Source organism: Camelus dromedarius, chromosome Y (genome assembly GCF_036321535.1).
Source record: "Camelus dromedarius isolate mCamDro1 chromosome Y, mCamDro1.pat, whole genome shotgun sequence".
In the NCBI taxonomy this organism is placed as follows: Eukaryota; Metazoa; Chordata; class Mammalia; order Artiodactyla; family Camelidae; genus Camelus; species Camelus dromedarius.
This window is the reverse complement of record NC_087473.1, coordinates 14,150,624-14,294,802: the sequence shown is the minus strand read 5'-3', so window position 1 is coordinate 14,294,802 and position 144,179 is coordinate 14,150,624. Positions and strand designations below refer to the sequence as shown.

Sequence of the window (144,179 nt, the reverse complement as noted above, 5' to 3'; positions counted from 1 at the left end):
ACTAGAAGGAATGAACCTCAGAATAGGTAATAAGAAAAACACATAAATGATGTGGAATATAAAATATAAAAAATTACCTAATCAAACAGCAGAGAGAAAAACAATTTTTAAAAGAAGTGAAAACAATTTAAGAGATATTTGGGATAATATTAAGTTTATCTACATTCTCATTATAGGAGCCCCAAAATGAGAAGAGAGAGAGAAAGTGATCAAAAATGTGTAGGAGAAAAATATGGCTGAAATTTCCCAAGCCTAAAGGGAACAGATATCCTTATACAGGAAGCAAAGAGGGTTCCAACCAAGATAAACACAAACAGACTAATATAAAGACAAATCATAATTGAAAAGGCAGAAGTTAAAGATAAAGAGAACATTTTAAAAGCATGAAGAAAAAAACAGAGTCATATAAAATGGAACCCCTATAACAGTATTAGTTTATTTTTCTGCTTACTTGGCACTCCAGAAGAGAGTGATATGATATATTTAAAGAGCTGAAAGGGAAAAACCTGCAACATATATTACTCTACACAGCAAGATTTTAATTTAGAATAGGAGAGGTAAAAAAAAAAACATTTCAGGCATGCAAAACCTAAAAGAGTTTACAATTACTAAACTTAAAAGGGTCTTTTCTAAGTAAAAAAATAAATAAAGGTTATAAGAAAGAAAAAACCCCACTAGTATAAGGAATATATATAATGAGCACTGAGGATTGACTACTTTAATAAGCTACTAACAAGATTTTTTAATCAATTAAGAGTTAATCATAAAGCGTTAAAATATAACTTAAAAACACAAAGTGTGTGGGAAAGGAGTAAAAATGTAGAAATCTTAGAATGTGTTTGGACTTAAAAAAATCTATTTAAAATAGATATGGTTATCAGTACACATATATGAATCCTGTGTTAACCACAAACCAGAAATATGCAGAAGATACACAAAAACAAAGGAGAAATAAACAGAAGAATAACACTAAAGAAGTTACAAAGGAAAAAAACTGCAAAGGAAAAAACACAGCAGAAAAAAATAATAAAAGGAGAAAAGAAAAGAGAACCACAAAAACAACCAGAATAAAGTAACAAAATAAAAATAAATACATACCTATCAACAATTACATTTAATATCAATAGACTAACTGAGTTGATCAAAAGTTATAGAGTAACTGATTGGACAAAAAAAGAATGATCTATATATTGTTTATAAGAGATGCACTTCAGAACTAAAGATACATATAGACTGAATGTTAAAGGACAGAAAAACTTATTTTATGCAAATGGAAATGACAAAAAAGTGGGGGTAGCAATACCTATATCAGACAAAATACACTTTATAACAGAGGCTATACAAAAAGAAAAGAAGAGTGTTATAATCATAAAGGGATCAATATATGAAGATGTTATTACACTCACTAAAATAAATACACCAATGCAAAAGGACCTAAATACATAAAACCCATATTAACAGACATCAATGAAGGAATTGGCAACAATATAATAATAGGAGGGAACTTTAACACTCTATTGTTATAAATGGACAAATCAGTCAAACAGAAAATCAGTAAGGCAATAGTTGTCTTACATGGCACATAGGACATGTTGGATTTAATGGATATCTACAGAACACTTCATCCAGAAACAAAGAATACACATTTTTCTCAAAAGCACAAGAAATATTCTTCTGGATAGACTACATGCTAGGCCACAAAACAAGCCTCAATTACTTTAAGAGATACAAATTTTATCAATAATTTTTACCAACTACAATGGTGTGAAACTTGAAATCAATTACAAGAAGGAAAATGGGAAAGGCACAAATAGGTGAAGCCCAAAAACATGCTACTTAAAAACTAAGTTAGTCAATAAAGAAATCAAAATGGAAATCATAAAACTTTCCAAAATCTATATTGCACAAAAGCAGTTACAAGACCAATACAGGACTATATCAAGGAACAAGAAAACTTTCAAATAAAACCTAACTTTCTATGTAAAGGAATTAGAAAAAAATAGGACTAAAAATGCCCAAAGTTAGTAGAAGGAAAGAAATAAAAGATCAGAGTAGAAATAAATAAAAAGCAAAAAACTATGGATAGAAAAGATGAATGAAATAAAGATCTGTTTTTTTTTTTTAAGATAAACAATTATGATAAACCTTTACTGTGGCTCATCAACAAGTAATGAGAGTAGACCTAAATCAAGAAAATTAGAAACAAAAGAATAGAAATACAAACCAATGTCACAGAGATACAAACAAACAATCAAACAAACAAACAAACAAAAAAAGACAAGAAAATATTATACAAACAGTTAAATGCCAACCAACTGGACAACCTGGAAGAAACTGATAAATTTCTAGGAACAAACTGCCAAGATTGAATCAAGAAGAAATAGACAATCTGAACAGCTGGATCACTAGTAGTAAAAATAAATTTGTAATAAAAATTTAAAGCAATCAAATGTCTAGATTTGATGGCATCACAAGGGAATTCTACCAAACATATAAAGAAGAGCTAAAACCTGTATCTTTCACAAATTGTTTCAAAAAGCTAAAGAGATAGTAACACCCTTACGTTTATTCAGTGAGGCCACATTTACCCTCATACCAAAACCAAAAAACATACTACAAGAAATTTACAGTCTAACATACTTGATGACTATACATGCAAAATTCTCAACAAAATTTAGGAGATCAAATTTAACAATATATAAAAAGGATCAAGATCATGATCAAGTGGGATTTATTTCAGGGATACAAAGATGGTGAGATATTCACCAATTAGTCAGTGTGATGAACCACATTATCAAAAAGAAATATAAAAATCACATAATCATTGCAATAGATGCAGAAAAAGCACTTTAAAAATCTCAGCATCCATTTACATCACAAAAGAAAAAAATACCATCAAATTTGGTTTAGGGGGAACATACCTAACATATTAAGGCCATTTATGACAAAACCACAGGTAACATCATATTCAATACAAACAAGCTATAAGCTTTTCCTCTAAAATCAGGAAAAAATTATATCCACTTTGATACTTCTATTTAACATTGCAGTGAAAGTCCTAGACACATGAATTAGACCCAAAAAAAGAGATGAAAGTCATCCAACTAAATAAAAACAAGTAAAACTTTAGAACTAATACATAAATTCAGTAAAGTTGCAGAATACAAAATTGATATAAAGAAATCTGTTGCTTTCCTATCTACTAATAATCTACCAAGAAAAGAGGAAAGTAAAATAATCCCATTCAAAAATTTCATCAGAAAAATACAAGACCTAGGAATAAACTTAATCAATGAAGTGAAAACCTACACACTGAAAGCTATAAAACACCTATGAAGGAAATTGAAAAAAATACAAAGAAATGGAAAGATATCCCATGTTCATGACATGAAAGAACTAATATTGTTAGCATTTTCATATAACCCAAAATACTCTATGGATATAATAATAATTAATAATAATAATAATAATAATAATAATAATAATAATAATAATAATAATAATAATAATAATAATAATGAAGAAGAAGAAGAACAAAAACAACAACAACAACAAATCCTTATCACATTACAAATTACAATTTCCAGAAAAATAGAATAATTATAAAATTTATCTGGAACCACAGAATACCTTTAATGTGTCAAAGCCATCTTGAGGAAAAAATGCATAGCTGGAAGTATTGAATGTCTTGACTATATGCTAAAAAACTACATTAATCAAGACATTATAGACATAGATCAGTAAAAGAGAATAGAGAGCACTGAATAAACCCACGCACTTATGGTCAATTAACCTACAACAAAGAAGGCAAGAATATACAATGGAGACAAGGTGTTCTATTCATGGCTGATGTTGGGAAGATGTTACAGCTACATCTAAAACAATGAGATTAGAACATTTCCTCCCACTACACAAAACATTGAATGAGCTCTTTGCCACATCTATTGTAAGAATGAAGACCATTCTCAGCAATCACTGTTGACATTCCAGAAAATGCTGACATCACTTTGAAGGGACACAGTTATTGTGAAGGGCCCCAGAGGCACCCTGAGGAGGGACTTCAATCACATCAATGTAGAATTCAGTCTCCTAGGAAAGAAAAAGAAAAGGCTCCGGATTTACAAGTGGCAGGAAAATAGAAAATAACTGGCTACTGTTATTACTATCTGTAGTCATGTACAGAACACGATCAAGGGGTTCAATTACATGATGAGGTCTGCACATGCGCATGTCCCCATCAATGTCGTTATTCAGGAGAATGGTTCACTTGTTGAAATCCAAAATTTCCTGGGTGAAAAATACATACACAAGGTTCGGATGAGGCCAGATGTTGCTTGTTCAGTATCTCAAGGTCAGAAAGATGAGTTAGTTCTTTAGGGAAACAACATTGAACTGGTATCAACTTCAGCCGCTTTGATTCAGCAAGCCACGACAGTTAAAAACAAGGATATCAGAAAATTTTGGGGTGGTATTTATGTTTCTGAAAAAGGAACAGTTCGGCAGGCTGATGAATAATATCTAAGTTGTCCAGATACAGAAAGAGCAAGATGCCAGATGACTCTTCAGATTCATTTGTGATATCTTAGGGATACAAAAAAAGCTATGTTGATTAGGGGGGAAAATTGAATGAGAGATCCACTTAATATCTGAAATCATGAAACTCCTAGGAGTGAACATAGGCAGAAAAAAAGCATAAATCATAACTACATTTTGGGGGGATTAGTCTCCTAAGACAAAAGAAATAAATGCAAAAGTAAACAGAACAAATTAAACTTAAAAGCTTATGTACAGCAAAGAAAATCTTCACAAAATAAAAAGAGAAGCAACTGAATGGGGCAAAGTATTTGTGAATAATTTAATAAACAAGCAGTTTATTTTTTACATATAAACAACTCTGAAAACCTAATATTTTAAAACATAAAACTCTATTTTAAAATGTGAGAAGATCTGAATAGACTATTTTTAAGGAGGACATACAGATGGCTATTATGTTCATGTAATATTGGCCAACATTGCTATTCATTAGAGGAATCCAAATCAAAACCAGAATGAGATACAATGTCTCACATATCAAAATGGCTGTTGTCAAATAGTTTAGAAGTAACAAATATTGCTGAAATTGTAGAGAAAAAAGAATACTTGTTGATGAGAATGTAAATTGATGCAACCAATTTGGAAAACAGCAATGGAAATTCATAAGAAAGCTAAAAATAGAAGTACCATATGATCCCGTCATCCCATATTTTGATACATATCTGAAAAAAAAAGAACCATATACACAAACCCCAATGTTCTTATCAATGTTATTTATGATAGCCAACATATGGAAGCAACACAAGTGCTCAACAGATGACTGGCTGAGCATTGTATTGCATGCATAATGAAATATTACTCTCATTGACAATTAAAGTGATTATTAATAGGTATTTACTTATTGTCATTTGTTATTTGTTTTCTGGTCATTCTGTAGTTTTCTGTTCTTCTTATTTTAGTTTTTTCCCTTGTGGTTTGATGGGTTTTTTTGTTGTTGTTGTTGTTGTGTTAATGTTAATCTTGTGTTCCTTTAGCTCTAGTTTTTGTGCATCTATTGTTAAGTTTTTGATTTGTGGTTATTATGGATTTCCTACATGTAGACTGTCACTATATCTACTTATTTTAAATTAGTCATTTATGTTCAAACACATTCTAAGAGATACACATTTTTAATCACCATATGTCTTGTTTTTTATGTCCTTTTTACATCTTCATGCCTATTCCCCATTTGTTTTCATTATAGTTCAATTTACATTTGTCTTTTAACCCTTGGCATAGCTTAATCCACTGCCTTTGCTGTATATTTGATTTTACAAGTGGGATTCTCACCTTCTTATATTTTCTTTTTATATATTTTTATTCTTTATTTTATTTTTTGCTTATCTGGGAAACTGTCTGTTTTAATTCTAAATTATAACCTTGCAGGATGGAGTATCCTAGTCACAGATATTTTTTACTTAGCACTTTAAAAATATCATGCCACTTACTTCTCACCTGCAAATTTTCTGCTGAGAAAATAACTGATAGCCTTATGTGTGTTTGTTTGTAAATGCCTCTTTGCTTTTCCTTTTGTTTCCTTTAGAATTCTCTCCTTAACTTTTCCATTTTTATTATGTCTTGATGTGGGTTATTATTATTTGTTACTTAGTATTAGCATTGTTTGGCACTCCCTTGTTTCCTTTACTTTTATATCTGTTTCCTTCTCCAAGTTTGGGAATTATACAGCCATAATTTTATGAAATTTATTTTTGATCTGTTTGCCTCTCTCTTCTCCTTCTGGGATGCCTATTGTATGATTCTTAGTATGTTTGATGTTGTCCCAGTGGTTTTTTAAAGCTATCCTGATTTTTAAATTTTTTCTTTCTTTCCTTCCTCCGTTCCTCCCTCCTGACCCCTTTCTTTCTTCCTTTTTCTTTCTTTCTCCCTTCCCACCTTCCTTTCTTTTTCTTCCTTTCTTCCTTCTTTCCTTCATTCCTTCCTTCTTTCCTTCCTTATTTTTATTGCATGAATTCCACTATTCTATTCTACTTACTTACGCATTCTTCTATATCACCTGATCTGCTATTCATTTCTTCTAGCATTTTTTAAAATTTTTTACTTATTTTATTCTTAGGCCTGATTGACTCCCTTATATTTCCTAGTTCTTTGCTAAAGTACTCACTGTGTTCCTCTATTTTCCCCATATTCTATTAGTGTTCTTATTTCTGTTGCTTTGAAATCTCTCTCAGGTAAATTATTTATCTCCATTTTATTAGGGTTTGGGGGAGGAGGGATGTTATTATCTCATTTGAAAAATATTCCTCTATTTTCTCATTGTGTTTAAATCTCTGTTTTCCTCTATGAAATTAGGAGAACAGTTATCTATCCTGGTATTGAAGGCATATTCTTGTCTGGGAGCACCCTAAGCATGTGTTCTCTGGCTTTTCTGGGAAAGCTGAAAATCTTATATAAGCACAGAGTGTGTCTTCTCCCAAGGTGCACTGGCAACTGCAGGAGGGATAGGGCTGGAGTCATAGGGTCTAGATTCCCACCCAAGTTCAAACAAGGGCTTCTCTTGTGTTCAGTGCTCATTGCCATCCTGTGAATGGTTTGAGCCAGGACACAATGTGCTGGAGCAGGAACCTTGACAGAATTGGGCTTCTTCCTCGTATGATGGCAGTTTCTGCCTTGGTTGGGATCTTGACCTTTGCCTGAGGGGTGGTTAAAGCACAGTTGTGATTTGGCTCTGGTCTTTGTCTCACTCACAGGTCAGATCAGGGTCTAAGGAATCAGAGCTGCAATACTGAGCTGACTCCAGATCTCATTCTGGGTAGATTGAGGCATGGGGCCTCAGCTGGCTGTGTTCCTATACTGGTGATCATAAGGGAGACAGCAATGGCATTCATCATCCTGTCTAAAGGCAGAGTTGAGATTCAAGCTTGTTCTGTTCCTTTCTCTGTGTATGTGGTCTTGATAGCAGTGGTATTCTCAATCTTGAGCTAGTTCTATTGCTTCCCAAGTGTATATGTGCATGCTGGCAATGGTGGTCTCTATCCTGTCTAGAGGAAGGACCAAGGCCCTAGCTCACTCCACTCCTTCCCTCATAGGTACATGTGCACTGATAGTGATAGTTTCTATATTGGTGAGGAGCAGTGCCAGAGCAGTAAGAGCTGGAGCAGGAGCCTGGTGTATTCTGGGATACATGCTGGGATGGTCTTTGCAGGCTTCTCAAGAAACTAGGCAATTTTCAATCTACTGTCTCTGCTTTGAGACTGGGAGCAAGTAAGTCTGTGAGTGTGCTCTTTAAGAGAAGAATCTCAGTTTCCTACAACATGTACAGTAAGCCCCACTGGATTTTAAACTACTTAAGTGCACTCATTTTCCTGGTTTTGAACCCCAGGGCTCAGGGACTAATACCAGGTTCTAATGCCTTACTTCCTAGGGAGAATGCTAGAGCCTATGATTTTCCTTCCTTCTGGATCACCTGCTATGGGTGTCAGTTCTTACCAGATTGTTTTTCCTTCCATTCTACCACACTTCATTTTGGTCTTCATTTATAATGGTTGTTTTAGAGGAGCCATTCTACTGGTCTGAAGGTTGTTCTCCATGAAAGTTGCCTTGTGTGTAGCTTGAGATGCTTGTGAGGTAGCTGGACTCAAAGTCTCCCTAACTTGCCATCTAGATTCTATTACCATCGTATAATTATGTATAGATTTCTTGTAATCTTTTATTTCCCCAAAAGGTCTGTAGTAATACCCCATGTTAATTTCTGATTTAATCTGTTTGTGTCTTCTCTTTATTTTTGTTAGTCAATTTAGCTAAAGATTTGTCAACATCCTGGTCTTTCAAAGAATCAACATTTGGTTTTCTTGACTCTATCTATTGTTTACTATCTATGCTTTTTATTCAGTTGTGATTTGTATTTATCTCATTCTGATCTTTATAAGATTCAACTCCATTGCTTTCATTAGTTTCAAGTTTAGTGTGCTATTCTTTTTCTAGTTCTTCAAAGTGTAAATGTGAGTAATTGGTTCAAAAATTCCCTTCCTTTTTAGCATAGGTATTTACAGGTATAAATTTCTTTCTGAGAACTACCTTTACTTATAAGTTTTGGAATTGGTAACCAAAATTTTAGAAACATAGAACTTATTGAAATAAAGATGTGTTTATTTGGAAGTACAGTTTTGGAGACACAGATCTAAGAAGAATTTGAATTGTGTTCCGCATGACTACAGAACGGGGAAAGCTTATAAAGACAAAAGGAGGGGACAATAAGGGTTTTCTTCCCCTCAGGAGTTACGATTAGAGCTGGTAAGAAGTAAGGATTCTTACTAATAAAGGATTTGTTGGTATTCAAAACGAGTACATAATTGTAAAGTTGAAGGGACTTCAAAATTATAAGGTTACAGTTAACAACCACTAGCAAACATTGTTTTGAAAACACCTGGTGGATTTGATACAGTTAATAAAATTCAAGTTCCAAGTGATGCAAGAACATGTCAAAAACCATATCCTCAATGGCAACCTAGCTCCATTTTGAATGTCTAAAACACAAGTTCTGCATTTTAATTATTAAATGATTTTAGACACATCATTATGTTGTGTTTCTCTTTCTCTTCATCTGTGATTTTCTTTTCTTTTTAATCCATTGTTTCAAGTATATTATTTAATTTTTATCTACTTATAGATTTTCTATCTTATTTTGTTATCAATATCTAGCTTTTTTGTTTCATATAGAAAAGATACTTTGGAGAAGTTCAAACTTTACATTGATTGAAACTTGTCTTTGGCCTAATACATGAGCTGTCCTAGAACATATTCAATGTGCAATTGAGTATAATGCATAGTCTGCTATTGTGGAATAGAGTGTTATATATGTTTGTTAACACCATATATAACAGTATTTCTCATATCTCCTATTTCCTTGTTGATATGTTGTCTAGATATTCATCCATTATTGAAAAAATTGATTTGAAGTCACCAGATATTATTATAAGTCGACTGCCTCCTTCAATTCTATTTGATTTGTTTATATAACATCCACATCTTTATTGATATTCTCTGTTTGGTAATACACAGTTCTGGTAATTTAATTTAGTTTCTGTTCATGTCTTTATTTATTAAACAATTTAGGATTTTAAAAAATTGACGTATAACTGATCTACAATATTATGTTATTTTCAAGGGTACAGAATAGAGATGTAATGTTTTTAAAGATTGTATTTCATTAAAGGTTATTAAAGATAATGGCTATAATTCCCTGTGCTATAAAATATAGTTGTGTTGCTTATCTCTTTTATACATAGTAGTTTGAATTTCTTACTCCCATGTTACTTTTTACCCACCTCCTTTTCTCCTTCCCCTTTGGCAACCACCAATCTATTCTTTATATCTGTGAGTCTGTTTCTGTTTTGCATATACACTCATATGTGTGTGTTTATTTTTAGAGTATACATCCAAATGCTACCAGACAGTATTTGTCTTTATTTTATTTCACTAAGCATAATATTCTCTATGTCCATCAATGTTTCTGTAAATGATAGAATTGTGTTCTTCTTTATGGTTGAGTAATAGCTAATTTTATGTATATGTATATTTCACATCTTAGTTATCCACTGATTTGTTAATGGGTATTTTGATGCTTCCATTTCTTGGCTATTGTTAATAATGCTGCTGGTGGTGATCAACTATTTGCACAAATTAGTGGTTTTATTTTTTCCAGACATATAACCAGAAATGGAATTGCTAAATAATATGATGTTTTTATTTTTAGATTTTTGAGGAACATTCATAGTATTTCTACAGTGGTTGTACCAGTTTACAGTTTCATCAAGAGTCTACAAGTATTTTCTTTTCTTCACATCCTCTCCAATATTTGTTATTCGAAGATTTTTTGTTAATAGCCATTGAGACAAGTGTGAGGTGATAGCTCAGTTTTGATTTGCATTTTTCTAACAACTAGTAGTGTTGAGCATTTTTTCACATGCCTGTTAGTCATTTGTATGTCCTCCTTAGAAAAATGTCTATATTGCTCACCTGTTCATTTTTTACTGGATTATTTTTTGATATTGAGTTGTTTAAGTTGTTTATCTATTTTGGTAATTAACCCCTTGTCAGTCATATTATTTGCATATATTTTCTCTCATTCTGTAGGATTCTTTTCTTCTTGTTTTGTCAATGACTTACTTTACTCTGGAAGATATTTTAGGTTTAATTAGATATCATTTGTTTAGTTTTGCTTTTATTTCTTTTGCCTTAGGAGATAGTTTAACAAAAATTTGCTATGGGTTATGTCAGAGTGTTCTGCAAGTTTTCTCCTAGGAGCTTTTTAGTTTTAGGTCTTACATGAAGGTCTTTAACTAGTTTGCATTTGTCTTGTCACATACTGAGAGAACATTCTGATCTCACTGTTTCACATGTGGCTATTTGGTTTTCCCAGCATGAATTTTTTTAATTTTGAAGTATAGTCAGTACAATATGTCATAGTCAGTACAATATGTCAGTTTCCAGTGTACTGCACAATGTCCCAGTCATGTGTATATACATATTCATTTTCATATTCTTTTTCATTAAAGATTGTTACAAGATATTGAATATAGTTCCCTGTGTTATACAGAAGAAAACTTTTATTCTATTTTTTTATACAGTAGGTAAAAGTTGCAAATCTCAACCCCCCAAATTTATCCCTTCCCGTTCCTTTTCCCCTGGTAACCATAAGACTGTTTACTATGTTTGTGAGTCTGCTTCTGTTTTGTAGATGAGTAGTTCATTAGTGTCCTCTTTTTTTCTTTTTTTAGATTTCATATATGATTGATATCATATGGTATTTTTCTTTCTCTTTCTGCCTTACTTGTCTTAGAATGATGATCTCTAGGTCCATCCATGTTGCTGCAAATGGCATTGTTTTATTCTTTTTTTTATGACTGAGTAGTATTCTGTTGTATAAACATACTACAACTTCTTTGTCCAGCCATCTGTCAGTGGACATATAGGTTGTTTCCATGTCTTGGCTATTGCATATAGTGTTATGAATATTGGGGTACATGTATCTTTTAAATTAGAGTTCTCTTCTGGTATATACCCAGAAGTGGGATTGCTGGGTCACACAGTACATCTATTTTTAGTTTTTTAAGGAATCTCTATACTGTTTTCCATAATGGCTTCACTAAACTACATTCCCACCAGCAGTATAGAAGAGTTCCTTTTTATCCACATTCTTTCTAGCATTTCTTGTTCATGGACTTTTGAATGATGGCCATTCTGACTTGTGTAAGGTGATACCTCATTGTCATTTTGATATTCACTTCTCTGATAATTAATTATACTAAGCATTTTTTCATGTTCCTATTGATCATTTGTATGTCTTCATTGAAGAATTGCGTGGTTAGGTCTTCTGCCTATTTTTGGATTGGCTTGCTTTGTTGTTGTTGTGGTTGTTGTTGTTGTTGTTGTTGTTGTTGTTGTTGATATGTTCTGGAAATTAAGCCTTTGTCAGTTGCATAATTTGCCAATGTTTTCTCCCATTCCATAGGTTGTCCTTTTGTTTTGCTGATGGTTTCCTTTGCTGTTCAAAAGCTTATAAATTTAATTAAGTATTATTTGTTTATTTTTGCTTTCATTATTGCCTGGGTAGACTGCTTTAGGAGAACATTCATATCAGAGAATGTTTTGCCTACATTTTCTTCCAGGAGTTTTATTGTGTCTTGTCTTATATTTAAGTCATAAGCCATTCTGACTTATTTTTGTATATGATGTGAAGGAGTGTTCTAATTTCATTGATTTACATGCAGCTGTCCAGTTTTCCCAACTCCACTTGCTAAAGAGACTGTTTTTTCTCCATTGTGTATTAATGTGTCCTTTGTTTAAGATTTTTGACTGTAGGTTTATGCATTTATTTCTGGGCTGTATTATGTTCCACTGATCCATATGTCTGTTTTATTCCAATATCATGCTGTTTTGATTACTGTAGTTCTGTAGTATTGTCTGAAGTCTGGAAGGGTTTTTCCTCTAGCTTTGTTCTTTTTCTTCAGTAATGCTTTGGCAATTATGATTATTGAAAAGACTATTTTTGATCCATTGTATTCTTAATTCCTATGTCACAGGTTAATTAACCATAGGTGTGTGAGTTTATTTCTGTGCTTTCTATTATGTTTTATTGATGAATATGTCTGTTTTTTGTGCTAGCAGTATCCATTACTTCTCCTCTTTTAATCTCATTTGTTGGTTAGGTTCTCTCTCTTCATCTTGGTCAGCCTGGCTAATGATTTATCATTTTTTTTACCTTGAAAATATCCAGCTTTTAATTGTATTGATCATTTGTTTTGTGTTTTTTATCTCAATTTTATTTGTTTTCTCTCTGATCTTTGTCATTTTTTTTCTTCTGCTGTTTGGTTTTGTTTGTTCTGTTTCTAAATCTGTTAGATGGCAGGTTAGGTTATTTTTGGGAAATTTTTTTCCGGTAGATCCATATTGCTATAAACTTCTTTTTAAAAATACTTTGCTATATCCCATAGCTTTTGGATAGATCTGTTTCTATTTTCACTTGCCTTGATGTGTTTTCTGTTTCTTTCTTTGATTTCTTCATTAACCAACTTTTATTTAGTAGCATGTTTTTTCTCCATGTGTTTGTTCTTTTCCCATTTTCCTTTCTGTAGCTGATTTCCAGTTTCACAGTGTTATGGTCAGAAAAAAATGATTGCTATAATTTCTATTAGCTTAATTTGTTAAGGCTTGTTTTTTAGCCTATCATGTGATATATCTTGCAGAACATTTCCTGTGTATTTGAAAGAATGTGTATTCTGATATTTTGGGGTATAGTGTGCTGTAGATATCTAGTAAATCCAATTGTTCTGTTGTGCTATTTAAGACTACTGCTGCTTTATTGATTTACTCTCTGGATGACCTGGCCTTTAATGTGAGTTGGGTGTTAAAATCCCCCACTATTTTTGTATTATTGTCAATTTCTCTCTTTATTTATGTAGTTGCTTTTACATTTATGTGCTCCTGTATTGAGTGTTCAACTGTTAATGTGTGTAACATTTTCTTCTTATATTGATCATTCTACCCTCATATAGTGTTCTTTTTCTCTATTTTTATAGCCTTTGTTTTTAAAGTCTATTTTATTTGATATATGTATTATTACCCCTGTTTTTCCTGTCATTTCCTTTTGCATGAAATGTCTTTTCCATCACTTATTTTCAGTCTGTGTCTTTAACTATGAAGTGAACTTTTTACAGGCAGCATATTGAAGGATATTTTTTAATCCAGTTATCCCCCCTCCTTTGTCTTTTGATTAAGGTATTTAGTCCATTGACTTATTTTAATTTTTTAATTTTTATTCAATTTTTGAAGTTATACTCCATTTATACAGTTATTACAAAAATTTGTTCTATTATACAATACATCTTTGTAGCATATCTTACACGTCATAGTTTGTACCTTCCATTCCCTCACTCGTACATGGTCCTCCCCCCATTCCTACTAGTAGCATTAGTTTGTTCTCTATATCTTATGAGTCTGCTTTTTTGTTTTATTCACTAGTTTGTAGTATTCTTTAGATTCAACATATACAGTATTTGTCTTTCTCTGTCTGACTTATTTTACTTAACATAATGCCCTCCTGTTGCTGCAAATGCAAAATTTTGTTCCTTTTTATGGATGAGTAGCATTCCATTGTGTGTATATACCATTTCTTCTTTATTCCTTCATTTGTTGATGGACAGTTTGGTTGCTTCCATGCCTTGTCAATGGTAAGCATTACAACTATAAACATTGGGGCATATGTATCTTTGCATACTATTGTTTTTGTTTCTATGATAGGGGTGTAACCAATCAGTGGAATTTCTGGGTCATATGTTATTCCATTTTTAGTTTTTTGACAAACTTCCAAATTGTTTTTCTCAGTGATTATAGCAATTTTCATTCCTACCAACAGTGTATGAGAAGTCCCTTTTCTACACATCATCACTAACATTTGTTATCTGTGTTCTCTTTGGTGATAGTCATTCTGACAGGTGTGAGGTTATGCCTCATTGAGGTTTTGATTTGCATTCCGCTGACAATTAGCAATGTTAGCTATCTTTTCATATGTCTGTTGGCCATCTCCACTCCTTCTTTGGAAAAATATCTACTTAGTTCTTCTGCCCATTTTTAAATCAGATTTTTTTATGTTGAGTTATATGAGCTGTTTATATATTTAGGATATTAATCCCTTATCAGTCATATAATTTGTCTATATTTTCTGCCATTTAGTAGATTATCTTTTTGCTCATGAATACTTTCCTTTGCTGTGACAAATCTTTTAAATTTAATTTGGCAGCATTTGTTTATTTTTGCTCTTATTTCCTTTCCTTTAGGAGATGAATAAAAAAGTCCAAATTAATTATTGATAGATATGTACTTGTATTACTATTTTATGATTGTTTTTGTAGTTCCTCTATATTTATTTCTCCTCCTTTTTGTATCTGCCCATTTGTTTTGATAATTTTCTTTAGTAAATTGTTTGCATTTATTTCTTTTGTATGTGTTTGTATCTGTAAATTTTTGATTTATGGTAACCATGGGGCTCACATATATTGATCCATAATTATATCTGCTTGTGTAACCTAGTAGTCATTTAAATTCAGACACGTACTAAAATGTCTACATTTTTATTCCCATCTCCCATATTATGTATTTTTGTGTCATATATTACATCTTCATGTCTATCCCTGAATTGTAATTATAAGTATAGTTGCTTTTACCATTTTTTGTCTTTTAATCTTTAATTTAATTTAATTTAATTTAATCTTTAATTTAATTAATTAATATTTAATTAATTTAATTTAATCTTTAATTTAAATGACCTTTAATCCTTATTATACATTTCACATTCCTATTGACATTTTTCCCTTTCACCTACACTTTCTTCCCTATTTAGAGAAGACCCTATAACATTTCTTTAAAGATAGGTTTAGTATTGATAAATTCTTCTAGTTTTTCTTTTCTGAGAAATTAACTATTTCTCCTTCCATTGTATATAATAATCTTTCTGGGTAGGGTATTCTCTGTTGCAGATTTTCCCTTTTCATCAGTTTAAATATACCTTGCCACTTCCTCTGATGTGCAATGTTTCTGCTGAGAAATCGGCTGATAGCCTTATGGCTGTCCCTTGTTTATGACTATTTGTTTCTTTGATTGTTTTCTTGCTGCATATAATTCTCTCGTTTTCATTAACTATTGCCGTTATAACGATGATATGTCTTGGTATGGATCTGCTTGAGTTTATGTTGTTTGGACTCTTCTGTATTTCTTGTACTTGGATATCTATTTCCTCTTTAAGTTTGGGAAGTTTTCAGCCATAATTTCTTCATATACATTGTCAATAACATTCTCTTTATCTTCACCTTCTATAGCCATTTAAGGAATATAGTGAATTGCCTAATGTTATCCAATAAATTTCTTAAATTGCTTTCATTTTTTAAAATTTGCTTTTCTTGTACTCATCTCTCCTTGTAACTACAACAAAACCACAACCAACTGCTGAAGAGCCATTGAGGAAAAAAGACTGGAGCCTAGCAAAAACTCTGCTTCATCTGGAAACATTGAGAGGGAACCATAGCAGGAGGGTAGGAGGGGTGTGCTCATGATATAGTCAGGCCCCTTAAACCCTGGTTGGGTAACCCACAAGCTGAAGAACAATTATGTCACACAGGCCTTCCCACAGAAGTGAGAGTTCTGAGCCCCACATCAGGTTCCCCAGCCCAGGATTCTGGCAGTGGGAGGAGAAGACCTCAGGACATTTCGTTTTGAAGGCTGGTGAGGCTTAACACCAGAAGCCCCACAGGGCTAGGGGAGACAGAGACTTAATTCTCTTGAGAAGCATGCAGGGGATTTCATGTACACTGGGTCTAGGAGCAGAGACAGTGACTGCATAGGAAACTCAGCCAGACCTGCCTGCTGGTTTTTGAAGTTCTCCTGGGAAGACAGGGGACTGCTGTGGCTCACTCAGGGACATAAAATCTGGTAGCAGACATTCTAAGAGTGTTCATCTGCATGAGCTTTCCTGGAGGCTGACATCTTGATTGGATCATTAGCACCAAGACCCAGCCCCAGCCTGTTGGGAAACCTCAGGCCAAACAAATACATAGGGTGGGAACACAGTCCCACCCATCAGCAGACTTCTTGAGCCACAAATGCCTCTAGACACAGCCCTACCCACCACGACCAAGCTTCACCCAGCAGTGGGCAGGCACCAGCTCCTCCTGCCAGGAAACCTGAATAAGCCTCTAGTCCAGCCTCACCCACCAGGGGCAGATACTAGAAATCAGAACACAACAATCCCAAAACCTGTGGAAGGAATCCACAAACACATAGAAAGATAAGACAATATGAAGCAACAAAGGAATATCTCCCACAAGATAAAATCCTAGAAGAAAAAATAAGTGATGAGGAGATAGAAAGAGTTTAAAGTAATGATGGCCAAGATGTTTAGAGAACTCAAGAGGAGTAAAGATGAACAGAATGAAGTTTTTAGAAAAGAGTTGGAAAATATAAAGAATACCCAGAGTTGAAGAATACAATTACTGAAATTAATAACACACTAGAAGGAAGTAAGAATAGACTAAATGAGGTAGAAGAATGGATCAATGAGCTATAAGACAGATTAGCGGAAATCACTACTACCAAACAGTAAAAAGAAAAAAGAATGAAAAGAAATGAGGATAGTTTAAGAGAACTCTGGGACAATATGAAGCACATTAATATTCACATTACAGGGGTCCCAGAAAGAGAAGAGAAAGAGAAGGGACCTGAGAAAATTTTTGAAGAGATTCTAACAAAAAAATCCCCTAATTTGAGAAAAGAAGCACTCAATCCAGTCCAGGAAGCCCACAGAGTCCCACACACGATCAACCCAAAGAGGAATACACCAAGGCACATACTAATCAAATTTATAAAAATTAATGACAAGGAGATAATATTAAAATCAGCAAGACAAAAGCAACAAATAACATACAACGGAACTCCCATAAGGTTATCAGATGATATTTTTAGCAGGAACCCTTCAGGCCAGAAGGGAGTGGCATGGTATATTTAAAGTGCTGAAAGGGAACAACCTGCAGCCACGAACACTCTATCCAGCAAGGCTCTCATTCACACTTGATGGAAAAATCAAAAGCTGCACAGATACACAAAAGATAAAAGAACTCAGCACCTCCAAACAAGCTTTATACCAAATGTTAAAGGAACTTCATTAGTCATCAAAGAATAAGAAAGAGAACAAAAAGAAGAAACAGGGGTTGGGAAAAGGCTACAAAAACAAACTCAAAACAATTAACAAAATGTCAGGAAGAAAACACCTATCACTAATTACCTTAAATGTAAGTGGATTAAACTCTCCAACCACAAGACATAGCCTGGCTAAATGGATACAAAAGCAAAACCCATATATATGCTGTTTACAAGAGACCTGCTTCAGAGCTAGAGACAAATGCAGGTTGTAAGTAAGGGGATGGAAAAAGATATTCCATGCAAATGGAAACCAAAAGAAATCTAGAGTAGCTATACTTATATCAGACAAAATAGATTTTAAAATAAAGAGACAAAGAAAGGCACTACATAATGCTTAAGGGATCAATCCAAGAAGAGGATATAACAATTGTGAATATATGCAACCAATATAGGAGCACCTCTATATATAAGGCAATTGTTAACAGACATAAAAGGAGAAACTGACAATAACAAATAATAGTGGAGTAACTTAACACTCAAGTTACGTTAATGGACAGATCATCCAGACAGAAAATCAATAAGGAAATACAGGCTCTAAATAATACATTATATCATATGGCCCTAATTGATATCTATAGAGCATTACATCCAAAAACAACAGAATAAACATTCTTCTCAGATGCACACAGAACATTCTCTAGAATGACCACATGTTGGCCCACAAAGCTAGCCTTAGCAAATTTAAGAAAATTAAAGCTGTACCAAGCATCCTATCAGACCACAACACTGTAAGGTTAGAAATCAACTACAAGGGAAAAAATGCCAGAACTGCTAACATGTGGAGGCTAAACAATATGCTACTACACAACCAGTGGATCATTAAAGAAATCAAAAAGGAAATCAAAAAATACTTTGAGACAAATGAAAATGAAAACACAACAATCCAAAAACCTCTGGGGTGCAGCAAAAGCAGTTCTCAGAGGGAAGTTTATAGTGATATAAGTCTACCTCAGGAAACAAGAAAAATCTCAAGTAAACAACCTAACCTTACACCTAAAACAGTTGAATAAAGAACAGACAAACCCCAAAGTTAGTAGAAGTAAAGAAATTATAAAGATTAGAACAGAAATAAATGAAATAGAGACTGAAAAATTAGAGAAGATCAATGAAAAGCTAAAAGCTAGTTCATTGAAAAGATAAATTGATAAATTTGATCAAATTTATCAAAATTGATAAATCTTTAGTCAAACTCATTTAAAAAAAGAGGGGGGAAGAGAGCCCAAATTGACAATATCAGAAATGAAAAAGGAAAAGTTACAAGTGACACCACAGAAATTCAAAGGATCATAAGAGAATACTATAAGCAACTATTCACCAACAAAAATGACAACACAGAAGAAATGGACATTTTGTTAGAAGGGTACAATCTGCCAAGACCACACTAGGAAGAAATAAACAATACGAATAGACCATTTACCAGTACTGAAATTGAATCAGTAATTAAAAACCTCCCAACAAACAAAAGTCCAGGACAAGGTGGCTTCACAGGTGATTTCTACCAGACATTTAGCGAAGAATTAACACATATACTCCTGAAACAATTCCAAAAAATTGCACAGGAAGGAACACCTCCAAACTTATTTTATGAGGTCACCATCACCCTGATACCAAAACCAAACAAGAATATCACACACACACACACACACACACACACACACAAAGAAAGTAACAGGCCAATATCACTTATGAATATAGATGCAAAAATCCTCAACTAAATACTAGCAAATCAACTCCAACAATGCATTAAAAGGATCATACACCACGAGGAAGTGGTATTTATATTAGAGATGCAAGGATTTTTCAGTATATGCAAATCAATCAACATGATATACCACATTAACAAACTGAAGAATAAAAATCATATGATAATCTCAATAGATGCAGAAAAGGCTTTTGATAAAATGTAACACCCATTTATGATCAAAACACTCCAGAATGTGGGCAAAGAGAGAGCATACCTCAACATAATAAAGGCCATATGACAAACCCATAGCTAACATCATACTTAATGGGGAAAAGCTGAAAGCACTCCCCCTAAGATCAGGAACAAGAGAAGGATGCCCACTCCCACCACTTTTATTCAACATAGTTTTGGAAGTCTTAGCCATGGCAATCAGAGAAGAAAAAGAAATAAAAGGAATCCAAATTGGAAATGAAGAAGTAAAATTGCCACTGTTTGCAGATGACATGATACTATACATAGAAAACCCTAAACAAATTACCAGAAAACTACTAGAACTCATCAATGAATATGGTAAAGTTGCAGGATAAAAAATTAATATACAGAAATCTGTTGCATTTATATACACTAACAATGAAATAGCAGAAAGGAAAATTAAGGAAATGATAACATTTACCATCATGACAAAAAGAATAAAATATCTAGGAATAAACCCACCTAGGAGGAAAAAGACATGTATGCCAAAAACTCTGACACTGATGTAGGAAATTGAAGACAACAATAACAAATGGAAAGATATACCATGTTAATGGATTAGAAGAATCAATATTGTTAAAATGGCCATACTACCCAAAGCATTATACAGATTCATTGTAGTCCCTGTCAGATTACCAATGACATCCTTCACAGAGCTGGAACAAAAACTGTTAAAATTTGTACAGAAACACAAAAGACCCTGAATAGCCAAAACAATCTTGAAAAAGAAGAATGGAGCTGGGAGAATCATGCTCCCTGACTTCAGACTCTATTACAAAGTTGCAGTAATAAGGACAGTATGATACTGACACAAAAACAGACACATAGATCAATGGAACATGGTAGTAAGTCCAGAAATAAACCCATACACATATGGTCAATTAATCTATGACAAAGGAGGTGAGAAAATACAATGGAAGAAAATCAGTCTCTACAAATAAGTGATACTGGGAAAATTGGACAGCTACTCATAAAAAATTGAAATTAGGACATTCTCTAACACTGTGTACAAAAATAAACTTAAAATGTATTAAAGACCTAAAGTAAGACCAGATACTAGAAAACTCTTAGAGGAAAACAGGCAGAACACTTGTGGACATACATTACAACAATATATTTTTTGAACCAGATCCTGGAGTAATGGAAATAAAAGCAATAATAAATAAGTGGGATCTAATTAGACTTAAAAGCTTTTGCACAGATAAGGATACCACCAACAAAATGAAAAGACAACCTACAGAATGGGAGGAAATGTTTATAAATGATGCAACTGACAAAGGACTCAGTTCCAAAATATACAAACATTTATAGCAAAGAAATAAGCAACCCAATCCAAAAATGGGCAGAAGACCTAAATAATCAGTTCTCCAATGAAGACATACAAATGCCCAACAGGCACTTTAAAAAATGCTCAAGATCACTAATTATCAGAGAAATGCAGATCAAAACTATAAAGAGGTAACACCTCACACCAATCAGAATGGCCATCATTCAAAAGTCCACAAATGATAAATGCTGGAAAGGGTGTGGAGAAAAGGGAACCCTCCTACTCTGTTGGTGGGAATGCAGTTTGGTGCGGCCACTGTGGAAAACAATATGGAGATTCCTCAAAAAACTAAAAATAGACTTACCATATAATCCAGCAATCCCACTCCTGGACATATATCCAGGGGAGACATTAATTCAAAAAGACAGCTGCACCTCAATATTCATAACAGCACTATTTACAATATCCAAGACATGGAAACAACCCATATGTCCATCAACAGATGACTGGTTAAAGATGTGGTACATATATACAATGGAATACTACTAAGCCATGAAAAAGAATAAAATAATGCTACTTGCAGCAATATGGATAGATTCATGGTTCTAAGTGAAGTGGGCCAGAAAGAGAAAGAAAAATGCCATCTCATATAATTATATGAGAAATCTAATTAATTAATTAAAAATACACAAATGAACTACTTATTACTTGTAACAGATTATTGATCTCTTGAATATTTATAAGCACATTTGATTGTCCTTTATTGTTGGATTACCACATTCTTTTGATTCTTATTTGTAATATTCCTTTGATAACTATGTAAGTTAAAAAAGCTAAAGGTTTAATCCATTCTTAGAAACAATGATCAGTACATATATGTAAACAAAAAAAGTATAGTGTACTGTATATACGTAGTTACATGCAACATAATATTTATGTGTAGTCAAGCTGTAATAATTCTACCTAATAAAACTGAAAAAGGAAAAAATATAGTAAAAAATAAAACAAATGCCAGACCTCAATATAAATAACTAACTAAATAAATACAGGTCCCTGTGCTTAAAAAAATTGTTTTTCTTCCTGCTGTTCTGACTGGGTTATTTTCATTATTCTTTCTTCTAGATTACATGCATTCTTCTGCATCACTTATTCTGCTATTCATGCCTTCTATCAAGTTTAATTTAAATTTCAGATATTGAATTATTATTTTTGATTTGATCTTTTTAATATTTTTAGTGTTCAAATATTTAAGGTTTAGATTAGTTTCCCCCTAGTTTAGTTAACATTTTATTGGCAATGTTTTGAATTCTTTATCTAGTAAATTATTTATAATTTTAATTTTCGACTTATTTATTCAACTTATTTCCCATGTATCACCTTTCCCAACTTCTTTCTAAGATCTTTGATATCCCTATTTCTTGACCCAAACATTGATGTAGGCCCCGGACTGCTATAATCAATACCCATATTTTAAAATTCTTTTGGCAAAAACTGCTCCAAAACTGCTTGTCTCAAATAACACAAAATAAAACGTGTGAAAGAAAAGGAATCCCTCAAGCTGGAATTCAAGAGAACGCAACAACTAGATCCATAATCACAACTGCTTGATAGTTTCAACTGAAATAAAATCACGCAGTGTGAGAGTTGCAGATTAAGTTTTATTTGGGAGCAAAATGAGGACTATAGCCCAGGTGACAGCATACCAGAAAGTTCTGAGAAACTGTTCTGAAGAGGCAGGGGAAAAACTCAGTATAATATATGATTTCAGTGAAGGGGGGACATGCAGTCAAGGACACATCTAGGCAGAGGTTTGCTGCCAGTCACTAGGAGCATTGTCACCATTAATGATTTTAGTGCTTTTCTAGATATGGGGAGAAGCAAGAATTGGGGTCATAATCTTCTCCTGAAAATTTCTAACTATCTGAAGGCCATTTTTCCCAAAGCACAGAGGACCTCATTCCTGATATCCATCCTGAACTCCTTTCAGGATGTGTTGGAGGTCAGCAACTACAATGGCTCATGATTTAACTTAAGCAGAGTTAGGTGGCAAGTGCCAATTTTTAGTTAGCAATAGCAAGTTCCATTTTATTCCCTTGGGTACTAACAACCTGTACCAAGTGTATAGTCCATCATATACATGCCTTCTGAAGACTGGGTTTTAGGTACTTCTAATGGCCACATAACTTTATTCACAAATAAGCAGCTTTTATCCTTACCAAGATTTCTTGGTTCTTTCAAATTTTTTTTATTAGTTTTCAGATTTCTATAAAAGTTAATTCAATATTTTTACCCTCAGTATCTTAGTTGCTTTTATGAAGAAACAGAGTCCAAGAGGTATCTACTTCAATTTTTTTGTGGGTTCATCATAGCATTCTGTCATTTTAACATAATGTGAAGGCATAAGTCTCCTATTCAGTGACTAATTCCATTTATATTATGTGTTATAATTGACATAAGTTGATTTATTTCTCTCATCTTCATATTATTTTCTACATGGCCCCAGTGTTTTAATTACTTTTTAAAATATCCTTTTAACAAAAAGAAAAAGAAAAGAACAAGGAGAAAATAACAAAACAACTGAAAAATTAAGTTCAAAATGACAATAAACACATATCTATCAATATCTACCATAAATGTCAGTAGACTAAGTGCTCCAATCAAAAGACATAGAGTGGCAGACTGGATAATAAAACAAGAACCTGCATTATGCTTCATATAAGAGACAAATTTTAGGGACAAAGACACACATAGATTTAAAGTGAGAGGATGGAAAAAAGCTATTTCATACAAATGAAAATGACAAGAGAGCAGAAATAGCAATACTGATTTCAAACAAACTGACTTTAAAACAAATGCCATAAAGAAAGCTAAAGAAAGACACTATATAATGATTAAAGGAGCAATAAAAAATGATGATATTACACTTATTAATATTCATTCACCCAATAAAGGATCACCTAAATACATAAAGCAAGTACTAACAGATATAATGGGAGAGAAAGATGGGAACACAATCATACTAGGAGACTTTAACACCCCATTAATATCACTGGACAGATCTTTCAGACAGAAAATCAATAAGGCAAGAGAGAAACTAAATGACACAATAGAACAGTTGGAATTGTTTGATACTTTTAGGACATTCGATCCACAAAAAAATATACATTCTTTTCAAGTGCTCATGGAACCTTATCTAGGAAAGATCATGTACTCAGCACAAAAGAAGCCTTAACAAATATAAAGGATAGAAATTATTTCGAGCATCTTTTCTGACCACAATGCTATGAAACTAGAAATCAACCACAGAAAAGCAAAGGAGGGAAAAATGACAGCATGGAGATTAAAACAACATGTTATTAAAAAACCATTGGGTCAATGCTGAAATCAAAGAAGAAATTTAAAAATACATTGAGACAAGTAACAATGTAAACACAACCACACAAAATCTATGAGATGCAGCAAAAACAGTCCTAAGAGGTAAGTTCATAGCGATTCAGGCATTCCCCCCAAAACAATCTTAAGTAAACAACCTAACCTACCACCTAAAAGAATTAGGAAAAGAAGAGCAAATAAAACCAAAAGTCAGTAGAAGGAAGGAAATAATAAAGATCAGGGAGGAAATAAATAAAATAGAGATTAAAAACAATAGAAAAGTCAATCAAACAAACAGCTAATTTTTTGAAAGAGTAAACAAAATTGACAAACTTCTAGCCAGGTTCACCAAGAAGAAATCAAAGAAAACACAAATAAATAAAATAAAAGGAAAATATTATAACCAACACCACAGAAATACAAAATATCATAAAAGAATACTAGGGTGAACTATATGGTAACAAATTGGATAATCTAGAAGAAATGGACAAGTTTGTGGAAACATACAGCCCACCAAGACTAAATCAAGAAGAAATAGACCACTTGAACACACCAATCACTAGAAATGAAATGAACTAGTAATTTAAAAAAACCTCCCTGCAAACAAAACTCCAGGATCAAATGGCTTCACTGGGGAATTTCACCAACAAAGAAAGAACTCATACCAGTCCTTCTCAAACTCTTCCAAAAGATTGAAAAGGAGGGAGTACTCCCAAACTCATTCTGAAGATACCATCACCATGATAACAAAACTCAACAAAGACACTACCAAAAAAGAAAGGTATAGGACAATATCACTCATGAACATAGATGCAAAAATCTTCAACAGAATATTTTCTAATGTCTATACAATATATATAATATAATGATCAAGTTGGATTCATCCAAGGAACACAAGGATAGTTCAACATGTGCAAATCAATCAATGTAGTATGCCACATCCACAAAAGAAAGGACAAAACCCATACGATCATCTCAATAGATGCAGAAAAAGCATATAATAAAAATCAATACCAACTTATGATAAAAATTCTTACCAAAGTAGGTAGAAAGGGAACATATCTCAACATAATAAAAGCTATATATGACAAACCTACAGCCAGCATAGTACTCAATGGTGAAAAACTCAAAAGCTTCCCACTAAAATCTGGAACAAGGAAAGGATGCCCACTATCCTCACTTCTATTCAACATAGTCTTGGAAGTCCTAGTCACAGCAATCAGGAAAGAAAAAGAAATAAAAGGGATCCAAATTGGAAGAGATGAAGTAAAATTGTCCTATATGCAGATGACATGATACTATATATAGAAAACCCTAAAAGCTACACAAACACACACACACACACACACACACACACACACACACACAAACTACCAGAGCTAATAAAAGATAGCTCTGGTATCTCACAATGTAGCAGGATACCAGGTTAATGTACAAAAATCAGTTGCACTTCTTTACACTAACAATGAATCAACAGGAAAAGAAACTAAAGAAACAATCCCTTTTAAAATTGCATTCAAAACTATAATATACTTAGGAATAAGTCTGATCAAAAGGTGAAAGACTTATACATAGAGAACTACAAAACATTGATTAAGGCAATTAAAGAAGACTTAAAGAAATGGAAGGATATCCCATGCTCTTCAATTGGAAGAAATCAATATTGTTGTAATGGCCATACTGCCCAAGACATCTATAGACTTAATGCAATTCCTATCAAATTGCAAATCCCTATTAACAATACAATCCAAAAATGGGCAGAATACCTAAAAAGGAATTCTTCAATGAACACATACTAATGTTATGAAAAAAATGCTCAATATCACTAATTATCAGAGAAGTACAAATCAAAATTACAATGATCTATCACCTCATGCCAGTCAGAATGGCCATCATTCAAAAGACCATGAACATACTGCTTAAGGCAATCTACAGGTTTAATGCAATGCCTATCAAATTACATACTTCACAAAACTAGAAAATCATAATAAAATTTATATGGAATCACAAAAGACCCAAAACCACCAAAGCATTCCTGAAGATAAAGAATGAGGCTGGAGGAATAACTCTCCCAGACTTCAGACAATACTACAGAGATACAGTAATCTAAACAGCATGGTATTTGTACAAAAACAGACATATGGATCAATGGAACAGAATAGAGCTCAGAAATGAACCCTCAAACTTTTGGTCAATTAATCTTCAACAAAGGAAGCAAAAACATACAATGGAATAAAGACCATCTCTTCAGTAAATGGTGCTGGGAAAACTGGACAGCAGCATGCAAATCAGTGAAGCTAGAACACTCCCTTACACCATACACAAAAATAAACTCAGAATGGATCAAAGACTTAAATATAAGACAAGACACAATAAACCTCCTAGAAGAAAACAGAGGTTAAACATTATCTCACATACATCTCAGCAATGTTCTCCTAGGGCAGTCTACCCAAGCAATAGAAATAAAAACAAGAATAAAAAAATGGGATCTAATGAAACTTAGACGCTTCTGCACAGCAAAGGAAGCCAGAAGTAAAACAAAAAGACAATCTATGGAATGGGAGAAAATTTCTGCAAATGAAATCGACAAAGGCTTCATCTCCAGAATATATAAGCAGCTCATATAACTTAATAAGAAAAAAACAAACAACCCAATCCAAAAATGGGCATAAGACTTAAACAAGCAATTCTCCAGTGAAGACATACAAATGGCCAATAGGCACATGAAAAAATGCTCAAGATCACTAATTATCAGAGAAATGCAAATCAAAACTACAATGAGGTATCACCTCACACCAGTCAGAATGGCCATCATTCAAAAATCCACAAATGACAAATGCTGGAGGGGCTCTGGAGAAAAGGGAACCCTCCTACACTGCTGGTGGGAATGCAGTGTGGTGCAGCCACTGTGGAAGAAAGTATGGAGATTCCTCAAAAGACTAGAAATAGACTTACCATATGATCCAGGAATCCTTCTCCTGGACATATAAGCAGAAGGAACCCTACTTCAAAAAGACACCTGCACCCTAATGTTCATAGCAGCACTATTTACAATAGCCAAGACACAGAAGAGCCTAAATGTCCAACAACAGATGACTGGATAAAGAAAATGTGGTATATTTATAGAATGAAATTCTAATCAGCCATAAAAACCAACAACATAACACCATTTGCAGCAACATTGATGTCCCTGGAGATTGTCATTCTCAGTGAAGTAAGCCAGAAAGAGGAAGAAAAATACCATATGAGATCGCTCATATATGGAATCTAAAAACAAACAAACAAAACATAAATACAAAGCAAAAACAGACTCACAGACATAGGATACAAACTTGTGGTTTCCAGAGGGGAGGATCGTGGGAAGGGACAGACTGGGAGTTCGAAATTTGTAGATACTGACAGGTATACTTAGAGTAGATAAACAAGTTTATATTGAACAGCAAAGGGAAATATATTCAAGATCTTGTAGTAGCTCACGGTGAAAAAGAACATGAAAATGTGGCAATGAATATATACATATTCATATATGACTGAAAAATTATGCTATACACCATAAATTGACACAATATTGTAAACTGACTATAGCTCAATTTAAAAATAAATTAAATAAGTTTATGTCTATTCCATCTGCAAAAAAAAAAAAATCCATGAACAATAAATGCTGGAGAGGGTGTGGAGAAAAAGGGATGCTCTGGTGAGAATGTTGTTTGGTGCAGCCTTTATCGAAAACAGCATGGAGATTCTGCAAAAAACTAAAAATAGACCTACTGTATGATCCAGCATTCCCTCTTCTGGGTATATATCACGAGAGAAGTCTAATTTAAAAGATACATGCACCCCAACAGTGATAGCAGCACTGTATACAATACATGGAAGCAACCTAAATGTTCATCAATAGATGACTGGAGAAAGAAATTGTGGTATATTTATACAATGGAATACTATTCAGCCATAAAAATAATAAAATAATGCCATTTGCAGCAACATGGATGGACCTAGAGATCGTCATTCTAAGTGACATTAGCCAGAAAGAGAAAGAAAAATGCAATGTGATATCACTTATATGTGGAATTTTTTAAAAAAAGAAAACAAAAAGACACAATGAACTCATCTACAAAACAGAAACAGACTCACAGACAAAGTAAACAATCTTATCGTTGCTGGGGAAAAGGGGTGAGAAGAGATAAATTTGAGAGTTTGAGATTTGCAAATGTTAGCCTCTAAATATTAAAATACATTAAAAGAAGTTTCTTCTGTATAGCACATGGAACAATGTTCAATATCTTGTAGTGACTTTGTAATGAAATGGGGAGAGTGGAAATTAATTACAAAAATTAAAATATATATGCATGAGGAAAAGATAACTCAACTATGCATTATACCAAAATGGAACTGAGAAATGAGATTAGTTTTAATCTTTAGCAACACTTAACAAACGATGTTCAGTTTAAGCACAATATTTATCTTGGTCTACATAATATTTAGAGGTTAATCCAAATAATAAGATGATGAAGAATTACAGTAGAAATACAAAATTACTTAGGATGGTCATTTCTTCTTTGAGAAAGTGAAAAACTTTATACATTTAATTAAACTCATTGATATTTACTTTTCCACTTATTAATTATTTATAGTTTCTGACGTTTTATATATTGTTTCAAGAAAAACATTATTTAGTGAGGAGGCTTAATCTTTCCTTGCCCTCTTGGTTTTGCTATTCAAAATTGACATACTGTGTATTCCACTCTCAAGTGATTTAAATCACTGCATAATTCTACATCTCAAATATTCAAGCCCAATCTCCTAACTTTTTTTCACAAGGGGCTAATTATTTTATACGGCTACAATATAACATCACTTTGGATATGGCTCTATTTGTTCGCTACTCTTTCAGGATGTCGTTTGCAATTGTTGTCACCAAGCGCTCGTCATAATAAGAATTTTGGGCTCAGTCGTGTCCTGTGGAGACGGCTTGAGGTCTCGAGTCGCGAGACAGCAAGGTCATAGGTCAGTCAACGGTCATTTCTGAGAGAACTTCTCGCCTTCTCTACAGGGAAGTACTTCATTACCGATCGACCGAGAATCTGTAGGTTATTTCTAGTTTATTATGCCTTAATTTATAGATAAAGTTGTCATTTTTTGCTCTCAGAAGTTAACGGGATTCTAGTGTTAATTTTGTGACTGATTACGTGTGTGAACATTGAATTTTTTAACTTTTTATCCCCCTTTTGGTTTTTTACTTAGTTTTTTACTTACCATGTCACGCCTTTTTGTATATGTGCATGTTTTATAAGACTTTCTATTGTTATGCCTTTCTATCATTTTTTCTTAAATTAGAACAAAATTCTAACTTTTTGCCATATTTCTCTTGGACTCTTTTATAGATGTTTCTTGTTAATTTTTTCTTCTTTTCGCTCTGTCTTTATCACAATTTCTCATATTTATTAACATATTATTTTCAGTCTTTTTTTTAAACTTAGTTTTAATCCCTGTAACTTCTTTATATACTATTTCTTGCTCTGCTTGTTTCTATTTCTTTTTCTGTATCTTTTTGTGTTTTTTTCTGTTTCTTTGTAGTACTGTACTTTTTTATTTCTTTCCTTTTAGTCTTAAGACTAGTCTTAAACTAGTCTTCCCCAAGTCCTGAGATTTCTTCTCAGAGTTTACGTTTAGGGAAAGAGTTCTTCAGCAACAGAACATTTTATTACCTTGAGTCTCTTATTCCACAAACTTAGTACACTGACTTTTTCTCTCTCCCTATTTCTTATTCTTTATCTTTTCCTTTTATTTTCTTCCTAGGCACTTTAATCTGTTTATTCTCAGAACCCCTTTCAGTCTCTCAGAATCCCTGTGTTCTTGTTCTCTCAGAATGCCTTTATTTCTTGGACTTCCTCTTTTTTAATGCTTCCCCACTCCCACCCCCCTCGATTTCATCTGCTGCCTTTGTTTGCTTGCTTTCAATTCTTTGAATTTGTTGTCTTTTCATTTTCTTTGTATCTAATGCCTGTCTTTCCTTTTCATCATAGATGCATTTAAATGTCTTTGAGTCTCTATTATCTTGTAATTTGTTCTGTATACTGTTACCAACCTTTCCTTGAATCTCTCTGATTTTCTATTCAAATATTGTTTTATCACTGTCTATCTGAATCATTTTCTTTTATCTCACTTTCTTTTTTATTGTGTCTACATTTTTTTCCTTAAACTTTGCCGTTTTCTCCTGTATGTGTGGTTTTCCCCCCGTATGATTTTTCCCATTTTGTGTCTTAGTCTGACACTTGCCCAATATTACTGGATTTTTTAAATACTGAGAATAGGGAATTTTGACTTTTATTTACCATTACATTACAAGTACACTTATAGGGCTAAACATGGAATATTTTGTTACACAATAAGCAAATGTATTATGTACTGCCTTCTGTTTCTGTTTACTTCACGACTTCATGCCTATTCAAAATCTCCGTCTTAGCTATCTTTGTAGTTTTGTTTGTCTTTCTTTTTCTTATTAGCTGTGTATAGTTGTGGTATGTTGTAAACTGTACTGATGTAAGTGCTTTTTACTTTATTTTTAACATTGATTTTCCACTTTCTATCTCTGACTTTTTCCTCTCTCTCTTTTGTGTCTGGCTTCCGTTTTGTCTTACTCTCTGGTTTCTACTGTGTAGTGTTTTCCTTCTTATATTTGCCCTCTGCTCATTATCTTCCTCCTTTTTATCCACACTTCTTAAATTTTGCAGTAGACAAAATTAGTAACTGGATTTTCTTGGACTTTATAGGACTTAGTGTGAAAATGGCTGAAGAAGACTCATCATCTTCATCATCTTCTACCTCTCAGGAACAAGAACAGTTTACGAATAGAAACTTGATACTTTTCTCTTTGGCTGCAGAACACCACACAGATGCCTTTACTAAAACCCCTATGATACTGTCCAGTTTTGCCAGTATCAAGCCCAACACCAGCTCTGTCAAGAAGCTGGTAATCAAAAACTTTAAAGGTATCATTATTATTTTGATCATCTTTAAAAGATAATTTTAAAAAGATTTCAGTTTTGGCTTCTCCTACTCTACTGCTGCTTTTTAATTGTAAATTCAAAGATATGCAATCTAGTAAGTTTTGAGCATAATTTTTAGAAGACCTAGAAATATCATTGATTTTGGACTCAGAAGACCTGGGTTCACCTATAATATAACCACCAAAATTACTTTGTGCTTTAAATCTTTATTTTCCTCCCCAAAATGAAGGTCTCCCTTAGATTTTGAAATGCAGGTTTAGAATAGCACACTTTTGCAGATTACCATCTGTCTTGCACGTTATTAGTGAAGGATCTGTAATATTAATAAGAAGTATTTTTCCACTGGTAGTCAAAAGGCAACAGCTTTAACTTTTGATAACTTAAGGAACATATATTAAAAAAGATGTTCCCAGAGAAACACAGTGAACTAAGATAAGATCCATTGCTAAGAGTAAATGCATTTCAAAAATTTCCAGGGAAGTATTACTTTCATTAAAAAATTAGACATTCAGCAGAGCTACTGAATCAATTTTTCCATATAAAATTTGTAAAAAAAAAATCCTTATATTGGTATTTTGGCATTTAAAAACCAACATTTTTGGTATCTGGTCAGATTTCTTGTTCTTTGTCAAGAGAAAGGTCATGAAAATTTGGATTTTTCAGTGTTTTCTGCTGTATTTTAATATTTATAGGATAAGTTTCAGGAAGAATGCCTTGGTCTGTGTTTATTTTAAAAATTTTTTAGTCAACGTTAGTAATTCATTTGATCTATATTTTTATACATAAGGCATAGATGTCCTAAGTAGATATTAAAATTATTTAAATAATTTTGGAAAATTTCATATTCCTGTATGAATGATATTCACCTTTTTGTTTCAAATTTTTAAAAACTCTATAAAAAGCTTTAGAAAGTATCCTGTCGGTAGGATGGAACATTGAAACTTTGGAATATAACCAGATGCCTAATTTTTAGTCTTTTTTGCCCTCTTTTTAAATATAAACTCATAGATTTTAGCCATTTTACATTTCCTTTTTCATGGTGTAATTAACTAGTAATAATTTTCAGTCTTTTAAAATAATGCATTTTTTTTCAGTGTAACTTGTTTTATTAGATGATTCTACAAAAAAGGGGGAGTGTTTGCCACCTTGGGTAATAGAATTTCTAGAGTGGAGGGAAAGAATATATTTCTTTTTAATATACAGAAAAAAATGAAATCCTATTTTGAACTTGTTATTCTTGGCCTAAGAAGTGTACCTACCAAGGATTTTCAAAATAAAAATACTGAATTTTTCTTATGCAATTTCTGGTTTGATGTTTCATTTTTTAAAGTGGCTTACTTTACATATATATTTTTACATATGTAATATATAGTTAATCCTATACATTATACATTATAAGTAACTATTATAGTATATAAATATATATATATATTAGTAGCATATGCCATACATGTATGAATAATGTAAGACATAGTTATGTGTATATGTCGTTTCTCTCTCACAAAGGGAGCAAATCTTGCATTTTGGTTGTTTTTTTGACTCGGTTAATTCGTGACTAAATTTATGTTCTTTTGTCCTTATTTTAGGTTTCCTTTTGTTATATTTTGCCAACTTCTTAATTATAACCAATTGTTAAATTTAATTAAAAGATTAATCACCTCAGAATGAATCCCAAAACCCACAAGGAGTCCCCATTCCATCTCATGTCCTCACCACCAATCAGCAGTCTGCTTTCTTTCTCTGTAGGGTTGCCTATTCAGAGTGTACCGTATAAATGAAATCAGTTGCTGAACTTTTTTGTCTGATTTCTTTCAGTTATCATAGTACTTTTGAAGTTTATCCATGCTGTAGCATGTCTGAGTGCTTCAGTCATTTTTTGGCTTAAATAAAATTTCATCATATGGACATACATGCTGCTATGAACATTTATGTGCAAGATTTTGAAGAATACCTATTTTTAATTCTTTTGGGTATATACCTAGAGTGTAATTGTGTAGTCACATGGCAATTCTGTGTTTCATTAATTGAAGAACTGTGAGGCTTCCATACTGGCTGTACCATTTTACGTTCCACCAGCAATGTAGAAAATTACAAGTTCTCCACATCCTCTCAAATACTTGTATCCTTCCTAGTGGGTATGAAGTGATATGTCATGGTTTTAACTATTTACCTATTGACTGACTTTGTTGAGCAACTTTTCATGAAGTCTGTGGCCATTTTCGTGTCTTCTGGGAAAATGTCTTTTCAAATCCTTTGCTTAGTTTTCAATTGTTTTTTGTTTGTTTTTGTTTTTGTGTGTGTGTGTGTGGTTGAGTTGAAAGGGTTCTTTATTCTGGGTACTAGATGCTTATCAGTTATATGATTAGCAAACATTTTCTCTTGTCCTGAGGGCTGTCTTTTTTCTTTTTGGATCATGTCCTTTGATGCACAAAAATTTTGGACTTTAATGAATCCCAATACAGTCTTTTTTTCATGCTCGTGCTTCAGTGTCGTATGTACAAATCTGTTGCCAGATCCAGGGTTATGAAGATACACCCCTGTGATTTCTGCTAACAGTTTTATAAATTTTGTCTTTATATTTGTCTTTTGGGGTTTTTTTTAATATGTTATTGAGGTGGTGGTTCATCTTCATTCTTTTGTATGTAGCTGTCTAATTGTACAACTGCATTTCTTGCAGAGACTATTCTTTCTCCACTAAGTGGTCTGCCAACTTGTTTAAAATTAGTTCACCACTGATGTATATGGTGTTACTACATTTTAAAGTATTTTGACATTGTCTCCCAAAACATTTGCTCCATAATCTTTTGTTTATTTGCTAGATAAAACACTAATGCTGGAAAACTACACTGAAGAAACATGGCAAAAATTAAAGGAAGCTGTACAAGCTATCCAGAACAATACCTCTATTGAATACAGCTTAGAAGAACTCTATCAGGTCTGTGTTATTTTGGATATAAATATGCATTAATTATAATAGGGTTAGGATTTTTTAAATTAATAGTATTTGTTTTGGATCTTTTGTATCTTTTAAAATCATGCCATGTTTGTGGTTGTGGAGTCAATCATGAATTTCAGTCATGCAACCATCAAACTTTTTTTTCTGTATTTATATTTGATTATTTATTTAGTTAACAGTTACACTTTATACACTATATATACTTTTATGTGTACCTTCTCATTATTCAAGTTATAAAAATTCAGTTTAGCAAGATCTTGTGTACTTTCATCCCTTGGTAGAGAGAGTCTGGAAGGAGTGTTAAAGTTGGAGAAAAGTACATTGAATTACAAATGGACCTTGAAAACCAAGACCTTGTTATTAATTGCATGAATAGATATCTAGAAGTTAATTAAATAATTGAATATCCTGATAGTTCTTTAATTATTTATTTTGTAATCTCTGTATGACATATTTATCTTTTCCCTCTAACTATGTCATCACCTTAAGCAAATGTTTAAATTAGCACATAAAATCAGAATAATATTAATTTGACTTACTCTCTTATAATATTTCAGTTACTATTTCCTTGACTTCTTTTTATTTTATTCTTGTATTGGGTATACTATAAATCCATAAGCCATTAGCATTATTTTTTGTTTTCTTTTCAAATCTAATGTGTAACATTTGTACTACCTTGATTACCTTTTCTTTGTACTCTGTAATGTACACTCTTAATGCTGAGCCTCAGTTCTTTGGATAAATAATTTCATTCCACTCTACATTCTTTGAAGTTACTATGTATATGTTGATATATATTGCTTTTAGAGCTTATCATTTATCAGCTGTCTGATGAAATCAGTTGGCAGACCTGATGAACACATTTGGCAAGTGATTCCACTTTCTGAGTCTGTTTTCTCATCTTTAAATAAAGTGCTAATAATGAATGGTATTCCAGTATAGTGTAATTTTGTTATAATGAAATGATACATGGCTTATATAAATCATTTGGAACATCCTGACTAAAAGTAAGCACTTAGTAAGTTGAAACAATTGTTCTTTCTCCCTTTGTTGATCATCCTCCTTCAGATAAGTGGGGAAGTTTCACAGTCATGTGCCTTAATTTATAGGTGCACTCGGAAAATTATTTTCTTAAAAATATGTGTGTATATTTTGTTTGAAATAGGAGGTGGCATTTTTTACCTTGTGCATTTAAGCATTTTTACTTAGTCTTGAATGTTAAGTTTTGAATATGTGTATCATGTCTGCTTTTTTTTAATTGTAGTGAAATATACTTAATATAAAATGCTGCCGTTTTAGGTTTGCATTTCAGTGATTTATTCAGAATGTTATGCAGCCCCTAATACTGTCTAGTTCAAGAACTTTATTCATTATCCTCAAGTGAAACCCTGTACTATTAAACAGTTACTCTCCATTCCCTTTTTGACCCCAGTACCTGACTATTACTAATATGTTTTCTGTCTCCACAGATTTACCTAATCTAGTTGTTTCATATTAATGGAATCATATAATATGTGACCTTTTGTGTCTGGCTTTTTAAACTTAGCATAGTATTTTCAAGTTCATTCTTGTAGCATTTTTAGTACTTCATTTTTATGGGTAAATAATAACCCATTGTATGATATACCTTGTTTGATTAAAACATTTCAGTTAGAGGGCCTGTGGGTTGGCTATTGTGAATGATCTGTTATAAATACTTGTGTATAAGTGTTGACTTATTCCTGAATTTAGTATGAAGACTTTCAGCCTTTCACCTTTGAGTTTGTTATTGACTGTGGGTTTGTCATAAATGGCCTTTATTTATACCACCTCTGTACCCAGTTTGATGATAGTTTTTATCATGAATGGATGCTGAATTTTATCAGATGCTTTTCTGCATCTATTTAGTTCATCATGTGATTTTTATCCTTCTTTTTATTAATGTGGTACATTTAATGATAATCATCATATTTAATGATTTGCATATATTGAGCCTTCTTGTGACCTTGGAATAAAACCACTTTATTATCTATGATCCTTTTATATATTGTAAGATTTGACTTGCTAATATTTTGTTGACAATTTTTACATTGGTATTGATCAATTGTATTGGCCACTAGTTTCCTTTACTTCTGGTGTCTTTGCCAGATTTTGATATCAGGGTGATACTGGCTTCATAGAATGAATCTGGGAGTGTTACCTCCTTGTCAACTGTTTGGTATAGTTTGAGAATGATAGGTATTAGTTCTCCTTTTACATTTGGTAGCATTCCTCTCTGAAGCCATCTGGTCCTGCACTTATGTTTTCAGGGAGATTTTTAATTACAAATTGGTATTTCAGTTCTAATAATTGGTCTGTTCAAGTATCTGTTTCTTTTTGATTCAGTCTTGGCAGGTTGTATGTTTCTAGAAATTTGTTCTTCTAGGTTAATCAGTTTCTTGGTGTATAACTGTTTGTAGTATTCCCTTATGATTTTTTTTATTTGTTGTATAAGTTATCTGTCTTCTTTCATATCTAATTTTGTTTATTTGGTCTCTCTTTTCTTCTTGGTGTATATCACTAAATGTTTGTCAACCAGCTTGTGGTTTTAGATTTTTTTTCTATTGTTTTTTGACCTGTATTTTATTAACTTCCTTTGTTCTTCATTATTTCATTACCCCTTCTAACTTTGGGTTGTTGTTTTTCCTTCCTTTTCTTAACCTTTTATGTAGCTTTTGGCTTTTTTGGAGGTATTTCTTGGTTTTTGAAGAAGACCTCTATTGCTACAAACTTCACTTATGAAGAAACTGCTTTTGCTGTATCCCATAGATATTGGAAAGCTATGTTTCATTTTTGTATGTCTCAATGTATTTTCTGACTTCCTCTGTCATTTCATCACTGACCAATTGATTATTTAGTAATGTGTTTTTCGTCTCCATGTGTTTGTTTTTATCTGTTTTCCTTTCTGTAGTTAATTTCCAGTTTCATACCATTGTGGTGGGAAAATGATCGAGATAACTTTTTTAACACTTATTGTTGATCTATAATCATTTTACAATGTTGTGTCAAATTCCAGTGCAGAGCTCAATTTTTCAGCCATACGTGAACATATATATATTCACTGTCACTTTTTTTTTCTCTGTGAGCTACCATAAGATCTTGTATATATTTCCCTGTGCTATACAGTATAATCTTGTTTATCTATTCTACAATTTTGAAATCCCAGTCTGTCTGTTCCCACCCCCTGCCCCCTTGGCAACCACAGGTTTGTATTCTATCTCTGTGAGTCTGTTTCTTGTTTGTATTTATGGTTTGTTTCTTTGTTTGCTTGTTTTTCAGATTCCACATATGAGTGAACTCATATGGTATTTTTCTTTCTCTTTCTGGCTTACTTCACTTAGAATGACATTCTCCAGGAGCATCCATGTTGCTGCAAATGGCGTTATGTTGTCGGTTTTTATGGCTGAATAGTATTCCATTGTATAAATATACACACCTCTTCTTTATCCAGTCATCTGTCATTGGACATTTAGGCTGTTTCCATGTCTTGGCTATTGTAAATAATGCTGCTATGAACATTGGGGTGCAGGTGTCATCCTGAAGTAGGGTTCCTTCTGGATATATTCCCAGGAGCAGAATTCCTGGGTCATATGTTAAGTCTATTCCTAGTCTTTTGAGGAACCTCCATACTGTTTTCCACAGTGGCCGCAACACACTGCATTCCCACCAGCAGTGTAGGAGGGTTCCCTTTTCTCCACAGCCTCTCTGGCATTTGTCATTTGTGGATTTTTGAATGATGGCCATTCTGACTGGTGTGAGGTGATACCTCATTGTAGTTTTGATTTGCATTTCTCTGATAATTAGTGATCTTGAGCATTTTTTCATGTGCCTGTTGATCATTCGTATGTCTTTCTTGGAGAATTGCTTGTTTAGGTCTTCTGCCCATTTTTAGATTGGGGTGTTTGTTTTTTTCTTATTGAGTCATATGAGCTGCTTATATATTCTGGAGATCACACTTTTGTCAGTTTCATTTGCAAATTTTTTTTCCCATTCCATAGGTTGTCTTTTTGTTTTACTTATGATTTCCTTTGCTGTGCAGAAGCTTGTAAGTTTCAATAGATTTCCATTTGTTTATTCTTGCTTTTATTTCTTTGCTTAAGTAGAGAGTTGTAGGAGAAAATTTTCGAGATGTAGTCAGATAATGTTTTGCCTATATTTTCCTCTAGGAGGGTTATTGCATCTTGTCTTATGTTTAAGTCTTTGATCCATTCTGAGTTTATTTTTGTGTATGGTGTAAGGGAGTGTTCTAGCTTCATTAATTTACATGCTGCTGTCCAGTTTTCCCAACACTATTTGCTGAAGAGACAGTCTTTATTCCATTGTATATTCTTGCCTCCTTTGTCGAAGATTAATTGACCAAAAGTTTGTGGGTTCATTTCTGGGCTCTCTGTTCTGTTCCATTGGTCTACAGGTCTGTTTTTGTACCAGTACCATGCTGTCTTGATGACTGTAGCTCTATAGTATTGTCTGAAGTCTGGGAGGGTTATTCCTCCAGCCTGTTTCTTTCTCTTCAGTAATGCTTTGGCAATTCTAGGTCTCTGATGGTTCCATATAAATTTTATTATGATTTGTTCTACTTCTGTGAAATATGTCCTGGGTAATTTGATAGGGATTGCATTAAATCTGCAGATTGCCTTGGACAGTGTGACCATTTTAACAATATTGGTTCTTCCAATCCAGCAGCATGGGCTATCTTTCCATTTTTTAAAGTCTTCTTTAATTTCCTTCATCAATGGTCTATAGTTTTCTGTGTAGACTTCTTTCACTTCCTTGGTTAGATTTATTCCTAGGTATTTTATTACTTTCGGTGCTATTTTAAAGGGGATTGTTTCTTTACTTTCTTTTTCTGTTGATTCATCATTAGTGTAAAGAAATGCAATTGATTTTTGAACATTAATCTTGTAACCTGCTACCTTGCTGAATTCTTCGATCAGCTCTAGTAGTTTTTGTGTGGACCTTTTGGGTTTTCTATATAAAGTAACATATCGTTGGCATATAGTGATACTTTTACCTCTTCTTTTCCAATTTGGATCCCTTTTATTTCTTTCTCTTGCCTGACTGCTATGGCTAGGACTTCCAAGACTATGTTGAATGGGAGTGGTGATAGTGGGCATCCTTGTCTTGTCCCAGATTTTAGTGGGAAGCTTTTGAGTTTTTCACCATTGAGTACTATGCTGGCTGTAGGTTTGTCATATATAGCTTTTATGATGTTGAGATATGTTCCCTCTATGTTCTCACTTTGGTGAGAGTTTTTATCATAAATGAGTGTTGAATTTTATCAAATGCTTTTTCTGCGTCTATTGCGACGATCATGTCGTTTTGGTCCTTTCTCTTGTTGATGTGATGTATTACATTGATTGAATTGCATATGTTGAACCACCCTTGTGTCCCTGGGATGAACCCCACTTGGTCATGATGCATAATCTTTTTTTATGTGTTTGGATTCTATTTGCTACCATTTTGGTGAGGATTTTGGCGTCTGTGTTCATCAGTGATATCGGCCTATAGTTTTCTTTTTTGGTGGTGTCTTTGCCTGGTTTTGGTATCAGGGTGATGGTGGCTGCATAGAATGAGTTTGGGAGTATTCCCTCGTTTTCAATCTTCTGGAAGAGTTTGAGGAGAACTAGTATGAGTTCTTCTTTGTTTGGTAGAATTCCCCGGTGAAGCCGTCCGGTCCTGGACTTTTATTTGTAGGGAGGTTTTTTTATTGCTAATTCGATTTCATTTCTAGTGATCGGTTTGTTCAAGTGTTCAGTTTCTCCTTGACTCAGTCTTGGTGGACTGTATGTTTCCAGAAACTTGTCCATCTCCTCTAGGTTATCCAGTTTGGACCATATATTTTTTCATAATATTCTCGTATGATATTCTGTATTTCTATTTTATTTGTTGTAATTTCTCCATTTTCCTTTCTTATTTTGCTAATTTGTGCTCTCTCTCTTTTCTTCTTTTTGAGTTTGGCCAGAGGTTTGTCAATTTTACTTACTTTTTCAGAAAAACAACTTTTGGTTTGGTAGATTTTTTCTATGGTCTTGTTAATCTCTATTTTATTTATTTCCTCCCTGATCTTTATAATTTCCTTCCTTCTGCTGCCTTTTGGGGTTTTTTGTTCTTCTTTTCCTAGTTCATTCAGCTGGTGGGTTAAATCATTTATGTGAGGTTGTTCTTCTTTTTTGAAGACGGCCTGTATCACTATAAACTTCCCTCTTAGCACTGCCTTTGCTGCGTCCCATAAATTTTGTGTGGTTGTGCTTTCGTTGTCATTTGTCTCAAGGTATTTTTTAATTTCAGCTTTGATTTCCTCATTGACCCATTGGTTTTTTTAATAACGTATTGTTTAATCTCCATGCTTTCCTTTTGTTCTCCCTTGTTTCTCTGTTGTTGATTTCTAGCTTCATGGCATTGTGGTCAGTAAAGATGCTTGAGATAATTTCTATCTTCTTAAAATTGTTGAGGTTCCTTTTGTGCCCAAGTATATGATCAATCTTGGAAAATGTTCCATGTGCACTTGAAAAGAATGTATATCCTATTTTTGGGGGGTATAATGCTCTGAAAATATCCACCAAATCTAATTTTTCTATTGTATTATTTAATTTCTCTGTTGCCTTATTTATTTTCTATCTAGAAGTTTTGTGTAATGATGTTAATGTGATGTTATAATCTCCAACTATGATTGTATTCCCATAAATATCCCCCTTTATCTCTGTTGGTAATTGTTCTATGTACTTAGGTGCTCCTATGTTGGGTACATATGTATTAATGAATGTAATATCCTGATCTTGTATCACTCCTTTAATCATTATAAAATGTCCTTCTTCATCTTTCTTTATGGCCTTTGTTTTAAAGTCTATTTTGTCTGAAATCAGTACTGTAACACCTGCTTTTTTGGCTTTTCCATTTGCATGGAATATCCTTTTCCATCCTTTCACTCTCAATCTATATGTGTCCTTCTCCCTGAAGTTGGTCTCTTGTATGCAGCATATTGAAGGTTCTTGCTTTATTACCTAGTCTGCCACTGTATGTCTTCTGACTGGAGCATTTAGTCCATCAACATTTACAGTAATTAATGATAGATGTGTGTTTATTGCCATTTTGAACTTTGCAGGTGATTTGGTATTTCCTTTTTGTTCCTTTCTTCTTCCTTTTGTGGTTTGGTGATTTTCCTTTGTGTTATCATGGATTTTATTTAATTTTTGTGACTCCCTTGTAAGTTTTTGGCTTCGGGTTACCCTTTTTTGTAAGCCTGTTAGCCCATTACTATAACTGTTTATATTAAACAGAAAGTAATATAATCTCAAATCCATCATATCGAGATCAAAAATTTTTAAAATGAAAGAAAAAAAAAACCCTCTATATTTTCTGCTTCCCTCTCCCGCTCTCAATGATTTAGATGTCTTCTTTTACAATTTCATGTTTATTCTATTTGTTATTCATGGTAGTTATCAGCTTTCCAGTTATGAGTTTCTCATTTCTTTAGCATCCTGCTTCTTTTCTATTTAGAGTAGAATTTTCAATATTTCTTTTCCTATGGATTTAGTGTTGCTAAACTCTTCTAGTTTTTGCTTGTCTGTGAAATTCTTTATCTCTCCTTCTATTCTAAAGGATAGCCTTGCTGGATAAAGTATCCTAGGCTGCATCTTTTTTTCATTCAGGACTTTGAATATATCTTTCCACTCCCTTCTGGCCTATAGTGTTTTTGTAGAGAAATCAGCTGAGAGCCTTATGGGGGTTCCCTTGTAACTCACTCTTTATTTTTCTCTTGCTGCCTTTAGGATCCTTTGTTTATCCTTGACTCTGGCCATCTTGATTATGATAAATCTGTTTGGGTTCTTCCTATTTGGGACCTTCTGAGCTTCCTTTACTTGATTCCTTCTTCAGTTTTGGGAATTTTTCAGTCATGATTTCTTCAAAAACCTTTTCAATCCCTTTTGATCTTTCTTCCCTTTCTGGGCCCCCTATTATGCAAAGATTAGCATACTTTATATTACCCCATAGGTCTCTTATGCTATTTTCATTTGTTTTAATTTGTTTTTCTCATAGGTGATTTCTGTTATCCTGTCTTCTAGGTCACTTATTTGTTCCTCTGCATTATCTGCCTGCTTTGTACAGCCTTTAGGTCAGCTCTCATCTCAGCCAATGAGTTTACCAGTTCTACTTGGCTCTTCTTTATAGCTTCCATTTCATTTTTGACATATTTTATATCTCTAAACACTATCTCTTTTAGTTCCTTCAGTACTTTGATCACTCCTTTTCTGAAATCTTTATCTAGTAGGCTAACAATGTCTATTTCATTGATCGTCCTTTCAGGGGATTTCTCTTGCTCTTTGAATTGGAAGTGGTTCCTCTGCTTCTTCATCTTGCTCATATCTCTCTGGCACTGTAGCTTATGGAGTATCAGTTATCTATTATGTTTCTTAAGGAGTTTATTTATTTATCTTTCTAAAGGCTATGCAGGATTAAAACTTTTAAAAAAGGATTTTAAAAGAAGGGATGGAAAAAACAGTTTGATAACAGTGTATAATCAATAACAGAAGAACAAGTTGAAGCAAAATAGCAATGGATTTGAGACAGCTTTTAAAAACCTTAAGAAATGTAGAAAAGAACAAAAAAAAATTTGAAACCTGAGTATAAGCAATAATAGATCAAAAGCAAGAGAAATAAAAATGAAATGAGGTGGATTTAAAAAAACAATAATAATAAAAATATTTTAAAGGAAAATTTAAATGGGATTAAAATGGGAGATATACAGTTGTTTAAAATGTAAAAATTAAATAGGTAATAAAAAATATAACAGATTAAAAAAGGAAATGAGAAAAAAAGGGGCTGTATTCTCTTAAATACTGTGCGCTCTTAATGATTTTGTCAAGAGGTCTTTCTGTCCTCGCTCTGTTTTGCAAACTCAACTCGCTGTTTCCAGAGGCCCTCCATTGGCACCCCTGGTATGTGCTCCTCCCAGTGCAGGTCAGCAAGCAGATTGTACCCTCTCCCAACACTGTGGTCAGGTAATGTACTCTTACATGGTGGGTGGGCAGGTCATACACCATCCCACCACCACAATCAGGTGCTGCACCCTGCCAGGAAGGCGGGTGGCCACCTGCCCTCTCCCAGCACTGGTGGATTCCCTGCTCTGTGCAGCTGCGCACGCTGCCTCAGATCCGAGTTCCGTAGGTGGGCTCAGGGAAGAGGGCAGAACAACTCCGCCCCTGCTCCTTGCCAGAACTCAGCTCCTTGTTCATTTGTATCGGAGGCAAGAGTTCTAGGAGGTACCAGGGCAGAACAGTCCTATCTGTCTTGTGCTGTAAACAAGTCTGCATCTGGCCTTAGAGGCTGCTAAGCCCTTAGGTATGGATTCAGGTTTCAGCCCCACCCCTGCGTGCGTGCTGAGCACCAAGGATATGGCAGCTGTGGCTGAACCCCACCTCTCTTCTCCCAAAAACCTTCTGCAGGTTTTTGAAGATGAGGGGTATAGCACCCTTTCCCTCCAGGGCACATCAGCTGTGGGTTTTTTGTTTTTGTTTTCTATTTTTGTATTTTACGCAGGGCACAGTTTGTTTTGTGCTGTGTACCCACTAATCCACAGCATACAACATCCTGCATTCCCCTGGAGTTGCCTGTGTGCAGCCTTCCTCGGTCTTCTGCCCAGCTCAGGCAGCCTGTCCCATCCCCCACCTGCCACTTTGCCTCTCGGGCTTGGGGTTGCTGACACCATCTGTGCCCATTTAACTTAGTTTTGTTGGTCAAGGGCTGCTCCATACAGGTCTGAGCCTTGTAGGCTCCCCCTCTGTCCCACTGACCTCTCTGTTGAAGAGAGGGGAGACCCACCGAATGAGTGCTATTCCTCCTCTGCCACTTCCTCCCCACAGGACCAGTCCCACACTGTTTTGCTTTTTCTTCTTTCTTATTTTTTCTCCTAACAGATTTGTGGCATATTTGTCTTTTGAATAGGGAAATGTTCCTTTGGAGTTCAGCTGGTGCTCTGGTTTGTTGGGTGGGTCCGTGGATGTGCATTTTGGTGTACTTGTGGGAGAAGGTGAGTTACGATCGTCCTTCTACTTTGCCATCTTGGCCAATCGCCCACTATAGCCCTTGTTTTAAAGTCTGTCTTGTTTGGTCTGAGTAATGCTACCCCCACTCTCGTCATTTTCATTTGTATGAAAGTATCTTCTTCCATTCCTTCACTTTCAGTCTGTGTATATTTTTCACCTTGAGGGAGTCACTTGTGGTTAGCATATTGAACTGTCTTATTTTTTTATCCAGTCAGCCACCTCAAATCTTTTGATCAGAGTGTTTAGTCCATTGCCTTTTAAAGTAATTAATGATGTGTGTTTATTGTCATTTTATAATGGTTTTATGATTTTTTTGTATTTTTTGTATGTTTATTTCCTCCCTTTTTGTTTTTACCCTTACTGTGATCCTTTTTTAACAATATGCTTATGTTTCTTTTCTTTTGTGGGTTTCTGATTTGTCATTACTATGACATTCATTTGTATGACCCATGTGAAGTTAGTGGTTCTGGAGTGTTCACTCATCTCAGCCTAAGGAATGCATCAAGATGGCCATTGCACACCTGGCAGCTTATAGAGCAGACATCTCTCTACCCTGCTTCAGGGGCAAGCAACATGCACATGCTTGCTCCTCAGGAGCAGAGTCCAAGCTTCTCATTGCCCTCCTTTTAGTCACAACTGCTCTCCAAACCAAGGAGGTAGTTTGCCCTCCTAGGATCCCAGAATTGTTACTCTTCCTACTCAGTCCCCAGGGTAATTGTCCACCCATACATTATCCCTTTTCTCTGAGCCCTTTCCCAGTTTCACATGTCCTGATTTGATTTATTTTCTTCCTGTCCTACCTAGGTGTGTATATCTTTCGTACAGCCATGGTTATTTTGCATTTTTTCTGATGCTTCCCAGTTAATTTTCTGTGAGAATTGTTCCACATGTAGTTATTATTTTGATGTTTCCCAGGGAATAGGTGAGGCATCTTCTTATTTTTGCTTTCTTGATCTCCCTCCTCATTGAGGTTTAGATTTATATTTCCCCAGTGTCTAATTTTGCTGATGTTGAAGAGTTTTTATGTGCTTGTTGGTCATTTGTGTGTCTTCTTGGAAAATATCTATTTAAATCTTTTCAAAATGTCTCTGTGTACACAAAACAATTGGCAAATATAGAATCATGCAGATTTTGCCTTACATTTTCTTGTAAGATTTTATAGTTTTTGTTCTTACAATTAGCTCTTTGATCCATTTTGAATTAATTTTTTAATACATTATAGGAAAGGGTTCAGCTTTATGGGTGGATATCAATTTGTCTAAAAGATTCTTCTTTCCCCATTAAATGGTCTTGACATCCTGGTCAAATATCAGTGGAACCATAGATGTAAGTTTGTATGTTTAGGCTCCCAACTTTGTTCCATTGGTCTGTATATCCACCCTTATTTCAAAACCATAATGTTTTGATTGCTATGGCCTAGGCTTAATTCTTCTTCCTACATTCTTTTTTCTCTTTTCTTCTCAGACTGGATAATCTCAATCCATGTGTGGTCTTGCATATCCCTTTTCCATTAACTTAGTGCTTAGCTAATGAGATTTGCATAAACATCAGCCAACACGAAAGAACTTTTATTTTGAAGATTTAGATTGTCTTTGGGCATTCAATCATTATTTAGCCATGCTATTTCCAACTCTGTCTTTGCTTTACCCCACTTTGCTTGAGCATAGCCTGAAGGTAAGCCTGAGTTAAAATTAGGATTTCTTCTGCTCTTTTCTGAGATTGTGTCTTGCACTGGGCATGTATGTAACCTTCTTGATTTCCTTGTATACACATGAGCTTTTCAAAGCCCTTATTTTTTCACATATATCTTCCCAACCCCTATTCCTTTCCACACTTTCAGTCTGTGCATTGCTTATCCTGATTTTTGGTTTTGTCTTTTGCCCCACATGGCTAAGTCTAGTATATTTTAGTATATTTGCCTTCAATTTTTTTGACAAAGTCTCCCAGAGAGCTCCTCCCATCTCAAGGAAACTGTAATGGCAGGAGGCGTAGAGAATCAAAACACAGGTTCATTGAGAAAAAGGTTTCCCTTTTTCCCTTAGTGTCACCAGCAAGATGCACCAGAACTAGATTTACTGCCACCAAAGTAGGTGGGTAAGTTACTACCACAGGCTCTGTTAGAAATGTAGCAGCTTCTTCATTAAATGTTTTTTTAATTATAAGTTTTTGGTTAGATTCCAGAGCTCTGAAAAAGTTGATTCTAATGAGTATTGCCAGGGTAATTGTTCATTTAGTGGAGAGATCTAGTTTTGAAATATCCTGCCTCACCATTTTTATACTGACATCATGCCTCAGTGGTCAGTGGAGCACATTTTAATATAAACAAAATAATTTGTTTTTATTATTCATTATAAGCAACTTAAGCAACATTTTACAAAATTGTGTAGGTTTCTAATTATTGTACACATTGTCTTTAATTCTTTTTCACTTAAATTTTTAAAAAAAGATTATAAATTCTCTTAAACATTCTAAAAGGCAAGACATGAGTTTATGCATAATTTCAAGGAACGACTTTTAATTAAAATTTTGATTGAAGTGCATGTATCTGGGTTCTAAGCCCTTAAGAAGTAATTCTAAATGTAATTGGACTTATTAAGTTTGCATACATTGGTTTGTATACATTAATTTGGATGGAAGAATTATAATACATTTTCTTAGGCTTTAAAATATTGCAGATTTTGAAATATGTTTTTACCATTTGATACTCATATTACTAGTATACTGATAACATTTCTGTTGATTCACTAATCCACATAAACTGGTAATCAACCTTCAATATTATTAATAAATAAATAAATGAAAATAACTTGAACTATATTTTATTTGTTCAACTTTATTTTTAGTAATTACACATTTTTAATTTTTCATTACATATGTTTTCAATTTTTCAGAGTGTTGAAAACCTTTGCTCCTACAATTTATCTGTGAATTTATATGAACGCTTGAAGCAGCTTTGTGAAGACCACATCAAAGCACAAATTCACCAATTCAGAGAGTATCCATTTTTGAAACCAGAGACTTTAAATTCTTTTCCTTTCTTTCAGTTTATCTTTAACAATGTATATTTCATAGTTTCTTTGTCTGGCAGAAAAAAGAGAAAGTTTGCCTCATTTGGGATGTTCAGTGTTTCTCTATGGGATTAAAATAAGCTTTTTTCGCCCTTTTAGTTGCTTTTCCTTTTTGGTCAGAATTTTCAGGTCATATTCTGTTGAGTGGAATAATTCATTTGATTGTATATGTTTGATCAACTTTACTTTTTATACCTTTATATTCTATTAAGACTTAGAGATGCTTTGGCTTCTCATTATCACTTAGAGTTCTACTAACAGTTGTCTTTTATAAGTCCTATCTTCTGTTTGCAGAATATGTGGTACTTTTAGAATGTAAATTTTTTCTTAACATTCTCTCTTGGATTTCTGGATGGTGATATTTTTCTAAAGAAAATGGATACATGTTGGCAAAACCATGGCAGACAAATGGTAAATTATTATAAATTTATATCAGTTTTTAATTGAAAATACTATTATGGAATGTGTTAAATGGTTATATGTAAGAAAAATCAAAATCAGTTAATGCATACTTTTAGAAAAAGACATATTTGGAAATTTTTATGGTAGAAATTCATTCTTAGTTCTTTACAATTCAGATTTTAATTTATTGGTTCACTTACGATTTGAAAACTTGGTGTTTTTTAAATAGATGATTATATTTTAGCTTTAGCTGTGTTTATTAATTTGAGCCTAACAAGAAGGGACAAAATACATATTTTCTTATAATTTTACAATTATACAATTTAGTCTTGTTCAATAGTATATGAAATCAGTAAGTTATGGTCTAAGGTTTGAGTATATAAGGGAATGTGTTGAGAAAAAATTGGAGCCATAACAATGAAAATTATACTATATTAGGTAAATAAGGTGTTTTAAGTATTCCAATAGAAAATATGTCTGTTGGGGCAATATGATGCAAATTGTGTCTGCTTTTCCTTTTTGGTTATTAAAGCATAAAAATAACTTGATGCATTAATAGTATCAATATAACTTTTTAAACCTTGTTTAATATATAAAACAAAAAATGCTCTGAATTCAAAATTCAACATTAATAGGAAGTATTTTTCTCAGTTTCTTAGAGACTTAAGCTAAAATAGAGGTTAAACTATTAATATTCTTTGAAATAGTTAAACTGAGTAGTTTATATTTTATAAAATACAAAATATAAATGATAGGGCACCACGTCAATTATAATAGGAAAGTATTTAAGTGATTATTTGTTTTAATTAGTTGTCTTTCACGTTTGGTTTTTGGAGTTGCTGAGTTCCATCCTCACTTATTTCCAATTAGAAGTGTCCTCTCTAATAATAGACAGCTATCACATCACAATTTTCTAGTTTTCATAACTTACTTTAAAAAGTGTTAGTAAGTCTTGTCTTACAATCAAGACTGTGAACCCTGCAACTATCACATCTATAATCTCCCACAACTCTGTTCCCTAACAATTTCTTGGGCAGCATAATTACTCCTCCATATAACTCTTCCAAATGCTCTGTACAGAATTCCTAGGGAAATTGGCACAGAGGTGCCATAAATATTTTATGATAGAAGCAAAAAAGTATACCTTTTCTGAAAACATTATTAATAAACATAGTGATTACACAGTGTTGAGACTGCACAAACACATTTTAAAATTTTATAAACCTCATAACATCATTTATAGTGAAGATGAATTTGTCACAAAATTAAAAGTCTATGAGGCCATATTGAGGTTCTCTTTATGAGTGTTTTGTCCGGTTTAAAGGATGATGTATCAGGTGAAACAAGCATGCAATATATGTTTATTCCTCCATGTATTGTTTAAACAGGCAGACTGGAAAATTCGTACTCACTAGATTGTCACTTCTCTCTAGATGTCTAAACTGTGAACATCTTTACATTCAATATTTTTCCGTCTTCTCTGTCTTTTCGCTTTCCCCAGGTGTTTGAGCATGTTTCTATTTTAGCACTTAAAAAGTATGTTTAATTATTTTGTTCCCTTTTTTAGATTATTAATACTTTAAAATTGATTTTGAGATGTAATTGAGAAATAGCACTGTGTAAGCTTAAACTGTACCCTGTTATGATTTGATACATTTACATATTGAAAAATTATTACCAGTAGTAGCATTAGTGAAAAACTCTTTCATGTCAATAATTACCATTTCTTTTTATTGTGAGAACATTAAGATTTAATCTCCTAGAAACTCTTGAGTAATTAATACAGTATTATTAATTATAATCGCTACTCTGTACATCTAATCTCCACAATTTATTCACCTTGTAACTGAAAGTTTGCATCCTGTGGTCAGTGTAACTACTTAAAAATTAAAATTATTAAAATATTTTATTCATAAATTATTACAACTTGAATAAATAATTTTTTTGTTTAATTTTCTAATACAGTGGGCATAAGTAGGTATAACCCACTAAATGGAAGTTCTTTGGTTTTATCAATAATTTTTAAAATTATAAAAAGGCTAAGATGACAGTGTTTGAAAATCGCTGTTCAAACATATGTTATATTGCAATTAATTTAGACATAAATAATATTCATAATAAAGAATTGTTTCTGTTACTATGTTATGTCTTCAAATAAAAGTGATAAGATCTCATATTTGTACATTATGTTGCATTGGTAGTGATTGATGTTTACTCTTCATATTTCTTTTCATTTTATCATCTGTACCTCTAGTTTTCTTGTATTTTCAGTCTTCTAATGTACTCAGTTTTTTCAAAGATTTCTTGATGTTCATATTGCAGCAGTTTTTACTTAACCTTAATGTACAAAATTTTCTTCATACATCTTCAGCAATTCTTATTATTTAAGGAGGAATGTAGTTAGAACTAACAGGGTAGAAAATGAAAAATCTGAAGGGTTACCTTTCCAAGATAAATATATTATTAACTATGTTCCATTTACCAGGTTAATAGTAATATTTACATGCATAAATAATGTACATTTCTTAAAAATTAGTAACAACTAAAAATTATAAATAATGTCTTATCTTTGCTTTATTTCTCACAGATCCTAATTAGGAACATTTTTCTGTTCCTAGATAGAACTTATGTTTTTCAAGTTTCAGTGTCATCTTCCATTTGGTAAGGATGTCAATAATTACTTTAAGATGACTGTTAGAACATGTTGTTCATATGTTTTATCTGTCCTAAATGGAAGAAATTATAGCAAGGAGAAAATACTTTTCACAATCCATATTTCTCTGTGTATGTCATAAATTTAAAAATATGTTTTAAAATTATGTTTGAGCAGTTGGTGGCACAGTGCTAGTTGTTAATACGTACTTTTACTTCAGTGTTCTTCAACTATAATATTTAGGAAATATGCTAGTTCTAGGATTCATTCTAGAATAATGAATCACATTTCACATGTTTTATTATAAAAGAAGCTAGAAAGTCACTAAATTGATATTAAATTGAGCTTATTAAGGCTAAAAACATCTGTGAAATCTAAAATTAGGCAAGTTTAGAAGCTTTAAAGTTATTCCAAATATTAGCTTAAAACTTCCTGAACTTTATGTATTATCCAGTACATTTTATTTGTTCAGAATTCTTGTTTAATTGATTACAGACTGTCAAAAAACAAAGTAGAAAACTTTAACCAACCTTGAATAGAATGAGTTTATTTTGTTTTGCCTGTGGGTTATACATTATACACATAAAAGTATAATTGATAGAAAAATAGCTAAGAAGTGTAAGATTTTAAAATACCACTTATTTAGAAAGTTTTTGTTTGTTTTAGGGACATGGGGCTTGAATTATTTAAATTACATATAATTTGTGATCAGAAGGTCCAGAGCAAGACTATAGATGGAATTCTTCTTTTGATTGAAAAAGAAAGAAATGGTGAAATGGTTGATTGCTGTTTGATTCAAAGGCTTTTAGCAATGCTTTATGATTTGCAGGTGAGTTACTAACTTTCAGTAAATTGAAACTAATTTGTAATCTGATATTTTAAAGCCACATTTTAACTGAGTTTCTTTTATATGTTACATCTTAGATTTATGAAGAGTTTTTTGAGAATAAATTCTTAGAAGAAACAAGCAGGTTCTATGCAGCAGAGGGAAGGAAACTAATGCAAAAGAGCGAGGTACTTGAAATTAAGATGACAATTATAAATCCTTTCATGATCTACAGAGTCCATCATTAAGTACCCTGTTTATATTTCCTGTATGTATTTTGACATACTTTACGTGTTCATAGTAATTTTTTTTCCTTTGTCAGTTTTTCTAAAGGTTTGTCAATTTTGTTGATTTTTCCAACCAACCAACTTTTGCTATTGCAGATTATTTACTGCTGTCTCTCTTAGTTCTGTTTCATTAAATTCTATAATAAACATTATTTCCTTCATTTGCTTTAGAGTTAGTCTGCTATTTTTCCAGTGTTTTCAGGTGGGAGGTTAGGTTATTGTTTTGAGGTCTTTCTTTTTTTATTATAAGTTTTTGCAACTGTAAATTTCCAGTAAGTACTCTGTTAGCTGCATCCCTTAAATTTTGATGTTATGTATTCATTTTTATTCATATTAAAGTACTTTTTAGTTTTCATAATTTCACTTTTGACACATTTATTTAGAAATGTGTTGTTTTGTGAACACAATTGTGAATTTCCCAAGTTTCTTATTTTTTCCCTTTTTTATGCAGTCTGATAAGACAAGACACTTTGTGAGATTTCACTCCTTTAAAAATTATTGACTTGTTTTGTGGCCTTATGTAGTCTTCCTTTAGAATATTCGATGTTCACTTGTGAAGAAGTATTTTCTGTTGTTGCTAGACGGAGTGTTCTATGTCTGTTAGCTCTTGCTGATTTTAGTGTTACTCAATTCTGTTTCTTTGCTGATTTTTAGTATGGGTATTCTGTCCTTTATAAATAATATAATCCTGTATGTATATAAAATATATCATCTATATGTACATATATCATAGATATGTATCCATAGGATTATGAAGTCTCTAGCTATTATATTGTTGGATTATGAGTTTCTCTCCTTGTTTCTGATCACCTTTGCATCATATATTTCACAATTTGTTGTGGTTGTATTAAATTTTTAAACCACAGATTTTTCAGTTACAGATTTAACTCAGTTTATAAATTTTGGTACTCTAACTAAATAGAAATGACCATACAGGTATGTCTTTCAAGGATATGAAACTAAATTGATCTAAGAGAGGAATGTTTGGTTTGCTTTCCTGTTTTGCATTTAATTTTTACACTTGAAGTCCTCTGATTCTGATAAAACAGGATGGTTAAAATTTTATTTTTAGATTCCTGGGTGTCTTTACCATATTAAGAAGCTCCTAGAAGAAGAAGTTGATAGAGTTAAAACCTACCTACGCCTGAACACACAGTAAGAATTAAATATTTGTTTACCCTTTGAATTCCCTCATTTTTTAAATAGGTCGGTATTTGTTCATATCGTAGGATGCAACAGTAAATTTGTTTCCCTTTTTGTTGTTTTTTCTCCCTCTCTTCTGTCTTCATTTTCATCAAAGTAAATAGATGGGGAGGAAAAGCCAGGTATAGATATTTCTTCCTAAGTTTATTGTTCAACATTTTTCTTATGAGCCAAAGTAAGAAGTTAAGTTTAGAAAAATCTGTTGTCGATCTCTGTTGTGTTGAAGTAAAGATACAGTAATATTTTTGATGTAAAGCAGATGTCTTCTTGTTACCAAGTTAACCTTCAGTTAAATGATAACTATAATCTGTCATTGAAACTAAAGAAGTTTATTCAATAAAATTTGATATTCTGAAAACCAAAATAGCAATTTTATGTTGGTGATAGTTGAGGAAGAATGTAAAACAAAAGGGCAGGCTTGATGACAGACATTTTGGAAAGCAGTTTAACTCTCTAGTATGAGAAATGTTTTGTAATTTAAAACTTTTTTTTAAACAGGAAGCTATTAATTGAAATTGTAGAAAAGGAGCTTCTAGATGAACATTTATCAGCAATTATTCAGAAAGGTAAATAAGAAAATACATTTTTAAAAAGACTGTTATTGTGAAAAATTAATAGTAAAATGCTGTATTTGTCATAGGTCTTTTTAAAATTGATATATAAAATGAAATTCTTTTTCTTATTTGTAAAAATAGTTTGTGTCATTTAAGAATAGTCATCAGTCTGTTTCTTAAAGTTAAGAACTTTATATATGAGGTTTATACACATCTAAAATAGTAATGTGGAAAGACTGTTTTTGGCTGGATAATTACAAAGTAGTATTAGTCCATTTCTCTGGTGTTTTAAAATTTTAGAGTGTAAGTCAGGACTCGAGCACGATGTTGCTTTTCTATTTTTTTCCTATTTTCTTCACATATGTTCAACATTTGCTTAGCAAATAACTGTTGTGCTTTTTCTTCTTTGCCATGAACAGTAAGTGAATTTGGTACTTAGACAAAGGTGAATACTACTTTAGAAAGCCTTATTAAGTGTGAAATATAAACAAAAACCTAAAGTTGAAGAGAGGCAAATCATTGAAAGGAGAGTCTGGGTCTGGTGTTTTTCTCGCAAGAAAAAAATTTGGCATATGTTACCTGAAAAAAAATGCACAGCATGAGAGTTATGAGTTAAGCTTAATTTTGAGCAAAATGAGGACCATAGCCCTGGAGACAGCCTCTTAAACTGCTCTGAGGAGCTGCTCCAAAAAGATGTGGGGAGATCAGTATATATCTGGTTCTAGTGTTGGGGGATATGTGCAATTAAGCACACATTTTGGTAGAAGGTTGCTGCTAATCATGAGAAGCAGATGTCACTGTTCATGATTTTGGTGTTTTTTTAGATATGAGGAGACACAAGAAATTAGGCTCATGAAATCTTCTCCTGAAAATATCTGTCTGAGGGCCTGTTCTGATATTTTTTCCCAGAGCACAGAGTTTCTCATTCTGACTTCCACCCTGAACTCCTTTCAGGATATGTTGGAGGTCAGTGACTGCAGTGGCCAGTGACTTCATCCTTGTAGAGGCAGATGGCAGCTGCCAAGTTTTAGTTTGTATATACTCAGAGAAAAAAGGAAGAGCTGATGTTGCTGAAATATATTGGATAAGATTTTGGAGAATGCTGAATGTTTTAAACTGGGATAATAGATGTATTTGGTCTCACACCTTTTGAACAATTGGATTTTATTTTAGGTATGACTGAAATCTGAACAGAAAAAAGTTGAAGGGAAAAAGATCATGTAGGAGAATGTTGTAGTAATTTTTGTGAGAGAGAGAGTTCTTCTAGCCTAGCCTGTGAGAGAAGAAATGGCTGTATCTAATCAAGCTAGTTTTACTGTTGGGCAAAGACTTCATTCATTTGTTGATCCAGAATGTTCCTATAAAGTTTTACTCCTATCTACAGTATACATTTGCTTATTATCTTTCCTGCCTTATTTAATCAAGTGACCTGTAAAATGAATATGTAAACTAAAATATAACTACTTTTGTGACAAGAGAAGTATAAAATACAGTAGTGAAAACACAAATACTGATTTTCTTTCTGTATTAAAAGGACATTCATTCATATCTGTATTCAAATCTTCAAAACTAAAATGAAATGGAGTCAGAAGAAAACTTAATCTTTAAATACTGATGACATTTATTAATTTTTATCTGGAACATGATTTCAGTTTGGGACCTCCCCACGATCATGATCCCTGGGTTCCAGAAGACATCAAAGGATTCAGAAAAGTTGTTATATTCAGGTTTATCACTTATTACGATGGAAAATGTGGACTAAAATCAGCAAAGGGAAGAACAGAGGACAGTCCAGTTGCTTTCTCCCTATGGAGTTACGTGGACAGAGCTTAATTCTCCCAGAAATGATGAGTGACAATGTCTACATATTATTGCCAGTCAGGAAGGCTCACTCAAATGTTTGTGTGCAGTGCCTTTATTGATGAGTTCATTATGTAAACATGGGAGGACTCACCAAAATGTTTTAGCATTATGTTTGTTGGCATTAACTATCTAGTATGATGCATGGAGGTCCCCCAGATGAACAAAAATCTTATACTGCATGATACTCTAAGGGCTTACACATTACCTCACAGGAGCTATGCAAGGGACAGTTTTCCTTTAGGCAAGATTACCCCTTACTGCAAAATAACACAATACAATTAGATAAAATAATTGCTTTTTTAACCTTGATAGCAGTATAGATGAACACACTGTAAGCTCCATGTTTGGCTTTGGACATTCTCACTCTTCATGGAACCATCTTGAGATGGTGTCTATAGGTTTAAGATGCATTTGTATTTGAAAACCAGTCTATAAATGGACTGTTACACTGTTGTTTCTATTCCAACATCTATTCCATGTATTAAAATTGTATAAAATCAAAGGTTTTCCCTTACAGTTCGTGAAGCAACTGGAGAATATTTTAATACCAAAATTGTAACAATACTTTTAGTCTGAATTAAGGATTTTCAGTAAGAGTAAGGAAAGATCTTAGTGTGTGTTTTTGTTGGAGTACAGGAAGATAAACATGCATTGAATTATATTTGTGAACTTTTTATTTATCTGTGGAAAGGGAAGAAAAATTTTTCTGCTTTTGCACAGCTGTTTTTTTTACCAACAGACAGTACCTACTTCATGGAGATATGAGGATTAGGTAAACTAACAAAATAAAACTTTTGCCCTATATCTACTTTTCTCAATGTCTGTTAGCCCTCCGTGTTACCTAGTTGTGGTTCACATTCAAAATAAATCTAATATACCCTTACAGTATAATGGTAATACCTTGAAGTTCTTCTATTAAAAATAATATGGATTCACAGTAAAATTTTAATACAGATTTTAAGCTTTGTATTAGAATTTTATTTTAATTTTATTAAAGCTATATTTTAAGTCATTTTTTAACTTACTTAAAGTTTGTTTAATTCTAATTCATCAAAGGCTATTTTGATAAAATTTAGTGAGACTGTAATACTATTTTTGAATCTGTTTTTCCCAAGTGTTTTTCAATTTTCTACTTTGAGAAAAAGCTTAGTAGATTTTGTAGGGGTGGGGCACATGCTTCATTCATTAGACTACAGTGTGATTAGTAGGGTAAAATATTTAAGTCCTAATCCTTGGGATCTGTAAGTATGTTCCTTTTCATTGCAAAAATAACTCTGCAGAGCTGAGTAAATATCTTGAAATGGGAGCAGTATCCTGTGTTATCTTAGTGAGCCCGCTGTAGTCACAGGGTCCATATAAGAGGGAGGCAAGGCATTTAGAGTCAGAAGGAGATGGAATGACATATGAAAAAGAAAGAGTGAGGCACAAGTACACAGATTTAAAGATGATATACTGCTGACCTTAAAGATGAAGGGAGCCTAGAGCCGAAGAATGCAGGCAACCTCTGGAACTGAAAAAGGGAAGGAAACATTCTGTTCTTCCCTAAAGATTCCAGAAGGAATGTAGCTCTGCAAATTCTTTGATTTTAATATCTGTGTTCTCTAAAACTTAAAGATGATAAATTTGGATTATTTCAGCCAACAAGCTTATAGTAATTTGCTACAGAAGGAATGGAAAATGAACTCAGATTTTGTTTCCTGAAAGCAGGGTTCTGTTATAATAACTACAGATATGGAAATGACTTGGGAATGAACTTTTGGGGAAGAATTTTGAAGAGTGGGTGGAAAAATTTATTTGTCATCAAAAGTATCTAAATCATTATAAATTGATTCGTAAAAATATGGCCATTAATAAGTGGTGTGGCTGAAGAAGAGGAAATTAGGAGTATGTTATTGTACATTGGAGAAAGGGGTGTTCCTTGTTATATAGAAACAGAAAGCTTGTATCTAATTGCTATATGGAAAACAGAGAATTGTAGGCAGTAAACCTGTACATTTAACTGAGGAGATTTCCAAGGAAAATTTTGAGGATGTAGACTGTTTTGTCTTTGCTATTTATATTAAAATACGACAGGAAAGAGAAAGATTGACCAAAAAAACCCAGTAAGGAAAATGAGACCAGTACTTGTTAACTTGGGAAATTCTCAGCCTATTCAGTTTGCAAAGAAAGTAAAGGAGATTCACTTCCAAGAAAACATTCATTGGAGAGAATATCACTGGCATGGCTAGATCTTTCTTGTGTGTTGGAATGATCAAAATATTTTAATATTCAGTCAAATAGAGGGATCTCTGAGGAGATAAAATATGTGGCCTATGGCCTTTCTCAGCCATGTCACAGGAATCTAGGAATAGATATGGGATAATTTAAGAAAGATCTGCAGTTTTCTAATGTAATGAATTCCCAAGACATGCACAGGAGATCTGCAGGCTTCTTAAATGTTGTATCACTGCCAGTTTTCACTGAAAGTAAACAAAAGGATGAAAATAAGGAATGTTTTCTGACTCCTAAATATCTATAAGTGGGAAATAGGCTAATATAACTATCCAGTTGCAAATAAGTGCTGCCCTCCCAGAAAAAGGATTATGCAAAAGGCAAAGCTATGGGTAAAAAGGATGCAGCCACCGGGCAGAAGGTAGAGGCTTGAACTCAGGGAACCAGAGCTTTTTCCAAGGCTTAAAATACTAATGGAGTTGGCCTGCTGGATCTTGACGTTTGGGGAACTGGTTAATCCTTTTTTATTCTTTGATTTCTATTTTTTAGAACAGGAATGTCTATGGCTTATGTATTGGTCCAGTCCCATCATTGTAACTGGAAGGAGATAACTTGTTTTCTAGTTTCACAGATCCACGGATACAGAAGAATTTTGTCCTATGATGGGTCTTGCTCTCATTAAATCATTAGGTGATTTGATTATGATACTTAGAACTTTTGAGATGAGATTTTTAGACTTAATGCTGTAATGGGTTGAGATTCTTGTAGAGGTTGGTATTGGGTGAATTTATTTTGTCTCTAGGATAATATGACTCCTTGGGGGTCAGAAGGTGTACTATATAGCAGATGGAATAATATGTTGTCCAAGTCCTATTTTGTGAAACATTTAAACATGTTTGCTAATATGGCACAAGGATCTTGCAGATGTGGTTAAATGAAGGATAAGAAGACTATTATAAATATTTAGGTGGGTACAATAAAATCACCCGGCTTTTTATAATGAGAGGAAGGTCAGATTCAGAGGAGGTGTCATAATTGGTAGCCGAAGTCAGAGAGAGATTGACAGCTAAAGAGTCTGTGCTTCTAGCCTAAAATATGCAGAAGAGACCATGTAAATGCATAGAATACAGATAACTTCTTGAAGCTGGAATAGACAAGGAAAAAAGTTATTTCCTAGAGCCTCTAGAGGAATGCAGCTCTACTGAAAACTTGATTTTAGAGTTCCAGAGCTATATAATAATAAATTTGTGTTGTTTTAAGCCACTGGATTTGTGGTAACTTGTTATGATAGCAGTGGAAAATGAATACAGATATCTCTAACAAAATTGACACAGCTAAGAAAGCAGTATGACCTAGTACTTTAATGGAGCTCATGTCTTCATATATGGTGTGTAACTACATAATTTATCTTAAATAACTACCTTTTTCCTTATTTATTTTTTTTGGTGTCACCTTTGCTTTTTATAAAGTTTAAATATTTTTAAAGACTATTCATTGATTATTATTTTCTATATTATTATTTTAAAAATAAAATAATTATTTGAATTGAAAATTCTGTTTTGATTATAATCTACACAGCAGGAATAATTGCTTGATCTTGCCAGTAACTTTGTTCTTAACAGCATGAGTACTAGTGCTTATATTTATACTTAAATATGTTGAAAGTATTTAGAAATTATATATGTTAGAAAGTTTTTATAGTTGAAAGTTTTTAATGATTTGGGATTTTTTTTCTTCCTTGAGTGTTAAAGATACTTTAGACAGGGGACAGTTGGAAAACAGGAGTGAAACTTTTTATTTTTATGTTTTTACATATAAAAAGTAGTTCTTTCATTTAACTTCTTTATATAGGTCAAAGCAATAAAACAGTTCTTTAAAATTTTTCTCTTAAAAAATCCTTAGACTTTCTTTTTTTAAAAACTGTGAATTAGAGGTAAAATATTTCTCTCATATAACCTGATGCTGACCAAATGGCTTAAAGATGTATTTATATATACCCTTTTGCATTCTAATGGTTTTATGTTTATTTATTTATTGAATGATTAGATTTACCCATAGATTTGAACATACTGTATAGCATCCTTTTTGGGCTTGTTTATCTTTCATAGTTTTGCTCTCATATAAAAGTACCTGTTATTTACTATTTCCAATCTAGGCATTTTTTTCATTACACTAATAGTTACCTTACAAATTCAGTCACTATATTGTAATTAATATTATATTACATATTTTCAAAGTAATAATTTAAAATGTGCAGTGGCATACAAGACAACAGCTGTAGATTAGAAAATCAAATAGTCCAGAAGTACACATTACCTTTTTTTGAAGTATCAACCAAATTTGTCTTTAAAAAATTTGTTGATATTACTCACATTTATAAACTTTAGGCCTTTATTTACTGTTTTTAATCCGTGGTAAAATTCTTAATGTAATATTTCAGAATAATGAATTTTTAACAATGTCTTGAGTTAGATATTTGTACTGCTAATTTTGCTTTCATGTTTCTTACATTCAGGCTTCAGCTGTCTTCTTGATGAAAACAGAACTGAGGATTTGTCTCTGCTCTACCAACTGTTTAGCAGGGTAAAATGTGGAGTTCAGGTTCTTCTCCAACATTGGATTGATTATATAAAGGTATTAATTTAGAAAATAGTCACTAAAAATCAATTTTGATTATTTATGTTTTATTCCCTTTAACAATATATGATGTATTTTCTCTTTGAAATTCCTATTTTCTTGTTTAAGAACTATTGACTTACAATTCATGAAGGATCTATATTCCAAACCTTTTTTTCAACTCATTTTTCTTCTCTGTGTCTACAGTCTTTTTCCTCCAAATAATACTTGCTTTTAGGGCAAGAAGGATGAGGACATTATTTATTTGGGTAATATTTTCTTTTTTCCCACCTCACATTTTATTTCCCATCTCACATTTTTATTAACTTGATTAACCACAAGAATTTAGATGCTTAGACACTGTCAAAGACAAACTGTCTTAAAGAAACAGAGAGGAGGGGAGACTTCTCACACTGAGAAAGATGAGTAGGGAGTTTTTATCAGCCCTCAGTTCAAAATTTTTCAGTCACTAATTAACCAGTTAATTCATTTCTAAGTGGTAAATACACATAATGTAAAATTTATCATTTTAACTATTTCATAATGTGCAATTCATTGGTATTTGGTACATGTATACATACAAACAGGCAGACACAAGACAGTAGATTAGTGGAGGCTGTGAGCTGAGAGGACAAGACAAAGGTAGACTGGTTAATGTTTACTGGGTTACACACCCATCATCACTGTTTAGCCCTGAATATCTTAATCATCCCCTAACAAATCCAGTACCCATTCCCTTTAACTTCTTGGAGCTCCTGACAACTACTAAGTCTTTTTTTGTGTGCTGGTTTGTCTGTTGTGGGAATTTGTATAAATGGAATCATACATTGCATGGCCTTTTGTTTCTGAATTCCTTCACATTGATCTTTCATCAGTGTGACAATCTTTCATTCTTTTTAGTGGCAAATATTTCATTCTGTGTATCTGCCACATTTGTTTACAAGATTGTCAATAGCTGCATACTTAGATTGTTCCTACCTTTTGGTTCTCACCTTTTCTTTTGGGTATTATGAACAGTTCTGTTAACTATTAGTATGTAAGTTTTTGTTTGAATGCCTGTTTTCAGTTCTTCTGGGTAACACCCAGAAATTGAATTGCTTTGTCCTGTTCTAAAGTGGTAAAATTGCTGTGTCATATATTTTTTTAAATTGAGTTGTTGTGAGTTTAAATGTTTTGTCAATTTCTGTTTACAGCACAATTTTTGAGTCATACATGAACATAATATATTCATTTTCATACTATTTTTCACTGAGAGCTACTACAAGATCCCGAATATATTTCCCTGTGCTATACAGCATAAACTGCTTTATCTTTTATATATTTACCTGTCATTATTTACAAATATCTCTTCCCACCCCTTTTCCCGCTGTCAACCACAGATTTGTATTCTATGTCTGTGAGTTGTTTCTGCTTTATATTTAGGTTCGTTTGTCATCTCCTTTTTTTTTTTTTTTTAAGATTCCACATATGAGTGATACCATATGGTATTTTTCTTTCTCTTTCTGACTTACTTCACTTAGAATGGCAATCTCCAGGGACATCAATGTTGCTGCAAATGGAATTATTTTATCACTTTTGTGGTTCAGCAGTATTCCACTGTATAAATATACCACAGCTTCTTTACCCAGTCATCTGTTGATCGACATTTAGGCTGTTTCCATGTCTTGGCTATTGAAAATAGTGCTGCTATGAACATTGGGGTGCATGTATGTTTTCAAATTAGGGTTCCCTCCAGATGTATGCCCAGGAGTGGGATTGCTGGATCATAGGGTAAGTCTTATTTTTTGTGGAATCTCCATACTGTTTTCCACAGTGGCTGCACCACACTGCATTCCCACCAGCAGTGTAGGAGGGTTCCCTTTTCTCCACACCCTCTGCAGCATTTATTGTTTGTGGACTTTAGAATGATGGCCATTCTGACTGGTGTGAGGTGATACCTCATTGTAGTTTTGATTTGCATTTCTCTGATAATTAGTGGTCTTGAGCATTTTTTCATGTGCCTATTGGCCATTTCTATGTCTTTACTGGAGAATTGCTTGTTTAGGTCTTCTGCCCATTTTTGAATTGGGTCTTTTGGTTTTTTTTGTTATTAAGTCATACAAGCTGCTTATATATTCTGGAGATCAAGCCTTTGTCAGTTTCATTTGCAAATATTTTCTCCCATTCTGTAGGTTGTCTTTTTGTTTTACTTCTGGCTTACTTTGCTGTGCAGAAGCTTGTAAGTTTCAATAGATTTCCATTTGTTTATTCTTGCTTTTATTTCTGTTGCTTGGGTAGACTGTCCTAGGAGAACATTTCTGAGATGTATGTCAGATAATGTTTTGCCTGTATTTTCTTCTAGGAGGTTTATAGTGTCTTGTCTTATGTTTAAGTCTTCGATCCATTTTGAGTTTATTTCTGTGTATGGTGTAAGGGAGTGTTGTAGCTTCATTGATTTACATGCTTCTGTCCAGTTTTCTCAGCACCATTTGCTGAAGAGACTGTCTTTATTCCATTGCATGTTCTTGTCTCCTTTGTCAAAGATTAGTGGACCGAGCTGTGTCATATTGTAATTGAGCATCCGTCTCACTGTTTTCCAAATAACTGTACCATATTTTATTTCCACCAGCACTATGTTCCCCTTTTTCTATTTATTGTAATAGTTTGAAAAGAAATCGTGTTAACTTTTCTTTAGATTTTCAGTGGGTTATATTGGTGAAGCCATCTGGTTCTGTGCTTTTCTTTGCTTGGAGGTCTTGCATAACTGATTCAGTCTCTTTTACATGTTATAGATTGATAGATTCTGTATTTCTTGAAATGGATTCTTATTATCTAAGTTATCTAATTGCTGGTGTATAGTTGCTCATTGTTTTGACCAGCATCTTCCCATTTCCTCAACCTACAGAGACTACCATTCTAATCTGTTTCTATGAGTTCAACTATTTTTAGATTCCGTATGTATGTGATACCAAAAAGTGTTTGTCTTTATGTGTCTGCCTTATTATTTCACTTAGCATATTGCCCTTCAGGTTTATCCATGCTGTTGCAAATGGCAGGATTTCATTCTTTTCTAAGGTGGCGTAATGTCCCGTTGTCTCAGTATATAACAGGTTTCTTAAAATCTACACACTGGTTGACAGTTAAGTTGTTTTCCGTATTTCAGTTACTGTGAAAGATGTAATTAATGTGGGTGTGCATATATCTCTTTGATAGTGATTTTATTTCCTTTGGATGTATATAGGTGGTTGTGAGAATGCTGGATTACATAGTAGCTCTGTTTTTAATTTTTAAGGTACCACCATACTATTTTTCATTTATGTAGCTCTGTTAGTTTACTTCTACCAAAAGTGCACAAGGATTCCCTGTTCTGTACATCCTCAGCTGGAGCCACTAGCTTGTTTCTAGGATTGGGAGAAAGTGCTGGCTGGGTCCCTGATTGAGCAGAGTTGTTGACAGGGATGCAGTGTTGCTGACATGATCTGTCTGTTGTTCGCTGTGAGCCCTACTCCCTTCTTTGTGTTTACCTTAGCGCAGGTGGTCCAGCCCTGCCAGTTCCCCCAGTGTTCCTTGTGAAGTGACAGAGAGAAGTTACCTTCCTGAGGACACACTGAAACATTGGAAAAGCGAGGTGTCTGTCTTTAGGCTCTCTTTTCTTCCACTGTAGAAAGCTGTAGGCCCATGTGACCCTTTCAGTTGGTGCCCTGTAGTCCTGGGGGACAGGTGATGCAGTGAGTGTGAAATTTCTTGTTTTAGCATTCTAATGGGACTTTTCTCAGTTTTTCAAGAGAAGGGGATGCTTCAACATCACCTCATGGGTTCTAGGGTTTTCACAAAGGCATTCTTATCTATGGATAGTCACTAATCCGTATTTTTGATTGTGGATACTAGGGGCTTGAACCACTTATTCCATAGTCTTGCTAGTATCACTATTATCTGTCAGTTTTGTTGATCTGTGACACATTTGGTTTCGTTGATTCATTTGATTTTTCCGTTCTCTGTTTTTTGTGTGTTTCTTCTCTAATCTTTACTATTTCTTCTTTTCTTTTAAAGTTGTAAAGGTAGATTTTTGATTTGAGACTTGCTGTAGAACTAAAAATTCCCCATTGGGCCTTTTTCTTGTTATCTTGTAAGTTTTGGTATATTGTATTTTCACGTTCATTTTTGTCAATGTATTTTTAAATCTCTTATGTGTTTTTTTTTTCTTTTCTTTGACGCATTGCTTGTTTGAGATTGTGTTTAATTTTTGCACATTTGTGATTTTCCAGGTATTTTTCAGAAAATCTTTCTGGTTCATTCCGTTTTGCTCAGATAATGTACATTGTGTCATTTCAGTCTTTTAAATTTTATTAAGACTAATTTTGTGGCCTAAAATATACTCCATCCTGAGACTGTTCCAAGGACATTTAAGGAAATATATATTCTAATACTGCTAAGTGAAGTGTTTATAAATGTGTATTAGGTCTAGTTAGTTTACAGTGTTTTTCAAGTCCCATATTTTCTTATTTAGGTCTTGTTATATTGATTATTTAAACTAGACTATTGAAATATCCAAATAATTATTAGAGGACTGTTTCATTCTCTTCTCATTTTTGTTAATTTTTGCTTCATATATTTTAAGGTTCTATGCTTAGGCACTCTTGTTTATAATTGTTAAATCTTCACGATGAATTGACCCTTTTCAATATGTAATGCTTTTCTTTTTCTATTATAACAAAGGGTAGTTTGTCTGATAGTAGTTGTAGCCACTGCAGTTCTCTTTAGGTTACTATTTGTGTCACTGAATCAAAAGTGAATCCAAAGAGGTGAATTGTGCTTTTCACATTTATTCTACCAATCTCTGGCTTATAATTGGATAGTTTATTCCATGTAAACTTAGAGTAATTATTGACAAGATCTGTCATTTTACTGTTTATTTTTTGTATGTCTCATATGTTTATTGTTCCTCAGTGTCTTCTTCATTACTGTCTTCTTTTGTGATTCATTTTCTTCTCTATTCCTTAGGTTCCCATATCATTTCATTTTCTGTACATTTTAGAATTATTTTCTTAGTGGTTAAATTTGAGATGGCAATTAATTTCTCAATTTGTAAAAATGTAGTATGAATTAATAGCAAGCTAGGTTTGATAGTGTACAAAAGCTCTGCTGCTTTGCAGTTCCATTTCTCTTCTTTTGTATTTTTGTCATACATTACACCTTTATAAATGTGTCCTTTCACATAGATTTATGTTTGTTGCTTTAATGCATCATTTCTTAAGTCATATATGATAAAAGGAGTTATAAACTGCAAAGAAAATAAACTGATCTTTACCAGTCCTTTGCCTTTTTCCGTACAGCTTCAGATTTCATATTGCCTTTGTCCTTTCATTTAAACCCCAGGAATCCCTTTAGTATATCTTCTAGGGCAGGTATCCTAGTGAAGAACTCCCTCGGTGTTTGTTTATCTGGTAATTTCTTTATTTTCCTTTACTTTAGGAACATGATTTTGATGGATATAGAATTTTGAGTATAATTTTTCCTGCAAAATTTTAAATGTTATCCTATTACCTTTGACTCTCATGCTTTCTAACAGCTTTTAATGTTAGTGAGAATGATTGTGACTTACTGCTTTAAATACTATTTGAGCTATTGATGGTGAGAACGTGTAAACAAAGTTAAAATCTCATGATGTTTTATTTTAATTTTATAGTGTCTCTAATTATTAATCCGGTCTTTGCAAGTTTCTGATTGGATTCTAGAATTCAAAAAAATTGATTGACAATTTTTGACAGCTTAATCATTGCTTTAATGCAGTGATTTAAAGGAATGGAATTTTAGGCTTCCCTTCTTGCCATTTTTGGTAAGACTCTTCAGCTTTCTCTTTCTCAGGTATTTTCTTCTCTTACTTATCTCTATGAATGTAATATGCTTATGTTCCTTTTTTTATTTATTTTTTGGATATCATAGATTTGATTGTCTGGCTTCCTTTTGTCATAATTTTCTCATCTTAATTCTTGAATGAAGGACAATTCTTTATTTTGTTATGAATATGTAAATAATAGTCATTGCAGTACCATGGGATAACTTTTTGAATTTTTCCTCTTGAATTTCTTCTCATATTAAAAATTAACTTATCTTTCTACTTGTAGGTTTCTTTACTTATCCCTAATATTTCTGCCAGGTGTGAGTGTCTCAGTTGTTCATTTCTAAATCACCACTAGGATAATCAGTTGGCTTACATTTCTCTTTCTTGCTTCAGTTCCACAGTACTTTGACTTTATCCAGCAATACAGCAATATGTTTTTCTTTTGAGGCTCAGTGTGTAATTGATATTGTGCGATCTGAAAATAAGATCTCTGTTAAATTTGTGGAGATTTTATTTGTATTATAATAATAATAATCTCAGACAATTTTATTTTCAGGAATTTGGTAGCAGCATAGTTACTAATCCTATAAAGGATAAGACAATGGTGCAAGAACTTCTGGATTTTAAAGATAAGATTGATTTTATCATTGAGACCTCTTTTCTGAAGAATGAAAAATTTATTGTTGCTATGAATGAAGCTTTTGAAACGTTTATTAACAAAAGACCTAACAAGCCAGCTGAGCTTCTAGGTATGGCTCCCAGTTTTATGGAATATTTACTCTTTATTAAAAATTTTGTTTCTAATTCGTTTTTAAGTTATGGGACAATGATTTGACTCAAAATCATAATTTATCATCATATTGCAAGATTGATAATCAAGGACCATAAGGAAGTATTTCTCTTAAAATCTTTTTTCACAAAACATCCCGTTGTTTAAGTAGTGGTAACATGGGACGTTGGAAAGTTCTGTGCTTTTAGACTATTATAAAGTAAGCAGAGTCTTTAATGAGTAGACAAGGCTCAGAAATTTTTAGTCTCACTTCCTTTTCTAGTTCTTTTTATAAAGTGAAAGCTTTTCTTTTTGCCACAAAACTTAATGATTTTAGGTTTTAAAGAATTTCTCTTTTGATATAGTATTATAAAATTTAAATTAAAAAATCTATCAAATTGACATTCTTTTGTTATTTAAAGTGAATGCAATCAGTATATACCTTTAATAAGTCCTTAAGATTTTGCTGTTTACATAATAAATTTAAATTTTGAATAATACCGTCAGTTTTTCTTTTTTTAAATAGATTTGGGACATTGGTAGTGAGGAAATGATTCCATTGTAGTGTTATGGAAATATTAAAACCACTTAATATAAATATTTTATCTTTTATTTGCCCTTTCATTCATCTGTTCATCAACTCTTTCATTAATTTTCTGTTTTATGAAAGTCAGTACCTATATTTTTGGAAAGTACATGTTTGAGGAAAGAAGTTTTGCCTGTGATATGTATTTGAAAATATTACTTAATAAATTATTTTTTTACATTTTAGCAAAGTATGTGGATTCAAAACTTCGGGCAGGTAACAAAGAAGCTACAGATGAAGAACTAGAAGAGTTGCTAGATAAAATCATGATTTTATTTAGATTCATTTATGGTGGGTATTTGCTTTAATGTCTATTTAAAAGTTTAAAAATAAAGTATATAGGACAATCTAAAGAATTTATGGGCATATCCTGTTATAAATTGAATCCAAATAATTTCTTATTGTAGTAAAATACTGATAACTTAATATTTACTGTTTTGAAGTTTGACGTTCATTGGCATTAATTACATTCACATTATTGGGCAGCCATAATCATTATCTAATTACAGAACGTTTTCATCACCCCAAATATGAACTCCATACACATTACCCAGTCATTCCCTGTTCCCTTCTTGCCTTCAGCTTCTGACAACCAGTTATCTGGTTTTTCTCCCTATGGATTTGCCTATTCTGGGCATCTTATATATAGAGAGTGAGAAAATATGTGACCTTTTGTGTATGCCTTATTTTACTTAGCAAAATGTTTTCAAGGATCATCCATGTATCAGAACATAATTTCTTTTTATGACAACAGTATTATGTTTTGTGTATCTATTCATCTGTCAGTGGGGTACTTTGGTTGTTTTCTTCTTTTGCTTTTGTAAATAATGTTGCTATTTACATGATTTTCAAGTATTATTGGATGTAAATATCCTCTAGTTGACATATGGTATTAGTGATTTTTTTAAATGTTTAAACTGACATTTAGTTGTTTTTTTTTTTTAAATAATGCAGGGAAAGATATTTTTGAAGCCTTCTACAAAAAAGATTTAGCAAAACGTCTCTTACTTGGTAAGAGTGCTTCAATTGATGCAGAAAAGTCTATGCTATTTAAACTTAAACAAGGTATGTGCCTGGCCCCGTATATTAGTTGGTTCAGTCATTTTGTAGTATCTGTTTTTTATGAATCTTGGTGAAGAACAGTGACTTCATGACTTGATTTTAATGTTATCCTCTCATTTTCTTATCAATTTATCTTATATATTCAGTTTACTTAGTTCTTGGAGACTTACTTATCTAATATGGTCGTCCAAAAATATGTGCACACGTCTTACAGTACTACCATCTTCATGTGTTCCTGTAGGCAAGTTATTTTAATTTTTGCATTTATAAATTTAGAATATTGGTTAAATTTAGTATTACTCCCTATGCATAAGGCAGGATCATTAGCAGGTATAAGTAACTCTCTGGCTATTATTATAGGTTACAACATAATAGTAATGCCAAAAATACAAAAATTTGCCTCTCTGATTAGTTCTATGAAGGAGAAGCCTCAAGGCTTATAAAAAGTCAATTAATCCTAGTCAGGAAATCAAGGAAGATTTCTCTAAGAAGCCATGATTGAAATGACATATGATGGTACATAGAAATTCTGGTGATGATAGCAGAAGTATATGCCAGGCAAGAAGGAATTTGAAAAGTTGAGAAGTCAGAGTACACGGGGAGGAAAAAGCAGTCGGTGCTAAAAGATGAGTGAAGGTAGTAGGAATCAGATTTTACTTGACCTTGGATACTTTTCTTGCAATACTCTTCTATTATCTAAAAGCAATAGTATAAGAGGATTTTAAACAAGATCAGAGGTACACATCATGGCTCTAGAATGGATTGTAGTTTGCATGCAGACTCCCTAGATGGTAAGAAAAATAGTGTTCATCATTCGTTCAGGAGAATGACAGTGATTCATTCAGATGCCTGGAAGGTACGATCTAGCATGCTTTGGGAATTGTGAAAGTGGACACGGAAGGAGAGAAATCGCCAAAGGGTCTGTCAGCTTTCATTATATAGATAGGATTTTACTGATGTGTTAACAGCTTAAAAATAACAAATCTGTATTTAAACTTACCATTTCTTATGCATCAGAAATCTGAGGATGGAATAAATGGATTTTCAGGTGAGGATCTCACAAAAGGCTGCAGTCAAGTGTCAGTGGTAACTAAAGTAATCGCAAGACTTGAGTGCTGGAGCATTTGCTTCCAGGATTGCTCACTTTGTTGTCGACAGGCTTTCGGATGGAGAGCTTCAGTTTCTCAATGGTTATTTTCCAGAGGGTAGTCTCAGTTCTTTGCCTCATGGATTTTTCCATAGAGAGAACTCATATTATCTGGGATAATTAGAGAGGATGAACAAGACAAATTCCCAGACTCTTATAATTACTATTCCATCATTTTTGTGTGTGTGTTCTGGATGATCAAAGCAAATCACCACTTCCTTACTTCACCCGAGGGTTGTGAATAATACAAAAGTGTGAACACCAGAAGTGGATTACAGGGGCTATCTTAAAAGCTATTTTTTGTAGATGTGGAACACTAAACCTTGCTTGAAGTAGAGGATACAAATGAAATTTTGAATGTTTTCAGTTTGACGTAGATTTGAGACATCCAAGTGAAGACAGAAATTGGTAGTTGAATGTAGTCATCAGAAGTGATAGACTTGGTGATGGAAATCTGCAAATTATCTACCTACAGTTATGATTGGAGCTGTGGGTCTGAATAAGAATACCTAGAATAAACAAATCAGATGTAAGTGCAAGAAGGCTAGAATATAGCCTTAAAACGTCCCTGTAATTAATGGCCAGATAAGTGAAGAGCCAGCCGAGAGACTGAGAATAGACAGAGAGAGGTTAGATAAGGTACACAAGAATGAATTTATAAGAACAGTGTCAATGCTTCAACCTTTTGATATATCTAGTCATACATATGTCACAATTTCTTAATTCAGGGGCATGGTTAACCATACTTTTTCAATAAATTCATGGGTACAGAGTCCTACTGAAGTTTTTGAGGTATGAGGAGGATGTGAGTAGGAAGAGGGTTACTAACATTGGCAAATTAAGAAAGCTGGTGATATGGAAGTGACATAAGAAGTTGCCTCAACTTCTGAGACGAGAAGATGAAACCTACAGAGCTGGTGTACTTTTACTCATATGGTTATAGCGAGGTTAAATACTCGACCTTAAATGAATTCTGATTCATAATAAGTCTTTTACAGCTTTTCTAAGATAAAACCAATATGTTAGATATCATGGAAGCAGGTGCAAATATTAATCCTAGAAATCTTGAATTTTTTAAGTTTTCAAGATTATCTTTACGTTTTTAAGAGAATATATTATACAAGAATATTGAAAGAATGTTAAGTATTTTTATATTAGAATATGAATCATCATGTCAAGATAAATAATGTGCAGTTCCAAAAAGTTTCAATTAAACCAATATTACATAGAAGATATTTCAGAGAAATGTATTGCTACATTTTTGAGGGAAAGTTTACACAGCAAAATTAATCACCCTGTTAAACTGTTCAGTTCAGTGGTATTTAGCACACTTATAATATTGTGAAACTATCACTGCTGTTTAGTTCATCACCATGAAAGGCGGGACCCTTTTCCCTTGAAGACGTCACTCCTGTTCCTCAGGCCCTGACAACCTCTACTTTTCTTTTTACTTTTATAGAATTACCTACTATAGATGTTATAGAAATGGAATCAGACAGTATGTGGCCTTTTGTATCTGAATTCTTTCACCATAATATTTTCAGTATTCATCCATGTATTTCATTCCTTTTTATGCCTATATATACTGCTACAAATGTACATATACATTTTATTTATCCATTTGTCTGTTTTTAAACATTTGGGTTGTTTCTAACGTTTGGCTTTTTAAGAATGCTGCTGTGAACGTTCAGGTAGAGTATTGTTTGCATACTTGGTTTTAATTCTTTAGTGTGTGTAAATGTGAGCATAACTCCTAAGGCATGTGTTTAGCTCTGTCAACAGCCACCAAACCTATTCATCACAGTGTAGCTTTTTAAATTCCCACCAGCAATGTATAAGAATGTCAGTTTCAGCACATCCTTGCCAATACCTTTTATATTATTTGTATTATATTATACTGGCATGTTATATTCTCTTTTAATGTTTGTTTATTCACTACTTATGGCTTGATTTGCATTTCCATAATGGCTAATCTTGCTGATAATATTTTCATGTGCCATTTGACATTTGTATATTTTCTTTGGGTAATTGTCTACTCATGATTTTACCTATTTTTAAATTGGGATGTTATTTTGTTGATGAGTTGTTTTAATTCTTTTTCACTGAAATTTAATTGTGTGAATATTTTATGCAGTTTCAAATATTCAGTAGAGTATTATTAACTAGTTGCCATGTTGTACATTACATCCCCATGACTTACTGTATAACTGGAAATTTATACCTTTTAAGTTGATTCACCCATTTTGCCCACCCCCAAATCTCACTTATGGCAAAGATCAGTCTGTTCTCCGTGTCTGTGAGCATATGATTATGTAAGTGAGGCCATTACAATATTTGTCTTTTATTTTCTGACTTAATTCACTAAGGATAATGCCCACAAGGTCTATTCATGTTGATGAAAATGGCTAGATTTCGTTCTTTTTTATGGCTGAATAGTATTCCGTTGTGGATACACACCAAGGATTCCTTATCCATTCATTGTCAGTTTTGCATCCATACCTTGACTGTTGTAAATAGTGCTGTAATAAATATGGAGATACGTATTTAATTTAATTAGTTACTTTTTTTCTTCAGTTAAACACCCAGAAGTGAAATCACTGTATCATATAGTAGTTCTACTTTTAATTTTTTGAGAAACCTCCCTGGTGTTTCTGAAGGTGGCTGCACTATTTTTCATTGCCACCAATAGTGCATTAGGTTTCCCTTTTCTTTGCATCCTCTCCAGTGCTTGTTGTTTCTAGTATTTATATAGCCATTCTAAAGGAGTGAGGTGGTATGTCATTGTGGTTTCGACTGCATTTGACTGATCATTAATGATGTTGAACATCTTTTCATGTACCTGTTGGCCTTCTGTATGTCTTCAGAAAAATGTTTATTCAGATTCTTTTCTCATTTTTCATGAGACTGCTTGTTTTTTGTCTGTTTGTTTGGTTTGGTTTGGGGTGGGGTTGTTTTTCCTATTTGAGTTGTACGAATTCTTTCTGTATTTTGGATATTACCCCTTATCAGGTATATGGTTTTAGGTATTTCCTCCCATTCATTAGGTTGATTGTTATTTTGTTGATGGTTTTTTTTTTTTCTCTCTCTCTCTCTCTTTTTTCTGTACAGAAGCTTACTGATTTGATGCAGTCTCACATGTGAATATTTTTCTTTTGTTGCCTCTGGTTTTGATGTGAAATTCAGAAAATCCTTCAAAGACTGATGTTGAAGAGCTTATAGCCTGTGTTTCTTCTAAGGAGTCTTGTAGTTTCAAGTGTTACATTCAAGTCGGACCACTCTGAATTAAGTTTTGTATGTGGTGTAAAGCAGTGATCCAGTTTTATCTGCATGTGGAAATCCAGTTTTCCCAAAACCATTTACTGAGGAGATTGTTCTTTTTTTACTGCACAGTTTTGGCTTCTTTGTTGGAAGTTAATTGACCAGACATACATGAGTTTACTTCTGGACTCTGTAATGTTTCATTGAGCTGTGTGTCTTTTTTTATGTTAATAACATACTGCTTAGATTACTGTAGCTCCATGGTATACTTTCAAGTCTCAGGGTGGGATTTCTCCAGGTTTGTGGTTCTTTCTGAAGACTGCTTTGGCTGTTTAGGATCTCTTGTGGATGCATACAAATTTTAGGATTGTTTGTTCTATTTCTGAGGAAAATGCCATTGGAATTTTTCCAAGGATTGTACTGACTCTTTAGATATTTGGGGTAGTATGGACATTTAAACGGTATTGATTCTTCCAGTTTATGAGATTGGATTCCCTTTTATTTGCTATGTCTTCTTCAGTTTCTTTCATCAGTGTCTTATAGTTGTAGGTGTCAGGCCTTTCATCAAATTGGTTAAATTTACTCCTAAGTGTTTATTCTTTTTGATGCAGTTGTAAATGGAATTTTTCTTAATTTCTCTTTCTGATGGTTTGTCAGTGATGTGTACACACACAGCATATTTCTATCTGTTGATTTTGTATCCTGTAACTTTTGTGAGTTCTGTTTTTTATTCCTAACAGTGTTTTTTGTGGAGCCTTGAGGCTTTTCTATATTTAATATCACATCACCTAGAAATAATGAGTTTTACTTCTTCCTTTCAATTGGATGCCTTTTATTTCTTTTCTTGTCTATTTACTGTATCTAGGACCTCCAATACTATGTTGAATAAAAGTGGCTAGAGTGGGTATCCTTGCACTGTTCCTGATCTTAGGGGAAAGTATTTCAGATTATTGTCATTGCTAGTAATGTTAACTCTCGGCTTTGTCATATGTAACCTTTATTATGTTGAGGTTTGCTCCCTCTGTAGTCACTTTGTTGGGAACTCTGAATCAAATATGGAAATTTAATTTTATCAGATTTTTTTTATTCATGTACTGAATGATCAGAGATTTTTAATTAACATATTTTTAATTAAAAAAAATTGTTTCCTAAGGTAACAATCCATTTAAAGATACTAAAAAATATTGGCTAAATTCCCCATGTGGTACAGTATATCCCTAACCTGCTTAACATCTGGTGGTTTATACCTCCCACTTCCCCCCACCCCGCTTTGCCTCCCCACTCCATTAGTAACCACTAGTTTGTTCTCTGTATCTGCAAGTTTGCTTCTTTCTTGTGATTTTTACCAGTTTGTTGTATATTTTAGATTCCACATAAAAGTAGTATCATACAGTATTTGTCTTTCTCTGTCTGACTTACTTCACTTAACATAATGCCCACCAAGTCCATCCATGTTGTTACAAATGGCTATTTCATTTTTTTATGACTTCATGTATGTGTGTGTGTGTGTGTGTGTGTGTGTGTGTGTGTGTACTGCATCTTCTTTATCCAGTCATCTGTTACTGGACATTTAGGTTGCTTCTTTGTCTTGACTATTATAAATTGTGCTGCTATGAACATCAGGGGTGCATACGTTTTTTCAAATTATAATTTTCTCCAGATATATGCCAGATATAGGAATGGGGTTACTGGATCATATGGCAAGTCTATTTTTGTTTGTTTGTTTGTTTGTTTGTTTGTTTGTTTGTTTGTTTTTTGAGGAATCTCCGTGCTGTTCTCCATAATTGCTGCACCAGATTACAGTCCCACCAACAATGTAGAAGGGTTCTTCCCTTTTCTCCATACCCTGTCCAGCACTTATTATTTGTAAGATTTTTGATGATGGCCAGTCTGACCAGTATGAGGTGATACCTCGTTATAGTTCTGATTTGCATTTTTCTAAGAATTAGTGATATTGAGCATGTTTTCACGTGCCTGTTGGCCATCTGTATGTCTTCTTTGCAGAAATGTCTATCTTAGGTAATATCACATGCAAATATTTTCTCCCATCCTGTAGGGTTTTTTTTTTTTTTCTTTAATGGTTTCCTTTGCTGTGAGAAAAGTGTTTAATTAGGTTTCATTTATTTATTTTTACTTTTGTTTATTTTGCTGTAAGAGACATACGAAAAACAAACTGCTGCAACTTATGTCAAAGAGTGTTCTGCCTCCGTTTTCCGGGGCGGGGGGGGGGGTTATAGTCTAAACTTACGCTTAGGTATTTAATCCTTTTTGAGTTTATTTTTGTATATGGTGTTAGAGAATGTTCTAATTTCATTTTTTTTCACATGTAGCTGTCCATTTTTCCCATCACCACTAATTGAAGAGACTGTCTTTTCTCCACTGTATATTCTTGCCTTCTTTGTCATAGATTAATTGACCATAAATGTGTGTGTTTCTGGGCTCTTTTTCCTGTTTTATTAATGTGTGTTTCTATTTTTATTATTGATATATTTGTCTATTTCGGGGCTATTGTGTTTACTGTATCTTTGTAATATGTTGTAAAGTCATAGAACATGATTCCTCCAGCTTCTTTCTTCTATCTCAAGAGTGAGAAGTTCTCTTAGCTTTTGTTGTAAAACTGGTTTGGTCCTGAACTCTCTTAGTTCTTGCTTGTCTATAAAGCTTTTAACTTCTCCATCAAATCTAAACTAGGACGTTGCTGTGTAGATTATTCTTGGTTTTAGTTTTTTTCCTTTCATCACTGTATGTAATGTGACACTCCCTTCTTATCTGCATAGCTTCTACTGAAAACTGAGCTGATAGTCTTACGGGAATTCCCTTGTAAGTTATTGGTTGTTTCTCCCTTGCTGCTTCTCATTCTCTATTTACCTTTTTTGTCATTTTAATGATAATGTGTCTTACTGTGCTTTTCTTTGGGTTAATCTTGTATGGGGCTTTCTCTGCTTTCTGGACATGGGTGATTGTTTCGTTCCCAGGGTAGGGAAGTGTTCCACTATTATGTCTTCAAATATTTTCTCAGGCCCTTTCTCTCTTCTGCTTCTGGGACCCCTATAATTTGAATATTAGTGCACTTGATGTTGTCCTAGAGGTCTCTTAACTGTACTAATTAGTTTTTATTTTCTTTTTTCTGTTTGGCAGCAGTGACTTCAATCCGAAATGAGTTGGGTCAGAAGACTGTGGGCTCATAGTTCTTGTGTCTGGTGCCTACCTCCTGGTAGTAAAGGCTTGTCTAGAGTCTAGTACAGACTTCTTGGAAGGCCAAGCCATTGCCTGCCCAGTGGGTCTTGGCCCTCTGCTGGGCAGGGCCATGTCTAGAGGCCCTGTGTCCCTGCCTAGTTAGTCATGGGGCCTAAAACTTCTTAGAACAAGTGCCCATAGGCTGTTGGAAGGGGCCAGGTCATGGTGCTAATGAGCTAGAGGGTGATCCCAAGATGGCAGCTGCCAGCAGCAGTGTTCCTTAGGTAGAATGTTTCAAAATATGGTGCTATCAATATTGACTTCCCAAGAGTGAGCCATAGCCACTCCTCTGATTCTCTCTTAGAGACTGTCCAAGACTAGCAACTTGGTCTGGACTTGGCCTCTTTGAAATCGCTGCTTTTGCCCTGGGTCCCAGTTCATGTGAGATTTTCTGTACCCCCATTTAACAGTGGTGTGTCTATTTCCCCCAGTCCTGTGGAGCTGCTGAAATTAATCCCTTCTGCATTTTAAATGCTCTAGGGGTTCATCTTCCTGGTGTAGGACCCTGGGCTGGGGAACCTGACATGAGGTCAGAACTCTCACTCCTGTGGGAGATCCTCTGCATTATAATTACTTGTTAGTTTGTGGGGAATATGGGATTTGGCTGTGTTGTTAAGTTCACCTCTTCTACCTGTCTCATTGGGTTCCTTTGTTGTCTTAATTTATGGGAGATCTTTTCTGGGAGTTTTCAGTTTTTACGTTGATAGTTGTGATTTTCGTGTGCTCCTGAGAGGAGGTGAGCTCAGTGTCTTTCTACTCTGCCTTTTCTACTCTTCACTTAATCATAGATTTTTAGACTTCATTTTCTTAATGTGAGAAGTCACCTTGATCTATGAATATTGAACCATCTTTGTATTTCTGAATAAATACCATTCAATGGTGTCTGATCCTTTAAATGTGTTGTTGAATTTGGTTTGCTGATATTCTGTTGAGGATTTAAAATTCATATTCATCGAGAATATCAGCCTATAATTTTCCTTCCTGTTGTCACTGTCTGCTTTTGGTATCTCAGGCCTCCAAAATGCTGGCCTCCAAAAATGGATTTGGAAGTATCACCGCTCTTCCATTTTTTGGTGAAGTTTGGGAAGGATTGTTGTTCTTTGAATATTTGGTAGAATTCAGGTGAAGCTGGTTGGTTCCAGACATTTATTTTCTGAGAATTTCAATAATACTGATTTAACCTATAGTATTAGTCTCTTGATATTTTCTATTTCTTCATGATTCAGTCTTGGTAGATTATAAATTTGTAGGAATTTATCCATTTCTTTTAACTTGTCCAGAGTTCTATCATACATTTTCATAATAATCTGTTATAATTGTTTCTATGGAACCAGCTCTTTCATTTGTCCTTTTTGGTTTCTAAGTTATATTTATTTCCTCCATTTCTTTTTTAAGTGAATATAGCAAAAATTTGTTACTTTTACTGATTTTAAAAGAAACTGATCTTGGTTTCATTGATCTTTCTTTTGTCTTTTTAGTCTCTTTTTTCTTATTTTTCTAGTTTCTTGAGGTGTCAACTTAGGTTGTTTTTCTGAGATTTTTCTTGTTTCTTGAGGTGTAGTTGTTTATCTCTGTCAGCATCCCTCTCAGAACTGCTTTTGCTTCAGCCCGTAGTTTTAATATGTTGTGTTTCCATTTTCATTTGTCTCAAGGTTGTTTTGATTTTGCTTTTGATGTCTTTGTTAATGTATTGTTGCTTATTAGCACTGGGTTTAATCTCCACATGTTTATAAATTTTTGTTTTTTCTTGTAATTGTTTTCTGTTTTCATACCATTATGGTCAGAAAAGAATCTTGATGAGACTTTAATTTTATGAAATTTGCTCTGACTTGTTTTGTGGCCTAACAGGATCTCTCCTGGAAAATGTTTTTCGTGCTCTTGAGAGGAATTTGTATTCTCTTGCCTATGGACAGTGTCTGTGTATATCTGTTACATTCATCTGGTTTAATGTGTCATTTAAGGCCTCTGTTTCCTTTTGATTTTCTGGTTGAATGATCTGTCCATTCATGTAAGTGAGGTATTCTCATTTTTTTGTGTGTCACTGTTTATTTATTTCTTCTATTCTTTTTTTTTTTTTCTTTTGGTGGGGGCAGGTAATTAGGTTTATTTATCTATTAATCCATATGGAGGTACTGGGGATTAAACCTAGGACCTCATGCATGCCAGGCAAGTGCTGTATGACTCTATACCCTCCTCCCTATTTCTTCTATTCTTGTAACACTTGCTTTATGTATTTAGATACTCCTATGTTTGGTGAATGAAATGTTTCCAGATGTTATATACTCTTGTTGAATTGACCCATTTGCCAGTGTGCAATGCATTTTTTGCCTTTTGTGGCAGTCTTTGTTTTAAAATCTGTTTGTCTGATATGAATATATTTATCTCAGATTTCTTTTGGTTTTCATTTGCATGGATTAGCTTGTTCCATCCCTTCACTCAGTTTGTGTGTGTCCTTATATTATAGGTGAGTTTCTTGTAGGCAGCATGTAAGTGGATCTTGTTTTCCTTCTGTGTATTTTGACTGTTAATTATGTCCTCTTGCATGTAAGATATTATTGGTATGTATGTATTTACTGCCATTTTGTTCATTGTTTTCTATTTTATTTTTCCTCTTTTTAAATTTTTCTCCTGCTCTCTTCCTTTGTGATTTGAAGGCTTTCTTTAGTAGTATGCTTAGATTACTTTTTCTTTTTATTGAAGTGTAGTTGATTTGCCATATTATGTTAGTTTCAGATTTAAAACATAGTGATTCAATATTTTTATAGGTATACTCCATTAAAAGTAATTATAAAATATTGGTTATAGTCCCTGTGTTGTACATGTTACATCCTTGTATGTCATTTATTTTATACCTAGTAGTTTCTAACTCTTAGTCTCTTACCCTTGTCTTGCCCCTCCACATTCCACTCCCCACTGGTAACCACTAGTTTGTTCTGTGTGTGAATCTGTTTCTGTTTTGTTTTATTCATTCATTTGTTTTATTTTTTTAGATTTTTATTTTAAGTGATATCATACAGTGTTTGTTTTTCTCTTCTGGCTTATTTCACTAAGCATAATACCCTCCAAGAACATCTGTGTTGTTGCAAATAGCAAAATTTGTTCTTTTTTATGGCTGAGTAGTTTTCCATTGTGTATAATTACCACATCTTCTTTATCCATTCATCTTCGATTGCTCCCATGTCTTGGCTGTTCTAACTAATGCTTCGAAGAACATTGGGGTGCATGTATCTCTTTGAAGTAGTATTTTTGTTTTTTGTCATACATATACCCAGAAGTGAAATTGCTAGATCAGATGGTATTTTTAGTTTTTTCAGCAGTCTCCATATTGTTTTCAATAGTGGCTTTACCAATTTACTGTCCCAACAACAGTGTACTAAAGTTCCCTGTTTCTCCACATTTTTCTTGCCAGTAGTTGTTACTTTTTATTTTTTTTTGATGATAGCCATTCTGACAGGGATAATTTTGATTTTGATTTGCATTTCCATTGCTGATGATTAGCAATGTTGAGCATCTTTTCATGTGCCTGTTAGCCATCTGTATCTCCTCTTTGGAGAAATGTTTATTGAGGTCTTCTTATTTTTTGATGGTTTTTTTTGTTTTTTTTTTTTGATACTGAGTTGAATGAGCTGTTTGTATATTTTGGAAATTAACCTCTTGTCAGATTGTTTCCAAATATCTTCTCTGATTCTGTAGATTGTCTTTTTGTTTTATTATAGTTTTCTTTGTTATGCAAAAGCTTTCAATTTAATTAGCCCTATCCCCTTTTTTGTTTTTATTTATTTGTCTCAGGAGACTTATCCAAGAAAATATTGCTATGGCTTATATTAGAGAATGTTTTGCACATGTCTTCTTATAGCAGTGCTATGGCATCATGCACTAATACTAGGTCTTTAGACCATTTGGGGTTTATTTTTGTATGTGGTGTGAGGGAGTTCTCTAATATTGTTGATTCACATGAGGCTGTCCAGCTTTTCAGCACCATTTGCTGAAGAGACTGTTTCTTCACCATTGAATATTCCTGCCTCCTTTGTCATAGATTAACTGACCATAAGTGCATAGGTTTCTTTCCAAACTATCTGCTGTTCCATTGATCTACTGCTTCTATGCCAGTACCATACTGGTTTGAATACTGTAACTTTGTATTATAGTCTTAAGTAAGGAAGCTCAATATCTTTAGCCTTGTCCTTTCTCAAGATTTCTTTGGCTCTTTGGGTGAGAGCATCTGAGAGCATCTGGTAACTCTATTTTTATTTTTTTGAGGAATCTCCATACTGTTTTCTACAGTGGCTGCACCAAACTGCATTCCCACCAGCAGTGTAGGAGGGTTCCCTTTTCTCCACACCCTCTCTAGCATTTATCATTTGCAGACTTTTGAATGATGGCCACTCTGACTGGTATGAGGTGACACCTCACTGTAGTTTTAATCTGTATTTCTCTGATAATTAGTGATATTGAGCATTTTTTTCATATGCCTATTGGCCATTTATATGACTTCACTGGAGAATTGCTTGTTTAGGTCTGCCCATTTTTGTATTGGGCTGGGATTCTTTTGTTGTTGTTGTTGTTATTAAGTTGTATGAGCTGTTTATATATTCTGGAAATTAAGTCAATCACATCATTTGCAAATATTTTCTCCCATTCTGTAGGTTGTCGTTTTGTTTTGCTTGTGGTTTTATTTGCTGTTCAAAAACTTATGATTTTCATTAGATTCCATTTGTTTATTTTTGTTCTTATTTCCATTGCCTGGGTGGACTTCCCTAGGGGAATGTTACTAAGATTTATGTTAGAGAATGTTTTTGCCTATGTTTTCTTCTAGGAGATTGATCTTGTCTTGTCTTATATTTAAGTCTTTAAGCCATTTTTAGTTTATTTTTGTATGGAGGGAGGGAGTGCTATAACTTCATTGATTTACACACTGCTGTCCAGTTTTCCTAACACGACTTGCTGAATAGACTGTCTTTTCTCCACTGTATGTTCTTGCCTCCTTTGCTGAAGATTAATTGACCATCAATCTGTGGATTTATTTCTGGGCTCTCTGTTCTGGTCCATTGATCCACATGTCTGTTTTTATGCCAGTACAACACTGTTTTGATTTACTGTAGCTCTGTAGTATTATCTGAAGTCTGGGAGTGTTAATCCTCCACCTTTGTTCTTTTTCTTCAATATTGCTTTATTCTGGGTGTTTTGTGATTCCATGTAAATTCTAGGATTGTTTTTTTCTAGTTCTGGAAAAGGTGTCCTGGGTAATTTAATAGGGATCACATAAATCTGTAAATTACTTTGGACAGTATGACCATTTTAATGCTATTGATTCTTCCAATCCAAGAGCATGGGGTATCCTTCCATTTCTTTAACTCGTCTTTAATTTCCTTAATCAGTGTTTTGTAATTCTCCATGTATAAGTTTTTCATCTCCTTTGTCAGATTTATTCCTAAGTATTTTATTATTTGGGAGGCAGTTTTAAAAAGGATTGTTTCTTTACTTTCTTTTCCTGCTATTTCATTGTTTAGTGTAAGGATATGCAACTGACTTTTTTGTATAATAATGTATCCTGATACTTTGCCAAATTCTTTCATTCACTCTGGTAGATTCTTTGTGGACCTTTTAGGGTTTTCTACGTGTAGTATCATGTCATCTGCGTATAGTGACAGTATTACCTCTTCTTTTCCAACTTGGATCCCTCTTATTTCTCTCTCTTGCCTGATTGCTGTGTCTAGGACTTCCAAGACTGTTGAATAGAAGTGATGAGAGTTGGCAACCTTGCCTTTTCCCAGATTTTAGTGGGAAGATTTTCAGTTTTTCATCATTGAATATTTTGCTGGCTATAGGTTTGTCATAAATAGCTTTTATTATGTGAGATATGCTCCCTCTATACCCACTTTGGTAAGGGTTTTTACCATAAACCGGTGTTGAATTTTATCAGATGCTTTTTCTGCATCTATTGAGACTATCATGTGGTTTTTGTCCTCTGTCTTGTTGATGTGATGTATCACACTGATTGATTTGCATTTGTTGAACCACCCTGTGTCCCTGGGTTGAATCCAATTTGATGATGTTATATGATCTTTTTTTATGTGCTGTTGCATTCTGTTTGCTGATATTTTGTTGAGGATTTCTGCTTCTGTATTCATCAGTGATATTGGCCTGTAATGGTCTTTTTGGTAGTGTCTTTGCCTGGTTGTGGTATCAGGGTGACAGTGGCCTCACAGAATGAGTTTGGGAGTGCTCCCTCCTTTTCAGAGTTTTGGAAGAGTTTGAGAAGAAATGGTGTGAGTTCTTTGTATGTTTGGTGTATTCTTCCCCAGTGAAGCCATCTGGTCCTGCACTTTTGTCTGCAGGGAGACTTTTTATTCCTGATTCTGTTTCATTTCAGGTTATCTGTTTACGTGGTCTGTTTCTTCTTGATTCCATCTTGGTGGACTCTCTGTTTCCAGAAGCTTGTCCATTTCTCCTGGGTTGCCCAGTTTGCTTCCGAATAGTTGTTCCTATATTCTCTTGTAATTAATTTTTATTTCTGTGGTACTGGTTGTAATTTCTCCATTTTCCTTTCTTTGTCCCTTTGTTTATTTATGTTCTCTTTCTTTTCTTCTTGGTGAGCCTGGCCAGAGGTTTGTCAATTTTGTTTACTCTTTCAAAAAACTAACTCTTGGTTTGATTGATTTTTCTATTTGTTTATTTCTATTTTAATTATTTCCTCCCTGATCTTTATTCTTTCTTTCCTTCTGCTGACTTCTGATTTTGTTTGCTCTTCTTTTTCTAATTCTTTTAGGTGATAGGTTAGGTTGTTCATTTGAGATTGTTCTTGTTTTTTGAGAAAGGCTTGTATTGCTATGAATTTTCCTCATAGGACTGCTTTTGCTGCATCCCATAGATTTTGTGTGGTTGTGTTTTCATTGTCGTTTGCCTCAACATATATTTTTTTTAATTTCTTCTTTGATTTCATCATTGACCCATTGGTTTTTTTTTATGGCATGTTGTTTAATCTCCATGCTGTCACTTTTTCTCCTTTGTTTTTGTGTAGTTGATTTCTAGTTTCCTGGCATTGTGGTCAGAAAAGATGCTTGAAATAATTTCTATCTTTTAAATTTGTTGAGGCTTCTTTTGTGATCTATCCTAGAGAATGTTCAATGTGCACTTGAAAAGAATGTACATTCTGTTTTTTGAAGATATAATGTTGTAAAGACAGCAACATTCCAACTGTTCTGTCGTGTCTTTTAGTTTCTCCGTTACCTTGCTGATTTTCTGACTGGAAGATCTGTTCAGTGATACTAATGAGGTGTTAAGGTCTCTTAGTATTATTGCGTTCACATCAATTTCTCCATTTGTATCTGTTAGTATATGCTTTATGTATTTAGGTGCTCCTAGGTGCATATATGTTAATAAGTATAATATCCTCATCTTGTATTGCTCCTTTAATCATTATATAGTGTCCTTCTTTACTTTCTTTATGGCCTTTATTTTAAAGTGTATTTATTTGTGAAATCAGTATTGCTACTCCTGCTTTCTTGTTGTTTATATAAAGTATCTTTTTACTTTCTCTCACTTTCAGTCTATGTGTGTCCTTCTTTCTAAAGTGAGTCTTCCGTAGGCTGCATACTGTAGGTTCTTGTTTCATTACTCAGTCTGCCACTGTATGTCTTTTGATCACAGCATTTGGTCCATTGACTTTTACGGTCATTATGGATAGATGTATGTTTAATTTAATGCCATTTTGAACTTATTTTTCTAGTTGACTTGGTATTTCCTTTTTGTTCCTTTCTTCTTCTTTATCTCTTTGTGGTCTGATAACTATATTTTGTATTATCTTGGTTTCTTTTTGGTTTTTGTAGTCTATTGTATGCTTTTGACTTGTGGTTACCCTGTTTTTCAAGTATTTTAACCCATTACTATGTCTGTTTGCTATAAACTGATAGTCAAATAAGCTCAAACACATCCTGTCATCTGCAAGACGGCTCCTACAGTAGGTAAGGGTGTAGGATTTGAATAAGGTAAAAAATCACAAAGATTGACTATCTTTAATTTGCCTTTGTCCTGGTTTTAAGTGTTCACTTGGTTGTCGAGAATGTTTCACTGTATTCCAGAATTCTGTTAAGGTAGATTCTGACAGTTTTTGCAAGGTTTCTCAGGGTTTATTTCACTAAAATGGACTCCAAGTATGCCCTGCTCTGTGGTTTCCTCTGATATAACCTGTAACTGGTTATTTTAAAATATTTTACAGACTGTGGAATGGCTTTCACTAGTAAACTTCAAGGAATGTTTAAAGACATGGAACTTTCCAAAGATATCATGATTCAGTTAAAACAGGTATTTCTAGTATAAGAGATTTTTGGTTTAAAATATGAGTAGAACCATAAATGCTTTGATTTTCCAGGAATAGTATTCATCGCAAGAAGACTTGTAGTTAGAGACATATTAAGTAATATTTAAATTATAACTCCTCCTTTATGTTTTGAAAAGAAATGCAGTGACACTTACTATTCCAGATTTAAAGAACTCTTGACATGTATTTTGAACAACCATTTTCAATTTAATTTCCTGACATTCAGAGCCTTTCCATTGCTTTCCTACAATATTTATTGTTGTTAAAAAAAATGGTTTTTTTTTGTGAGTGTAGCTGTTCATAAGTTGCCTCAGATCCTTTATGAGGTAAGATGGATTTTACAAAATATAGTAGAAAATTGGTTTTGAGTTTAATTAGTTGAGGCACCTTATGCCTCCTGTTTTTGGTTCTTTTTTTTTTTTAGCATTTTATTGGTGTAAAAATGTCTCTATCATTTTTCAAGGCAGGTAATATTTGCAGTGAGCAGTTTATCATTCTAATTAGTTACTTCTAGAAATTTTTATTGCAGGGTTATATCCATGTAGTTATAAAATTATTATATTTCAGTGTGCACTTGTCTTTTTGTAGTACATGCAGAACCAGAATGTACCAGGAAACATTGAATTAACTGTGAACATTCTGACAACAAGTTTTTGGCCAACATATGTCCCTAAGGAGATACAGTTACCTCCAGAGGTAAGAAAGTCATTGTTTAAAACTGTAACGTGTGACACAGCACTTTGGTTTTAATATGATATTTTAATCTTTAATAACTCTTTATGCTATGCTTTATGTTCATTTAAATATCATCCTAATGCTTACCATTTTGAAATGTAGTAATCCAAGTTTTAGAAAGGAAAACAGCAAGACTAAATGATTCCTTATTTGAATAATTCCAATGGTGTGAGTAGTCTGTTTTGATTATGTAGTCAAACATAGATTTAAAGTTGACCTGCTTTGGTTTCCTTTTGCTTTTAGACTGTGAGTTTTATATTAGCTTATATTTTCATTGTTAGGTCTCAATATAAAGTGTATTATTCATATATAAGGTAAACACATGATAAAATTAACTAACACATCGTTCAATCTCTAGTCATCCTTGCTTGCTATGCATGGAATACCCTCTCCAAGTTCTACTCATTGTTAGAATGCTTCTTTGGCTTTAACTTTCTCTTATATGGTAAATCAAGCCTTCATCATCTATTGGTTGTCTTTTACAAATATCTCTTGGCAACTCATTAGCTATTACCTCCACTTCCATTCTCTGTGGATTTATTTAATTTTTATAATTATGTCATCGTGTTAGTGAGATTTTAGGGGGACTTTATGTACATTATTGAATTTATCATATTAAACCAGAAGCTTTGACAGTGGTCAGTTTTATTGTCTCAGAACTCCGTATCCCTCTCCTAACCCTTTCTCTGCAGAACTCCCTTACATATCCTTGGAGAAAACCATGCTTGGTCATGACATTTATTTCTTAAAATACTACTTTAGGGTTGCAATAGTAACTTTTGTTGATAGATTGTTTATCAGTAATACATTTCTGTCATTTCTTTACTTCAGATGGAAAGACTTAAGGAAAACTTCAAAAATTTCTACTTAAGCAAGCACAGAGGCCGGAAACTTCAATGGCAGTCAACTCTTGGACACTGTGTCCTTAGAGCTGAATTTAAGAAGGCAAGGAAGTAATTTTTAAGCTAGCATTTTACTTTTACTTTTAAATTATTTTACTCTGAAGAATGCTATTTTTGATATATGTAGAAAGCTCATTTTTTCAACGTCTGGACTGTGTTTGGAAATATTGATTTCACTGACTGATGAATCATTTTTGTATAAGTCAACATTTAAAAGCATATTACTTGCATAGTTTTTTCCATTTGGATCCCTTCGTTATCAGAGCTTGCCTTTGCTCTCTGATGTCTCAGAATCATTGTCAGTCATCATCAGAGTCTGGAACATTTATCACCCTGCTGCAACAAGGCTGGTGGAAGCATACACTGAGCTTACTTATCACTCTTTGAAGCTGAGTAATGCCATGTTTGCATGAAGTGTCTTATTGACACTCTCTCTCAATATAAAAAAATGCCAGCACAAAAGCTCTTTGGATTGTGTGGAATAGAGTAATATGTTAATTTTATGGTAGGTTGAAAAATGGGCCCTGAAGATAAGTCAACTTCCTAATCTCTGGAGCTTTAAATATTTCTTTATTTGGAAAATAGTCTTTGTAGATGTGATGAAAGACTGAAATGAGGAGACCATCATGGATTCCATTTGTGGGCTCTAAATATCGTAACAACTTTCCTAATGAGAGAAAGGCCCAGGAAGTTCTTTCTCTCCCTCTCTCTCTCTCTCCCTCTCTCTCTCTCTCTCTCTCTCTCTCTCTCTCTCTCTCTCTCTCTCTCTCTCTCTCTCTCTCTCTCTCCCTTTCACATAGACACACACACTCACATTCACACACACAAGACAAACTGATATAAAGATGGAATCTAAGGTTAGAGTATACAGTCAAGCCTAGGGTGGTAGCAACCACTAGAAGTTGGAGGAGACATGAAGTGGATTCTCCCCTAGAACCCTCAGGGAGAATACAGTCCTGCCAACATTGATTTTTGCCCAGTGATACTGATCTGAATGTCTGGCCTCCAGAAGTGTAAGAGAATACACATATTTATGTTGTTTCAAGACACCAAATGTGTGGAGTGGTACTTGTTAACTCACAATGAGTAAACAAGTTTATATCCAATCGCAGTGTTTTTGTGACAGTGCCACTGCAGTGCATTTAACTGGAGGTTAAGCAGTATACATATGATCCTCTTTAAAAAAAAAAAATCTTCTTATGTATTCACCCTGAACAGCCATAAAAATTAGGATAAGGAGATACCATTTTAAATTCTTCCCTATTTTGATTATTCCCTTATATTCCAAATTTTCTTCATTAAAAAAAGAAGCCTGAATGTTAGAGAATAGTGTTTTTTGTAATACGATTGAAATATGCTCATCCTAGACTGGTGTGTGTAAGAACTGTTTTCTTGTTCATTGGACATGTATATTTTTGCTTTTAAGTCTTGAGAATGCGTTATATTTTCAAAATAAATACTTTTTCCATTAAGAAATTCTAATTTATATAACGTGCATTTTCCTTGATCAGCATTTTGAGAGTCACAGCAAAATTGAATAGAAGGTGTAGAAATTTCCCATATATCTCGCTCTCCACACATGCATAGTCTCTCCCATTATAAACATCTCCCATTAGAGTGGGACGTGTATTACAGTTAATGAATGTCCATAGACAAATTATTTCATTCCAAAGTCCGCAGTCTATATTTGGGTTGACTCTTGGTGTTGTACATTTTGAGGGATTAGACAGAGTATAATAACATGAATCCAGTATTATAATATCATATAGGGTATTTTCACTGCCCTACAGATCATCTGTGTTCTGACATGTGTATTTTTACTTTTAAATTTTCTGAAAGCATTATATTTCCTGAAGTTACTTTTTGTCATTAATTTAAATAACATGCACTTTCTTTGTCCTAGCAAGTTATATACAAGGGACTCTACTAGGGAAACATTTTTCTTTATTGGAGAGCATTTTACATCATATTCAAATAATGGGAAAATATTAACTCTCCTTATTTGTAAATTCACATAATGTTAATCAAATTACAAAAGCCCTTTAGAAGGTAAGCAGGCCTTTAACACTCTCCTGAGTAAATCTCAAAGAAAGAATATTAATGATAAACAGCAGAATTGTAAAAGGAATATTAGAAATAGAAGTTCTAGGTCTGTTTTTCATTAGCATGATTTAGATAGTGCCCCCATAGAATATAGTAAACAGTATTCTTTTTATTTCTAGACAGTTTTATCAGCTTTGTTTTTTCTATTATTTCCTATAGAAATTTTCATTTCACTGTTATGGTTAACTTTCAAAAGCTCTTTTTTCATTTTCCAGGATGCCCTTTCACATTTTCATTTTTCTTTATTAAAGGAAACCAGATTTTCAGTATCATTGAATATCTTTTTCTATTTGAAAAAGAGATGATAAATCATAAGCTCTGACTATGGAACCAACTTTGATAAGAATAGAAAAAATAAAGGGTTTTCAATAATTACAAAAATAGTTTAGAAAAATATCCACAAATTGTGAATTTATGCATTGAAAAAGTCTTCCTCCAGTAACCTGGTTGAAAAGATGAACTAGACCCTACAGAAGTATACCATCATGAAATTTTAGACTATGGAAGAGAAAGAGAATATTCTTAAAGATTTAAGAGAGAGGGAACCTGAAACTGATAGATACGTGGCTGTGTTAATGGGCTTTTTAGAATCTTGAACAGGAATACCATAGAAGTGAATATCCTTCACTCTCATGAGCATTTTTTCAAGGAAAAGCTTTTTATTAAAAGGAAAATTTGTGCACAAGGGAAAAGGCAGAAAGGAGTCCCATCTCCCTGAGGAGTTCCATCTTCCCTTTCAGGGAAGAGTTTTAAAGGCAGTGTGTGTGTGGGGATGGATACTCAGGGTGCCTGATTCGCATGTGTTCAATTCCCAGATTGGTTAGCATTAAGGTAGTTTTGAGTATCATCAACCTTCCAGTTTCAACTGCTGTGGTGTCTCTGTTCTTTCAGTCAGTGGTTTTCATCTGTGGAAATCCACTTCCCTCAAAAACAACTTAGGAATATGTGTCAGGCCTTTAACTTTATCTTTCAGGGAACTGGAGTTTCGAGGAGTCTGCTGTGTGGTGGACTTACTGTCCCGCTTTTGTCCTTTAGAAACCGTGTACATACGTCAGTGGAACCAGAGATACAGCTAATCTTTTACTCCTGTGGGTCTCTGGTTATTGTCTCAGAAGTCCAAGTCTTCAGGTGCTTTGTTTTATGGAGCCTATCAAGCCTACTGTTGAAGACCATCTTCTCATTCCTTTTCCAAAATGGCTGTTCTCTTATCTTCCTGTCTCAGCAAGAGGCTGTTAAGATGTCCGATTTCTCAGTAGCAACACTACAAGCTTTAAAGTGGTGAAACAATGTGTTCCATTGTCTGAAAGAAAGTGATTTTCAGCCACAATATCTGTGCTTAAGAAAAGAATTGTTCAAATATAAATGTAGAACTATAACATGCTAGACACAAAAAGTCGTACAAATCTAATTCCCGTTTGCTCTTTCTCTAGGAACTTTAGGAAATACATCTTATTGTTAACAGATAGAGACCCTAATTTGGAAAGCCCAGCAAACGTATGAGTCCTTGCCTGATGATTGAGAAAGAATTCTCAATAGAGGCAGAGGGTCAAGGTAAAAGGGTGCTTTATTGCTCAGAAAGAAAGAGAAGGGGGAAAGGGAAAAAAAATTAAAACACGAACAGGAAGCCATCAGCCAGGTAACTGGTGGAGACAGCTCCAGCCCCCCTAGTCAGGAAGCAGGGTCTTTTATTGAAGGCTCTGCCATCATTATCTTCATTCTGATGTTGCCAGTCACCTTCTATTATGTGCTCTTTCATCCCATGGAGCTTAGCCCTAAAACAGAAACTTCACTGGGAAACTGGGGTATGCGTTGGGATCAATGCAGCAGTTGTGGGACATAAAATGTCCTGTTGTAGGGCTGTGTTTTTAGAATGAAAGAGTTAGCTGCAGGATAAGAGAAAAGTGTTTTTCAACAGCCTGACACTTTCTTTTCCGTTATTGATAGTCAGCCAAGGTCAGTAAGCTTGCCTACTCACCTCTCTCACTATCAAAATGAGTGAGTGAGCCATGAAAGAGATGTCATATTGTAGGAATTGGAATCAATTTGGGAAAGACTTAAAGGAATGCCCAAGACGCAGTTACTTAAAGGGTGTTAGATGAGTTACTTTCTAGAAGGTGAAATTCAGTTATAATGCTGTGGAGAAAATATAGATGAGTTTGCATAGTTAGAACTTTTGAAACAGATTTTACTGACAACTGGTCAAAGAGCACGCCTCGAAACCTGAAGATTGCCTGAATAAACAGTAAAAGCATTAATTAGAAGTGTGATCTTAACATTTCAGAAGTGGGAGTTTAGCCTGAGAACACAGACATTCCAGAGTTCAAGATTTCAGATTCTTAATTGTCCTTCTAGAGACATTTGTCTAGGAAAAATTCTTTTCCCTGGAAGGTATATGTTTTCGTCCCTCTCGTAATTAGTAGAGCAAGAGGACAGAGTGTACGTAACTTCACAGGTTCATTGTTTTCTCCAAGTTTCATATTTATTCAGGAACCCCAGTACATTGTCAAATCTTCATTCCAGAATGAACAAGGATTGGTCAGAGGGGAACTGGTGCAGTTATTGCTAGAAGTGATAGGAAGCAATAATATATTCCTGTTTCTAGCAATTTATCTTCATTCAGGATAATATGAATAATTATAGTTATTAAAAAGTTAGCACCTTTATTGTGATCTGTTAAAATGCATTGAAAGAAAATAACATTACCTGAAAGCCTGGTAGTGGACATGTTCCTGGAGAAAACCAGTAACAGTACAAAACAAACATACAAGAACAGAAATTTAATTCATGTGAGTATAAATTATCATAGTCATAATCATGATAACAGTGGTTTATGTTTTTAGCTATAAATATAACTGATTCTCTCACTCTCAGAAAATATCCACTGACCTGTATAATTTTGTATTTGTAATTTTGTCTCTGGTTGGAGAGGGTTCTCTAGGTTGCATAAAATTCAGATACCACAAAAACAGGACCCATGCCTGCTAACAGTCCAAAGTCCAAACTATATATATATATATATATATATATATATATATATATATATATATATATAGTATATATAAATTCACATATATATGAATATATATATAAGAGAGAACAGATTAATTGACGTCTAGAATACTGAGATCATTGATAAGAAGTAGAGGGTTTAATGTTGGAGGGATATGGACACCTGTCTGAAGTAGGAAGAAAACAAAATTGATGAGTAAAAAATTAGAGAAAATCATGGTATAAGGTAGCAGTTTCTCTCCTCTGAAGCCATCAGATCCCAGTCTTTACTTTTGGTTATTAAATTTCCTTATTACTAGTGGTATGTTCAGACTTTCTTTATGATTCAGTGATGGTAGCTTACATATTTCTGAGAATTCATTCATTTCTTTCAGGTTGTCCAATTTTTGTGTAATCATTCATAGTAGTCTCATATGATACTTTGTGTTTCTGTGGTATTTGTTGTAATGAAATGTCTTTCATCTGTGATTTTAGTGTTCTCTCTCCTTGTTCCTTGATTAGTCTATATAAATTTCTGTCATTCTTGTTTATCTTTCCAAAGATTTCCAACTCTTAATTTTGTTCATTTTCTGCCTTTCTGTGTTCTATTTCAATTATTTTTGCTCTAATATTTAATCCATCTTTTCTAAGTTTGGGTTTAGTTTGCTTGTCTTTCTTCTGTTTTCTCTTTTGTCATTGTTACCTATTTTTCTATACTTCATTTCAATTATTTCAGCTGTGTTCTTGGTTATCACCATCTTGTGCTAACTTGGCTTGGTTTTTTTCTCTAGTTCCTTGTGTTGTTAAAGGTTGCATATATTTGAGATAATTCTTTTCTCTTAACCTATACACTTATTGCTGTTAAGTTCCTTTTAACCATTGCCTTTGCTACAACCCATCTGTTTTGTTTTGTTGTGTTTGTTTACATTATTGTTAGGCTCAAGTAATTTGTGAATTATCCATTGCTGTCTTATTAGCTTCATTAGTTTTAGGGATTGTGTTGTTTAATTTCCAAGTATTTGCAAATTATCCAGCTTTCTTTCTGTTACTGATTTCAAGTTTTATATCATTGTGTTCAGAGAAGAGACTTGATATAATTTCTTTCTCATTAGATTTTAAAGTTCTTTTTTGTGGCATAATATATGATCTGTGCAACAAAAGATTGTGTGTGCTTGAGTAGAATGTACAGTCTTATTACACTGTTGAATGGAAAAATATGGATATGTTTATAAGTCTATTTAGTCTATAGCATTTTTTAAATCCGCTGTTTCCGTATTGATTTTCTGTCTAGATTATGTCTCCATTTTTGAGAGTGATGTCTGAAAGTTCCTATTATTATGTTGCAGTTTATTTCTTCTTTTAGTTCTGTTAGCTCTTGCTCTATGTAGTCAAGTGCTTTGACACTGGCTGCATATATATGTGGAATTGTTACATTCTTGATGAGTTGGCTAACCCCTTTATTGTTATATAATCTTACCTTGTGTTCTTTATCATTTTAGCCTAAAGTTTATTTTGTCTGAGTAGAAATACAGCTCCCCTTACTTTCTTTTGGTTACCATTAGCTTGAAACATATTTTCCATCATTTTATTTTCATTCCAAATGTGCCCTTAAAAGCTAAAATGAGTATTTTGTAGGAAGTGTGTGGTTGGATCTAATTTTTTTACCTAGGCATTATAGGCATCTTGATTGGAAAATTTAATCCTTTTAATTATTGATAGACAGGAGTTATTATTGCCATTTTGCTGTTTTCTGACAATTTTTAAGATTGTTTTGATCCTTATTTCCCTTCTTATTGTCCTTGCTGATTTAATGAATTCTTTTGGCAATATTCTTTGATTCCCTTATCATAATCTTTTGTGTATCTACTACAGATTTTTCTTTGCTTATTACCATAAAGCGTAGATAAAATATATTTATAACATCCTAATTTTAAGTTGTTAACTCTTAAATTCAGTAGCATATAGAAAGTTTATACTTTCAGTGCTTCTCACTTTTAGATTATTGGTATAATTTACTGTTTTGAAACGGTGTATCCAATAACAAATTAATGTACTTATGTTATTTTTAATATTTACGTTTTAGACATTTAATTTAGTGTTTTCAGTTATTCACCATCATTACAATGTTAGAAAATTCTTTTTGGCTAAGGACTTTCAATTACCAGTGTGTTCTACAAATATGTATGTTTTTACAATGTTAATTAGCATTCTTTTGTTTCAGGTTGAAGAATACCCATTAGCATTTCTTCTGAGGAAGATCTACTGTTGTTGAAATTCATCTGCTTTTTTAGTTTGGGAAATTATGTTATTCTTATCTCTAAAGAATAATTTTGTTGGAGGTAGCATTCTTGGTTTACAGTTTATTTCTTTCTTTATTTTAAATATATTATTCCACTCTTTCCTTTGTAAAGTTTTTAAAGTTTTGGTGAGAATTTGACTTCTCTTGTTGTGGTAGCTCATGTGTATATGATGAGTCACTTTCCTCTTTCTGCTTAAAAAATTTTCATCTTTGACTTTTTTTTTAATTGAAGTATGATTGATTTACAAGATGGTGTTAGTTTCTGGTGTGCAGCATAATGATTCAGTTGTAAATATCTATATATCTATATATCTTATCATGGGTTATTATGGATTATGGTTATCTTGTAGACTCCTACATCCTTCTTTCGCTCCTTCTCATTCTTTTTTTTTCTTTTTTCTTTTCTAACTTGATAATTTCATAATACCCATCTTATAATTTATGTATTCTTTATCCTCTTTGATTGAGATGGCTCCTGAAGCTCCCTATTGAATTATTCAGTTCTGTCACTGTATTCTTAAGCTCTAGAATCTTTTTCTATGTATTGATTTTCCTGAATTCACTTTGTTTATACAATTTTTTTCCTAATTTCCTTTAGCTGTCCTTCGGTATGTTCTTGTAATTCACTGGATTTCCTTAGCATAATTATTATAAATTCTTTGTTAGATAGTTCATAGGTCTTTATTTCTTTGGGGGAGCTTTATTAGTGTCTGTGGGTGGTGTAATGTTTACCTAATTCTTTACTTTCCTTCATTCCTTGAGTCATCTGTACATTTGATTAAGGAGTTTATTCTCTCAGACTTTAGGGATTTGCTTTGGCAGGGCAAGACCTTCACCAGTCATCTCAGCTTAGGCTACTGATTGTATATGCTGTTAGCATCTATAGGCAGGTAAAATTGGTCTTGGGGTGTGCATTTGTACAAGATCACTGATTGTGCTCTGAGATTGATGGGAATATAAATTGTTTTATAGTACTATGGAAAACACTATGAGATCATACAGCATTTGTCTTTCTCTGTCTAATTTATTTCACATAGCATAATACCCTCAGTATCCATCAGTGTTGTCAGAAATGAAAGAATTTCTTTCATTTTAATGAGTATTCCATTGTATACATTTGTGTTTTCATCTTTATATGTGTATATATTTATATTTTATATATATATATATATATATAGCATTGTGTGTATATCTTTCTAATATCACATTTTACTTATCAATTTATCTACTGATAGACACTTAGTTGTTTCCATGTCTTGCTTGTGTTAAGTGAATGCTGTAGTGAATATGAGATACAGATATTTCTTCAACATAATAAGTCTGTTTCTTTTGGATGTATACCCGAAAGTGGAATTACTAGATCACATGGTTATAGTTTTAATTTTATGAGCCTCCGTCATGGTTTTGATTTCGATTTCCCTAATGATTAGTGATACTGAGAAACTTTTTAGGCAATGTTGGCCATTATGTAACTTCTTTGCAAAAATATTATATTCAGGTCTTTTGCTGATATTTTAATTGAATTTTTGGGGGGGTTTGATGTTAAGTTCTTTATATATTTTGAGTATTAACCCCTTATTATTTAGGTAATTTGTAAATATTTTCATTCTGTAAGGTTACCGTTCATTTTGTTGAATTTCTTTTGTTGTGCAGAATTTTTTTAGTTTGCTATAGTCTCACTTGCTTGTTTTTGCTCTTGTCTTTTTGATGTCATATCCAAAAATGTTCTGCCAAGACCAACAAGACCATGCTTTACTCTCTCAAGTCTAACATTTAAATGTGTCTAGTCAATTCAAGTTAATTTCTGCCGCTGTATTGTAAAGTAGGGTTAACGTTTGGAGTATTTATTTCTTCAAAGTTACTATCTGTGAATGGTAGCTGGAAAAAGCAGTTGGGAGAGTTGTTTACCTTGAGCTGCTATTGGGAGTATCTTGATGATAAGTAGATGGTTACACAAAAACTTAAGTTGTATTTGCTTTTGTATCTAATGTGTTGTCAGGTTTAAAGTAGAAAGTGCACTTCTTTATCTATGCAAACAGTAAATTCTATTTTATGTTGATAAGCTGACACTTTTAGCTCTGTTTTGATCCCCATTGAACTTAATGTTTCAAATTATAGTAATTTCTTAAATACAAAGAGTATTTATATGTAGCTAAAATCATACTTGAGTCATCGGTAGATTATTATTTTTTCTATAAGAAATTAATGCAATATTGTTTTTAGCAGGGCAGAAAAGAACTTCAGGTATCTCTTTTCCAAACGTTGGTGCTGTTGATGTTTAATGAAGGAGATCAGTTCAGCTTAGAAGAAATTAAGATGACTACTGCACTAGGTGAGTATTGTTTGTAATTGTTTATATCTGCTATAGAACAACATGCTAAATATTTTTTTTCTCATTCAGAGGATAGAGAACTGAGAAGAACCTTACAGTCATTAGCTTGTGGCAGAGCTAAAGTTCTCATCAAAAATCCGAAGGGCAGAGATGTGGAAGATGGTGACAAATTTTTGTGTAATGAGGAATTCAAACACAAATGCTTCAAGATAAAGATCAATCAGATACAAATGAAAGAAACGGTATTTGTTTTTTCTTCATCCTATTATTTCTATTATACTTTTCTGACATCTGTTACCAAGTTATTTGGGGGGAAATTGGCAGTAATTGGAATGGTGTTTTTTGTTGTTGTTGTAGTAAGAAGACGTAAAATTTATCATCCTCTTTTGAAGTGTATAGTTCAGTTCTGTTAAATATATCCACACTGTAGTGCAACAGATGATCAGAACTTTTTCATCTTAAAATAGAGCATATCTATTTTCTTTAACAACAGCTTCTCTTTTTCCTCTTGGTCCCACCCTTGGTAAACAGAATTTCTACTTTCTGTTTCTATAAATTTGATTAATTTAGATACCTCATATATGCGGACCTGTAATGGGTTTGTCTTTTTGTGACTGATCTATTTCCAAATTAGCATAACTCAAATTTCATATATGGGATTTAGCATGTAACAGGATTCCCTTCCATTTGTAGCTGAATAAGTATTTCATTATATGAAAATGTATTTTGTTTACCAGTTCATCCATCAATGAGCATTTGGGTTGCTTCCACCTTTTGATTATTGAGTATGCAAGTACTTCTTTGAGACCCTGGCTTTAGCTCTTTTGGCCTAGAGTGGGTGTGCCACATCATATGGAAACTTTTATTTTTTTGAGGAAGGTACCGTACTTTTTTCCACAGCAGTTTTACTTCTTTATAGTTTCTTCACTATTGCACAAATATTCCTATTGTTCTATATACTCTTGGCAAGATTTGTTCTTTCCTGCTTTTTTTTTTTTTTTTTTTTTTTTTTTTTGGATAGTAGCCATTTAACTAGTGTGAAGTGTTCTCTCACTGGCATTTTGATAGGCATTTCTGTGATGATTAGTGATGCTGAGCATCTCTTAAAAGCTACTGACCATTTGCGTATCATCTTTGCAAAAACTTTTATTCAGGTATTTTACTCATTTAAAATCTGGGTTATTTGGCTTATAGTTTGTTGGATTCTAGGAATTTTTATAAATTCTGGGACATTAGCCTCTTTTTTGTACATGATTTGCAAATATGTTTTCCCACTCAGTAGGGTTTCTTTTCACTCTGTTTATGTATCCTTTGTTGCACGAAAGATTTAAGTTTAATGTAGTCTCTTGTGTCTATTTTGTTTTACGTGTGCTTTTGATATCATTGCCAAGAAATAATTATTGCTAAATGCAGTGCCATGAAGCTTTTACCTTATGTTTTCTTCTAAGAGTTTCATAGTTTTGGAGTTTTGTTTTTAATCCAGTTGAGTTAATTTTTATATATAGGTTAAGATAAAGTCCACCTTTATTATCTTGCATGTAATGTCTACTTTCCCAGCCACTTTTGAAGCAACTATTTTTTTAGATTGAGTGGTCCTCGAGCCCTGATTGAAAATCATTTGACCTCATATGCAAGGTGTTTTCCTGACCCTCTGTTTCTATGTATGGTCTGTATTTCTCTGCATTTATACTAGTACCACACTGTTTTACCATAGCTTTATGATATGTTTTGAAGTTACAGTATGAGTCATCTAACTGTCCTTTTTAAATATAATGTTAAAATGAGTTTTCAAAGTATTTTGAGGTTCATATTAGTTTGAAAATGGTTTTGTATTTCTGTAAAAAATTATTTTAGGATTTTGTTGGGGGTTTTATAGTATCTGTAGATCACTTTGGGTATTATTAGTGTCTTAACAATATTATGTCTTCTAGTGCATGGATGGCTTCCCATTTATTCATGTCTTTTAAATGTTTTTCAGTATTTTTTTTTTTTTAGTGTAGATCCTTCATCTACTTTATTAGTTTAACTTCAAAGTATGTTTTTTAAACTTGATGCTACTGTGAGAAGGTTTAGTTTTTTCTTTCTTCCTCCATTTTTCTTAGGTATAATTGTCAATTAAAATTCTATAATTTAAGAGGTACAGCTTGATGTTTTGCTATAAATATGCATTGTGAAATAATTGCTATAATAAAGCAAGTTGATATATCCCATCTTATATAGTTAGCATTTTTGAAGGTGTTACTGAGAACACTTAAGATTACACTCTCAGTAGATTTCAAACTTACAGCACCATACTGTTAAATGTATTCACCTTGCTCTATATTCAGTATCTGGAGTCTATTCATCTTGCATATTTGAAACTTTTCATCCGTTGGCCAACCCCTTCCATCCTCCTCCCCCGCCCCTTGACAACCACCATTCCATTCCTAGCTTCTGTGTGTTTGATTCCAAATATAAATAAGCTCATTCAGTATAAATTCTTTTTGTGTCTGGCTTATATTACTTAGCCTGCTGTCCTTCAGGTCCATCCATGTTTCCACAAGTGACAGGATTTCTTCCTTTTTATTAAGCCTACACGATATATCACTGTGTATATACCACATTTTGTTTTCCATTCACTCACCAGTGGACATTTAGGTTTTTCTGTGTATTAGCTATCACGAATAGTGCTGTAATAAACATCAGAGTCCAGACATCTCTTTGATCCAAATTTCAGTTTTCCATGGTGGCTGCACCAATTTACATTCCCAAGAACAGGGTATAAGGATTGCCTTTGATCCACATCCCAAGCATAACTGTTCTTTGTAGGTTTTCTGGTTTGTTTTTTGTCTTTTGATAATAGCCATCCTAATAGGTATGTTTTTGTTTGCATTTTCCTGGTAATTAGTGATGTTGAACAACTGTATAAATCTTTTGGATATTTGAATGTCTTCTTTGGGAAATGTCCATATAGATTCTCTGCCTGTGATTTAATTGGCTTAATTTTTGTTTAGTGTGAGTTGTGGAAGTTCCTTATATATTTAAGATATTAATCTCCAATTAGATATATTATCTGCAGGTATCTTACTTCATAGACTGCCTTTTTGTCTTACTGTTTCTTTTCTGTGCAAAAGCTTTTTAGTTTGATATAACCTTTACAGTGTGTCTATGTTTTCCATTTTTGTCTGTGCTTTTATTGTCATATCCAAAGAATCAAAGTCTAGAGGAATATCCCCCATTTTTATTTCAGTGTTTAAGTGTTTATGGTTTTAAATCTTTAATCTGTTTTGTGTTGATTTTATATATGGTATGAGATAAGGGTCTAGTTTCATTCTTTTGTATGTGAATACTTAACTCGCCCAATACCCATATATTGAAAAGGTTATCTCTTCCTTATTGTGTATTCTTGACATCTTTGCTGTAGGTTAGTTGACCATAGGTGCTTTGGCTTATCTGGGGTCTCTTCTTGTTTTGCTGGTCTGTATGTCTTTTTCACTCTAGTAGCATGCAATTTTGATTACTACAATTTTGTCATATATTCTGAAGACACGGAGAGTCATACTTGTATCTTATTCTTTATTGTTTTGACTATTCAGTGTTTTTCCAGGTTCCAAAATTTTTAAAAGAATTTTTAAATGTTTCTTTTAAAAATTCCATTTTGATTTTGATAGAGATTGTAAAATCTGAATCTGAAGATCACTTTGGATAATATGGACTTCTTAATATTATACCTTACAGTCCATGGACAGGGCATGTCTTTCCATTCGTGGGTGTTTTTAGGTTTTGTTTTGTTTTTTTTTTTTTCTTTTTCAGATATATTTGTCGATATTTTGTAGTTTTCAGTACACAAGTCTTTTTTAAATGGGAGTTGTTCAATCGTCACTATTTTATTCTTTTTGATGCCTTAATACAATTGTTTTCTTCATTTCCTTCTTGTTTAGGTTACTGTTACAATGTTTAGAAATGAAACTACTCTTTGTAGGTTGATTTTGTACCTGCAACTTTACAGAATTCACATTAATAATTTTTTTCTGTGTGGAATTTTTAGTATTTTCTTTGTATAGGATACCATCTCCAAACAGACATAGGCTTCTTCTTACCTGATTCAGATGTGTTTAATTATTATTTTTTCTCTCTCTAATTGTTCTAACTAGGACTTCTAGTTTGTTGCAAAGGAGAGGTAAGAATGAACATACTTGCCTTCATCCAGATATTAGAGGAAAAGCTCTCCAAGTTTCAGATGCTAGCTGTAGGATTTTATTGTGTGGGGTTATATTCTTCCTAGACTTCATCTTTTTAGAGTATTTTGTTTTTACTACAAAAAGTTATTAAATTTTTTCAGTGCTTTTTTTGTGCATTTCATGGGATAATCATGTTTTTTAAATCCTTCATTATGTTAATGTGGCATATCACATTGATTGTTTGTGGTGAAAAATCCTTCATCCCATGAATAAATTCTACCCGGTCATGGTATGTGTTTCTTTTAATGTGCTGTTGAATTTGTTTTTCTAGTATTTGTGAAGGTATGATTATTTTCTTAATTTCCTTTATAATTGTTCATTGTTAGTATGTAGCAGTGCAGCTGATTTTTGTGTGTTGATTGTATGCAGAAATTTTTCTTCATTCAGTTGATGAATGTTAACAGGTTTTCTTGTATGTAATTTTCAGGATTTCCTATGTGAAATATAATGTCATTGTGAACAGAGATCTTTTTCCTTATTCCTTTCTTATTTGGGTGCCTTTTATTTATTTTCTCCCTAATTGCTTTGGCTAGGACTTCCAGTACTGTGTTAATAGAAGTGGTGTGAGGGGTGCAATTGTAGCTTTCTCTGATCTTACAGCAAAACCTTCTGAGTCTTTTGCCATTGAGTATAATATTACTAGGCTTTTAAAATGAGGCCTCCCATTATGTTGAAGTAGTATGCTCCTACCCCTTAGTTTGTTTTGTGTGTGTGTGTGTGTTTTAATCAAGAAAGTGTGTTGATTCATATCAGATGCTTTTTCTTCTACAGTTGAAATGATCAGGTGGGTTTTATACTTCACTTAAAAAATATTTTTTCCAGCTTGAGATATAATTGGCATGTAAGTTTGCCAGTTTAAGGGGTACAATGTGATAACTGGATACGTGTATATATTGTAAAATGTTTACCACAGTAGGACAGTGAGGTTAGTTAACACAACTAGTGCCTCATAATTCATTGTATTATTGTTGCTGTGGGTAGAACATATATCTCCACTCCCATAGCAGTGTGCAAGTACACAGTACGATACTGCTAACTATAATCACTATGCTATATACTTCATCTTATACTCATCTAGTAACAAAATTTGTACAATTGACCCATTCCTGCCTACTTTACCCCCTGTTGGCCACCATGTTTCTCTATCAGTTTGATGTTTGCAGATTTTAAATATCAGAGAGATGATATGCTATTTGCCCTTCTCTGTCTGACTTATGCTTATGGCTTAGCATAACACCTTCAAGGTTCATGTTGTGTATTGTAGAATTTCCTCTCTTATTTTTTGGCTGAATACGATTCCATTTTATTTATATACTTTCCATTTTCTTTATATGTTTATCTGTCAGTGGCCAATTAGGTTGTCTAATACTTGGTGATTGAGAATAATGCCATAATAAATATGCAGTATAGTTATCTCTGTAAGTTATTGATTTCATCATCTTCAGATACACAGAAGTAGAATTGCTAGGTCACATGGTAGTTCTAGTTTTAATTATTTGGGGAACCTTTCTACTGTTTTCAATAGTGGTTGAACCAGTTTGCAACGCACAAATAGTGCACAGGGTTCTTTTCTGCACATCTTCACCACCACTTGTTATTTGTTAGCGTTTTGTTGATAGCCTTTCTAACAATAAGAGGTGATATCTCATTGTGGTTTTGATTTATATTCCCCTGATGATTAGTGATGTGGAGCATGTTTTCATGTACATGTACAATGTTTTATCTCTGATATTGTAGAAAAAGTTTTCAGTTTTTCTCCATTGTGGGTTATGTTACCTGTGGTTTTGTTGGATACTGCCCTAATTAACTTGAGTTGTGTCCCTTCCACATCTATTCCATTGAGAGTTTTTATCATGAATGAACGTTGTGTTTTGTCAAGTGCTTTTTCTATATATTCTAAATATATTTCTATATATTCATCTATATATTCAGATGATCATGAGATTTTTATTTTATTTTATTTTCCTCTAAGAAAACAAGTAAAGTTTAATTTTATTTAATTTTATTTTTTATTGAGGTGGTGTATGTACAATATATTTGAGGAGTAGAGGTAGTATTTAATTATTTTGCAGAATACACTCCATTACCTATTATTACAATGTAATGGCTCTAATCCCCTGTTATATAATATATCCTTGTTGCTTATGTATTTTATACATAGTGGTTTATATCTCTTAATCCCATAACCCTACTTTGTCCCTACCTCCTTCTTTCTCCAGACACTCTGGTAGCCATAAGTTTGTTTTCTATATCTGTAAATCTGTTTCAGTTTTGTGTATACACTCACTTTTGCTGTTTTTAGAAACCATAAATAAGTGATAAAAAATATTGGTCTTTGACTTGTTTACCTTACCATAAAATTCTCTAGGCCCATCCACAGTGCTTCAAATTTCATTCTTTTTTGTGACTGAGTAATAATCCATTAAACATCCAGATTTAGATCTAAGATCTACCTGTCTGTCTGTCCATCTGTCTCTTCATCTGTTCATCTTTCTGACTATTCATCCACATTTCATCTGTCTTACCTCCACATTTTCTTTATCCATTTATCTGTAAATGGGCACTTGGGTTGCTTCTATTTTCTCAGCTATGGTATGAACATTGAGGTGCATGTATCTTTTCAAAGTAGTGTTTTTGTTTGTTCCAGATATATACCCAGGAGTGTAATTGATAGATCATATGGTAGTTCTATTTTTAGTTTTGGGGGGAACTCTCTGTATTATATTCTATAGAGGCTGCACCAGTTGACATTCCCATCAGTAGTGTACAAGGGTTCTCAGTTCTTCGCATCCTCACCAACATGTGTTATTTGTATTCTTTTTGTTGATAGCTATTTAGGCTATCACTTTTTTTCCCTGTATACCGTAAATTTTTGATTTGTGATTACCTTGGAGTTTGTATACATTTACCTATAATTATATCTAAATAACTGTAGTCATTTAAGTTCGGATACAGTCTAAAATGATTTACAGTATTTAATTCCCTCCCCAATATTTTGTTTTTGATGTACTATTTTACATCTTCAGGCTTATACCTTAATTTATTGTAGTTATAGTTGCTTTTACAATATTTTGTCTTTTAATTTACATAATGTCATATTTTAGTGATCTTCAATTCCTACTGTATGTCTGCCTTTGCTATTGGGGTTTTCCTTTTCCTAGAGATTCTTACTTCCTTCACATTTAGAGAAGACTCTTCAGCATTTCTTGTATGGTGGATTTAATGTTGATGCATTCTTTAAGTGTTTGAGAAATAATCTGCAATGTTGTGTCAAATTCTAGTGTAGAGCACAATTTTTCAGTTACACATGAAGATACATGTATTCATTGTCACATTTTTTAAATTTCTGTTTATTTTTTCAAGGTTTGTTCCTTGCTCTTTCAGTTACGGGTAGTTACTCTGCCTTCTCAGTTTACTTAATTTTCTCCATGTTTATGAATTTAGGTAAAACATTTATATGTTATGGTCTTGAAAGGGGTGTTCTTATATGGGAGCAACCATGTAGACTGTGTGTGACCAATACCTTTGTTGGGAAGGCTGGCTTGATGTCAATGCCAGTCACTTCTTTCCTCAAAGTATGCTAGCATCTAGCACCTTTGTAGGGGCTGGAGCTGGAGACGGAAGACATAAAGCCTGTGTAGGGTGTAAGGGCAGGGCTTCCTCCCTGTTCAGTGGCCATCACCACCCTGTCAGTGTTGGGGTCTGACCCCGAGTTGCTAGACTAGAAGCCCTGATGATCAGGCTTGAGCTGGCTCTGTTTCCTTTAAGTGTGTATTTTTCCTTCCTCTCACACCAGGATCTTTGCCCCAAAGAAGGGAAGTGCTGAAACAAATGGAGCTTGTGAACTTTCAGAGTGATGTTCTGCCAGTGTAGGTGTCTGTGGCTCTGTTCAGATAAAGACCATGGAATGCATCATTTCTTTTGTCGTGTCTGCCCTAGATCTAGTGCTGTGCTCCACCATGGAGTGAACTTGGCTAAGTGTTTACTAGGCTTGTGAGTGGGTGCACAGTGAGGTGGCCACAGGAAACCCTGTTGCCACACTGCCATCAGAGATCTGGGCTGCTTCTGGGGTCCTGCTTGAGTAAGTGCCAACAATGGCTTCCACCATCACGTCTAGGCTCCACCTGTAGGTGGGTTGCCTCAACATCCCCAGGTAAAATCTATTCCCAGGACCTAACACTGCTAGATCTGCTGCCAAACTGTGGCATGGATTAAACAGGCCTTGGACATTCACTTGACTTGAGCTGATAAGCGAGGTAAAGTGGTTATGGGAATCTGGCAGCCACCAGGTCAGACCTCTGTCTACCCGTCTATAGGTAAGCTAGTACCCACATGATCCTCACAGAGTTCAGGCTTCAGTTCCCTTTTTGTCTGTTTCAGTGGTCTTCCAAATAGCCAGGGGTACTTGTGTCTTACATGTAGGGCTCCAGGACTGATGTTTCCAGTCATTGATTGGCTTGGCGTGCTCACTTACCAAGGCAGGTGTCCACGCATGCAAACTCTCTTGTTCTCTTGGTCTGCCTCTAGGGGCATATGTTTAAACTGATTTTTTTCTTGTCATACGCTAATACATGTATATCTTTTCTTACAATCTGAGTTATGCAGGAGTCCTTCTGCCAGTTTCCAGTTTTCATGCAGAATTGTTCCACATGTGATATGTATTTGGTATGTTGTAGGGGAGTTAATGTCCTCTTACTCCGCCATCTTTATCTCTCTCTGATGTTTCATTTTATTAATACATTCATTGAGTATCATCTGGTCAACCGTCTTTGCATATTCGAGTTAAATCCAACTTGGTCAAGGTGTAAAATCCCTTTAGTGTGGTTTTGAACATGGCTTCCTAATATTTTCTTGAGAACGTTTGCATCTGTACTCATCACGGTTATCGGTCTATAGTTTGTCTTATTGTTTTCTTACCTGGCTTTATTTAAAGTAAGTGCAATGCTGGCCTCATACGCTGTGTTTCGAAAAGTTTCCTCATCCTCAGTTTTTCTGCAAGTGTTGAGAAGGTTTGGTGTTAAATTTTCTTTGACTGTATTGGACAGGCTGTCTGGTCCAGGGGTTTTCTGTGTTGAGAAGCTTTTGATTACTGATTCAGTGTCTTTACTCATTACTGTTCTCCTCAGATTCCTTATTCTTTCCTGATTCAGTCTGGGTAGGCTGTATATTTCTAGCGACTTACTTCTTTCTTCCGTAGTATTTTGTTTGTTGGCATGTCATTGTCCATGGTACTCTTTTATGAGCCTGTGTATCTTTCTAATTTCTTAATATATGCATCTATCACTATAAACTTTCCCCTCAGAACTGCTTTTGCTGCATCCTACAAATTATGACATTTGTTTTGAGAAAATTTTTAAATTTCCCTTTTGATTTCTTTTGACACATTGGTTGTTGAGAAGCTTATTTTTACTTTCTGCGCATCTGTAGGTTTTCCAGCTTTTCTCTCATTTTTGATTCCTAATTTTATACAATGATGATTATAAAAGATAGCTGATATTATTTAAATTTTTTTTAATTTGCAAACATTTGTTTTGTTTTCTGTCATACAGTCTTTCCTGGGGATCTCTCCTGTTCACTGTAAAAGAACATATATTCCGCTGCTGTGGGATGAATACCCTATGTGTGTCTGTTAAATCCATTTCTTCTAAACTATAGTTAAATTCCAATGTTTTCTTATTGGTGTTCTGTCTAGATTTCCTGTTCATTGCTGTAAGTAGGAGGTTGAAGTCTCCTATGCTCGTTTTATTGTCCTCAATGTATTTCAGTGCTCCAGTGTTGAGTGCATATATTTTTATGATTGTTGTATTTTCTTTATGCACTGACCTTTTTCATTATATAATGAACTTTGTCTTTTGTTACAGTTTTTTGCTTGAAATTTCTTTTGTCTAATATAAATATATAGCTTTAAGTTTCCACTTGCATGGAATATTTTCTTCCATCCCTTCACTTTGAGTCCATGTGTGTTTTTAGAGCTGAAATTTGTCTCCTGTAGGCAACGTATAGCTGGGTTGTTTTTTTTTTTTTTAATACCTAGCCATTCTGAGCCATCTGGTTGGTGAATTCAATCCATTTACTTATAGAGTTATGATTGATATGTAAATACTTATTTCTGCCATATTATTGTTTGTCTTTTGGTTGTTGTTAATTCATTATTTCTTTTCCCTCTGTCTCTGACTTTATAATTGGAGGGGGTTTTTTTTGGTTTTTTTTTTTTTTTTTTTTTTTTCTGGTGATATGCTCCACTTGCCTCTTTTATGATGTTTCATGACTATATTACGGATATTTGCTTTTGTGGTTATTATGTCTTATGTAAAATATCTTACAGTTAAACTAGTTCTTTTTATGCTTGTAGCAGCTTATCTTTATTTGCCTGTGAAGGTTCTACCCTTTTCGCTTATGCTTTTATATTATTAATGTCATGACTTACTTCTTTTATGCTGTGAATTCATTAATAAATTATAGTAGCTATGGTATTTTTAATGCTGTTTCCTTTGACATTTAGACTGTCATTAAGTGGTTAACACAGTATTGTAGTATAGAACTATAGTTTTTTTATTCTAATTTCACCTTACTTGAGTTTTAAGAACTTTCATATGTTTTTGTGTAACTAGCATTTTCATGTCAGCCTAAAGAATTCCTTTCAGCATTCTTGAGGGTGTTGAGCCCTCCTCCCCTCAGCTTTGTTTCTCTGAGGATGTCTTTATTTCTCCTTCCTATCTGAAGGATAACTCTGCCCAATTAAATATTCTTGGCTGGCAATTTTCATCTTTTAAAACTTTGAGTGTATTATTCCATTATCTCTTGGTCTGTAGTTTCTGTGCATTGAGATAAAAGGATGTTCTGTTAATTTCATGAACTTGTACATTCATTCCCTACCCAAGATTTGGGATGTTCTCAGCTATTGTTTCTTAAAATAGACTATTTCTCTCTTTTCCTTCAGCTATTTCAGTTATTTTTGCATTTACTTTTTCTGGTTGGTCTGATAGTATGTGATTTCTTTTATTTCTTTTTCTAATAATTCTTTTTAGTGAATGGGAGTGTAACAATTTTTGTTTTTGATTTTACATCCTGCAACTTTACTGAATTTGTTGACTAGTTCTAGTAATTGTTTTCGTGGAGATTTCAGGATTTTCTACATGTAAGGAAGGTCATTGGCAAAGAAGACAGTTTTATTCCTATTTCTGCTTTGGATTACATTTGTTAGTTTTTTCTTACCTGATTTCTCTGTGACTTCCAATATTATGTTGACAAGAATGGTAAACGTGGGCATCCTTGTCTTGTTCTGATCATAGAGTAAAAGATTTCAAACTTGAAAGCTGTGATGTTGTGGGGATTGTTATAACTGTTCCTTATACATTCAGGTATACCCAGTATTGAGAGTTTTAAATATGAAAGGATATTGAATATTATCAGATGCTTTTTCAGAATCTATTGCAATTATTATATAATTTTTATTTTTTATTCTATTAATGTTTTCTATGGCAATTATTGATTTCTGTATTTTGAACTATTCTTGTGTTCCAAGAGTAATACAGCCAGAGCATACTGTATGACATTTTGCTAACATTTGGTTGAGAATTTTTGCACATTCATCAAGGGTATTTTCCTGTAGTTTTCTTTTCTTGTGGTGCCTTTTCTGCCTTTAATATAATGGTAACACAGGCTTTTAAAAATAAAATAGGGGCGTATTCCCTCCACTTCAGTTTTTGGAAGAGTGAGAAAATTGACCTTAGTTCTTTCAATGATCAGTAATTTTCACCAGTGAAGCCCTGTGATCTTGGTCTTTCTGTGTTGAGAGGTTTTCTGTTGCTAACTTGGTATCCTTACTACTAATTTGTTCAGGTTTTCTGGTTCATTGAGGTTGATTGTATGTTTCTAGGAATGTTTAGTATCTTCTAGCTTTCCAATTTGTTGGTGCATAATTGTTCATCGTAGTCTCTTACAGTCATTTGTGTTTTTTGGTGTCCATTGTAATATCTTATTTAATATATAATATTATTTATTTGAACCCTCTGTTTTTTTGTTGGTATGTTTAGCTTTAAAGGGTTGTTCATTTTATGTTTTAAAAAATTGAGCCCTTAGATTCTTGATCTTCTCTTTGTTTGTATTATTTTCTGTTTTATTTATTTCTTCTAAAATCTTTATCTCCGTACTCTGTTAACTTTGGTCTTAATATGTTCTTGCTTTTCTGGTTCATTGGAGTGCCAAGTTAGATTGCTTATTTGAGATATTTCCCTTTTTTCGGTATAAGCATCTGTCGCTAAACTATCTTAATACTGCTTTTGCTGCATCTTGACATTTTGGTACTTTATGTTTCTATTTTTGTTTCATGCTATTTTTATTTTCCTTTTTTCTGATTTGGCTCCTTGATTTTTCATGACTGTATTGTTTATTAATTTCCCTACATATGTGAATTTTGCAGCTTTATATCCTGTTATTGACTTTTAGTTTCACAGTGTTTTGATTGTTACAGATTTGTAATATAATTTGAAATCAGGAAGCAACGTGTTTGAAAAAACTATTTGGCATCATTTCATTATTTTAATTACATTTTTACTATGAACAAATATACGATGTATCCTATTGAATATTCCATGTAGAATTGTGAAGAAGGTGTATTCTGCTGCTGTTCAGTGGACATTTCGTTGCAATGTTCTATATGTCTGTTAGGTCCATTTGTTAAAGAATGGTTTAAGTTCATTTTTACTTTGTTTTCTTCCCAAGTGATCTATTGCTAAAAGTAGGCTATTGAATGAAGTCTCCTACTTGCTGTTACTGTGTTGTGTGTTTCTGCCTTTAGATTTGTTAGTGTTTGTTTAATATACTTAGCTTCCCCAAGGTTGGGTACACATATATTTACATTTGTTACATCCTCTTGATATACTGATTTCTTTTTCATTATATAATGACATTTATGTCTCTTACGGTGTTTGATTTAAAAGTCTCTTTTCATATAAATTTAGCTCTGTTTTTCTTTTTAAAGCCTTCAATTTTGTATTCTTCATTACGTTTTAAAAGACTAATTTTTGAGACATAATAACATATAAACATTATATTAGTTTCACGTATACTGTATAATGATTTGATAGTTGTATTTGTTGTGAAATCACCATTGTCTAAGTCTAGTGAACATTTGCCATTACACATAATTGCAAATTTGTTTCTTTGGATAAGAACTTTAAAGATTTACTCTCTTAGAAGCTTTCAAATATGCAATACACTATATATTAATTATAGTCACTGTGCTGTACATTCCGTCCCCATGACTTACTGAATCTGTAACTGGAAGTGTGTACTTTTTAATCCTCTTTAGCCATTTTGCCCACTATCCATCTTCCCCCTCTGGCAACCACCATTTTATTTTCAAAACTCATGAACTCAGTTTCTTTCTTTTTTTTTTTAATTAAAAAATTCACTGGTGAAATCATGTGATACTTCTTTCTCTCTGCCTGACTTACTTCACTTAGCAAAATGCCCTCAACTTTTATCCATGCTGTTGCAAATGGCAAGATTTCATTCTTTTGTTTTTTTGTCTGAATATTTCATTGTAGGTAGTTCCACATCTTCTTTATTTATTATTCATTGACAGACAGGTTGTTTCCATGTTTTGGCTATTGCAGATAGTTCTGGAATGAACATAGGGTGCGTGTATCTGTGGATAAATACTTGGAAGTAGAATTGCTGTATTATATGGTTTTGAGAACTTTTCATATTGTTTTCCTCGGTGACTGCGTGAATTTATATTCCCACCAGTGGTGCAGAAGGGTTCACTTTTCTCCACATCCTCACCAAAATAATTGTATTTTTTCTTTTTGATAATATTGTTCTAACTGGTGTGAGGGTATATCTTACAGTTTTGATTTGCATTTTCCTGATAATTAGTGATGTTTAGCATCTTTTAATGAACCTGGTGGTCATATGTCCTCTTTGGAAAAATGTCTTTTCTGATCCTCTGTCCATTGTTAGGTAAGATTTTAAAAATTTGAGTTGTATGAGTTCTTTCTATTTTAAACATTAATCTCTTATAAGATGTATGATATGCATATGTGTTCTACCATTTTGTAGGCTGCCTTTTCTTTTTGTTGATGGTTTCCTCTGCAGGGCAGAACTTTTAGTTTGATGTATTCATTTTTCTTTTGTTACTGTTACTTTTGCTATGAAATCCAAAAAATCATCACCAAGGTCTGTGTCTTGGTGTTGATCACCTATGCATTTATCCTAAGAGTATTAAGTTATCAGATCTTATATGTAGACTTTTATCCATTTGGAATTTATATTTTTGTAGAGTGTGAAATAGTGGTTCAGTTTTATTTTGTGCAGTTGACATTCCAGTCTTCCAAGCACTATTTATTGAAAAGATTTTCCAAGCACCATTTATTGAAAAGAGTTTCTTTCCCCAACTGTATATTTTTGAGTTCTTTATCCTACGTTAGTTAAACATGTATGCATGGGGTTTTTTTTTCCTGGCCTTGATATTCTGTTCCATTGATCTATGTGTTTGTTTTTATGTCAGTGCTGTACTGCTTGTATTATTATAGCTTGTAATAAAATTTGAAATTAGGAAGCATGGTTCATCTCACTTTGTTCTTTCTTAATATTGTTTTGGCTATTTGGGATCTTTGTGATTCCATACAAATTTTAGGATTCTCTATTTTTGTGAAAAATGCCATTGGAATATATAGTGATGCCATTGAATCTATAGACTGTTTTAGGTAGCATGGACACTTTAGTAATATTCTTGTAAGCCATGAACATGGAATATCGTTCCATTTGTTTTGTATCTGTGATTTCTTTAATTGATGTTTTCAGTGTAAATGTCTTTTATCTCCGTTATATGTACTCATGGACATTTTACTCTTTTTGATGAAATTGTAAATGAGATTTTCTTAATTTCTTTTTCTGAGTGTTTATAGAGTATAGAACTGCAGAAGATTTGATGCATTGATTTTGTGTCTTTTAGATTTTTTAATGAATTTATTTTATAGTACTGATAATTTCTTATGGAATCCTTAGGTTTTTTATCTATATGATATTTTGTCAGTTGCCAATAGTGACAGATTTGCTTCTTCCTTTTTGATTTGAATGCTATTTATTTCCATTACTTGTGAAATAACTCTTTGACTAGAATTTTTAATACTACGTTGAATAAAATTCTGCAAGTGGGCATCCCTGTCTCATTCCTGATTTTAGAAGAAAAGCTTTGAGGTTTTCACCATTGAATATGATGTTAAATTAAGTGTGGGCTACTCATATACTGCCTTTACTATGGTGAGATACATTTCCTTTATACTCCCTTGATTGAGAGTTGTTATCATAAATGTATTTTGGATTTTGTCCAGTGTTTTTTCTGCATCTGTGACGTCTATGAGATGATCATACTGTTTCATTCTTCATTACTGTTAACATGTTGTACCACGGTAATTGATAGCTTGTTATTGAACCAGTCTTGGCTTGCCTCCCTGGTATAAATCCCACTTGATCATGGCATATGAGCGTTTTAATGTATTAGATTTGGTTTGCTAGTATTCAAGATTTTGCACCTATGTTCATCAGGGATATAAGCCTGTAATTTTTATTTCTTGTGATGTCATTTGGTTTAAGCATACAGCTAATACTGGCCTCATAAAATGAGACTGAAGTACTACTTCCCTTTCTGTTTGGGTGAGTTTGAGAATTGCTATTAAATCTTCTTTAAGTATTTGGTTAGAATTCACCCGTGAAGTCTTCCTGTCCTGGACTTTTGATTTGGGGGAGTTTTGGGTTTTGTTGTGTTTTGGTTTTTTTTTAACAATGTCCATAGTAATCAGTCTGTTTTTGTTTTCTCTTTCTTCCTGATTCAGTGTTTGTAACTTGTATGTTTCTATCTATTTATCCATTTCTTCTAGGTTGTCAAATTTGTTGGTATTTCAGTGTTTATTATAGTCTCTTGTGAAACTTAATTTTTGTGTGTTTGTGTTACCAGATGTAACAGATGCTTCCCTCTTTCATTTGATTTTATTTTAGTTCTGTATTGTTTGTTGCGTTTAGTAAAATTTTGACTAATTATTTGTTTTTTTCCTAAGAACCAGCTCTTATTTCCATTTATCTTTGTGTTGTCCTATTATTCTGTTTCATTAAGTGGAGTCCTGATTTTTGCTGTTTCCCCTATAAACTTTAGGCTTCTATTGTTCTACTATTTGTAGTTCCGTTGCTATTATCAGGTTGTTTATTTGAGCATTTTTGTTTCTTCACGTAGTCATTTATTGCTATATCTTTATTCTTATTGCTTCTTTTACTGTATGCTCTAGTTTTGGCATGTTCTATTTCTATTATTATTTGTCATAATGTATTTTTTATTTGTTTTGGTTTATTAGTTGACCTATTAGTTGTTCCTAGCATGTTTTTAATAAATATCCACATATTTATGATTTTTGTAGCTTTCTACTGGAATTGATACGTTATTTCAAACCATTTTGCCTGGAGAAGATGATTGATTGACTTCAGACTCTTAACTTCATTGAGAATTTGTTCTGTGGCCTAATACATGACATACCTTGTGGAATGTCCCACATGTACTTAAGAAGGGTATATATTCTAATGGTTTTGGATAGAATGTTTTGTATATGTCTGTTAAGGCCATCTGGTTTAGCATAATATGTCAGGCAGATGTTCCTTTATTGATTTTCTGTCAGGAAAATTGATGAAATCGGAGTATTAAAAGTTCCCCACTATTATTGTATCACTCTCTATTTCTTAGTTTAGGCCTATATTTCAGTTCTCTCGTAGGAAATGAAACTTATCTTTCAGTCCTGCCTCAGATCTTGGTTGTCTGTCACAGCTTTGCAGTTGTTCCAGAAGCCTGTTTTAATTTTTAATGGCTTCCAGTAGTTGAGAGGGAACCAAGACCTCTCAGTTTCCAAAAGGGTGCAGGTGGATAGGAAGCAGACTTTCAGGCAGCAGTTTTTAATGCATGTAAAAAGTTCTCTAAGACTATAAATTTAAATCCCCCCAGCCAGTAGAGCTAGGCAATCTAGAGGTGTACTGTGGTCAGCAGGTACAAAAATCCAGTTTCCAGACAAGTGAACAAATCGTTGCATGAGATACTGGTGATTTGAAACAAGGCAGAGGGAGAGTGCAGAAATGGTGTCCACTAGCTTCTGTTCCCAGAGTTCATATCTGTAGTCTGCTAAATGCCTTTTCTTTAATCAAAACTCCAGACATAGTTCTCCTTAATAGAAGAAGGGAGTTTGTTTTAGTCTGCTATTTGTACAGTGCTCTGTGAGTGGTAGCTCGCCCTAAATTATCTCTCTGATCATTACAGTCAGTGGGACCCAGGAACACAAGCCCCTTGGCTACCAGAGTCAGATAATCAAGGGGTAACCATAGCAACTGGGCACAGGAAGTGAAGAAAATGTGGTACCAAGTATGTGTGTGTGTAAGCTATCCTATCAGAGATACTTGATCGCAGAAGCACAGCAGAGGGAGAGTGTATAAAAGGTAGTGCCCACCCTCTGAGGTCTAGGTGTTATTCTCAGCCCTTAGATGTGTTTCTAACTAAAACATTGCCCCTTAGGCTGTAGCTTTTATGATAAGCTGATGCTGTCATAAAAGATTAGACTCCTGAGTCTGTTGTCTATTGTGGTCTGGGGTAATAGTCATTTAAGAACTCTTTCTCCTTGGGTTATAGGCCTGTGGAACCCACAAGTGTAACTTTGCTGGCCGGCAGCCCAAGTGATCTAGATGTATAATCTGCTAGCAGCTTCAAAAACTAGGCCATCAGAGGAGGGTACAATTTCCTGGGAGATAACCAGCAAAGTGCAGGGAAGCAGAAGGAGAGTAGAGGTGGTGCCTACTTACCTCTGTTCCCTAGATATGTGTTAAATTAGATGCCTGCCCTCAGGTTGCCCCTTTAAGATAATAGATAAGCCTATTTCACATAAAGTCTGGGTGCCTTGTAATTGGTTGCCTCTGTGCTGGCTTCTGGGGCAAATGAATTGAACATAGAGCTTTTAAAGACCTGTTTTCTGAACTCTGAATAGCTTTCATAAGGTCTCCTAGATTGAAGCCCTGTTGGTTTTCAAAGCTAGATTTTTGAGGGCTCATGTCAGATGCAGGCCTTATTGTATGTAATGTGGGATTCAAGCCCTTCACTTTTAAGGGAAAAACTCTGGATTTTGAGTTCTCTTCCAGTTGTTGGGTCAGCTATCCTGGGGGTGAGATTTTTGGAGAGAATGATGCAGCCTCTCCTACCTGCTTTGGTTTGTGTTTTTTCATCTTTGTTCCTCAAATCTGAATGATAGCTTTACCATATAGAGTATTCTTGGTTGTAGGCTTTTTTCTTTCAATGCTTTGAATATCATGGCATGCCCTTCTGGCCTGTAAAGTTACTCCTAAAAGTCAGCTGATAGTTTACAAGAGTGCCCTTTTATTTTTACTATTGTTAATGTTTTCTCTTTGTCTTTAATTTTTGCCATTTTAATTATAAATGTGCCTTGTTTTGGACCTTTTGGAGTTCATCTTGCTTGATGCAGTATCTGGGGTAGTTTGAGGCTGGTGCTAACCCACAGTGCTAATAGGCTAAAGGGAGGACTCCAAAGTTGTGTTTGCCAACACCAATATTCTCATCTCTGTGTGCTTAGGGGGTGCCCCAGTTGCCTTCTCCCTCTTCAGGAGTTTCTCCAAGGTCTGCAAATGGGTCTGAATCAGGCTTCTTTCAGATTACTGCCTTTATTCTGGGACTTTGAGCATGTGTACTTTTGCACATGCCTTTTAAGAACAGAGTTTCTGTTTCCTATGGCCTTCCAGCACCCACAGGCAAGCCCTGCTGGCCTTCAATGCCAGACATTCTGGGACACTCACCATCCTGGTACAGGACTGCTGGGTTGGGGAGCACAATGTGTGGCTCTGACCCCCTGCTTTTTGGAGAGAACCTTTACAATTGTTTTTATCCTCCACTTTATGGGTTGCCTACCTGGGGATATGGGTCTTGACCATACTGTATTTCCTTCCCTCCTGCTCTCCCATTGTGATTTCTTCTTTATAACTTTTAGGGCAGAAGATCATCAATGACCTGGTCTTCAGGTCATTTTCAGAGATATTTGCTTTGACATAGTTGTAATTTTGGGGCTCCTGTGGGAGCAGGTGAGCTCAGGGTTTTCTGCTCTGCCATCTTGGCCATACTTTCTGTTTCTTGATCTTTTGCCTTCATATCCAAAAAAAAATATCACCAAGACCAATACCAAGGAGTGTCTTCCCAGTATTTTTATCTAGGAATCTTACAGTTTTAGATCTTAAATTTAAGTCTTTAATCCATTTCAAGCTAATTTTTTTGAGTGTTGTAAGATAGAGGTCCTGTTTCATTTACCTTATGTGATTATTTAATTTTCCCTACATTATTTATGAAAGACACTTTTTTTTCCCCATTGCGTGTTGTTGGATCCCTTGTGAAATATTAGTTGGCCATACATGTCAGTGTTTATCTAGGTTCTTAATTCTGCTTTCTCTGTCTGCTTCTCTTTTTAGGCCAGTACCACAGTGCTTTTATTACCATAGTTTTGTGGTATTCTTTGAAATAGGATGTGTGATGGCTGTTGCTTTGTTCTTTATTCTCTTTATTTTCTTTGGTTATTTGGGGTTTTTTTCAGGATCTATGCAGTTTTATGGATTGTTTTTTCTATTTCTCTGAAGTACTCCACTAGAATTTTGGTAGGGCTGCTTTGACTATGTAGATGGTTTGGTTGTGGTGGACATTTTAGCTATTTTTCTGATTCGTGAACATGAGACATTTTCCATTTGTCTCCTTTTCAGTTTATTTGTTTAAAATCTTATACTTTTGTACACATGTTTTACTTGATTAAATCTATTTGTAATACTTTGTCTTTTTTTTGAAGTATAGTGAGTTATAATGCGTCAGTTTCTGGTATATAGCACAGTGTCCCAGTCATGGATATACATACAAATATTCACTTTCACATTCTTTTTTACTAAAGATTATTACAAGATATTAAATATACTTCCCTGTGCTATACAGAGGAAATTTGCTTTTTTAAATCTATTTTTATATACAATGGCTAACATTTGCACATCTGAACTCCCAAATTTATCACTTCCCACTCCCTTTCCCCTAGTAACCATCACATTGTTTACTCTGTCTGTGAGTCTGTTTCTGTTTTGTAGATGAGTTCATTAGTGTCCTCTTTTTTATTCCACATATGAGTGATATCATATGGTATTTTTCTCTCTCCTTCTGGCTCACTTCACTTAGAATAATGATCTCTAGGTCCATCCATGTTGCTGCAAATGGCATTATTTTATTAATTTTTACAGCAGAGTGGTATTCCATTGTATAAATAAACCACATTCTTTATCCAGTCATCTATTGATGGACATTTTGGTTGCTTCCATATCTTGGCTATTGTAAATACTGCTGCTATGAACATTGGGGTGCATGTATCTTTTCACATTAGGGTTTTCTCTGGATATACAGATGGGATTGCTGGATCATATTGTAAGTCTAGTTTTAGTTTTTTGAAGGCATCTCCATACTGTTTTCCGTAGTGTCTACACCAAACTACATTCCCACCAGCAGTGTAAGAGGGTTCCCTTTTCTCCACACCCTCTCCAGCATTTATCATTCATGGACTTTTTAAAAATTTTTTTCTTTTTTTTTCTTTTTCTCTTTTATTAGGTAGAATTTTTAGGTTCAACTGTACATACGTATTATATTGCATGTAAATACATATATACTGTACACTGCACGTGCTTTTTTTAGTTTACATATGTGTTCTGATCATTGTTTCAAAAACAGTTTAGAGCTTAAGCTTTTTAAACTTACATGGTTATCAAAGAAATAAAGCCAACTACAAAATAAGAATCAACAGAATGCAGTAATCCAATCATAAAGGACAGTCAAAGATGCTTACACATATTCAAGAAATCAGTCATCTTAGTTATAAATAATTAGTTCATTTGTGTCCTTATTATTATTGTTACTATTTTTTAGATTCCTCATATATATGATGTCATATGGCATTTTTCTCTCTCTTCCAGCCCACTTCACTTAGAATGACAATCTTCAGGTACATCCATATTGCTACAAATGGGGTTATTTTATTCGTTTTTATGGCTGAGTAGTATTCCATCGTACATATGTACCACATCTTCTTTATCCAGTCATCTATTGATGGACATTTGGGTTGTTTCCACGTCTTGGCTGTTGTAAATAATGCTGCCGTATCGTTCATGGACTTTTAAGTGATGGCCACTCTGACATGAGTTGATAATCTCATTGTAGTTTGATTTGCATTTCTCTGTTAATTAGTGATATTGAGCATCTTTTCATGTGCCAATTAATTATTCATGTGTCATTATTGGAGAAATGCTTGTTTAAATCTTCTGACCATTTTTGGATTGGGTTGTTTGCTTTTTTGTTATTATGTTGTATGAGCTATTTATGTATTCTGGAGATCAAGCCTTTGTCAGTTTCATCATTTTCAAATATTTTCTCCCATTCTTTAGGCTGTCTTTTTGTTTCATTTATGGTTTCCTTTACTGTTCAAAAGCTTAGAAGTTTAATTAGGTCTCATTTTTTTATTTTTGCTTTTATTTCTTTTGCTTGGGTAGACTGCCCTAGGAGAACATTTATGTCAGAGAATGTTTTGCTTGCATTTTCTTCTAGGAGGTTTACAGTGTCTTGTCTTATATTTAACTCTTTAAGTCATTTTGAGTTTATTTTTGTGCGTGAAGTGATGAAGTGTTCTAATTTCACTGATTTACTTGCTGCTGTCCAGTTTTCCCAACACTACATGCTGAAGAGACTGTCTTTTCTCCATTGTATATTCTTGCCTACTTTGTCTAATACTAATTCACCATTGGCCTGTGGGTTTATTTTTGGGCTGTCTGTTCTTTTCCATATTGTTGCATATGTCATTGGATCATGCCAATACCATCCTGTTTTGATTAGTGTTGTCTGAAGTTTGGGAGGGTTATTCTTCCAGCTTTGTTCATTTTCTTCAGTTTTGTTTTGGCAATTCTGGGTCTTTGGTGATTCCATATAAATTTTAAGATTATTTATCTAGTTCTGTGTGAAATGTCCTGATTAATTTGGTAGGGAACATATTAAATCTGTAGACTGCCTTGGATGGTATTTCCATTTAAAAAATATTGATTTTGCCGATCAAAAACATGGGATATCTTTCCATTTCTTTAACTCTTCTTTAATTGCCTTAATCAGTGTTTTGTAGTTCTCCATGTGTAAGTCTTTCACCTCTTTGGTCAGATTTGTTCCTAAGTATTTTGTTGTTTTGGATGCAATTTTAAAAGGGGTTATTTGTTTACTTTCTTTTCCTGATATTTCATTATTGGTGCAAAGAAATGCAACTGATTTTTATGTATGTTAATATTGTGTCCTCCTACCTTGCAGAATTCTTTTATCAGCTCTAGCAGTTTTTGTGTGGAGCTTTTAGGGTTTTCTATGTATGGTCTCATGTCATCTGCATATAGTGACAAATTTTACCTCTTTGTTTCCAATCTAGATAAATTTTATTCTTTATTCTTGCCTAACTTCTGTGGCTAGGACTTCCAAGACTGTGTTGAATAGAAGTGGAGAGTGGCAGCCTTGTCTTATTCCAGATTTTAATGGGAAGGCTTTCAGTTTTTCACCATTGAGTACTATGCTGGCTGTAGGTTTCTCATAAATAGCTTCTATTATGTTGAGATATGCTCCCTCATATGCTCTACTCTCACTTTGGTGAGAGTTTTTCTCAAAAATGGGTGTTGAATTTTATCAAATGCTTTTTCTGCATTTATTGAGATGATCATGTGCTCTTTGCTCTTTCTGTTGTTGATGTGGTGTATCATGCTGATTGATTTGCATATTTTGAACCACCCTGTGTCCCTGGGTTGAATCCAATTTGATGATGCTATATGATCTTTTTTTATGTGCTGTTGCATTCTGTTTGCTGATATTTTGTTGAGGATTTCTGCTTCTGTATTCATCAGTGATATTGGCCTGCAATGGTCTTTTTGGTAGTGTCTTTGCCTGGTTGTGGTATCAGGGTGACGGTGGCCTCACAGAATGAGTTTGGGAGTGCTCCCTCCTTTTCAGTGTTTTGGAAGAGTTTGAGAAGAAATGGTGTGAGTTCTTTGTATGTTCGGTGTATTCTTCCCCAGTGAAGCCATCTGGTCCTGCAGCACTTTTGTCTGCAGGGAGACTTTTTATTCCTGATTCTGTTTCATTTCAGGTTATCTGTTTACGTGGTCTGTTTCTTCTTGATTCCGTCTTGGTGGACTCTCTGTTTCCAGAAGCTTGTCCATTTCTCCTAGGTTGCCCAGTTTGCTTCCAAATAGTTGTTCCTATATTCTCTTGTAATTAATTTTTATTTCTGTGGTACTGGTTGTAATTTCTCCCATTTTCCTTTCTTATTTTATTTATTTGTGTTTTCTCTCTTCTTAGTGAGCCTGGCCAAAGATTTGTCGATTTTGTTTACCCTTTCAAAACACCAGCTCTTGGTTTGATTCATTTTTTCCATTTTTTTTTTTTTTTGAATCTCTGTTTTCTTTCCTCCGTGATCTTTATTATTTCCTTCCTTTCTGCTGACGTTGTTCTGTTTGCTCTTCTTTTTCTAATTCTTTTAGCTGGTAGGTTCAGTTGTTTATTTGAGATTGTTGCTCTTTTTTTAGTAAGGCCTGTGCAGCTATGATCTTCCCTCTTAGGACTGCTTTTGCTGCATCTCATAGATTTTGTGTGCTTGTGCTTTTCATTGTCATTTGTCTCCAGCTGTTTTTTGATTTCTTACTTGATTTCATCATTGACCCATTGGATTTTAAGTAGCATGTTGGTTCATCTCCATGCTGTTTTGTTGGTTTTTTTTTTTTTTCTCATTTGTTTTTCAGTGGTTGATTTCTAGTTTTATGCCATTGTGATCAGAGAAGATACTTGAAATGATAATTTCTATCCTCTTAAATTAGTTGAGGCTTCTTTTGTGCCTGAGTACATGATCTAGCCTAGAGAATGTTCCATGTGCACTTGAAAAGCATGTGTATTCTGTTTTGAGGGGATATAATGTCCTAAAAATATAATGTCCAAGTCCAATTGTTCTGTTGTGTCATTTAGTGTCTCTGTTGCCTTATTGATTTTCTGTCTGGAAGATCTGTGCAGTGATGTTAATTAGATGTTAAAGTCTCCTAATGTTGTATCCCATCAATGTCCCCCTTTATGTCTGTTAGTATTTGTTTTATATATTTAGGTGGTCCTACATTGGGTGCATATATGTTAACGAGTGTAATATCCTAATCTTGTATTGTTCCTTTGATCATTAACGTACTGTCTTTTTTATCTTTCTTTATGGCCTTGGTTTTAAAATCTTGTTTTGTCTGATACGAGTATTGCTACTCCTACTTTCTTGTCATTTCCATTTGCATGAAATATCTTTTTATATCCACTCACTTTCAATCTCTGTGTGTCCTTCACTCTAAGGTGGGTCTCTTGTTGGCAGCATATTGTAGCCTTTTGTTTTATTAAGCAAACTGCCACTCTGTGTCTTTTGATTGGAGCTTTTAGCCCATTGACATTTATAGAAATTATTGATAGATATATGTTTATTGCCATTTTGAAATTTGCTTTCCAGTTGATTTGGTATTTCTTCTTTGTTCCTTTTCCTTTTTGTTTTTCCTTTTTGGTTTGATAATTTTCTTTTCTTTTAGTTTGGTTTCTTTTTTTTTTTTTTTTTTTGGTTTTTGTGACTCTGTTGTATGCTTTTGACTTGTAGTTACCCTGTTTTTCAAGTATGTTAACCCCTTGCTACATATGTTTGCTGTAGACTGGTAGTCATAAAGGCTCACACACATTCTAAAAAGAATGAGGAAAAACAGAAGAATCATAAAAAGAAAGCAATAGAGAAAAAAAATCTGTATTTTCTTGCTCTTTCCTATCCCACCTTTTATTATTTTGATGCCCCCCCTTTATTTTTAACATCTTCATGTTTATTTTCTTGCAACTCATTGTAGTTATTGCATTTCCAGTTATGCAATTTCTGTAGCATCCTCCTAGTTTTCTATTTAGAGTAGACCTTTTAATGTTTCTTTTAGCATAGGTTTAGAATTGCTGAATTCTTTTAGTTTTTGCTTGTGTGTGAAATTCTTTATCTACCCTTCTACTCTAAAGGGTAATCTTGCCAGATAAAGTATCCTAGGTTGCAGCTTTTTCTTTCAGGACTGTACATCTATCTTGCCATTCCCTCCTGCCCTGCAGAAGTGTTCTTCTAGAGAAATCAGCCAAAAGCCTTATGGGGTTCCCTTATAACTAACTCGTTGTTTTTCTCTTGCTGCTGCCTTTAGAATCATTTCTTTATCTTTAATTTTGGCCATCTTGATTATAATGTATCTTGGGAGTAGTTCTGTTTGGCTTCTTGCCTGGGACCCTCTGTACTTCCCTGTACTTGAATATCTGTTACCTTCTTTAGGTTTGGGAAGTTTTCAGGCATGATTTCTTCAAGTACATTTTCAATCCCCTTTGCTCTTTCTTCTCCTCTGGGACCCTTATTATGCATAGGTTGGCATGTTGTATATTATCTCATAGTTCCCTTATATTGCTTTCATTTGTGTTTTACTTGCTTTTATGTCTGCTGTTCTAAATGGGTGACTTCTGCTATCCTGTGTTTAAGTCACTTATTTGTTCCTCTGTATTATGTAGTCTGCTTTAGACTGTCTTTAGCTCCACTTTTATCTCAACCATTGAGTCTTCTGTTTTTAATAGGCTCCTCTTTATATTTTTAATTTCCTTTTTAAAATAATCTCTGTCTGTTCATTGTGTCTCATATTTCCTTCAGTGCTTTTATCATCCCCTTTTTGAAATCATGATCTAGTAGGCTCTTGAGGTCTATTTCAGTGATTATTCTTTCAGGTGATTTCTCCTGTTCTTTTAAGTGAGAGTTGTTCCTCTGCTGCTTCATTTTACTTATATCTCTCTGGGTTAATGGATCTAGGAGTATCAGTTATCAACTTGTGTTCTTGAAAGGGTTTTGTTTTTTTTTTAAGAGAATATGTTCCTGTGTAGACCCTGCACCCCTAATAACTTTGTCACAAGGTCTGTTTTTAGTATGGATGGTTGCCACGTCTTTCTTCTGTCTGTGTTGGCTGTTATCCCTTTGATTGTCAGTGTTGCAGTGTTGTGATCAGAGCCTGTGCTGGTTGTTGAGGAGGGCCTCCTTTTTTTTCCTGTGGTTGTGACAGCCCTGACCAGGGCTGGTTCTATTTCCCTTTTGTTGTAATGGAGGCTTCCAGATCTGTTTCTGAGTTGTGGTGCATGGTAGACAGGGTGGGAGTGGTACAAGTACTCTTTGTTGACAGTGCCTCGTTCCCACCTCAGCCGTGGGACTTTCAGTGCTCTGCTCTCGTGTCCCCCAGGTTCTCTGCCCTAAGAGCTACCAGTGCAGATCCACTGACATCTGGATTAGTCACCTGGATAGTGGCATGCTGTTGGATTAGCACCATCCCCAGTACCATATCTACATATGGTTGGCAGGTCCACTGAAAACTGCACCTGCAATGGCCCCTGCTGTGTTCCAGGAATCTGCTCCTTGCTCATTTGTCTTAGAGGCTTGAGTCAACAAAGGCATCTGGGTTGCAAATTGTTCCCCTCTGCCTGGGGCTGTAAACAAATCTCAGTATCACCTGTGAAGTTGCAGAGCCCCTGGGTACCGATTCAGGGTTCAGCCCCAACTGCCTGGGAGCCAGGCACCACCAAATTTAGTGGCTGAGCCATGCTTCTCTTCTCAGGAGAAGGGACCAGTGATGTCACAGGCCTCTGGAGACAGTGGCTATGGCCTAGCTATGTTGCACCTATCCCACCAGTGCACACCAGCAGTGTGGCTCTTCTTTTCATGGGGACCCCCTCCCCATTAGCTAGCGTCTAGGGCTGAGGATCACAGGGACCTTTTGTGCCAGTTTCTCAGTTAAGAGGCTGCTGTGCACTCCTTGGAACCTCAGAGGTTCCGCCTCCTTCCCCACTGATGTCTCTGTTGGAGAAGGCTGCATCCCAGTGTAACAGTGCTATTCCTCCTTTGCCACTCCCTCCCAATGGGAAATGTCCTGCACTAATTTCCTGTTTCTTTTTCTTTTTTTTTTTTTTTTTCTCCTACCAGATTTTGTGAGGAATTTTATTTTTTTGAAATAGGCAGTGTTCTGCCAAAGTTCAGTGAGTGTTCTGAGTGGGTCCGTGGATGTCTCTCTTGGTATATTTATGGGAGAGGGTGAGCTAAGGGCATCCTTCTACTCCTCCATCTTGGCGTTCCTCCCAATAGTTCGTCTTTGATGCCAATACTAAAGGAGATTGTTTCCTATATTTCATTTTAGGTATGAAATGTTAGTGCAGAACGATAAAATTATTTTTTATATACAGGCGTGCCTCAGAGACACTGACGTTTTAATTCCAGACCATCATCATAAAGTGAATATCCAAATAAAGCAAATCACACTATGTTTTTTGGTTTCCCAGTGCGTGTGAAAGCTATATTTACATTATACTGTAGTTTAGTTTGCAATAGGATTAAGTCTAAAAAAATCAAATGTATGTACCCTAATTCAAAAATACTTTATTGCTAAAAAATGCTAACCATCATCTGACACTTCAGTGAGTAGTAATCTTTTTGCGATAGTAACATCAAAGATCATAGGCATATCAAAACTAGGCAGAGTTATCACAAATCAAAGTTATCACAAATTTGCAGGCTAACATCACTGATGAATTTACATGCAAAAAACCCTCAGCAAAATACTAGCAAATATAGCAAATCCAACAATATATTAAAAGGATCAAGTGTGATTTATTTAAGGAATGAGAAGATTTTTCAGTATCCACAAATCAATCAGTGTGATACACCACATTAACATATTGAGAAATAAATACCATATGATTGTCTCAATGGATGCAGAAAATGCTTTTGATAAAATTTACCATCCATTTATGGTAAAAATTCTAAAGAACATGGGCATAGAGGGAATATATCTCAAAATAATAAAGGCCACATATGATAAAACCACAGCTAACATCATACTCAATGGTAAAGAACATTTTTCTCTAAGATCAGGAATAAGACAAAATTGGACACTCTCACCACTTTTGTTCAACATATTTTTGGAAGTCCTGGCCACAGTGATCAGAAAGAAAAATTTAAAAAAATCTAAATTGGAAAGGAAGAAGTCAGACTGTCACTGTAGATGACATAATACTGTACATAGGAAATCCTAAAGACACTACTAGAAAACTGCTAGGATTCATCATAATGAATTCAGTGAAGTTGGAGGACACGAAATTAATATACAGAAATTAGTTGCATTTCTATACACTAATAAAGAAGTATCAGAAATAAAAACTACAGAAAAAAATCCCATTTACCATCACATCAAAAAGAGTAAAATACCTAGGAATAAACCTGCCTAAGGAGGCAAAAGACCGAAAGAAATTGAAGATGATGCAAAAGAGATACACTGTATCTGATTTATGGAGAATCTGTAGTGTTAAAATGACCATACTGCCCAAGGCAATCTACAGATTTAATGAATCTCTATCAAAGTACCAATGGAATTTTTCAAAGAACTAGAACAAGAAATGCTAAAATTTATATAGATGCACAAAAGACCCTCCATAGCCAAAACAATACTGAGAAAGAACAATGCTGGAGGAATCACGCTCCCAGACTTCAGACCATACTATAAAGCTACAGTAATCAAAACAGTGTGGTAGTGGCACAGAAACAGACACAAAAAGCAATGGAATAGAATAGAAAGCATGGAAGCCAACCCAGACAATTATGATCAATTAATCTACGACAGAGGAGGCAACAATATACAATGCAGGAAAGACAGTCTCTTCAATAAGTAGTGCTTGAGAAACTGGAGAGCTACCTTTAAAAGACTGAAATTAGAACATTTTCTGACACTGTATGCAAAAATGAACTCAAAATGGATTAATGACTTAGATGTAAGATGGGATACTATAAAACTGGAGACAATAGTAGGCAGTATGTTTTTGGGTCCATCTCCTAAAGTAAAAGTATCAAAAGCAAAAATCAGCAAATGGGACCTGTTAAATTTTAAAACTTTTGCAGAGCAATGGAAACCACTGAAAAAAATGAAAAGACAGCCTAATGAATGGGAGAAAATATTTGCAAATTACATGACCAATAAGGTGTTACTATTCAATGTATATAAACAACTCACATTCTTAACATAAAAAAACCAAGTAACCCAGTTTGAAAAAGGAGTAAGAACTGAGTAGACATTTTTCCAAAGAGGAAATGCAGAGGGTCAAGCAAACACATGAAAAAGATGTTCAACATCGCTAATCATCAGAGAAATGCAAATCAGAACTACAATAAGATACCACGTCATACCTGTCAGAAGAGCTATCATCAAAAAGAAAACAAACAACTAATGTTGGTGAGAATGTGGAGAAAAGGGAACACTTGTACAGTGTTGGTGGGAATGTGGATTGGTGCAACCACTGTGGAAAACAGTATGGGAGTTTTTCAAAAAACTAAAAATAGAACTACCATACGACCTAGCAATTTCACTTCTGGGTATATATTAAAAAACCACAAAAACACTAATTCAAAAAGATACATGCACCCCAGTGTTCATAGCAGCACTGTTTACAATATGCAAGACATGGAGTCAACCTGAGTGTGCATTAACAGATGGCTGTATAAAGAAGTTGTGACACACAGAGGCGCACACACACACACACACACACACACACACAATAGAGTACTACCCACCCATAAAAAATGAAATTTTGCTATTTGCAGTGACATGGCTGGATTTGCAAAGAACTATGCTTAGAGAAATACACCAGGCAGAGAAAGACAACTACTAAATTTATCACTTGTGTGTGGAATCTAAGAAATATAACAAACTAATGAATATAACCCAAAAGTAAGAGTCACAGAGAACAAACTACTAGTGATTACCAGTGGGAAGAGGGAAGACAGAAGGGGCACTATAGGGTAGGTGGATAGGGAAGTACAAAACTACTGGGTGTAAAATAGGCTCAAGGATGTACTGTATAACACAGGGAATATAGCCAATATTTTGTAATAGTTGTAAATGGAAAGTAAGCTTTAAAATGTGCAAAAATAAGGAATTTTCTTAAAAAAATCACTGACCACTTTCTCCATAACAAGTAAAATTATACTGGAAAAGTTTGAAATATTGTGAGAATTACCAAAATGTGACACAGACATGAAGTGAGAAAATGTTGTTGGAAAAAAATGGCACCAGTGGACTTGCTCCACACATGAATCTTGAGATTGTAAAAAATGCAATGTCTGTGAGATGCAGTAAAGTGAAGTCCAATAAAATGAAATATGCCTGCACTAATTTTATATTCTTAAATTTTGCTTAATTTATTAATTAGTTCCAGCAGTATTTTGATTGTCTTTAGGATTTTGTCACTATTACATAATATCATCTGCAAGTAAAGATAATTTTATTTCTTTCTTTGGATGCATTTTATTTTACTTGTGTGATTACTGTAGCTACAACTTCCACTCCTGGGTTAACTAAGGGTGGTGAGAGCTGGCATTTGATTTTCCTTATCTCAGAGGAAAAGCTATCAGACTCACTATTGAGTATAATGTAAGCGGCGTGCTTGTCATACGTGGCATTGTCATGTTATAGTATCTTTTATAACTAATTTGTTAAAAGTTTTTATCATGAACGGATATTTAATTTTGTCACAAGCTTTTGTCTGCATCTTACTGTAATGATGATATAGGGTTTTTTTCATTATATTAATGTAATGTATCACATTTATTGATTTGTCTCTCTAACTGTCCTTGATCCCAGGGCTGAGTCCCACTTGACCATAGTGAATATCTTTTTTCACATGTTGCTGAATTGGGTTTGCTAGTATTTTATTTTGAATTTCTGCATGTGTATTCATCAAAAATATTGTCCTCTAGTTTTCTTTTCTTGTAGTGTTCTTATCAGACTACAGTGTCAATATAATGTAGCCTCAGAAAGTGAATTTGGGCATGTTCCGTTTTCTTTAGTTTTTAAAAGACTTTGCAAAGGACTGGTGTTAACTTTTCTTTAAATATTTGGTGGAATTTGCCAGTAAAATCAATTTGTCCTGGGCTTTTCTTTGAGGATTTTGATTACTGATTCATACTACTTACATATTTTTTGTTCGTATTTTCTATTCATGATTATATTTGTAGATTCTGTATTTCCTGAAGTGTATCTGTTTCTTCTAGGTTATTCAATTCATGTATAAGGAAATGTAGTACATACATATAAAGGAATATTATTCATTTATAATAAGTAATGAAGTACTAATACATGTTTCAGTGCAAATGAATCTTGACAACATTATTCATATGAAAATATTACACATAAATGAAAGAAACCAGACATAAAAGATCACAAATTGTATGGTTTCTTTCATATGATATGCGAGCAGTAGGCAAATCCATAGATAAAGCAAGTTACTGGTGTGGGGGAATGGGGAATGAGAGTGACTACTTAACAGGTACAGGATGTTTTCTGGGATGGTGAATATGTTTTGAAACTGGGGATTAATGGTGGTTGCACAACACTGTAAATATGTCAAATGCCATCACCTTGTACATTACTTGTTTTGTGAATTTCATCTCAATTAAAAACATTTACCTGACTAAGATGAGGTTAAGTGAAGGGTTTTTTTTTGTTTGTTTGTTTGTTTTATTATTAGGGGTAGAAATATATTTAAAGCTTTACTGGAAACATAAAGGTTGAGATAGTCTGGAAAAATAGGGGGTGTAATGAGCATTTAAGGAATAATACTGATGAAAGCTCACACAAAACATGAAGTAGTGAGAAATACAGATAAACTGAGAAATCCAAACTAAGCCACTCTAAATATGTTGGGGCTTTATTTGGAATTTGGAACCTAGGAGGCAGTGAGGAAGATAGTTTCCTAACTGGAAAATCAGGTGACTTGGAAGATTTACTCTTGACAGTTTAGGATAGAAGAAAGGATGAAAATGTTTAAAGTTAGAAGTTTGAATGGTTTTTAAAATGTAGGCATGCAATTTTAAATGAGCTATTCTACAAATTCTCTTATAACAACCAGAGTTAAAATGAGAGAAGTTTCTGAAAATAAATGCTTGTGTGTGAAGTACAGTAAAAATCATATAGCTTTAGTTTGAATAAATAGAATAGATTAGCAATGGAATACTTGTAGTGTGTTCAAGATTTATTTTGTACCTTTGATATCACATTTAAAGATGCTATCATGAAACTAGTCAGGGCCAAAGAAAGTACATAATTAACTAAACAGAACTGGAAAATTCAAATCATGGCTACGTATTTTCCTGTTAGTTCTTCTAATTGAAAATAGAGTGACTGAAAATGGAGGAACATGTTATACAAACTTTGATTACCAAAATGGATAATATATAAAAGATTTCCATACAGCAGAAGTGGGTTACTTTTTATTTCTTGCGCTACTTTTTATTTCTACAAGAATTTGATCCTTTAAAATTCCAAATTGCATATGGGTTATGTATTTTTGAAATTTTATGTATTTTCATTTTACCTTAATTATTTTCATTAGATAGAGGAACAAACCATCACCACAGAGAGAGTTTTCCAGGACCGACAATATCAGATTGATGCCGCAATTGTTCGAATTATGAAAATAAGGAAAACACTTAGCCACAATGTACTTCTGTCAGAATTATACAACCAGCTAAAATTTACAGTAAAGGTAAGCAAACCTACCAAAAATCCAGTAGCTTTGAGTACTTTAAAATCAAAGAGTAAGTTTATAAAGTATCTATTACATGGAGCAAAATATGTGTATATCTTATGTGGATATCAGTATGACTGAATACATGATTTCTGTACCTTTTTTTGTGTTATATACCGTGCTGTGTTTTAAATTTTTAAATTGCATCAATTTTGTAAGCAGAAATCATAAATATAACATAATTTTAAAAGGTAACAAGAAAAAAAAGACATACTTAAAATAATCTAAAATATTCCAAATACTCTAAAATAGAATATAACACACTATTTAACATATTTTTGGCAAAATTGTACTTTAAAAAAATAGATCTTTTAAAAAGAGATTTTTTTCCGTAATAATTGTTAGACACTTCAAGTTGACTTGTCAGCACATTGTCTGTAAAATTAATTAAAAAAAATTATAGTTTGATTTATCCTAAATAACAAATATGACTTTTTTCCCTAAAATACAGCTCAGATATGTTTTTCTTTTGTTTATGTGTTAATTAAATTTTATTCATATTTACCTATTGTCCTGTGTAGTTCTAGTTTTAAATGATAGTAATTATTTTACTGAAGAAATTTATTGTTCCCTGAAAACTATCTAGGTAAAATATGATAATTTGTGTATTTATGGGGAGAATAAGTGGATCAATACTGTAACATATTCTTATTAATCCTAATAATTTACTTTGTTTTTTAGCCTAGTGATCTGAAGAAGAGAATAGAATCCTTAATTGACAGAGACTACATGGAAAGAGATAAAGAAAACCCAAACCAGTACAAGTATATTGCATAAAACTGTGGCCTTAATTTGAGCACTACTCTTCCCGCTTTTAGTAGAAGCCTCATGGTCCTTTTAATTGATTAAAATATTTTACTGATGTTTGAGTGAAACAATGTATTAAAAATATTAATGCAAAATTAAAATTCTATCAACATTTTCACTTTAAAGAATACAATTTACTGATTGAAATCTCTTTTAATGTTACTTATTTACACTATACTTAATTTTCTAAATCTGCTAGAATATTTTATACTCTTTTCTATCAGTTTTCATTCCAGTATGGTTCCTGTGGATTACATGTAGTACACATTATTTTCATAAAGAACAAGTTTCACTAAGGGCAATAATATATCAAAACATATTTATAAAGTTAAAATGGAAAACTGATTTATACATCTCAAAGGTTTAAACTATTCTAATTTACAAATTAAAGGAATTCATTTGTTCATAATTTTTGTCTGAAATTAATCATGTAATTATACCAACTATTTAATATCATAGTACACAAGTCATCAGATTTACCTGTAATAGAATAAAAATCACTTCAGACATCTTAAGGACAGTTTATTTTAGCAATACATTCTGCAGTGTATATTTATTGTGGTAAAATATAATATGAAATTTATCACTTTAAACGTTTTTTCACAATAATGGATTTTGGCTTATAGTATATTTTATCTAAAGATATGGCTTCCCCTTCTCCTTATACTTCCATGTGCTTGGAATATCTTTTCTTTTACTTGGAGCCTATGTTTCTGCTTAGGTCAAAAAAGTGTCTCTTGTCAAAAGTATATAGTTGGGATAGTTAAAAAAAAAACTGTTTAGCCAATGTGTATCGCTCACTTAGGGCAATTAATCCATATATATTCAAGCTAATACCACATAGGAAGAATTACTATTGCCATTTTCTTAATTAGTTTCTGTCTTGAAACTTTCTTGTCCCTTCCTTTCTCCCTTTCTGCTTTATGTTTCACTGGCTTTTGGAGTGAGATGTTTTGTTTGTCTTCTCGTTTTCTTTTCACTGTAGTCTTTAGCAATTAAGTGAAACATTTAAATTTACAACATAATCTGTTTTAACTGTTAATAATTTAAGTTCAAATGCATATAAGAACTCTTCGTATTTCTGACTGCTATACTTTATATTAATGGTGACACAAATTATTCTTTTTATTTATGGATCTATTATCTCAATTAGTAATTTATGCTTTCGTTTTTAAAATTTATAGAGACTAAAATTTGTTACACATACATTAAAATACTACATGGTTCTATACTTATCCATATAGTTTATCTTTACCTGAGAGTTATATATATTTGAATAGTTTTGTTCACCCTTTATTGTTCTCTCATTTCATTTTGAAGGACTTTCATCAGCATTTTGTAAGTCATGTGAAATACTGACAGATTCTCCCAGCTTTTGTTTATCTGGGAAGATCTTAATTTCTCCTTCATTTTGAAGAACATTTTGATAGATATACTGTTCTTGGTTGTCAACATTTTTCTATCAGCGCTTCTATCATTCCACTTCCCCTAGACTGCAAGGTTTCTGGTGAGAAATCCTCAGGTAATTCCTTGTATGTGATGTATGTAGTTCCCTTGTAGGTGAAGAGCTGCTTTTCTCTTGCAGCTTTAAGATCCTGTCTTTTCATCTAAAGTTTGATTAATATCTATCTCTGTTGGTGTCTTAGATTTACCCTAGTTGGAATTCTATGATATTTTAAAACTTCTATCTTAATTTCTCTAATTTGGGAAATTTTAGCTAATTCTCCAAATACAGTTGACCCTTGAACAACACATGTTTGAACTACATGAGTCCACTTTTATGAGGATTTTTCTCAACATTTTCAGTATCCCATGATCTAGGGTTGGTTGAGAATATGGAGGGCTTACCATGGGACTGTTTTTTGTGCAAGCATCATGTCATTTTGATTCCATACATTGTAGTATAGTCTGAAGTCTTTGAGGGTTATGCCTCAAGCTTTGTTCTTTTTTTCTAACGATTTCTATGGAAATTTTGGGACTTTTGTAATTCCATTTGGCTTTTAGTATTATTTGTTCTGGTTCTGTGAAAAATGCAGTGGGTATTTTGAAGGGGTTGCACTAAATCTGTAGATTATGTGGGTGGTATGGCCATGTTAACAATTTTTTTTCTAATCCAAGAGCACAAGATACATTTTCATTTCTTTTTGTTATCTTTAATTTCTTTATCAATATGTTATACTTTTCAGAATATGGGTTTTTCACTTCCTTGGTTAAGTTTTTGCCATGATATTTTATTATTTTTGATGTGATTTTAAATGGAATTTTTAAAACCTTTTTCTTTCTGATAGTTAATTGTTATTTACAAAAGCCATATATTTCTGTAAATTAATCTTGTTTCCTGCACCCCTGCTAAATTCATTTGTTAATTCTAATCTTTTTGGGTGGAGACTTTTGGGTTACTTATGTAAAATATGTCATCTGCAGTTAAGGACAGTTTTAGTTCCTTCCTTCCAATTTGGATGTCTTTGTGTGTGTGTGTGTGTTATTTATATGGTTAGGACTTCTCATATATTTTAAAGAAAAGTGTCTAGAGTGGGCGTCTGTCTTTGTTCTTGAATTTATAGAAAAGCCTTTCAGTTTTTCAGCATTTAGTATAGTGCTAGTTGTGTATTTGTCATAAATGGCATTTATTATGTTGAGATATTTTCCCATTGTACCCACTGGGCTGAGAATCTTCAGTCATAATGGATCTTGAATTTTGTGAAATGCTTTATCTATCTCCATTGAGATCATCATGTGGTTTTTATCGTTCCTTTTTTTTTTAATGCAGTGTACCATATTGATTGATCTCCAAATACTGAATCGTCCTTGAATTCTTAGAATAATCAGCTTAATCATGATGTGATCTTTGTTGGATTCTCATCTGTGAAGGATTTTTGCGTCTGTATTCATGTACTTTTAACCTGTAATTTTTTTTTTTTTTTTTTTTTTTTTTAGTGTCTGTCTGGTTTGGCATCAGGATTATGATGGCCTTCTAGAATAAATTTGGGAATGTTCTTTCCTCTTCACTTTTTTGAATAGTTTGAGGATGACAGGTATTTGTTCATCTTTATATGTTCGGCAGAATTCTTCTTGAAGCTGGGTTTTGGTTTCCTGGAAGTTTGTAATTACAAATTCAATTTCACTGCTAATTATCAGTCTGTTAGAATTGTTTGTTCTTAACTGGCAGGTTGTATGTTCCTAGAAATTTGTTTATTTCTTCCAGGTTGATCAGTTGGTTGGTATACAGCTTTTTGTAGCATTCTCTTACAAATTTTTGTAGTGTCTCGTATAGATTGTTACTTCTCCTCTTTCTATTCTTATCTTGTTAATTTGGGTCCTCTCTTCTTTCTTCTTGGTGAGTGTGGGAAAGGCTTATCAATTTTGTTTATCTTTTCAAAAACAACCTCTTGGTTTCATTGATCTTGTCTATTGTTCATTCATTTCTATTTTATTAACTTCCCTCTGATCTTTATTAATTTCTTCATTCTGTTCTTCTTTTTCTAATTCCTTTAGGTGGTTGATTAGATTGTTTATTTGAGGTTTTTCTTTTTTCTTGAGGAAGGTCTGCATTACTAAACAACTGTCCTCTTAGAACACTTATACTATACCCCATAGATTTTGAAGTGTGGTGTTTCCATTGACATTTGTCTTGAGGTATGTTTTGATTTCATCTTTTGATTTATTTATTGATACAGTAGTCTTCTTAGTAGCTTAGCATTCACATGTTCTTCTCCCACTTTCTGTAACTGATGTCTAATTTTCTACTGTTTGTTCAGAAAAAATGTTTGATAAAAATCACTGTATTTTAAAATACGTTTTCTCTTATTTTGTGGGCTAGTGTATTATTTCTCATGGATAGTTTTCCAAGTGCACTTGGAAAGAATGTGTATTCTGATGTTTTTGGATGTAATGTTCTGTGGATCTCTGTTAAGTCCAAATGTAGCAATGTATCATCTAAGACCACCCTTGCCTGTTGAATTTCTTTCTAAACGATCTGTTCATTGATGTCAGTGGGTGTTAAAGTTCCCTACTAGTTACTGTATTATTGCTACTTTGTCCTTAAATGTTTGTTAGTATTTACTTTAGTTGGAGCCAGGCAGGTAGGATTTCAGTCCCATTTCACCTCATCTCTTTTTGTCACTCTTGGCAGGTTTACTTGTCTTATCACAGATCATTTAAAAATGATTGTTTAATATACTATATATTTACTCTCCAATATCCGGTGCACATATATTTACATTTTAATATCTCCCTCATCATTAAATATAGACCTTCTTTGTACCATGTTATGGCTTTAAAGTCTATTTTGGCTGAGAAAAATACAGCCAACTCTAGTTTCATTTTCCATTTGCATGGAATATAACTTATATCCCTTCTCTCTGAGGTTATGATTGTCCTTGAAGCTCTCACAAAAATTTTGTGGGTAGCATATAATTTTTTTTAATCCATTCAGGCAATCTATGTCTTTTAATTGAATAAATTCATTTACATTTAGAGTAATTACTGATTTTTAGGACTTATTATGGTTACTTTGTTAATTGATTTCTGATTTTTTTGTAGTCCCTTTGTTTCTTCCTTCCTGGCTGTTTCTTTCTTTGTGAATTATTTTAGTGATAGATTTCTTTGATTCTTTTTCTCTCTAATACTAGGTTTTTTTCTCTGTGATTACCTTGACCCTTTCATAATACATCTTGTAGTTAAAGTACTGTATTTAAACCTCCATTGTACAAAATTTTTCTGCATATTTTCTTGTCCCACATTTACTTATTGTTGGTATCTTAATTTATGTCTTTTATATTGTTTCACTAACAAAATATTGTACCTATAATTGTATTAATCTCTTTTGTTTTTTAATCAGTATGATTGAGTTCAAAATGATTTACACACACCACCACTAGTATTATTTAAAATATTTCTTTACATTTACCTTTACCAGTTAATATTGTACTTTTGTGTGTTTTCATGATAATTAGTATTCTTTTATTTGAGATTTAATAACTTTCTTTAATATTCTTGTCAGGAAACTTTCATGGTGATAAAACTCCAGATTTTGTTTCTCTAGGAAATTCTTTATTTCTCCATTTCTGAAGGACACTAGCACTTAGAATATATAATTCTACTGTGTGCTGGCCAGCAAGGCCTCTACTGAGAAATTTGATAGCTTTGTAAGGGTTCTCTTGTATTTGATGAGTCTTCTTTTTAAGGTATCAAAATTCTCTCTTTGCCTTTAATTTTGAGAGCTGATTATATTGTGTCATGGCAAAGAAGTATTAGGGTTGATTCTGGTTGGGCATCTTTGAGTTTCATATACCTGATGGCCACATCTCTCCCCAGTTTGGGGAATTTTACAAACATTATTTCTTAAATAAGCTTTTGTTTTCTTTTCTTGCTGTTCTCCTCCTGACATTCCTATAGTGTATATATTGTTTTACTTGGGAATATCATGTAAGTCATGTTGGCTGTCTTTACTCTTTTTCATTTTTATTTCTTTTTTCTCCTCTGGGTAAATTATCTCGAGAGATCTGTCTTTTAAGTTTGCAGGTTCTTTCTTGTACTTGATTGACCCTGTTGTTGAAGTTCTGTTGCCTTTAAATTTATTTTTATTTGACATTTTCTTCAGGTACAGAACTTGTTTGATTTTTAAAAATGATTTATGGCTCTGTGTTGAACACTAATTTTATTCACATATTGCCTAAGTTCATTAAATTTTCTCTCTGCGGTCTTTTGAATCTTGCTGCTTGCTGAGCTTCCTTAAAATAATTATTCTGATTTTTTGTTGTTGTTGTTTGGTAACTTTCAGATCTCTGTTTCTTTGAGACCAGCTACTGGAAAGCGGTTGTGTTCTTTTAGAGGTGTTGTGTTGCTTTGATTTCTAATCATCTTTTTTTTCTTCTTCTTGCCTTTCCCTTTGTGGTATGTCTGCACATTAAGGGAGCAGTCACCTTTAAAATCTTCTTTGGCTTCACTGGGCAACTTTCACCTGAATGTGGCTGCAGGCTCACTTGTTGGATAAGACACAGTATCTCTGATTCCTGGAGGGACACGGTGGTACAATCTACATGAATCTCTGTCATCTGAAGTGAACATTGACAAAGACTTGTATGGACTTTTGCTGCTGAACTTTGGAGGTCCTAGCTCTTAAGACCCATGGAGGTACATATTGATGGCAGCCTACTTTTTGCCTGTGGGGAAAAGTTCTAACCAAGAGGATTTCTTCTGGTGACAGATCTGGCATACTGGCATTCAGAGAAGCACCAGAGTTGGAGTTCTGAGAACAGAAGCACTTGGAACTATCACACAGCATAGGTACTGGGGCATATGTGCACCTGCTGTTGCTCTGGCACTAATCACTGTGGTACAGGTATGTTCAGGAATCTGTGAAGTGGGTTCTGGGTTTCTTAGGATAGCTTCAATGATTTGGGTCTGATTAGGGGTTACAGAGCAGTGACATAAGCCCTAGGATGACAGGGTGCAACAGTTGCTCAGATCCTGGGGGGAAGCTTGCTATTGCAGCTTGGCCCAGGGATGAGAGGTAAAAGCCCCAACTCTAGCTCCAAGAATCAGTTGCAGAACAGCAGCAGCATGTCATGAGGGTTAGGCCATTAAAGCTGTGTCATCGCTTAGGAAGTGCAGTCTAGAGAGCAGCAGCAGTGTGGCTGCAGCAATGAGGGGGTCAAAGCTGTAACTTAGGACGTGGGGGCAGAAGAGCAGCAGCTCAGCCATGGCAATGATAGAGACAGGCTATGATCTAGGACTAGCGTGGAGGCTTATAACAATGGGAGTTCAGACCCAGAAATGCTGTGCCAGTGATGCACCTGGGAATGAATGGTGAGACTCAGATAGGTGGCAGCACAGCCCCAGCAATGAAGGTTTAGGGTTGGGGCCTGGACCTTGAGGATACAGTGCAGTGCAGCAACAGCTCTGTTTCTATAGATGGTAAAGTGCTCTGGAACCTGAATCCTGGAGTGTGAGGCATAGCAGCAACTGGAGCACCTGAGGACACATTTCATCACAAATTTGTTGGGGTTTTCTTGTTCTCCTTTTATCTAGGAGGTGAAATCCCTCCAAGTGGATCCCTACTGACACTGAACTTTCCCTACTAGAGAATGAAATAATGTGGGTAAATGTTCCCTACACTTCTCTATATGACCATCCTTTGTTTTTGAGCTCCTCATTATATCCACTATTTCTTCTTTATAGCCCAGAGCTTTCCCATAGAGATTTTTGTTGTTTGTAATGATTTACTATTTTCTTATTTTTGTGGGGGAGAAAAGCACTGATACATCCAGACAGTCCTTCTTGCTGATGTGACCTCTATTTTTAATGTTTTTTATGTGTTTGTTGAACTTCTCACTTTTTTTGCACATTGTTTTTCCTGATTTTTATTAAAATCCCTTGTAGCTCTCTGAGTGTCTTAGGATTTTGAATTATTTCTCAGGCAATTGGTGAATTTCTGTTTTTTGAATTGGTTACTGGGAGTGTATTATGTTATTTTGGTGGTGTTACATTTTCCTGATTCTTGTTGATCCCTGTAGCCTTCCATTGGTATCTGCACATGTGAAGAAACAGTAACTTCTTCCAGATGTTACGAACTTTTATTTAGGGAAAGACCTTCACCTTTGGTTGGGAGCGTGCTGGAACTTCCTGTGACCTGAGTTCTACTGATGAGGGTGCTTGGTGTGGAGATTTCTAGTATCTCTGGATTTGGAAGGTATATTTTTCATTGTGTAAGCTACTGGGGTCCACAGGAATGGAGGCCAGTGTCAGGACTTGGGTTGGTGATTGCAGGTGCGTAGCTGGAGGTACTAGGTGCAACTGAGCACAGCGATGTCCCCACTGGCAGGATGCCAGGCCATATCCAGGCCCACAAGCAGCCATGTAGGCCTTGTTTTCATGGTTGCAATGTCTTGCCATAAGTGCACACCTAGCATGAGGCAGGTGGTATGTGTGAGACCAGCATTATGAAGAAGCTCACCTGGCTAGCATAATGAAGAGCAGACACAGGAGTCTAGACTTGTGTTTTGTACTTCTGCAGCCACAAGGCCAGTGTTGGCTCCAGGTGCGGATCCTAGAATGAATATGTGGGGACGGCTTTGTGAGGAACTCAGTTGACTAGCACCTGTACACGTGCAGGTATGCTGAACAAAAAATAATGAAATCTGAAGAAAGTGTTCAGTTGCTGTGCTGGGCATTGTTTTTTCTTCATGATGGAAGCTGCTGATGTCCTCTGCAGATTAGGTCACTGAGATCCTCAGTTGCTCCTACTTCATGGCTGGTTCTGTTAACCTCTGCCCTTCTCCCTTGTTCCTAGCTGTGTCTATATGAACAGATATTCCTCGGCCTTGCCTATCCCGAGTTGGGTAAAGTCAAAGTGGGCCCTTCATGCAGTAGTCTCAAAAGCTGGGAAACTGGTTGGTCACCCCAGTCTCCCTTGCCTGGCAAGGGGATATCTTTCTAGCTGGGTGGTTCTCATGTGGTGCTGTCTGGGGGATGGGATAGTGCAGATAAAATAAGACTGTTCTGTCTTCTCTTTTTGTGCCATTATTCTCAGAGGTTTTGTTCCACTGTTTTGCTAAAGTATCATAAGTGGAACCCAGAGATCTCCCAGAGCTGTTTCTGTTTATAGAGAGGTGTCTAATTGTTGATGTCTGTCAGGGAAGTCTGAGACCTACTGTCTGACATGTTGGTAATGTCACATCTCTATTTTCTGCTTAAGTAGCATTTTTGTTTCACATCATAAGTTTGTGTTGTATTTTTATTTTTAGTTATCTCAAAAAATTCTGATTTCCCTTTTTTCTGCATTATTTAAAATTTAAATACAGTTGATTTACAATGTTAAACTCATGATTCTATATTTTAATAGGTTATACATCATTTAAAGTTATTATCAAGTATTGACTATATTCCTGTGGTGTACAATATGTGTTGTGACTAGTACACTTTAAACATAGTAGTTAGTACCTCTTAATCCCTTATGCCTATATTGCCCCTCCCCTTCCCTCTCCTTGCCGGTAACTACTGGTTTTTTCTCTAACTCTGTATCTATTTTGTTGTATTCATTTGTCTTATTTTTTAGATACCACATGTAACTGTTATCATATATTACTTACTCTATTTGACTTACTTCACTTAGCATAATACCCTTGAACACCATCCATGTTGTTGCAAATAGAAACTTTTCATTATTTTTAATGACAGTAAGACTCACATGTCTGTGTACATATATATGTATATGTATGTATATTTATATATCTTACTACAGCTTCTTTTTTCATTCCTCTGTTGATGGATAATTTGGTTGCTTCTGTATATTGGCTATTGTAAATAGTACTGCTGTGAACATTGGGGTGCATGTATCTTTTTGAATTACAGCATTTTCTTACACCATGTAGAAAAACAAACTCAAGAAGGACCTAAATGTTAGACCTGAAACCATAAAGCTCCTAGAATAAAAAGTAGGCAGAACACTGAGATATAAATCATAACAGTATTTTTCTGGATCAGTCTCCCAGGGCAAAAAAATGTAAAAGCAAAACCTGTTTAAACTCCAAGGCTTTTGTACAGCAAAGGAAATCATGGAGTGGGAGAGAACATGTGCAAGTGATACGACCAACAAGGGCTTAGTATTCAAAATATATAAACAACTCATGTAACTCAATATTAATAAAACAAACTATCCGATTAAAATTGGGCAGAAGACTTGAATAGATATTTTTCCGAAGGACACCTACAGAAGGCCGACAAGTACGTGAAAAGATACTCAAGTTGTTAAATATTAGAGAAGCACAAATGTAAACCACAATGAAATAGCACCTCACACCTGTTAGCAACGGCTATCATCAAAAGTCTAGAAATAAAAATGTCGGTAAGAATTTCAAGAAAAGAAACCATTGTGCACTGTTGGTGGGAATGTAAATTGTGCAGCAACTATGGAAAACGGTATGGAGGTTGCCCAAAAAACTAAAAATAGACTTACTGTACGATCCAGAAATTCATCTCTTGTGTATATATCTAAAGAAAAAACACTTATTTGAAATTATTTCCCTTTTGAATTCTTCTTTGACCCACTGATTGCTCAAGAGTATGTGTTGAATTTCCATACATTTGTGGGGGTTTTTTTGCCAATGTTCTTCCTGTCATTGATACCCAGTTTTAAATTGTTGTGGTTGGAAAATATATTGGGTATGATTCCGTTTTTTTTTTTTTTTTTAATTTACTGAGGCTTGCTTTGTCACCCAACATATACTCTCTCCTGAAGAATGTTCTTTGTATACTTAAGAAAAATTTGTATTCTGGGGCTGTTGGATAGAATATCCTGTATATATCATTAGATCAGGTATTTTATAGTGTTATGAAGGTCCACTATTTCCTAATTAATTTTGTCTCGATGGTCTATTCAGTGTTGAAAGCGTAGTATTGTTCCCCTGCTCTAATTCTTGCCTGTTACTCTCTTCAGAGAATATTATTCTCAGTTAATATTTGCTTTATATATTTAGGTGCTCCATTATTAGGTGTTGATATATATTTACAGTTGTAGCCTCTTGATAAATTTTATAATTATGTAAAGACCGTTTGTGTCATGTTGGTTTTTGACTTCATGTCTTTATATCTGATATAAGTATAGGTACCTCTGCTTTCTTTCATTTTTCACTTTTCTGCCTTTTCCCATCCCTTCACTTTGATCCTGTGCATTTCCTTAAATATGAAGTGAGTCATTTGTAGTTTGAATGTGTTTGTGTTCTTTCTTTCTATTTCCTTTCCCCCTTAGTCACTCTTTGCTTTTCGGAATGAGCGTTTAATCCATTTACATTTAAAGTAATTATTAATAGGTAAGGATTTACTAGTAATAACTTGTTTTCTTCTGGCTGTTTTGTTCTTTTGTCCTCTCTTGCTATTGTCCTTTATGAATTGATGATTTTCTTTACTGGTATACTTTGATTCCCTTCTCATTGTTTTTGTAAATCTATCTGTTATAGGTTATTGCTTTCTGGTTACTGTAAGTTTTACGTAATGTATTTTAAATATATAAAGTTTAATTTGATTACACACAAAGATACTAGCTAATTTTCATTTCCCTTCCCACATTTTATGTTTTGATATCGCAGTTTACATTTTTTGTGTTATAACCGCTAACAAATTATTGTAGCTATCGTTCATTTGAAATACTTTTGTATTTTCAACTTACTAGAGACATATCACTATATTGCAGTATTAGATATTCTGAATTTGGCTATGTTACCAGTGTGTTTCATATTTTTATATGCTTTCATCAGTAATTAGCAAATTTTTGTTTCGGCTTGAAGAACTGTTTTTCAGCATTTCTTGTAAGGCAGATTAGAACTCTTTCAGGCTTTATTTGAGAAAATCTTTCTCCTTTATGTATGAAGAACAACTTTGACATGTAAAGTAGTCTAAGTTGGCAGTATTTTTTAAATTTTCAGCTTTATTGAGATATGACTGACATTTAACATTGTGTAAAGAGTACAATGTGATGATTTCATGAATGTATATATATTTTGAAATTATTAGCAGAATAAGATCAATTAATACATCCATCACTTCACATAATAGTTGTTGTTATGGTGAGAGCATTTAAGGCTTACTCTCTTAACAGTTTTCGAGTATCCAATATAGTTTTGTTAATTATAGTCATCATGCTGTACTTTAGATTCTAAGAACTTACTCTTACATCTTATAACTGGACACTTCTATCCTTTGTCCAATATCAAATTTCCTCCTTATACTAGACCCTGACAGCTACCAATCTGTTCCTTCTCTCTACGAGTTCAGACAACTTTGCTGGGGAAAAATATTCTTGCTTGGCAATTTTTCTCTTTCAGCACTTCATATATATTATCCTAGTCTCATGGGTGCTGCCTTAAATATGACAGTTTTTTTTTTTTCTTGCTGCTTAAAAAATTCACTTTGTCTTTGATTTTTAGACAGTTTTGTTATAGTATGTCTAGGATGGTTTTTAGATGGAAACATTTGGGGAACTAATGAGCTTCCTGTACTGGATGTCTGTAACTTTCCTCAGATTTTGAAAGTTCTCAGCCACTGTTTCTTTTTTTTCTTTTTAATTGAAGAATAATTGACTTACAATGTTGTGTTAGTTTCAAGTTTACAGCAAACTCACTCAGTTACACATATATATATGTGTGTGTGTATATATACACGTATATGTATTTAGACTTTTTCAGATTCTTTTTCGTTATAGGTCATTACAAGGTATTGACTACAGTTCCTTGTGCTCTGTACATACATAACAAGGACCTTGTTATGTATCTATTTTATATATAGTAGTTTCTATCTGCTAGTCCCAAAACTCCTAATTTATTCCTTATCACTGTTCCCCTTTGGTATCCATAACTTAGTTTTCTATGTCTGTGAGAGTCTATTTCTATTTTCTAAATAAGTTCATTTGTGTCAATTTTTTATATTCCACGTATAAGTAATATCGTATGTATGATACTTATCTTTCTCTGTCTTCACTTATATGATAATCTCTAGGTCCACTCATGTTTTTGCAGATTGCATTGTTACATTTTTCTTATGGCTCAATACTACTCCATTGTACCAATGTCCCACAACTTCTTTATCCAGTCATCTGTTGATGGACAACTTAGGTTGTTTCCATGTGTTGGCTATTGTCAATCGTGCTGCTATGAGCATTGTGATGCATGTATCTGTTCCATTAAGAGTTTTGTCTTTTCCAGATACATGCTCAGGGGTGGGATTGCTGGATCATATATATGGATATATGGATCATGAAAACACTATTGTAGTTTTTAAAGGAACTTCCATTCTCTTCTCCATAGTAACTGCCCAATTTACATTCTAACAATGTAGGAGGGTCCCTTTTCTCCACACCCTCTCCAGCATTTATTATTTGTAGATTTCTGACAGATGAGAGGTAATAACTCATTGTGATTTTGATTTACGTTTCTCTAATAATTAGTGATTGTTGACCACTTCTCTTGTGTCTTCTGGCTATCTGTACAACTTCTTGGAAGACATGTTTATATAGGTCCTCTGCACATTTGTTTTTTTTTTTTTTTTCTTTTACTTGGGCTGTTTTTGCCTTTTTGATAGTGAATTCTGTGAGCTGTTTGTATATTTTGGAAATTAATCTTTTGTCAGTCACATTATTTGCAAATATTTTGCCCATTGCATAGATTATCTTTTTGTTTTCTTGATGGTTTCCTTTGTGATGAGAAGCTTTTAATTTTAATTACCCCATTTGTTTATTTTTGCTCTATTGTCCTTTACTCTAAGAGACCAATCCAAAAAAAAGTATTACTGCAATTTATGTCAAAGACTGTTCTGCCTGTGTTTTCCTCTAGGAGTTTTAGAGTGTCAGGTTTTATATATAGATCTTTAACCCATTTTGAGTTTATTTTTGTATATGGTGTTAGAGAATGTTCTGATTTTGTTCTTTAACATATATGTGTCTTATTTTCCCAGCACCACTTACTGAGGAGGCTGTCCTGTCTCCACTGTGTATTTTTGCCTCTTTTGTCATAGGTTAATTGACCGTAAGTGTGCGGGTTTACTTCTGGGCTTTCTGTCCTGTTCCACTGATGTATGTTTTTTGATTATTGTAGGTTGGTAGTATAGTTGGAAGTCAAGGAGGGTGATTCTTCCCCCTCATTTCTTAAGACAGTTTTTTCTATTCTAGGTCATTTGTGTCTCTGTACAAATTTTAACATTACTAGTTGTAGTTCTATGAAAAATGCCATTGAAATTAAAACATTCCCTCACTCCATACACAGGGATTGCATTGAATTGGTAGATTGCTTTAGACAGAATTGTCATTTTAACAATATTGATTCTCCCAATCCAGAAACATGGTATGCCTTTCTATCTGTGTTGTCTTCAATTTTTTTTTTCATCAGCATCTAATAGTTTTCAAAATGCAAGTCTTTTTTGCCTCTTTAGGTAGGTTTATCGCTAGGTATTTTTTTCTTTATGACACAATAGTAAATAGGATTGTTTTCTTAATTTCTTTCTGATAACTTTGTTATTAGTGTATTAAAATGCATCAGGTTTCTATATATTAGTTTTGAATTCTGAAACTTTTCTGAATTCATAGATGAGCTCTAGTAGTTTTCTGGTGGCTTCTTCAGAATTTCCTGTGTATATGATCATGTTAATTGCAAACAGTGACAGTTTTACTTCTTCCTTTCCAGTTTCAATTTCATAAAATTTCTTTATGTTCTCTTATTGCTGTCACTAGGACTTCCAGAACCACGTTGAAAAAAGTGACAAGAGTGGATATTCTTGTCTTATTCCTGATCTTAAAGGAAATGCTTTCAAACTTTAAACTGTTCTATATGAGCTATTTGTATACTTTGGGAATTAAGCCCTTGTTGGTTGCATCATTTGCAAATATTTTGTCCATTCCATCACTATTCTTACTTTGTTGATGGTTTCCTTTGCTGTGCAAAAGCTAAGAAAACATTGCTACAATTTATGTCAGAGAATATTTACCCTGTGTTCTCTTCTAGGAGTTTTATAATGTCATGTCTTATGTTTAAGTCCTTAAGCCATTTTTGAGTTTATTTTTGTGTATGGAGTGTATGTTCTAACTTCATTGATTTACATGCTGCTGTCCAGGTTCCTTAACAGCACTTGCTGAAGACACTGTCTTTACTACATTGTATATTATTGCCTCCTTTATCAAAGATTGATTATAGGCAGGTGTGTGTGTTTGTGTTTTTCCCTTGGGCTCTATTCTGTTCCATTGAACCATTTGTCTGTTTTTCTGCCAGTACCAC

At 33.7% G+C, this 144,179-nt stretch overlaps 1 protein-coding gene and 1 pseudogene across 1 annotated transcript; both read left to right on the top strand.

Moving 5' to 3' along the window:
* Positions 1-3,952: 3,952 nt before the first annotated feature.
* Positions 3,953-4,564, top strand: LOC135320391 (large ribosomal subunit protein uL6-like; annotated as a pseudogene).
* Positions 4,565-31,104: 26,540 nt separating this feature from the next.
* On the top strand, positions 31,105-129,436 carry LOC135320408 (cullin-4B-like). The gene is made up of 20 exons (XM_064483505.1): positions 31,105-31,348; positions 34,186-34,301; positions 47,275-47,379; positions 47,794-47,862; positions 50,441-50,514; positions 51,173-51,335; positions 51,431-51,520; positions 52,692-52,774; positions 53,321-53,388; positions 59,966-60,084; positions 66,444-66,636; positions 67,429-67,533; positions 68,197-68,307; positions 84,165-84,250; positions 84,855-84,962; positions 85,833-85,946; positions 95,520-95,625; positions 95,695-95,867; positions 128,419-128,571; positions 129,295-129,436. Exons 1-20 carry the CDS (start codon positions 31,144-31,146, stop codon positions 129,388-129,390), a joined length of 2,337 nt encoding a protein of 778 aa, XP_064339575.1. The 5' UTR covers positions 31,105-31,143; the 3' UTR covers positions 129,391-129,436.
* Positions 129,437-144,179: the final 14,743 nt, after the last annotated feature.

Excerpts from the sequence above, each read along its gene's own strand:
- LOC135320408 (XM_064483505.1), top strand. The coding sequence starts at position 31,144 with ATGGCTGAAGAAGACTCATCATCTTCATCATCTTCTACCTCTCAGGAA. Across the intron at positions 31,349-34,185 it reads GGTAATCAAAAACTTTAAAG|ATAAAACACTAATGCTGGAA; the intron begins GTATCATTATTA and ends TTTATTTGCTAG. Across the intron at positions 34,302-47,274 it reads GCTTAGAAGAACTCTATCAG|AGTGTTGAAAACCTTTGCTC; the intron begins GTCTGTGTTATT and ends TCAATTTTTCAG.